At 41.4% G+C, this 119,391-nt stretch overlaps 1 protein-coding gene and 2 long non-coding RNA genes across 3 annotated transcripts; 2 read left to right on the top strand and 1 right to left on the bottom strand.

The window, feature by feature from the left end:
- Positions 1-2,896: 2,896 nt before the first annotated feature.
- Positions 2,897-51,778, top strand: TBK1 (TANK binding kinase 1). Its single transcript, XM_082738299.1, has 21 exons — positions 2,897-3,237; positions 5,828-5,942; positions 12,443-12,583; positions 17,227-17,356; positions 20,118-20,299; positions 27,507-27,667; positions 31,371-31,481; positions 34,882-35,061; positions 37,816-38,012; positions 40,112-40,170; positions 40,422-40,513; positions 43,628-43,729; positions 44,588-44,666; positions 45,312-45,433; positions 45,535-45,611; positions 46,320-46,359; positions 46,870-46,971; positions 47,085-47,181; positions 47,818-47,924; positions 48,149-48,220; positions 50,988-51,778. Exons 2-21 carry the CDS (start codon positions 5,856-5,858, stop codon positions 51,037-51,039), a joined length of 2,190 nt encoding a protein of 729 aa, XP_082594425.1. The 5' UTR covers positions 2,897-3,237; positions 5,828-5,855; the 3' UTR covers positions 51,040-51,778.
- On the bottom strand, positions 48,406-50,977 carry LOC309868453. The gene is made up of 2 exons (XR_014313700.1): positions 49,219-50,977; positions 48,406-49,008 (listed from the first exon to the last, which is right to left on the bottom strand). It is a non-coding gene; the product is annotated as an uncharacterized lncRNA (long non-coding RNA).
- Positions 51,779-56,627: 4,849 nt separating the features above from the next.
- LOC309868452 lies at positions 56,628-102,959 on the top strand. The gene is made up of 3 exons (XR_014313699.1): positions 56,628-56,928; positions 82,438-82,562; positions 101,461-102,959. It is a non-coding gene; the product is annotated as an uncharacterized lncRNA (long non-coding RNA).
- Positions 102,960-119,391: the final 16,432 nt, after the last annotated feature.

Below are 119,391 nucleotides of genomic sequence, written 5' to 3'. Positions count from 1 at the left end.
GAATCACAGACCTGTACTCCTGAAACAAATAATATATTATACGTTAACTGAATTCAAAGAAAGAACAATTACTACAGTCATTTAAATTTAAATTTTACAAGCTCAAGATTTTAGGTGAGGGTTGGTTGTTTTTTTTAACCTTTGGCCCATGTGGTTCCCCTCCCTAAAGTTTTCATGATGGCTTCAGTGGTTTATAAACATCCTAAAACTATTTTAATTATATACATAAATCTTTCTTGGCGTTAATTACAGTAGTGATTTTAAACATTTTTCTTACATTGTAGAATAAAAGTACTAAACTAAATTAACTGTTAAACTAAATTAACTTTTAAAAAAAGATGGATGAAATGTGTATTATACTTAAATAAAAATGTTTTTAAGAATAGGTAAGTGAGGGGGACCTAACTGGCTCAGTTGGGTAAAGCATCAGACTCTTGATCTCAGGGTCATGAGTTTAAGCCCCATGTTGGGCATAGAGCCCACTTTTTTTTTCTTTTTTTAAGATTTTATTTATCTAAAAGAGAGCATGAACAGGAGGAGGGGCAGCAAGAGAGGAACAAGCAGACCCTGCTGAGCGCTAGCCTGATATGGGACCAGATCCCAGAACCCTGAGATCATGACCTGAGCCACCCAGGCACCCCCATAGAACTTACTTTTAAAAAATAAATTCTCTCTTTAAAAAAAAAAAAGGATACCTGGGTGGTTCAGTCAGTTAAGCATCCTACTCCTGATTTCGGCTCATGTTATGATCTCAGGGTCAGGGATCAAGTCCCATGTCAGGCTCTGTGCTAAGTGTGGAGCCTGCTTAAGATTCTTTCTCCCTTGGGGCGTGCCTGGGTGGCTCAGTGGGTTAGGCCTCTGCCTTTGGCTCAGGTCATGATCTCAGGGTCCTGGGATCGAGCCCCGCATTGAGCTCTCTGCTCAGCGGGAGCCTGCTTCCCCCTCTCTCTCTGCCTCTCTGCCTACTTGTGGTCTCTGTCAAATAAATAAATATTTAAAAAAAAAAAAAAGATTCTTTCCCTCTCCCTCACCCCCTACCCCCACTCGCTCACAAGTGCTCTCTCTCTAAATAAAGAAATTAAAATGGGTATGTGAAAGCTTGAAGTGTTCCATTGATAAGCTTTCTTGTACTGTAAGAAAGATCATGGCATCTAGTGCAATAGCACTAGTTTTTCAAAGTATACTAACAAGTCAGCATAGTGCTTAAGAGCTAAGGCAGGTTGCAGATTTGAGTAGGTTCTATTAGTCACTGGTTTTAAAAAGTTTAAGTAATTTAAATAACTTCTCCATATACATTTCCACATCTGTAAAATGGGGGAGATAATGGTAGCTACCTCACTAGCAAGAATTTAAGTATGAATGGCTTCTTATACTACCTGCGCACGAAGACTTCGTATTAGCTATGATCGCTGTACTATTAGTTCCATATATGTAAAGGTGACGCCTCCTTTTTCCCTGTTTAAAGCCTCAAAAGATTGTGTATGTTCAGGATCAAGAGAAAACAAAACATGGAAATTAAGAGTCTGCAGTAGAAGATAAACTTCATGTTCTATAGTCATGTATAATATCCATCTTTCCCTGAAGTTACCCAGAGCACTTTTTTTATGGAGTACCATAGCAATTAGGAAATTCTGCTTCTTCATGAATTACTTACTTGTATTTAGTTTCCAAAAATAAGCCCCCAAATAATTGTCACAAGAGTGAATCTCACCTCTTGAAAGGTGAGGTCACAAAAGCAAAGACGGATTTGTGTGGCTTGACTATGGAACAGCAAGGGTTTTAAGATGCCTGGTCGAGTTATGTGCCTAACAGTTTATTTAAAGTCTTAAATGTTAACGTTAATTGGTTCACAAACAGCTCTACCTTTAAGAAAATACCTGTGGTATTTCAGTGATAAATAATTTTGGTAAATATGTGAATCAAGGCCTTTGGCTCAGCTAATTACATTTTCTCCCATAAAACTTTGGAGCTGTAGGTCTTACTGTTGTAAGGAACCTGGACAGGTCCCCTTCTTGGTGTTAGATACAGAACTGAAATTGGTTGGAATTGTAAGCAGTAAATAGATTTGTTGTTAGAATGGTTCCATCTAACACTGGTTAATTAAGTGGTTTATTTTAACATTGTTTAAAAGTCTAATAAAGTAACTTCCTTTGTAACAACGCATTACTGTGGACTTTTGTTATCTCCATTGTGCAAGGAACATAACAGACTTACATTATGGGGCGGGGGAACGTGCTTAGAGTCAGGATTTGGTGGGGAGAGTTGGGACTGCAAACCCAGATGTGTTCCATTCAAAAGCCCCTGGTTTCCTATTTCATTCCTGGTTGCTGTAGTTCTCAACTGGGAAGAATTCTTCCTCGTCAGTCTTACAAGTTTAGCCCTGAAACAGCCAGAGTGTCTCTGACCTCTCCCTATGTTGAGAAAGGCTGCAGTGCAGTCAGTGGGCAGAAGGGATCACTTTAGGGAAGAGCTGCTTGAGATCCTGGAGGCACGAGTATTCAGGACCTCATTTCAGTCAAGTTCTCCCAACACTTCCATTTTTCAAATACCGTGTAAAGAGGGAGTTAAGACAACTTTCATTCCTGAGTTCCTCAACGCAAAAAAAAAAAAAAAAAAGTAAATAAGGAATTAAATGAGCTTATTTACATTAAGAATTTCACGTCTGGATTATTCTGAGGCGATCATGGGACCCCACTGCAGCCAACACAGCCTTTAAAACACTTTCAGATCTATCCGTCCAGACTGTGTTACTCCCCAGGGACAGCCTCGCACGTGTCCAGCATTCTGCGCACCTGTGACTATTAGAATGTTTGCAATCAGTTCAATGTCTGTCTTCCCTACTGTCACCGCACGTCGCGCTCTGTCGGTGGTTCTCGAGGACGGGGCGGGATTTGCAGTTCTGGGAAACCGAAACTGCTCACTGCGCAGGGCTCCCTAGCTTCACCCTTAGCGTGAGGGAGGGGCAGGCAGAGGGTGCGGACCAGTTCCGACTCCAGGCAACCCCCAGTCTCCCCGCCTCTCTCTACGAAGAACGTGGAAACCAGCAGCCCCACCAGCCCTGGCCGCAGGGTAGGCGGCGGAGGCCGAGGCCCGTCCGGCGGACGTGCGCACGCGCACCGGCGCGCGCCGGCCGTCGGTCACGTGGCCCCCGGCCAGGGCTCGCGAAGCCGGAAGTGTCCCGAGGCTCACGGAGGCCGCGGGAGCCAGCTGGAGGTGGTGCGACGGAGACCTGGCGCGGTAAGTGGGGCGGCGCGGGCAGAGGGGCCGAGCCGCGCGGGGCACGAGCAGGGAGGCCCGCAGGGGCAGGCGCGGAGCGCTCCCGCCCTCTGTGGGAAATTGGGATGCTGAGTCAGAGCGGGGGCGGGGCGGGCGACCCGGGAAGCCCAGCACCACCGGAGGCCGAGCCCTGCCGGGACCTTGGCTGGGTGGCCGCCTCCCGCCCGGGTGTTTGGGGCGTCCGAAATCCGGTAGAATGGTCGTGCGGGCCCGGTCCCTTCCACCTCTACTTCTCGCCCCCCCTGGGCGGCCCTCTGACCGGGCGCCCTCCCGGGTCAGCGTTCAACGACGTTGGGCACGAAGAAAGAGGTGGTGCTCATTACCGGGTATGCGCCCTGGCCGCCCCGGAGAGACGGATTCCCCCTTTTTTAAAAAGAGTTTGACAGTTTTCTACTCCTTTATGAACGTTGACACGAACAGCAGTGTTCAAAGGGTTTGATTTTACCGATGATTCAGTAGACGTTTCGTTAGGGTTTTAGTGATGGTAACGTCGTGGATTGACTAACCGGAAGCTGGAAGCAGAGGACGTCGATTAGTATACACACATATAATGTGCATTCCCAAACATTTCCTTTGGGAAATTGCTTACGGGTTTATCTTCCAGTCCGTTTCCCAGGTATTTTCAGCAGTTGGCTTCAAAACAAGGTCTACCCGTTAACTGTCCAGTGCATAACCAAAGACCCACTTTTTTCGCTCCAGAAACGCTGGATTATTAACATAGTGGTAGAGTTTGGAAATCCTTGAACTTTGTCCAGATGCCTGTCATCAGACTTGTTTTCATCCATAGACAGATGGTAACTTTCGTTTTGGACAGTATGAGGAAGTAGGCTTAAGGCAGGCACTAGTAACATACTTGTTGAGTGCCTGCCTATAATGTATCAAAATTTGGGGAAGATTTAAAAAGCAAACACCTTGTGAATGTGCTGAGTCATGTTTTAGCATGCTGTTATTGTGGGTTTATTGGAAGATAGTTTCAAAAGACATTTCCCCTCATCACTGTGAAACTAGTCTTAAATCTTCATATAGAGAGAAGATATCTTAGCTGATAAAAGTGCTTATATATTATTTACTAGCTATGTGTGGGTACCTGGCTGCACTATTTTACATTTACAGTTACCTCAGCACAGTTAAAGTAATTAGGAAAGGTTTTTCATTATTGAAAAATATTTGAAAATACTGAAAAGATAGTTGATATTATTAACCTCAGCTGACAGATGTGTATTCCTTGTGAAAAGTGCTTCTTATTTTTATTGCTTATTTCCAATAAGTTAATGTTTAGATAACATTTCTTACCTAAATTAGATGGAGGGTAAAGATTATATATCTTAATATATAAGGTTATTGAAAATGGACCATTCTTTATGTTTCTAATCCTTCTTGGAATATTGATAGTCATTAATTCATCACTGAATACCTAGTCTGTTCTAATGGACTACAAAGGGATATCAGGATCTGATTTGATTTGGTATTACAGCAGTTTTAATGTGGCATGGTGAGAATATTGTTTATGCTACTAATTTTTATTCCAACATGGAGCTCAAGTATTTTTAATACCCTAGAAGTAATGTAGTTTTCCAGTTATTAAAGGAGAAGGCTAGGTAGGGGTGGTGCTTTTTTTAAAAATCAACTTTATTTTTTAGAGCAGTTTTAGATTTAGCAAAATTGAGCAGAAGATACAGAGATTTTACTTAATACATAATAGCATCCACTTGCTTATTTTTTAAGACTTTGGTAATATACACCTAATATGTGTATATTTATATACTTGGAGATTGGACCGATTATCCTTAATTTCACAAGAGTTAGCAACCTTTCAAGAATAAAAACTTTTTGCATCTTTCCATTATGATTGTCAGGCACCATGCTGATGAAATTTTACCTTATGGAAATGTTATGCCATGGCAACAGTTGTTTTCATTAGTGTAGCTCTGCCCTTAAAGAAAAAAAGTAATTCTTTTCTATACTTGTGTTATATTTGACTTTATGACTTTAAAGATTTTTTTATTTTTATTATTGAACAGAGAGAGAGAGATCACGAGGCAGAGAGGCAGGCAGAGAGAGAGGAGGAAGCAGGCTCACCGCTGAGCAGAGAGCCGGATGCAGGGCTTGATCCCAGCACCCTGGGATCACGACCCGAGCCGAAGGCAGAGGCTTAACCCCCTGAGCCACCCAGGCACCCCGACTTTATGACTTTAAAACACCTTATAATTCATCACTGACTAATCTTTCAAAACATCTGAAGGAGATAAGTGGCCAGTATCACTCTCCTGAGAAAGATAAAATCTGAAGAGAAATAGATGTTTTATGCAGCCTTGGGATAAGTGAGTTAAAGTGAGTATATAAGATGTCATTGGTTAATGTTTTTTTTCAGAGCCCACACGGCATTTTAGTCTTTAATATTGTTGTAAGCTTATATTTTTACATTAGACTGCACTTTTCAGTTTAGCAATAACTAAGTTATGATCTTACTGGAGACTAAAAATAGCTAACATTTGTTCCTTAAATGTGTTGTTCCCTTAAAACAACATGCACTTTTTTTCTTCTCTCTTAGTTTAACAAGAACTCCTGACCAAGCCAAAATGCAGAGCACTTCTAATCATCTGTGGCTTTTATCTGATATTTTAGGCCAAGGAGCTACTGCAAATGTCTTTCGTGGAAGGCATAAGGTTGGTTCAGAGAAAACTGTGAAGGCTTTTTATCACTGTATATGTTCTCTTTTGGGAAGCACACTTGTACTAAAATGTGAGACTTGATGAGACTTGATGTTTTTGTTTACCCTGTTTAAAGAGAGTTCTTGTTTTTGTGGTTCAAGTATAGCTTGTGTTAGAGTTAGTGATACCTACCTGATAGTGGCAGAGGTTATGTGTTGGGAGTGGAGAAGAAGAGATTGGTTTAAAAAAGGGACTAGGAAGATTGGTATTGTGCCTTTTGATTCTTTCCCCAACCTAGTTCTCATAGTGAATGACCTCACTAGCAGAAAAGTTCCTTATGGCAGTGAGTGCATTGGGGTGGGCTACAGATGAAGGAAGTGTGCAAAGGCAGATGCATAGTTTGAGGGGAATCCACAGGTGGTTCTGATATGCTGTATTACAGTTTCATGTCCTAGTAAACAGCATCCTACAAGGTAGATTGGAATAAAAAGAGATTATCAGCAAGGAGCCCACACTTAAAAGGTATGAGGTAAACAGAACTTGTAGTGGAAGTGAGAATAGAATAAAAGGCTAATCTTGGAGGCACTTCAAGAACCAAAAAAGATTTTCTGTCAGATTCTATATTGGAAGATGAAATTAAAGATAATTAAAATAACTTAAAATGAAGAAATTTAAGATCATTAAAGTTTCTATTCTGGGAAGGAAGCTGGAAGAATAATAGAGAAGAAAAATCTCTTATAATGCAAATAAACCACTAATTTTTCAGCACTGTGAACTCTTTTTGACTAAATGATATTCGGAGAATTTTAAATTCTTGTTTTCAGAAACAAGAGCTTTAAATATTTGAGTAAGGAGGAGTTTCATGTTTTCCTATAGCTGTGTGATTGCCTGTCAGTTCTGTCAGAAACAATAAGATAAGCATTCAGAGGGGAGGGGCTGTTTCCTCTGAGGAAAGAAGCTGACTGTAAACAGCCTCTGGTTCGCAGTGGCTGAATCAGAAGTGTCATATAGCCTTTAGCCTTTTTCCCTCAGATTCCAGAATTGTCCACAAGTTCTGGGTTCTTTATCAGGTCCATATGGTCAACTTTGGATATTCCTGCCCTAGAAATTGTTTTTGTTTTATGCCCTGTGCCAAGAAGAAAAGAAAATGGGTGGTGACACAAGATTTAGTGTTGAGACCACATCTGACTGTCTGTCTTCCTGTGACCCAAATTAACTTTAACAAACTTTAATAATCACTTGGTACATGACAGGCACTGTGACGGATCTAGTGAACATAACCGCAAATAACGTGCAGTTCCTTCCCACAAAGAGTTTTAGGTTTAGCTGGTGTTGGAAAGGACGTAAATTGGAAACTGATAGAATAATAGGTAGTTAGTAGTGACAGAAATTAGGTGAGGCATATTCCATGTATTCTGGTCCTCTTTCCTTACTTAGATACTTGGGTGTCCTTCATTTAAGTTCCTATATCTAATAGGCATTCTGCAAATGTTTGTGGAATAAAAGAATGAAGAATGAGGACAGATTAGACCACCCTAAGATAACCCAAAGTTGTTCTTCAAAGGGAACGGAAATGTATTTTATCCCATATAGTCAGAAGACCTAAAATAAGGATTTGAGAGTCATAGGAATTTACTTAGAAGACTGTGAAGAGTCAGTTTAGTATTCAGTCCCTAGTATTCTTCCCATGGGTGTATTTTCAGAAATCATGTTTGTTCTCAGTGAAATCAATTTCAGAGGTTTAGGACTATACCTGAAAAATCCTGCTTGCCCTTAACTATTTAAGAATTTTTTTTTCCGGGACACCTGGGTGGCTCCGTGGGTTAAGCCTCTGCCTTTGGCTCAGGTCATGATCTCAGGGTCCTGGAATCGAGCCCCGCATCGGGCTCTCTGCTCAACAGGGAGCCAACTCCCCCACCCCCTGCCTACTTGTGATCTTTGTCTGTCAAATAAATAAATAAAATCTTTAAAAAAAAAAAAAAAAAAAGATTCTCTCTCCCTCTGCACTTCTTCTCTCTCTTTTTTTTAAGATTTTGTTTATTTTCTTGACAGAGATCACAAGTAGGCAGAGAGAGAGGAGGAAGCAGGCTCCCCACTGAGCAGAGAGCCCCATGCGGGGCTCGATCCCAGGACCCTGGGATCATGACCTGAGCTGAAGGCAGAGGCTTTAACCCTTGAGCCACCCAGGAGCCCCTCCCTCTGCACTTCTAAAAAAAAAAGAAGAAGAATTTTTTTTTCCTCTCCCCCTTTTTTAAATTAATTATTTTTATTAACTTATAATGTATTATTTGCCCCAGGGTACAGGTCTGTGAATCATCAGGCTTACACACTTCACAGCACTCACCATTTTATTTAAGATTTTTTTTTAAAGGTTTATTTATTTATTTATTTATTTGACAGAGATCCCAAGTAGGCAGAGAGGCAGGGAGAGAGAGAGAGGAGGAAGCAGGCTCCCCACTGAGCAGAGAGCCCAATGCAGGGCTCAGTCCCAGGACCCTGAGATCATGACCTGAGCCGAAGGAAGAGGCCTAACCCACTGAGCCACCCAGGCACCCCTATTTAAGAATTTTAAACTATGATATTATTTAGACCTTTTTGTATTACCATCTGGAATGACCCAAGTTCCAAATTTACTATTTATTATTCAAAGTATATTACTTCCGTAATCTGTCTCTTTCTCATTGACCTGTTTTTAGTTATTAGTGTATGTGATGAATGTGTATGTTTGTTAATCATGATGAAGTTAGGGGCACCTGGGTGGCTCAGTGGGTTAAAGCCTCTGCCTTTGGCCAGGTCATGATCCCAGGGTCCTGGGATTGAGCCCCGTATCAGGCTCTCTGCTCAGCAGGGAGCCTGCTCCCTCCTCTCTCTCTGCCTGCCTCTCTGCCTACTTGTGATCTCTGTCAAATAAATAAACAAAATCTTAAAAAAAAAATCATGGTGAAGTTAAAGGGAAGAGCTAAAGGAAGGATGTGTTGATTTTCCTATATGTATACAGTTAACCCTTAAATAACATGGGTTTGAACTGTGTGGGTCCACTTACATGTGAATATTGTCTTCAATACATACAGTACAGTACTGTAAATGTATTTTCTTTTCCTTATGGTTTCTTACAACATTTTCCTTTCTGGCTTTATTGTAAGGATACATGTAGCATATAAAATATACGCTAATCAATTGTTTATATTCTCAGTAAGGCTGCAGCAATAAGCTATTGGTAGTTAAGTCTTTGGAGAGTTGAAGGTAAATATGGTTTTTGACTGCACAGAGGGTCAGCACCCTTAACCCTCATTGTTCGAGGGTCAGCTATATGTAGATCCCAACTACATGGAGATCCTTTAAATATTCATCCTCTATGCTTTGAGTTAGGGACAGTGAATGACAGGTGACTGTGCAGTTGAATAAAGGGAAAACAGTACATTCCCACACTATGCCAGTAATCTCACAGGTATGATTTGGACTACAAAAGTATGGAAAATGCTAGCCTTGATCACAGTAGGCACTTCGCAATATTGCATTATTTTCCCCAGTTGTTCCTCTGTTAGGATTCTCCTAATTCTAGATTAAGTTGAAAATAAGTATCCTCAAGAGAAATCTTGTGGTATATTTTGGTAGATAGATTTAGGTAGATAGATTTAGCAGTGTTCTTACTCTAGTTGAACAAATAGGGAAATGGTGTAATTAAACTGTGATTTGGTTGTTATTCTATTTTCATATTGTCTGAAAATGGGTGGTAAGCTAGAGTGAGGGAGGTGTGATCATGTCACATAGATGTGGTCTCCAAATAGTGATCTTGATGAGAGGCTGTGAAGCAGTTAAATGGGTTTTGGGAGTTTTGGGGTTTTTTTGTTTGTTTGTTTGTTTTTAAAGATTTTATTTATTTATTTATTTATTTGTCAGAGAGAGAGAGAGAGAGAGAACACAAGCGCACAAGCCGGGCAGAGCGTCAGGCAGAGGTGGAGAGAGAAGCAGGCTTCCTGCTGAGCAAGGAGCCCGATGCGATGCAGGACTCGATCCCAGGACCCTGGAATCATGACCTGAGCCGAAGGCAGCGGCTTAACTGACTGAGCCACCCAGGCGTCCCAGGCAGTTAAATTGTTTTAAGAGAAAAGATCATGAGATTCTGACTGAGAAAAAGATTGTGAGCTTCTGAGGTGATTTTGGCTATGAGTAGTGAATCTGTATGAAAAGCTATGGAGAGGGCATCAAAGCCGGCATAGCACGAAAATCCTGACAGACAGGCAGCCATGAAATATCTTTAGGCAGGTGGTGCTTAAACCCCAAAGTCAAAGAGGAAATGATCTTTCCACATGCTCCAGGGAAGTTCAACCTTGGATTATGGGAAAAGTAAGATTAAACCCAAAGAATCTGGACTGACCACTAAGGAGAGGCTTGCCACTTAGAATGACTGGGAGGAGGTAGGAGGGTCTGGAAGAGAGCCTTAAAGCAAAGTTAATATGAAGAATATAAGAAGGTGATGTTTACCTGAAATTAAGCATTTGCACCTCTAAGAGGGCCTCCCAGCTACAGTTGTGCATTGTAATTTTCTTTGCAATCTACTTCAATATTCCATGAGAGAGTGAGAGTGGGGTGCTGCAGGCACATCCATAGAGAAAAGGAAATGTCTTTGATCCTCTAAGAGAAGGCTCTGTAAAGAAACAGTCTTGGGGCACCTGGGTGGCTTAGTGGTTAAGTGTCTGCCTTCAGCTCAGGTCATGATCCCAGGGTCCTGGGATTGAGCCCTACATCGAGCTCCCGGCTCGGCAAGAAGCCTGCTTCTCTTTCTCCCACTCCTCCTGCATGTGTTCCCTCTCTTGCTGTGCCTCTCTCAGTCAAGTAAATAAATAAAACCTTTAAAAAGAAAAAAAAGAAAGAAAGAAACAATCTACTCTAGTCATCTAGGTGAAGTTGCAGAAAGATCTCCAAGGCAGCAGTGATGCAATCCAATGAAGATAGGCTACTTGAACCTGACCAACTCCAGCTTTTACTTCCATACGCACATCTGCACACACACAGTATTACAGCTAGGGAGTGGTGTTTTGTTTGTTTGTTTGTTTTTTAAGATTTTTTTATTCTGACTGAGAGAGAGGGAAGAGAGAGAACATGCACAGGGGGAAGGGTCAAGGAAAAGGAAGAAGCAGGCTCCTCACCAAGCATGGAGCCCAACATGGGTCTCGATCCCAGGACCCTGGGATCATGTGAGTCAAAGGCAGAGTCTTAACCGAATGAGCCACCCAGGCACCCATTTTTCTTTTCCTTGACCCTTGACCCTTTTCTTTTCCTTTTTTTTTAAGATTTTGTTATTTTATTTTGAGAGAGAGAGTGCACATGTGTGCAATTGGGGGGAGGGGAAGAGAGAGAGAATCTTAAAGCAGACTCCCCACTGAGCATGGAGCTTGATTCAGGGCTTAATTCTATGACCCATGACATCGTGACTGGAGCTGAAACCAAGAGTAGGGCACTTAACTAACTGAGGCACCCAGGTGCTCTGGAGTATTTCTTAACGATTAATTTAATTACTTTGAGGGTTTTTGTTTTTGTTTTTTGTTTTTTTGAGATTTTATTTGTCAGAGGAAGAGAGAACATGAGCAGGGAATGCTGCAGGCAGAACAAGTAAAGGGAGAAGCAGGCTCCCCACTGAGCAGGGAACCCAATGTAGGACTGGATCCCAGGACCCTGGGGTAATGACCTGATCCAAAGGTGGACGCTTAACCGAATGAGCCATCCATGCATCCCTATTTTGAGCTTCTTTTTTTTTTTTTTAAGATTTTATTTATTTATGACAGAGATCACAAGTAGGCAGAGAGGCAGGCAGAGAGAGAGAGAGGAGGAGGAGGAAGCAGGCTCCCCACAGAGCAGAGAGCCCGATACAGGGCTCAATCCCAGGACCCTGGGACCATGACCTGAGCCAAAGGCAGAGGCTTTAACCCACTGAGCCACCCAGGTGCCCCTATTTTGAGCTTAATGAAATTTTGTATATGGAGTATAGTTTTCAATCTCTCTTTTCCTGTTTTGTTTAAATTATTAAGCCCTGGAGAAACCCTTCTAAAATACTACTTTCCTATCTAAAATATACTTTCACATTTGATATTACTAGAGCTCTTCTTATATGTGACTCTCTTTGCCTCATATAATGGAAGCTTTTTTTTTTTTTTAACTTTTATGTATTTGTTTATTTTTAAGTAGGCTGTAGGTCCAGTGTGGGGCTTGAACTCAAGACCCTGAGATCAACCATTGCATGCTTTACTGACTAAGCCAGCCAAGCACCCCTGGAAGCTTTTTAATTTGAAAGAAAGCCTTTACTTCATTTCAAAGCATATAATTTGAGAGAAATTTGGAGCAGCTAATTGATTTTAGCTTTAAAAAAAATCAAGAGCTCTGGTACAGTTACCTATGCTTAAAAAATATTTGGGTGTTCTGTAAGATAAATAAATTGCTATAGTTAGTTCTAATAGTACCTTTTAATTTTCTTTATAATACTATAGATAAATAAAATATTTCTCTCTTTTTTTTAGAAAACTGGTGACTTATTTGCTATCAAAGTATTTAATAACATAAGCTTCCTTCGTCCAGTGGATGTTCAAATGAGAGAATTTGAAGTGTTAAAAAAACTCAATCACAAAAATATTGTCAAATTATTTGCTATTGAAGAGGAGGTAAGTAGTCAAGCTTTAGTTAATCTTATCTTATTTATTGTAATTACTGCAATCCGGGAGAAATGACCTAATATAAAAATTGCTTTATAAACAATGAAGTTTTTTAAGTGATGAAAATTAGAGCTTGTATAACCAAATATCCTGTCCTCAAAGATTCCTTTTTTTTTTTTTTTTTTTGTCCTCAAAGATTCTTGAAGAGGTATAACAATGGAAATAAAGTATCATGGAATCAGAAAAAGTAGTATATTTCTTATACTAGGCTGTGGTTACCAGTATTTTTACTAGAAATAAAAACTAAGTGAAGTTAAATTGACATAATTATAAAAGGAGCAAGTCAAACAATACGAAGAAGGCTTTGTAAAAGAATAAAAATCCTAGGAATCCAGAAATTAATACAGTGTATAAGTACATACTGTATATGTTAATACAGTATATAAAAGATACAATTGACTTTAGGAAGACACTGAAAAGAAGAATGTCATTAGGAAGAAAAAAAGAATGTCATTAGAAAAATTATCTAGAAGTAATGGAAATAGAAATTTAGTTTAATCCCTCTAGATGTGAACAAGGAATCAGTCAAATCACACTTTTTAAATAATAATTTGGCACTTTATATTCCTTATAATAGTGATTTTATTTTTAGTAAGTACTTCTTAGGAACTAATCAGAAATTTAAATACAGTTTTATGCACAAAGATGTTCATTGCTGCCCTGTTTATGATAAAGAATGGTTAAATAAGTTAGAATATGTGATGGATAGTTACTCAGTTTGTTATGCTCAAGGTTAAGAATGTAGTCATTCAATGGCTGCCTTTGGCTCAGGTCATGATCCCAGGGTCATGGGATCAAGCCCTACATTGGGCTCTCTGCTTGGCAGGAAGTTGGCTTCTCCCTTTCCTACTCCCTCTGCTTGTGTTCCCTCTCTCACTGTGTCTCTGTCAAATAAATAAATAAAATCTTTAAAAAAAAAAAGAATGTAATTTTCCACCTGCCAGGTTTGTTCAAGATCACTGATACCAGCTGCAGAAGAGTTTGGCATACTGTACAAAGAGAACAGTCCCCAGAAGACTGTACTTTTTCAGACACTAGCTGCAAGTTCACCAGTCCCTTAGGGCTATCATCACATCATACCAGCTGGCTACAAATTTGGGGCTCCCCATGATTGTCCCCAGATTTTTTTTTTTTAAGATTTTATTTATTTATTTATTTAACAGGGAGAGAGATCCCAAGTAGGCAGAGAGACAGGCAGAGAGAGGGGGAAGCAGGCTCCCCCGATGCAGGGCTCAATCCCAGGACCCTGGGATCATAACCTGAGCCAAAGGCAGGGGCTTTAACCCACTGAGCCACCCAGGCGTCCCCCAGATTTGATAATATGCTAGAATGTTGAATGACTCAGGATGCCTGGGGGGCTCAGTCAGTTAAGTATCCAGCTCTTTTTTTTTTTTTTAGATTTTATTTATTTGACAGAGAGAATGACAATGAGAGAGGGAACACAAGCATGGGGAGTGGAAGAGGAAGAAGCCAGCTTCTTGCCAAGCAGGGAGTCGAATTCAGGGCTCGATCCCATGACCTTGGGAGCATGACCTGGCCAAAGGTAGATACTTAGCAACTGAGCCACCCAGGTGCCCTGAATGTCCAACTCTTGATTTCCGCTCAGGTCATGATCTCAGGGTCCTGGGATTAAGCCCCACATTGGCCCTCACACTCTGCTTTCGGTGTCTCTCCTTTTTCCCCTGCCCCTCCCCCCTGCTCATATGCTCACGCTTTCTAAATAAATAAGGTCTTAAAAAAAATAGAATGTTGAATGACTCAGAGAACTCAGGAAAGAAATGTAGTTACAGTTTTATTCTAGCAAAAGAAGACAAATTAGAACTAGTCAAAGGAAGAAATTCATAGAACAGAATATAGGAGGATTCCAGACATGAATCTTCCTTTCCTCATAGATACAGTACCCTCCTGGTATTGATGTATGACAGTATACACAAAATATTGCCAGCCTCAGAAAGTCACCTGAACCTTTGGTGTCTAGAGTTTTTGTTGGGACTCAATCACATACTGCCTGCATGGCTGACTTTTAGTCTTTAGCCCTTTCCAGAAGTTCAGGCTAATACCTTTAGTTGTGTTTTCCTTTGGAAATTGAGATGGACTTGTACATCCTAAAACCTCCATCATAAATCACATCATTAGACTGTTAATGGCCAAAGCCCCCATTCAGAGAAACACTTCTCGCAGACAGGGTACTCCAGATGCCTACTAATCACCTGTTGGTAGCCAAAGCCAAACAAAAACCTGACCTCTCTTGGGGTGAAATTTATTCTTCACTACACAATAGTTAAAGCAGTAATGAAAAGAGGTATTTACCAAAGTTTTAATTATCTGGAAACATGTTTATGTATAATGTTATGTCAGAAAAACAGGATTAAAAATAAATACACAGTGTGATCTTGAATATACAGTATCATGTTTTGTATCTCTTAAGTGATTTGATAGATAAGAAATAGACTGAAAGGAAATGCACCAAAATATTAGCATAATTATCTCTGGGTAATGGAATTATGGGTATTTCCCAAATTTTCAACCATCAACATATTACTTCATTATTTAAAAACAAAAATCTTGGGGTGCCTGGGTGGCTCAGTGGGTTAAAGCCTCTGCCTTCAGCTCAGGTCGTGATCCCAGGGTCCTGGGATCGAGCCCCACATCAGGCTTTCTGCTCAGCAGGGAGCCTGCTTCCCTTCCTCTCTCTCTGCCTGCCTCTGCCTACTTGTGATCTCTGTCAAATAAATAAATAAAATCTTTAAAATAAAATTAAAAAAATAAAAACAAAAATCTTTTAAAGTTATTTCTCTTTTTCTATAACTACTCAGTAGTAGAGAAATTTAAAATAGTTTATAAAAGGGGGCACCTGGGTGACTCAGTTGGTTAAGTGGCTGCCTTCAACTGAGGTCATAATCTCGGGGGTCCTGGAATCGAGTCCCGGTTCTGGCTCTCTGCTCAGTGAGGAGTTTGTTTCTCCCTCTGCCCCTCCCCTCAGCTTGTGTCCCCGCCACCCCATCAAATAAATAAATAAAATCTTTTTTAAAATAAAATAGTTTATGAAAGTGTTTTGGGGGACACCTGAGTAGCTCAGCTGTTTAAGTGACTGCCTTTGGCTCAGGTCATGCTCCTGGAGGCCCAGGATCAAGTCCCACATCAGACTCCCAGCTCCCTGCTCAGTAGGAAGTTTGCTTCTCCCTTTGACTTTACCCCCTCTTGTGCTCTCTATCTGTTTCTGCCTCTGACTCACCCTCTCATGCTGTCTCTCTCTCATATAAATAAAATCCTGGGGTGCCTGGTGGCTCAGTCGTTAAGCATCTGCCTTGGGCTCAGGTCAGAGCTGAGTTGGGCTCCCTGCTCGGCAGGAAGCCATCTCCCTCTTCCATTCCCCCTGCTTGTATTCCCTCTCTTGCTGTTTCTCTTTCTATCAAATAAATAAATAAAATCTAAAAAAACAATGAAAGTGTTTTGGGGATATGCAGGAAAAATTATAAAAGGAAGGAAGGATAAAAAATTGGAAATAACCACAAAAAAAAATTGGAGATGAATACTGGATTTTAAGACTCAAAATCACATTTTCAAGTTCCTAAAATGGGAACATATCTTATCATCAGTGTATATATGTAATTTGGTAGTATTTCTTTTTCCCTAAAAAGCTGTTATTAAATTGTGATGTATCTTATAATCAATTATTCATTAAAAGGTTTGAAACAAATCCGCAGCTCATATGCAAATCAGTAAGCTCAGACTGCTGTGAGGGGGACCACTAGGCTCTTCTGCCATCTATTTGTTTTTAAGACTAGCACTCCAGGGGCGCCCGGGTGGCTCAGTGGGTTAAGCCGCTGCCTTCGGCCCGGGTCGTGATCTCAGGGTCCTGGGATCGAGCCCTGCATCAGGCTCTCTGCTCAGCGGGGAGCCTGCTTCCTCCTCTCTCTCTCTGCCTGCCTCTCTGCCTACTTGTGATCTCTCTCTGTCAAGTAAATAAATAAAATCTTTTAAAAAAAGACTAGCACTCCAGGGGCACCTGGGTGGCTCAGTGGGCTAAAGTCTCTGCCTTCGGCTCAGGTCATGATCCCAGGGTCCTGGGACGGAGCCCCACATCGGGTTCTCTGCTCAGCAGGGAGCCTGCTTCCCTTCCTCTCTCTGCCTGCGTCTCTGCCTACTTGTGATCTCTGTCAAATAAATAAAATAAAATCTTAAAAAAAAAAAAAAAAAAAGCACTCCATTCCCTGAAGTGGAAGTACTTGTCATGAGAAGAATTTCAAGTGTCTTAAGAGATCTGTTCAAACATTAATGTCCTAAATGTACTATTATGTATTAGAAATTAAAGAAATTTTTAAAGAACCATTATAACAGTGTAGCAGTGATTTTTTTCTATTTCAGATTTAGCCAGCTTTCATCGTGGTTTGATCATCTTTCAAAAACCAATCCAATAGGAATCTAGAAGCTGTTAATCATTATATGAGTATAGTCAATAGGTAGTTAACAAATCCCAGGTAAAGCATTCATAGTGCATTCATATTCTCCATTTAAGTGAAATCAGATAAGCACTAGCTTATAATAAAAACTTTTATATTGAGTCCCAATCAGTGATTTTTTTTTTCCAGACAACAACAAGACATAAAGTACTTATTATGGAATTTTGTCCATGCGGAAGTTTATACACTGTTTTAGAAGAGCCATCTAATGCCTATGGACTACCAGAGTCTGAATTTTTAATTGTTTTGCGAGATGTGGGTACGTTTATTTATATGATTTTATAAATATATGTGTATATAGATAGATGTGTGATTTTATAGTTATATGTGTATATAATTTAATGACATAAGGGTTTTTTTTTTTTTAAGATTTTATTTGAGAGACAGAAAGAGAGCACGAGTGGTGGGAGGAGTGGGGGGAGGAGCAGACTCCACACTGAGCAGGGAGCCCGATGCTGGGCTCCATCCCAGTACCCTGGGATCATGACTTGAGCCAGAGGCAGATTATTAATGAGCTGAGCCACACACGTGCCCCCAGAATTTTTTTTTTTAAAGTAGGCTCCAGACTCAGCATGGAGCCCAACACGGGGCTTGAATTCATGACCCCAAGATAAAGACCCAAGCAAGAATCGAGTCTAACCCTTAACCAACTGAGACACCTAGGTGCTCCTAACGACATAAGAATTGTAAATATATTATTTTTGTATTCAAAACCAAAGATCTTCTTGCAGTACTTTCTTAGATACAACACCTAGAGTGTACGTGTACATACACAAGGATAAAATAGATAAGGTGGACTTCATCAACCTTAAAAACATTTGTGTTTCAGAGGACAATATCAAGTAAGTGAAAAGACAACCCACAGAATGAGAGAAGTTATTTGCAAATCACATATACGATAAGGAATTTTGATCCTAACAACTTAATCAAAAGACAATGCAATTTTAAAATGGGCAAAAGTAAAAAATAAAAATAAATAAATAAAAATGATAAACATCTTTCCAAAGAAGGTGAACATATATGGCCAATGAGAACATAAAAAGAGAATCAAGATTATTAGTCATTAGGGAAATGCAAATCAGAACTACAAAGTGATACCACTTCATACTCACTAGCATGGCCAAATCAAAAAGATAAAATGGGCACCTGGATGGCTCATTCCATTGAGTGTCCAATTCCTTGGTTTCAGTTCAGATGATGATCTCAGGGTCATGTGATTGAGCCTGGTCTTGGGCTCCTCACTCAGCAGCAAATCTACTTAAGGTCTTCTCCCTCTGCCCCTCCCTCTACTCATAAATGTTCTGTCTCTCTTAATTAATTATTTTTTTTAAAAAAGACAACAAAAACAGGTGTTGGCAAGGATGTGAAAAAGTTGGACCCTAATATATAGGTGTTGGATCGTAAAAAAGTACAGCCACTTGGGAAAATAGTCTAGCAGTTCCTCAAAAGATTAAATAAAGAATTACCATGGGACTTAGCAATTCCAATGCTAGGTATTTCCCTACAAGAATTAAAAACTTGTCCACACAGAAACTTGTCTACCAGTTCCTAATAGCCAAAAATGGAAGTAGCCCAAGTGTCCATCAACTGATGTATAAATAAAATGTCCATTATCCATGCAATGACATATTACTCGTTCATGAAAAAGAAAAATGGGGCACTTGACTCACTCAGTCAGTGGAGCATGTGACTCTTGATCTTGGGGTCATGAGTTGGGCCTAGAGCTTACTTTAAAAAAAAGAGAAAGTAGTGATACATGCTATAAAATGGATGCACCTTGAAAAATGATGCTAAGTGAAGGAAACCAGACACAAAGGTCATAATATTTATTATTTTGTTCATATAAAATGTCCAGAATAGGCAAATCCATAGAAACAGAAAGCAGATTAGTCATTTCCAGGGGTTTGAGGGGATGGCAGGTATGAGGAGTGACTGCTAACGGGTATGGGGTTTCTTTTTGGCATAATGAAAATGTTCTGAAAATAGTGATGATGGTTGTACACTTTGACTCTTCTAAAAACTACTCAGTTGTATACTTTAAAAGTCTGAATTATTGATACATGAATTTCATCTCAAAGCTATTAAAAAAAAAAAGAATATGGCAACCAAAGGGAATAATAATATCTTCTTGACGAGAAGTGAATCAGTATTTAAGGAATGGGAAAAGTCCATATTCTTTCTTTGATAAAGAAGGCATAAGGTTAGTGGGAATTCTTGAACTTGATAGTGGAAGCAGTGTGGAGACCCTTTAGGTAAGGATAAGATAAGAGAAAAACAATATAAGCTGCAACCCATTTAACCAAGTAGAAGTTATAGATAATTGTTGACTTCCTAAGTGTACAGGTAGCCCTGAATTTTCATAATTGATATGAAACCCATTATGATACCCATAAGCTTATTTTTGTATGTTATATTTGGACATTCATCTATCAGCTGTCAAATGTTTCAAACTAGTGTTCAGTGGCAGTGCTTGTCAGTTAGCCAAAACAGATTAATTTCAGCAATGTAGCCCCTTTACCCTTAAAAAAGAAAAAAGGAAAATGACCTTTGAAGAACAGCTTTAAGCATGTAAGAAATATATTCTTATGAAAGCCAATCTGACACTTTGCCTCAATTAATTTTTTACTGTTTTATGTATTGAGTCCAGTTTACTATTTTATGGAATTTTTCTCCAAGCTAAAGAAATAGGAAAGTGTGGTGAAAGACTGTCAATTTCTCAGGAATTATTTTTCTTAAGTTTGGGCACATTACCCACATGTATATAACCAGAAGTAATTCAGGAAGTCTTTTTGCTGAAGACCATTTTGTTCCATTTCCTAATAGTATTTAATTAAGAGAGATTGGAGTCTTCCCTAAACCATATTGATCCTTATTCTTAAACTCTGTTTCTCAGACATGAGATACAAAATGTAAACACCATCTGTTATTTCTTTGGTAAAAATGAATGTGGATGAATTTGATGTGCATACCCATGTACATAGATGCCTACATTATGATTTCCTTTGTTTTATTTTATCAAGTCGGTGGAATGAATCATCTCCGAGAGAATGGCATAGTGCACCGTGATATTAAGCCAGGGAATATCATGCGTGTTATAGGGGAAGATGGACAGTCTGTGTACAAACTCACAGATTTTGGTGCAGCTAGAGAATTAGAAGATGATGAGCAGTTTGTTTCTCTGTATGGCACAGAAGAATATTTGGTAAGTCCTGTATCACTTATTTAAAGTGGAATATGTTGTAAATATAGGTGACTGGTCAACTATAAAATGTCACTAACTTTTACGACAAAAATTAAGCTTTTATTCTCGTGTATGGTGTGTAATGAGGGAATTAGATATTGCCATCTAGCGATGCTGTTAATTTTTCTTTTATAACACTCAAGTTCTTTAATTTTTCTAATGTTGTGGATCTATATTAAGAGAAAAAGCTATATATATGTTTTAGAAGCATGTAGCTAGTAAATGCTCCCCTTTTTGGATCACAGCAGTTAATATTATTACAAGTTTGTTATAATGATATCCCTATAGAGCAAATTTTGTTATAATTCTGAAGCAGAAGATTCTATTCAGGGAGGTTGGTTATTGAAAGACAGAAAGGAACATTATAAGAAACAAAAAATGAAATGCTTTTGAAAAGATCTAACTTGAATGGTAGAAAGCTAGAAAAGTCTGTGTTTCAAACTATGTAAGGTGTGTTTGTATAAAGTTAGTAAGCATTTGAAACACTTAAGAAGGGGTGCCTGGGTGGCTCCGTGGGTTAAGTCTCTGCCTTTAGCTTGGGTCATGATCTCAGGGTCCGGGGATCGAGCCCTGCATCAGGCTCTCTGCTCGGCAAGGGGCCTGCTTCCCCACCCCAACCCTGCCTGGCTCTCTGCCTACTTGTGATCTCTCTCTGTGTCAAATAAATAAATAAAATCTTAAAAACAAAAAAAACAAAAACAAAAACAAAAAAAACAACTGAAGAAAATATACTTAAAAGTAAGTATATTTAATTTTTCAAGGAACCACCATACTGTTTTCCACAGTGGCTGTGCCAGTTTACATTCCCACCAACAGTGCCTGAAGATCCCCTTTTCTTTACATCCTTGCCAGCACTTGTCATTTCTTGTCTTTTTATGCTGGCCATCCTGGCCTGTATGAGGTGGTATCTCATAGGTTTGATTTGCATTTCCCTGATGATGAGTGATGTTGTGCATCTTTCCCTGTGACCACTGGCCATCTGGATGTCTTCTTCAGAAAAATGTCTTTTCAGGTCTTCTGCCCATTTGTTAATTAGATGGTTTATGGTTTTTTGGTTATGAGTTGTATGAGTTCTTCTTTTTTTCTTTTTAATATTTTATTTATTTATTTATTTGTTTGCTTGTTTTAAAGATTCCACCTATTTATTTGACAGATAGAGACCACAAGTAGGCAGAGAGGCAGGTGAGGAGAGAGAGGAAGCAGGCTCTCTGCTTGGGCTCGATCCTGGAACCCCGGGATCATGACCCAAGCCGAAGGCAGAAGCCTAACCCACTGAGCCACCCAGGCACCCAAGATTTTATTTTTAAGTAATCTCTATACCCAACAAGCGGCTTGAACTAACACCCCAAGATCAAGAGTCGCAGACTCCATTGATGAAACCAGCTAGGTGCGCCTGTATGAGTTCTTTATACGTCTTGGATATTAACCCCTTCCCAGAGATAACATTTGCACATATCTTCACCCATTTAGTAGGTTGCCTTTTTTGCCTTTTTTGTTTCATTGATGGTTTCCTTTGCTGTGCAAAAGCTTTTCATTTTGGTATAGTCCCAGGAGTTTATTTTTGCTTTCATTTTCTTTGCCTGTGGTAACTACACATACAGTGCTGAGCTTTGTGTAATGTATAGAATTTTGTTTGTTTGTTTGTTGGTTGGTTTTTAAAAAGACTTTTTTAATTTAGAATTTTTTTTATATTTATTTATTTGATAGAGATCACAAGTGGACAGAGAGAGAGGGAAGCAGCAGGCTCCTGCTGAGCAGAGAGCCTGGTGTGGGGCTCGATTCCAGGACCCTGAGACCATGACCTGAGCTGAAGGCAGAGGCTTTAACCCACTGAGCAACCCACACACCCCTAAAATTATTGTTTTATTTTATTTATTTATTTATTTACTTATTTATTTATTTTAAGATTTTATTTATTTATTTGATCACAAGACAGAGATCACAAGTAGGCAGAGAGAGAGGAGGAAGCAGGCTCCTTGCTGAGCAGAGAGCCCATGCGGGACTCAATCCCAGGACCCTGGGATCACGACCTGAGCTGAAGGCAGAGGCCTCAACCCACTGAGCCACCCAGGCGCCCCTAGAATTATTTTTTTAAAGTAGGCTTCCCACCCAGTGTGGGGCTCAAACTCACAGCCCTGAGATCAAGAGTTGCATGCTCTATCCACTGAGCCACCCAAGCGCCCCTGTAATTATTAATCACTGTGTTACATACCTGAAACCAATGTAACTTGTATGTCAACCATATTTCATTAACAAAAATTTAAAATAAGTAGTAAGTACATTTAACATGTAATCGGGAAGTTTATAATAAAAACTATCACTAATTGCTTCTGGCTCAGGACTTTATCTTTAAAGTCTTAAGGGCACTGCAGTGGCTCAGTTGGTAGAGCATCTGACTCTTGATCTCGTGGTCATGAATTTGAGTCCCAAGTTGGATATAGAGATTACTTAAAAAAGAAAGAAAGAAAGAAAGTCTCGGATTCTGACTTCTTTCCAGTTGGATTCTGCTGTTGTAAACTTATACCATGAAGAATAAAGTATAGCTGCCCCATAGCTTTATTCAGATTATTCTAAGTCTAGTGTGAATGAAGGTGTCTTAAATTGTTCTGTTAAATAAATAAATAAATATTGTTCTGTTAACAGTATATAACCCCAAATTAGTCTGTACTTATATTTTGATAATCTTTTGTAAGAATACCCCAAAATGGATTATATTCATCCAACAAATATGTATGGGGTGCCTACTGTGTGCCAGGCACTACTGGAGGCCCTGGAGCTTCCATGGTGAACAAGATGCATGAGATTCCTGGGTTGGAGTTGGAGTTATAAGCAGAAGCTAGCCAGAACATACAGCCTAGTGGTTTCAACTCCATATGATCGCTCCCTTTTTATAATAAATGTTTTGCAATGTTCCCTTCAGTATCTTGAAATGAAATGCTTAGATATAATCAACCTGTATGCCTAATTAAGAAAATGACCTAATATCTTAATAATATTATATGGGAAAATAAAATCATATTTAATATGTGGAAGTTTAGGAACAGCTTCACTAGCAGACATTAAAAAATCTGATGCTTGCACTTGTGTGCATTACCACTTCCAGTGCAAGTACAGTGATCACTTGCGTGTTCTGTTAATGAGTCACACATCACAAGTGGTGGTGTTGGCACTGGCATGATTTTCCAAAGCAGTGAGTAACTCTTCATGGTTTCTAACTAAACAAAGTAGGTTGACATAGAGCTGCATTCTTGTAGCTACAAAAATACTCTGTGTACAAATATATTTTATATTTATATATCAGATGGAATGATAAACTTCTCACCTATACAAGTTATCTGGCAGGATATTCAGAAGTCATGCTGTAGGGGCACCTGGCTGGCCCAGTCAGTATAGAGTGGGACTCTTGATCTCAGGGTTGTGAGTTTGAGCTCCACGTTGGACATAGAGATGACAAAAGTCATGCTGGATATCAGAAGCTTATTTTTAAGAACTTTCCCTGTTAAGCAGGATGTCTTTCATCTCTGATCTCTGCCTACTCAATAGCAGTAGCTCTTCCCATTTACCATGGAAAGCAAAACAGCCATTCCTTACCAGCCTTTATGAGGTTGACCACCCATTACCAACTATTACTCTTTCACTTAGCCTTCCAGGACCAGAGTTTAGCTTTTGCTTTTTAACAAACTTAAAATGGAAAGAACACACCATTAGCTTAACTGCAGTTCATGTTGAACTCCAGGGCTGAAATTTTGCTCTAATCTATTTTCTGTTCCATACTATGCCCAGCCCTGTTTTCAAATACAGTATACCAGAAGTTATTAAAAGAGTTCAGTAAGGGGCACCTGGGTGGCTTAGTGGGTTAAGGCCTCTGCCTTCGACTCAGGGCATGATCCCAGGGTCCTGGGATTGAGCCCTGCATCGGGCTCTCTACTCAGCAGGGAGCCTGCTTCCTCCTCTCTCTGCCTCCTTGTGATCTCTGTCTGTCCAATAAATAAGTAAAATCTTTAAAAAAAGAAAAGAGGGGGCACCTGGGTGGCTCAGTGGATTAAAGCCTCTGCCTTCGGCTCGGTTCATGATCCCAGGGTCCTGGGATTGAGCCCCACATTGGGCTCTCTGCTCAGCGGGGAACCTGCTTCTTCCTCTCTCTCTGCCTACTTGTGATCTCTGTCTGTCAAATAAATAAGTAAAATCTTTAAAAAAAGAAAAGAGTTAAATAAAAGCCTGAAGCTCAGCAATCTAGAAATATTTATATGTGTGTGTGTGTATTATTTTTCCTTAAGATTTTATTTATTTATTTGACAGATAGAGATTAGAAGCAGGCAGGCAGAAGGGGTGGGGAAGCAGGTTCCCTGCTGAGCTGAGAGGATCCTGGATCATGACCTGAGCTGAAGGCAGAGGCTTAACCCACTGAGCCACCCAGATGCCCCACAGAAATACTTATATTTAAATGAAAAAATTTCTCATTCTGGAATTCCCAGGCCAGATGTTTAATCTCCCACCACACTTTGTTTGTGAAAGTCCAAAGAAAACGTCAACATTCATTCTTCCATTTTTAATATGATGGATATTTTAATAATATAAACTGAGAGTTTTATAGTAGGTTTATTCTTATGTTCCTATTCCAAGTGTGGAAGGCCAGGCCCAGTAATACCATACCCTCCAGAAACACAAGTCTTACTTTCAGGAGAGAACCAGTGAACACAGATACATCTAACCACTCTGTATTAAGCCAGTATCATTCTGTCACTCTGCAGGGAATTATACCAGTTAGGTAGTGTATTATTGCACCTTTTGGGGAGATTCCCCCTTTGTCTTCTTTTAGAATCGCTGTATCTACTCCTCGTGTGCTAGAGGATTATCAGGCATATCCAGGTACTCTGTTCACAGCCCATTTATACGCTAAGTACCATCTATTAGGTCAAAGGTCTGGCTAGCATTTCTAAGGACAGTAGTTTATGTGCTAAACCATAAAACAGCAAAACTACTTGTACCCCATATGTCTGGTAGGCATAAGTTTGGACACTCAGTTCAAACCCCTCATGCTTATCACCTGTTTTGATTTTGCATTAAAATCTATTTCACAGGCACCTGGGTGGCTCTGTTGGTTAAGCAACTGCCTTCCACTCAGGTCTCTGTTGGTTAAGCAACTGCCTTCCACTCAGGTCATGATCAAGTCCCGCATCAGGCTCCCTGCTTGGCAGGAAGTCTGCTTCTCGCTCTGATCTTCCTCTCTCATGCTCTCTCTCTCTCTCTCATTCTGTCTCAAATAAATAAATAAAATCTTAAAAAAAATAAAGGGTATTTCCCGAAAGAGTATCCCCTATCCCCATCTCCCACCCCTCCCATACACCACACACAAAATCCAGGGATTGTGACCCTTTGGGAGTCAGATTCATAGATTGTGTTATTTAGAAACACCCTCCTAGTAGTGCCATTTGCATTGGTTCCCAGGCCCTTGGGCCACAGCCACATATCACAGTGTCATAAGGCATTTGTTCTGATTTGGATGATCATATCTTTGGTCAACTCTGCTCTACTTTGGTCCATAATAATACACTCTTGTAGCTTTATCTTTCCAGAATCTTAAAGTTCTAATGCGTCACTTCTGTGAAGGCAAGTGTCAAGAGGCAAAGCATGTATGACTCCTGGTTATACTCTGCAGGGCTTAATGTCCACCAGAATCTCTGTCTGGATCTGTAAGCTCCTAAGCCATGTCTTCTAAGATTTGTCTCTACTCCAGAACTCTCATATAGTGTCTCCTGGGCTTAAAGTCATGTGTTCAACATCAGACCAGCTACTTGTCTGGGTTGCTCCATCCCAGTCAACCCAGACAGGCTAGTCTGTGAAATCATTGTAGAAAATTTTATTTTTATCTCAGAGTCCATCTGACTTGCTCTGATGGACTGCATGTCAGGGACGAGGAAAAAGAATCAAGGCTGCCTGAAAGGTTTGGGGTATAAGCAACTGGGTAGATGGTGGTACTGGTTACTTAAGAAGGTAAAGATTAGAAGGAAACCAGTTTGAGAGTGAGACCAAGAGTCTATTTTAGATATGTGAAGTTTGAGCTACTTTTTAGATATTAGAGAAAACAGTAGAATATATGAATCTGGAGCTCAGGGTGGGAGATAGTTTTGGGAGTTAAAGTATTAGATAAGGGGCACCCGGGTGACTCAGTCGGTTAAGCATCTGCCTTCTGCTCAGGTCATGAGCCCGGGGTCCTGGGATTAAGCCCCCATATTGGGCTCCATGCTCAGCAGGAGCCTGCTTCTCCTTGTGACTGCCACTCTACTCTGCCTACTTGTGCTGTCTCTCTCTCTCTCTCTGAAATAAATAAATAAAATCTTAGAGTATATAAATAATATTAAATGCCATAGGCCTAAATAGGAGATGAGGAAATAAGACAGTTATAAATGTAAACAGCTATTTTGAGAAGTTTTACTATGATGGGAAGCAGAGAATTGGGTCATATGTAGAAAGGGTGGTGGGGTCAGTTTAGGGCTTTTTAAAAAAAGGGGGGGGGATTCTAGGGGCGCCTGGGTGGCTCTTGATTTCAGCTAAGGTCATGATCTCAGGATCGCAAGATCAAGTCATGCATCAGGCTCTGCGCTGGGTGTGGAGCCTGCTTACGATTCTCTCCCCTACTCCTTCTACCGCCACCCCCTTCCAAAAAGAGAAGGAAAATGGGAGATCTTAAAGCATGTATGTAAGCTGAAAAGAATGATCCAGTAGGGGGAAATTGATACTTATAATAAAAGGGTTAATTGCAGGAGCTGATTTCTGGAATTGGTGAGTCTCAATAGGGTAGGTTCCACAGCACAGATGGAAAAGTTAGCCCTTGACAGGAGCAGTTCCATCATAACTGAAAAGTAGGCCTGGAGTCTGGACACAGATTCAGATAGGTTGGTATTTGATAAAAGGCATAGGGAGAATTGATCTCTGATTGCTTCCATTTCCTCGCTGAAGTATGAAGTGAGGTTTCAAAATTGAGAGTCAAAGAAGGATAGTTTGGAGGCTTGAGGAGGGAAAAGAAAACATGAAATTGTCTTTTTTAGATTGGGAAAGTGAAATTATAAGGAAAATATGGTGGAATTTGTAGGTGTTATTGATTACCCATTTGTGTGTAATGTATTACTATAGAACACAAGTTCGTTTCTTCATCCTCTTTTTAAAGCATCCTGATATGTATGAGAGAGCAGTACTGAGAAAAGATCATCAGAAGAAGTATGGAGCAACAGTTGATCTTTGGAGCATTGGGGTAACATTTTACCATGCAGCTACTGGATCCCTGCCATTTAGACCATTTGAAGGGCCACGTAGGAATAAGGAAGTGATGTAAGTGGTTTCTCTAAAATTCAAAACAATTTTAAAAATGTATTTCTGTCTTTGTGTCATCATACTTTGGGGTGTATACTAATCAATATTGATTTTAGCCATCATTTCTGATGTATTAATCTATTTTGTTTTGAATAAGAATACAGCTTTATAAAATATATAGGCATAATTTTTCATATTGTGTTTAAGTATCTTATATACAAAGTGTAAATGGCATCAGCCTTTGGTCCATTATTAAAAATACCCTGCTTTCTGGAGTCTATTTCAGCACACCGTTTATTTCTCTTTGTGTACTACTTCTATAGAAGTACTATACTACTTTTTCATTTATATAACTGAAAAAAAAATAGTATTTCTGTTAAAACCATTAGATCTAAAACCAGATCTAAAAGAAATAAAATTTTAAAAACGGCGCACCTGGGTGGCACAGTCATTAAGCGTCTGCCTTTGGCTCAGGTCATGATCCCAGGGTCCTGGGATCGAGCCTTGCATCAGGCTCCCTGCTCGGTGCGTTGCCTGCTTCTCCCTCTCCCACTCACCCTGCTTGTGTTCCCTCTCTAGCTCTCTCTGTCAACTAAATAAATAAAATCTTTTAAAAAATGAAATTTAAAAAGAAAATTTTTAAAAAGAAAGAAAAAAACTTTTACCCTGAACTATCTGATTTTTTTTTTTACCATTTCAGAAATAACATTTAATATACATATATAACATTTAATAAGTTTTTTTCTAGTGTGGTTTCGGTCATAGACAATGTATTTTACTAGTACATTATACCTTTATGTACTGCCATAATTAATGGGAAATAGTTACTGTGTATAAAATCACTGTTGTAAACCAAATAAGGGAGAAAAGGAGAGGTGCCTGGGTAGTGTCGGCTTTCTACTCAGAGGATTAAGTGTCTGCCTTTGGCTCAGGTTATGATCCTGGGATCGAGCCCCACATCGGGCTCCTTGCTCAGCGGGGAGCCTGCTTCTCCCTCTTCCTCTGCTCCTTTACCCCAACCTCCACCCTCTGTGCTCTCTCTGCTTTCTCTCTTAAGCTCCCTCTCTCAAATAAAATTTTAAAAAGTAAAAAGAAGGAAAGAGATGGAATTCTAGATATGAATTTTTTTTTAAAGATCTTATTTATTTGACAGAGGGAGAGAGAGAAGCAAGCAGGGTGAGCAGCAAGCAAAGGGAGAGGGAGAAGCAGGCTCCCAATCCCAGGACCCCAAGATCATGACCCGAGCTGAAGGCAGATGTTTAACTGACTGAGCCACCCAGGCACGCTTAGATGTAAAATTTTTTATAAACATCTGTACACCAATCATATATCTTTTTATCATAAAAGAAATTAGTGAATGAGCCTGTGTTGTGAGAAGTAGCTAATCTGTGTACACATAAAACTATAAGGTTATAAATGTTGTTTAGAGCATGTTCTGGGATAGTAACTCACTGACATCCCAGTGTGTCCAATCATTCTTTAGATCTTAACGTTTCTCAGACCTTTGTATTTACCCCTGCATTTTGTAAGCAAACATGACTTCAGTAATCACAACTATAAAAATATGATCTTTCATCTAATTTTACTTTAGGAAATCAAGAGAGAAGGATATTTTTCTGTTTGTTGATTTGAGGAGGTAAAACCAGCTGATGCAATGACTTTTGCTAAAAGCTGGCTATCTAAATGTTTTCAGCAAGAACAGTCTGCATATTCATGGGAGGAAGACATCCATTACTGTACTGATGATTTTGGTATAACATTATTTTGAGCCTGCTTTGTAGCAGTCCCCATTTTATAAAATCTCTTCATTAATGAAGGCTGAGAGTCAATTTGTGTTTTTCTCATTAAACGTAAATCGTACCTAACAGTTCAATCATGTTTTTGTCACACCTACACTTTAAAGCTTTTGCACATTTCTTGCTGCCCTAAAAATGGTTTAAATAAAAACATGATGCTCCCTAAGGAAGGAAACATGTGACTCATCAGCAGCTAGGAATACCTGATAATTTTGTCATCATGTGCACAGATATACCATTAGAAGAATTTCTTTCTTTTTTTTTTTTTAAGATTTTATTTATTTATTTGACAGACAGATCACAAGTAGGCAGAGAGGCAGGCAGAGAGAGAGAGAGGAGGAAGCAGGCTCCCCGCGGAGCAGAGAGCCCGACGTGGGGCTCAATCCCAGGACCCTGGTATCGTGACTCGAGCTGAAGGCAGAGGTTTCAACCCACTGAGCCATCCAGGCACCCCAGAAGAATTTATTTCTTTATATGCACAGATTTTCATGAACACTGATAATGTTCTGAGGTGCTTGAAATAGTAATAAAGACTGTTTTACTATTGAAGGATGCTTTTGTTTCACATTATAGCAGTGTCATTCCCTCAGCCTATCATTTACATTTTATTAGTGTATTTACTTAGGCGTCTTAGCAAAATTAGTAAAGCTTTTCCAAATATTTTAAGGGTTCTGCCATCATTCTCTTCACTTCTTTTTTGCATTAATCTCACATATCTGTACTTATTCTTCCACAGTCAGATCCTTCTCATATGAATGCAACTTACTTTTCACATTAAATTCCTTCTGTGAAAACTATGTTAAGGCAAAACTCCTGCTGCCTCTCCTGTAGAAGCAGCAAGTGGTCCAAATCAGCGGTACCTGGTGTCTTGTGCTTTTTTAGAGAATATATTGATACGCTCAGAGCACATGAAACAAACGAATAAAAAATTGTGCTAGAAAGGTGCCTGGATGGCTCAGTCAGTTGAGTGTCTGCCTTTGGCACACGTCATGATCTCAGGGTCCTGGGATAAAGCCCCACTTCGAGGCTCCCCTGCTCAGCATGCAGTCTGCTTCTCCCTCTGACCCTCCCCCATCTCATGCTCTCTCTCTCTCTCTCTCTGTCAAATAAAAAAGTATTTTTTAAAAAATATGCTAGAAATAATGTCTATAAACTTATGTAAGACTGCTGTATTATGTCTTGCATTTTCATCTGGAGGAAAGTATTTTTGAAAGCATGGAACCCTTCTTTCTCTCCCACTCTCAGGTTTTGTTTAGAAAAGTGCTGAAACCTGCCAGGCTGCTCTCATTGACTTCCCCCATCTTTATGGTATTCTTTTGCTTCCCCCTCCAGCGATTTCTCTAGGCCATCTTTATTTTTATCACCTACCTCAAGGATCCAGTTAAATTTGGCCTTTAATTTTGGCACACACGCCTATTCTTGTATGTGTTAATATTTTTTCAATTTGCAAAGAATGTTTGTGATACTGTGCTGTGTATAGTATTGTCTTCTTTTAAAAGGAAAAAATTCTACTGTTCATTCTGCGGTAATTTCATAGTCCAGTTGACTGCCTTTGGATAATATGGGTAAAAGGGATTTTTATGGCCTAGAAACATTCTGTAACATAACTTTTTTGTGTTTGCTCGATTTTTTCAGATGGAAAAATTAATATTTTTGTTGTGAACATCAAGATCTGTTATATGGCACTCTGAGATCCCAATGAAAATTAATTATGGCATATATAAAATAATCGTACAACCACTATTCTACTTCAGTCAGTCAGATTCAAAGTATTTTGATTGTTTTATGGATCCTGTGAACATCAATCACAAAGTTTCGTCTAGTAGATAATTGTAGGTGCAACTGAGGAAATATTTTTGCAAAGCTCATTGATATACTATGAAATAATAAACTACTTATTTTATTCTGCATTTATTCCTCCCAAGGTATAAAATAATTACCGGAAAGCCTTCTGGTGCAATATCTGGCGTACAGAAAGCAGAAAATGGACCAATCGACTGGAGTGGAGACATGCCTATTTCTTGTAGTCTTTCTCGGTCAGTATGGTGTATCCAGTTCTCTTTTGCACTTTGATGTTTGAGATCTTTGTTGACTAAAATTGCAAATACTCAGTGTGGTTTGGTTTGGGTTTTTTTTAAGATGTTACTATGTTTTAGGCATACTTTGAAGTGTGGTGTTTGTCTTTGTGGCAATGTAAAGATTTATAGATGTATATAAATAGTTTTATCAGATCTCTGTTAGGATACAGGGCAAACATTTTTGATATTGCTAATCACTAGTCTTAGAATTCTGTCCAATGTAGAAATTTCTCTTAGGACCTTGGTATATTTTGTACTGACCATCCATATGGACAGACCACAAATAGTGGTGCAGATGGTAATAACTAGAGTTCTAAAAAACAGTCATGAAGTTTAGGGATGGCTCAGTCAGTTGGGCGGCTCCCTTCAGCTTGGGTCATAATCCCAGGGTCCTGGGATCAAGTTCCGCATTGGGCTCCCTTCTCTGTGGAGAGCCTGTTTCTCCCTCTCCCACTGCCTGCTGCTCCGCCTACTTGTGCTCTCTGTCAAATAAATAAACAAAATCTTAAAAAAAAAAAGTTTAGTATTCTCATTTTTAAAAGTATTTATATTATTGAAAAGGTGAGAATTAATACTTTTCTACTACTGTTTTCACAGTTTCGAATGTTCAGGTGGTTCTTAATTTAACTTAGCAAGCAGAACTCAAAAAAATTTTATTATCAGACATGAATTGTTACCACAAAGAAAAATTTAAGGAAAAGAAATTTAGAGAGTAGATTATTTTAGGTTTTATTCTGGAAATAAACCCAAGACACTCATCAATATTAGAATTTCTGATTACTGAATTGACTTCCATTTTTCCTGAGTCTGGCAGTTGTATAATCTACAAGTAACATAGGTTATGATTTACTGGCTTAACATCCATTGTAATTTGTGGATGCTTTTTATATGATTTTCTACAAATAAATAAATAAATTTAAATATTTAATATTTTAAATATTAGATATTACTCACTTAAACCATATACATCCAAAAAACCATATATATCATAAGCTAATAAAATATCATCTATTACTGTTTTATATTTTTGATGTCTGTGATACTCATTTAAACTAAGAGTTCTGCTAAAATCTTTTTGAGGGGCTTAAAAAAATTTTTATTGAGTATAGTTTACGCACAGTGTTATATTTGTGTCAGGTGTACCACATGGTATAAAATCAGTTTTTGAGAACCACTATTCTGACAATTTCATTTTTGTGTGTTTAAAAAAGTTCTCCAAAATGAAATTGGGTCATGAAGCCAGAATTATCCAGAGAAATTCATGGGGAGCAGAACTTGAACGTTTTAATAGTGGTTTATGTTAAATTTTGTTTTAGAAAATACTCATTTTTGGAATTTCAGGCAAAATTGATAAAATGTCAAAGGGTCAGGAAGTGAGCATTGGCTAATCATTATATTTCTGAAATTCAGAATGAGTAATTTGACAATCTGAACTACAGATTGTATATTTCAGGATGCAGGTGTTACCTATCAGTGTTTAGCATACCGAGTTACAAATTCTTTTATAAAAATTGATTAGATACCAGAAAGTATGTTATATAATCTTTTTTTGAAATAGTAAGTACTTTAAGTACTACAAATCAGCAATGAAAACAACTATGAAAAATAGAACAACTGTTAAAAAAAAGTAACAGTCACTATATATATTAGCCAAGACTGGGTAGCAATTGAGAAAGACCTAATTCAGCTGGTTTAAGTGAAAAAGGATGTAGATTGACTTTGTAATTGAAAGTTCATATGTGTATATGACTCAAAGCCCAGCTGAATCCTTGGACTCAGACTGTGACGTCAAGACTTAGTCTATTCAAATCATTCACATCTCCTTTTCTCTGATTCGTCTTTACTCTAGGTCAGGCTCTTTGCTGGCAGCCACAAGGTAGCTGCTGCCATTCTCAGACTCACATTCTCTCTCTCTCTTTTTTTTTTTTTTTTTTTTTTTAAGATTTTATGTATTTATTTGACAGAGAGAAATCACAAGTAGATGGAGAGGTAGGCAGAGAGAGAGAGAGAGAGGGAAGCAGGCTTCCTGCTGAGCAGAAAGCCCGATGTGGGACTCAATCCCAGGACCCTGAGATCATGACCTGAGCCGAAGGCAGCGGCTTAACCCCTCAGACTCACATTCTCAAAGCTTTGAAAGCACAGTAGGAAGAGAGACCGATAGCAAAGATTTCTGGTTCTCATGTAACTAATTTGCCTGCTATCACCTGTCCACCTCTAATTGTTATTAAGCCACCAAGGAATTATTCCAGTGTCTGTTACATAGTCAAGAATATATTTTAGGGGCACCTGGGTGGCTCAGTTAAGCGCCCGACTCTTGATTTCACATCAGGTCTTGATCTCAGGGTTGTGAGTTCACACCCCACGTTGGGCCCCATGCTAGGCATGGAGCCTGCATTTAAAAATAAATAAATATATATGTATGTATGTATATATATGTACAAATATATAAAAAACTATTTGAAATTCCATAATTGAGAGTCTTTTTGAGTGTATTGTATAATTCAGTGAAAGCATGAGAAAAAATAAGTCTTGACTGTTGATTAACAGACCTGTACCCCTGAAGCAAATAATACATTATATGTTAATTTTTTAAAAATCTTTACATTCTTTTTTATTTTTAAAAAATTTAAGCTTATTAGTCAAAGATTATCTCTAGTTAAAGTGACACTCATTGATCTCTAGATGAGAATATCAATTTTACTTCCTAAAGAAATATACTACCAAAAAAGTATACTACAGAAGTATATAAATTCAACATTAAAAATTATATATTAGCAATATTAAAAGAATATTGAAGACCTTGAAATTAAGCCATTATCTTATCCTCATCACTGCCTGGTTCTAATCCACTGATCTTGTCTTGATGGCCATGGATGTATATAACATTGGAGTGTTTGGAAAAGTGAGAAAACTTGGGAAGGAGCAAATAAAATAATCAGTAGAAGATAAGTTAACATTAAATATACCATAACCTCTGATTCATTGACAAGTAATTTTAAACCAAGGCTACCTGACTTTCTGAAAAGTTGGCAGATTTTTTAAAATTTTAGATCAGGGGCGCCTAGGTGGTTTAGTCAGTTAAGTGTCTGCCTTTCATTCACGTCATGATCCTTGAGTCCCAGAATCCCTGCTCATTGGGGAGCCTGCTTCTCCCTCTCCCTCTGCCCCTCACCCCAGTTATGCTGTCTCTCTCTCTCTCTCTCCTTCTCTCTCTCAAATAAATAAAATTCTTTAAAAAAATTTTAGATCAAGCTTAAGCAATAGAAGTTACTTTGATTTGTTGGTAAATATTAATATTTTTGTATCTAGAGAAAATGCAACATTCACTTTTCAAGTAACTTTTTCAATACTATTTTAGGGGTCTTCAGGTTCTACTTACCCCTGTTCTTGCAAACATCCTGGAGGCAGATCAGGAAAAATGTTGGGGTTTTGACCAGTTTTTTGCAGAAACTAGTGATATACTTCATCGAATGATAATTCATGTTTTTTCACTGCAACAAATGACAGCTCATAAGATTTATATTCATAGCTATAATACGTAAGTACCTCTTTATGTTTTCATCCTATATCATAATGTTGTGTTTTATAATTATCTTTCTAAATTAGTAGAGGAAATGGAAAAGATGTCTCAGCTTCTCCAAAGACACCCACTTCCCACTTAGGAAATTAAGTCTGCATGCTTAGTAAATTCTTATTCACTTATTTTTAGAGTGAAAGGATTAATTTTCTACTTTTATAAAATTTGTAGTCAACTTGGTTTCTTCTTAAACTGCAGGTTTTACAAGACTGTTATTGTTTCTATGCCTTCTCTCTTAATCACCTAAGCACAGATAACATCTACCAATGAATGGGCTGGGTTAAGAGAGCTGCCCTGTCAGGGTTGCCTGGCTGGCTCAGTCAGAGGAGCCTGTGACTCTTGATCTCCAGTTCCTGATTTCAAACCCCATGTTAGGCAAAGAACCTACTTTAAAAAAAAAAACAAAACAAACTTAAGAGTATTACTCACTTAAAAAATATTGTCACTTAAAAAATATTAAAGCATATATCTTAAATATAATCAGTGTGTTATTATTTATATATGTGGCATAAACCCCATATTAGGTGTTGGAGAAATAAGTATTTGTTTTACCTTAAAAAAACACACATTATGCCTATATTATTTTTTAAAATCTACCAATTTGATAGAACTGCATATAACTAAATACGCACACACTTACATGTAAAACTAGGGATATCTGAAATCATAGGTGGACTATATAAGAATCAATATCCTGGTTATAATATTACACTATAATATACGCAAGATGTTACCATTGGGGGAAACTGGGCAAAGGGTATACAATATCAATGGGTATTTTTTCCTTAGAACTGCATGAATCGGGGCACCTGGGTGGCTCAGTTGTTAAGCAGCTAACTTTGGCTCAGGTCATGATCCCAGGGTCTTAGGATCGAGCCCCACATCGGGCTCTCTGCTCAGTGGGAACCCTGCTTTTCCCTCTCCCACTCCCCCTGCTTGTGTTCTCTCTCTCACTGTGTTTCTGTCTCTCTCTGTGTGTCAGATAAAATCTTAAAAAAAACAAAACTGCTTGAATCTACAGTGATCTCAAATGTTTTTTGAAATGAAGGGGAGCGGGGTGCCTGGGTGGCTCAGTGGGTTAGGGCCTTTGCCTTTAGCTAGGTCATGATCCCAGGGTCTTGGGATTGAGCCCCGCATTGGGCTCTCTGCTCAGCGGGAAGCCTGTTTCCTCCTCTTTCTCTGGATGCTTCTCTGCGTGCTTGTGATCTCTGTCAAATAAATAAATAAGTCTTTTTTAAAAAATAAAAATAAATAAATAGATAAAATGAAGGGGAGGGACGCCTGGGTGGCTCAGTGGGTTGAAGCCTCTGCCTTCAGCTCTGGTCAGGATCCCCGGGTCCTGGGATCGAGCCCTACCTCAGCTCTCTGCTTAGCGGGCAGTCTGCTTCCCTTCCTCCCTCTCTGTCTGCCTCTCTGCCTACTTGTGATCTCTCTCTGTCAAATAAATAAAATATTTTATTTAAAAAATAAATAAATAAAATAAAATGAAGGGAAAAAAAAATTACACCCATTCTATGTACCTCAGTGTCTGTTTTGACGAGATTCAGATAGCAGTTTTGATGTCTCATAAAACTCAAAAAGAGACCTTTACTGGCAATTAATTTATCAAGGAGTAAAATCAATTAGATAAAATAATATTTTAGATTTTAATATGTAACATGTATAATAATAATATAAACATTAAATATAACATCAATATAATAAAATATTAATATAACAGGTAGGTGTGTATTATTCATCTTTGTTTTGGTATGTAGTAGCATGAATAAATGTGTATCATAGGGGCACCTAGATGGTTCAGTCAGTCAAGCAGCGGACTCTTGATTTTGGCTCAGGTCATGATGATCTCAGGGCCCTGGGATTGAGCGCAGAGTTCCCAAGTCCAGCTCTGAGCACAGAGCAGGGAGTCTGCTTGTCCCTTTCTCTCTGCTCCTCCCCTGACTTGTGCTCTCTCTCTCTCTCTCAAATAAATAAGTAATATATTTTTAAAAAGATTTAAAGATATATCATATGTGCTGGCCATTGTTTCATTTTCAGAATACATTTGAACATAAAAAAAGTCCACCCAAGCCTGAGACAAATCACAGCATTGCTGATGAAATGTTTCTTTGATTGCGTAGGTCTGTTCAGGGAGAATCTGCCTTTTTCCCCAAAATATCATTTTGAAAAAAATCTGGTTTTATTCATTCAATTAACATATTCTACAATCATATCTCAGAGACTGTTCTCAGCTGTTAAAGGGATTAAATCTTCCATGGTTCTGTGAGGTGGGTGATACTGCTCGTGTTTTATAAAAATGAGGAAACTTAGCACAAAGTAGTTAAGGAACTGAAGGTAATTCAGCAAGTAAGTAGAACTGGAATTTGAACCCATGTAGTCTGATCCAGAGTCCATGCTCCAAAGTGATCTGCCGTGTTCCCATTAGTAAACATTAAGAATCCTGTATCTTACACATATCCAACATGGTTATTCAGACATAAAAGTATTTTGGAATTGATAGCTGTCTAGACACGTTATGTGGAATTTTCAGTTTAATAGACATCATAGTACCCACATCAACAAAGCAGTGTTTCTATAGACTGCCCATGATCTGAAGTATCACGTAGAAATGAATGTTGTTATACTCAGCACAAAAAAAAAAAAAAAAAAAAAAAAGATTTTAAAACTTCTTACTCCACCCCAATTATGTTGTCCTTTTGAATTTTTCTCACACAGTGCTACTGTATTTCATGAACTGGTGTATAAACAAACCAAAATTATTTCTTCAAATCAAGAACTTATATATGAGGGACGACGTTTAGTCGTCGAACCTGGAAGACTGGTACAGCATTTCCCTAAAACGACGGAAGAAAATCCCATCTTTGTAGTAAGTCGGGAACCTCTGAATACCATAGGATTGATATATGAGAAAAGTAAGTGGAGATTTTCTTAGTGATACTTCTAGCCATTAAAAAAAATGATCTGTAGAAATAGTTGGCATCTTCATAAAGCTTGATGATGATAGTAATGTAGAATTTTCATAAATACTAATATTTTGTAAATTAGCTTGATGATGATAGTAATGTAGAATTTTCATAAATACTATTTTGTAAATTAGTTGAATGAGACTAGTAATAAAATTGAAGAGTCTTTGAGGACTACAGAATTTGACCTTCAATATTGTTTCAAAAAATGGTAAAATAGGGGCACCTGGGCAGCTCAGTGGGTTAGGTCTCTGCCTTTGGCTCAGGTCATGATCTCAGGGTCCTGGGATCGAGCCCCGCATCAGGCTCTCTGCTTAACAGGGAGTGTGCTTCCCTCTCTCTCTCTGTCAAATAAATAAATAAAATCTTTAAAAAAAAAAAAAAAATGTTAAGAGGGGCGTCTGGGTGGCTCAGTGGGCTAAAGCCTCTGCTTTTGGCTCAGGTCATGATCCCAGGGTCCTGGGATCAACTCCCACATCGGGCTCTCTACTCAGCAGGGAGCCTGCTTCCCTCCCTCTCTCTCTGGCTGCCTCTGTGCCTACTTGTGATCTCTGTTTGTCAAATAAATAAATAAATAAAATCTTTTAAAAAAAATGGTAAGGGGCACCTGGGTGGCTCAGTGGGTTAAAGCCTCTGCCTTCAGCTCAGGTCATGATCCCGGGGTCCTGGGTTCGAGCCCTGCATCGGGCTCTCTGCTCAGTGGGGAGCCTGCTTTCCCCCCGCCTCTCTCTACTTGCGTCTCTGCCTACTTGTGATCTTAAGAAAAAATAGTAAAATAGTTTGCCATGTATGTTATACTGTAGCTCTCTGCTTTTAATATTTTACTAACACTCAAAATAACCTTTTATATCATAAATATGAGCAAATGTTTATTGTGTCCAGTGTGACTAGGACATTTTGCCAGGCTTTGGAGTCTAAGAAAAATTAGATCTACATTTTGAGTTTGTTTTTTTTTTTTTTAAGATTTTATTTATTTGACAGAGAGAAATCACAAGTAGGCAGAGAGGCAGGCAGAGAGAGAGGAAGGGAAGCAGGCCCCCTGCTGAGCAGAGAGCCCGATGCGGGACTCTATCCCAGGACCCTGAGATCATGACCCGAGCCGAAGGCAGCAGCCTAACCCACTGCGCCACCCAGGTGCCCCTACATTTTGAGATTTTAAATTATTAATCTTACCGGTGGTGGGTGAGGGTTACCCAGATTTTTTTTTTTTTTTTGCCATTTATATTTTTTATTTTTTTATTTTTCACATTTTACTGATACTTTCAGAGAGATTCTGTTTTGTTGTGCTCTTGCCAGGAGAATGTATTACTATTTTCTTCATTCTCTTAAAATTTAGCAGACATTTATTTTATATTTCTCTAACCACTGTTAAGACCAAACACATTTTAGCATGTGTTTATCCACTAGATATATTTCTCTTTTTTGACTTGTGTGCTCATTTCCCTTGTTCATTCTTTTGGTTTACCCAGATTTTTATCTTTTTGTTGTTTTTAAAGATTTTAAAGCCCCCAGATTTTTACTTTTCTGTTTGGGTCTTTGAGATTTGATTTAGATCTAAAAAGAGAAGCATTGAGCTTATTGTGTAGAAAAACATTTAAGAAAAAACTGAACTCTTTAGAAATATTTCAGGTAATTTCTTCATTGTTAAGGATTGAGTGTTGTTTCAAGTGAGTTTTTGTTTTTTTTAACCTGGAAAAGAACTTTGAGGCTCCTTGGGTGGCTCAGTAGGTTGAGTGTTTACCTTCAGGTCATGATCCCAGGGTCCTGGGATCAAGCCCTGCTTCAGGCTCCCTGCTCAGCAGGGAGTCTCCTTCTCTCCTCCCCCTGCTCCTGTGTATGCATGCTCACTCTCTCTCTTTCTCTCAGTGTCTCTCTCCCCCTCTCAAATAAATAAATAGTTGTCCAAAAAAAAAAAAAGAGCTTTAAAGAGTTTTGCTACTAATGTTTAATTTAGGGGTTAATGTTTAATTTTGAAAATTGCTATATAAAGGATATAGTAACCTATTCAAAATGATTTCTGATTTTAATTATTTTACTTCATATTTCAGTTTCCCTCCCTAAAGTACATCCACGTTACGATTTAGATGGGGATGCTAGCATGGCTAAGGTTAGTATTTAATTAAATTACTATGAAAAAAAATTATTCTGTAAACATGTGAATTAAAATTATCAATAGTGGAAACAGTAAAATGTATTATCTTTACATATGTGTATGTGATCTAGGAAATTTTTCACTTAAATGATTTATTTATATATTTTATATATAAAAATATATAAGCTGGAAAGTTGTTATGTAGAAGTTTTCTTTTTTTTTATCCTGTACCACAGTTAGCACCAAATATTGTGTTTCTTCATTAGGCAATAACAGGAGTTGTGTGTTATGCCTGTAAAGTTGCCAGTACCTTGCTGCTTTATCAGGAATTAATGCGAAAGGGGATACGATGGTTAATGTAAGTAAGAAATTGAAATTTGAAAATAAGTGGTAACCACCCCATCATTGATACTTTACCTCTTCAGACTAGGTAGGGTTAAGTTCTTGGGGGTTTTATTGTTTCATTTTGTTTTGTTTTTAAAGACTTTGTTTTTAAGTAATCTCTGCGTGCAGTAGTGGGGCTTGAACTCAGTGACCCTGAGATCAAGAGTCACATGCTCTACCAGCAAAACCAGCTGGTTGTCCCTTGGGTTTTATGATGATACATTTGTTCCACATTTGGTTACAAAACATTTAACAACTGGGGCGCCTGGGTGGCTCAGTGGGTTAAGCCTCTGCCTTTGGTTCAGGTCATGGTCTCAGGGTCCTGGGACCGAGCCCCACGTCAGGCTCTCTGCTTGGTGGAGAGCCTGCTTCCCCCTCTCCCTCTGCCTGCCTCTCTGCCTACTTGTGATGTCTCTCTCTCTGTGTCAAATAAATAAATAAAATCTTTAAAAAAAAAAATTAGCAACTCTTTTTTCATTTGATACCTACAACAACCTTGTGAGACAGATAGGACAAATAGTATCTGAATTTTAAAACATACCACACTGTACAATGTAATGGTAAATGAAATTTTTTTCCAAGGACCTTGACTGGGGCTGTCATTTCACTGTCTTGGTAGGCTTTGTCATTTTTTGTTTTTATGTTTGTTTTGTTTTTTAAGATTTTATTTATTTAATTGAGAGAGAGAAAGAGCATGAGCAAGGGGAAGAGGGAGAGGGAGAAGCAGGCTCTCTGCTGAGCAGGGGAGCCCATCACAGGGCTTGACACCAGGACCCTAGGACCCCAGGACCATGACCTGAGCCAAAGGCAGACACTTAACTGACTGAGCTACCCAGCTGCCCTGGCTTTGGCATTATTATGATGCAGTACAATCTGTACTTGTTCTAGAGTTTATGTCCTCAGAATCTTTCTTTCTTTCTTGCCTTTTTCCCAAATGAAGTGTACATTCAACTTTATTTTTCTAATAGTGTTATTGAGCTGCAATTCACATACTGTTTAGTTCACCCATTTTTAAGTGTATAATTCAGTGGTTTTTAGTACATTCACAGAGTTGTGCAGCCATCACCACTCATTATAAATTATTTTTGTCACCCCAAAAAGAAATCCTATACCCATGAGCAGCCACACCCTGTTTCCCCCATAACCTCCTATCCCCAGGCAACCACAAATATGCTTTCTATTTATATAGATTTGCCTATTCTAGACTGTTCATGTAAGTGAAATTATACAGTGAAATACACACTTCACTTTGACAAGCAATAAGAAACTTTTTCTTTTTTGCCAATTCACTTAATATACTTATTCTAGGTCAGAATATTGATCATCTAGTTAAGTATTCTCTTCACTGAAAGTAATCCTAAGTAATGTTCTGTGGATGAGTATGACTTGACCTTTTTTACCTTTCATGATTTGTAGATGCTGTCTTTCACCTGCTAGAACCAGAGAACAAATAGTCTCCCTTGAACGTCGTGCCTCCAGTTTCTATACATCATTTGAGGCTTTTGAATTTTATATACACATACTACTGGCCTCATGTTCCCTGGGCTCATAATGCCGCTTGGCTTTCATGCTTGTGACAGTTTATGTATATCTGCCTCACACCTATTCATCCTTTCTTGCAAAAACATGTATGAAGTGTTTCATCATTCTCATTCTGCTGGTGCTTTAAGAAGAAAGAAGAATGACACTTTTTTTGCCTGTCACCTCTGTGTTAAATCCATAAATTGATGGGGTTTTTTAGGTGTTCACATACCCAGCTTGTAAGCCTATGCTTTTTTCTTTCTGTTAAAAAGCCTCTTCATTTTTACTAAATGATTTCTAGAAAACTCTTTTAAGTGTTGATTCTGTTTACTTTTGTAAGTAAATTTACTTAATTTTGTACTGTAAATTTACTTTTCTTTACTTTTGTATTGTTACCTATTCTCTCACGTTCATGCAGTTGTTATCTACCACAGTCACTGCTCCATAAAGCTTGGATTTCTTTTACCTCGTAACTTGTAGTTTAGTAAGCCATGAGAAAATAGTTTTTTGCTTTGTTTTTTGGTTTTGGGGTTTTTTAAAATTTTTTTTAATAGTTTTTAAGATAGATCACTGTTGGTAAATTTTTTCCGTTAATGAATATTTTAGACTCCATGAGCTCCATAAGTTCTCTTTGGGTTTTGGGGGGTTTTTTTTTTAAAGATCTTATTTATTTATTTGACTGAGGGAGACACAACAAGAGAGGGAACACAAGCAGGGGGGGAATGGGAGAGGGGAAAGCAGACTTTGTGCTGGGTAAGGAGCCCAATGTGGGGCTCAATCCCAGGACCTGGGATCATGACCAGAGCCGAAGGCAGATGCTTAATGACTGAGCCACCCAGGCACCCCTCTCTTCTTTGTTTTTACTTTGTTTTTATAACCTTTGAAAATATAAATGTCATCCTTAGCAAAAACAGGTTTGGTTTGTTGACCTTAAATGTAAACCAAAAGCCCTCCAGTTTTATCATTTACTATGTCATTCTGCTTCTTGAGAGATCGTAATAGTAATTAAAATTAATTCTGGTGGTATAAGGCATAATGCTGTTTAGCTTATTCATGTGATTATAGATTTTTAAATTCCTTAATATAATTTTAATGCCTTAGATTTCCAAACTCTTAATAAGTAGTAATTAATAGTTTGTGTCCTGGAAAAGCATAGGGGTCACAGTGATGCTTTCAGTAATAAAAAGTGAATTGGCAAGACTCAGCCCAAGGCAGTGGGTAGATGAACTGGCTTTCATAATATAACAAGATTGTTAATAAATTTGTCTGAACAATAGTAACAGTAGTGCAATTAGTGATAGGAGAAAACAAATAATTCTTAAAAAAAAAAAAAAAAAAACAGGGGCACCTGGGTGGCTCAGTCGTTAAGCATCTGCCTTTGTCTCAGGTCATGATCCCAGGGTCTTATGATCAAGTCCCTGCTCAGCTGGAAGCCTGCTTCTCCCTTTCCCATTCCCCCTGTTCGTGTTCCTTCTCTTGCTGTCTGTCTCTCTGGCAAATAAATTGAATGTTTTTAGAAAAAAAATCATTCATTAGATGAACTAATGAGAATATTATTATTTTTTAGAGAATTAGTTAAAGATGATTATAATGAAACTGTTCACAAAAAGACAGAAGTTGTAATCACATTGGATTTCTGCATCAGAAACATTGAAAAAACTGTGAAAGTGTGAGTAGATGACCTCCATACTAATACTGGTTAAAATGTTAAATATTGTCCCATTTCTCTTTCATTTATTTAATTATCCTTGGCATCATACAGTATGCTCTGCAAATATTTTTATTAAGATACAACCTTAGCTCTCTGCTCAGTGGGGAGCCTGCTTCCCTCTCTCTCTCTCTCTGCCTGCCTCTCCATCTACTTGTGATTTCTCTCTGTCAAGTAAATAAATAAAATCTTTAAAAAAAAAAGATACAACCTTAGATTAAGTTAATTCCTTGCAAAGACAAAATTGAGTCTTCTCGGTAAGAAAAGAACATTGGTGACATTTTCTCCTACCCTTTGCAAAGGAAAAGGTAATCTGACATAGAAATGTCTCATTTTTTAACCTTGCAAAAGCAGCCACTCTGAATAGGAAAATACAAAAACTGCAGTTAACAAAGGAAGTGGTAAGGGGTGTTCTAGAACTGTGTTTTGTTAGGATTTACAGAATTTGGGGGTTACTTTTAGTTTACTAGTACTTATTAATTTACCTTATCCTTGAGACTGTTTTTTGAAACAGAATATTTTAAGATTTTCCTGGGCTGTATTATTTATATTGCAGAGGAAATATAATAAATGAAATCAGTGTGTACTATTGACCGCCATTCTGCAGTCTAGTATTTTGACTGTTTTCTTGGCATAAGACTGTTGGAAATTCCTTCTTTACAGAGACATCAACTTTTTCTGGAATCTTTGCTTGTAGGCTTTGCATTTAATATTTTATTCTCAAATAGTTGTCATAAAAACTCAGATACAATTTATAAAACATCTTTTAAAATATATGTATTCATTATGCTAATTTTTCCATAATTGTTGTTTATACAGTTATGAAAAGTTGATGAAGATCAACCTAGAAGCAGCAGAATTAGGTGAAATTTCAGACATACACACCAAATTGTTGAGAGTAAGTATTTACAAAATTATGACAGTCATTGGTTTGCTATGCTAATGGTTAACTATGCTAATGGTTCTATTTGACTTTTGCAACAACTCTATGAGATACAGAGTATTAACCATATTTTACAGGTAAAGAACCAAGCTTAATTGAGTGATGGAAAGTATTTTCCATGTTTTTTTAAGAAAGGATATTTAGAGTAAGAAATGCTTTATAAGATGTATTAATACTAGTTAATCTCTTATTTTATTATCATGTGATACTCTGTAGAAAATCAAACCAAGAAACTGTCCTTGCATTTAAAAATATAAATAGGGGCACCTGGGTGGCTCAGTGGGTTAAGCAGCTGCCTTCGGCTCAGGTTGTGATCCCAGGGTCCTGGGATTGAGCCCCTCATCGGGCTCTCTGCTCAGCAGGGAGCCTGCTTCCTCCTCTCTCTCTGCCTGCCTCTCTGCCTGCTTGTCATCTCTCTCTCTCTCTCTGTCAAATAAATAAATAATCTTATGAATAAATAAATAAATAAAAATAATTTTTTTTGCTTTTAATTGCCATAATCTACAAAAAAAAAAATATGATTCAGACTGTAGACTCCATTGGCAGTGTATCATTTCTGTATTTTGCTAATCTGGATCTGAACCCACTGGTTTTATTTAGCTTTCCAGTTCTCAGGGAACAATAGAAACCAGTCTTCAGGATATCGAAAGCAAATTATCTCCAGGTGGATTGCTGGCAGATACATGGGCCCATCAAGAAGGCACTCATCCAAAAGATAGACAGTAGGTTATATAATTTTATGGGTAGTGTCTGCTCTTATTATTAAATGTCCTTTTTCACATTGACTCAATTAATTTATTTGGATTTTTTTTTCCTTATATAGTGTAGAAAAGCTACAAGTCCTGCTAAATTGCATCACAGAGATTTACTATCAGTTCAAAAAAGACAAAGCAGAACGTAGTAAGTAAAATTTTTATTAATCTAATGAATCAGCTCTACTAGTTGTAATTCAGGTGAATTAATTTGGTATATTTATAAGGGTGGATCCTTATTTCAGAGACTTGATTCTGTTGGGAATGAGGTTGAATATACTAAAAATTATTCTTAAAACCCATGTTTTTTGAGTATTTTTAATTAAGGGTTCTGAACTCTAAAATCTCTAGAGAACAGTCATGTAACAAAAGGGAACGAGATTGGAGGAGGAGGAGAAGAGAGGAGATACCCATATGAAGGGGAGAGTCACTACTCAGATTCATGAAATTCATTGCACCAAAATCTTCCTATCCTTAAGAGAGCTGGAAATACAGATTTTGTTAGAATATCCTGTGGATACCTGGCTGGCTCAGTCAGTGGAGCAAGCAACTCTTTATCTCGGGGTCATGGGTTTGAACCCCACATTGGTTGTAGAGATCACTTAAATAAATAAATAAATCTTTAAAAGAAAGAAATATTTGATTTTTTTTAATGTTGGCAGTTAATTTTTTTTTATGTTAACACTGTAGAGATCAATTAAAAATGTTTGTAAGCTATATATCTAACCCATGGGTTGTAAATTTGTGTCATCTACTCTAAACTCTTAGCTTTTTCGAAGTCATACTCTCAAAAGAAAAAGAAGTGTGCATGATTTTGGGTTTCTATATTTGCAGAAGTGATATTTCTTATTTTTAGGATTAGCTTACAATGAAGAACAGATCCACAAATTCGATAAGTAAGTGTCCTTATCATGTTTAATAATTATTTCTGGTTATGTAATTAATGCAGTTCCTCTTAAAAGTTGAAATTAATTCAGATAAAAAGTACATTTTTAATCTTGGCTTTACAGAATTGTTACTTTGTGTGCACATATTTGAGGCCCACTTTGTCTGGTTGAGAGGTTAAGGAAAAGGGAGAATGATGTAGAAGGGAATCTTCTACATCATGTGCTTTGATTGCAGAAGGATAGAGAATAGAGAACATAGGCAAGGACAGAATTAACCACTTTCTTAACCTTAACTTCATTAAATAAATATTTTCTGACCATTCTCCATCATGAACCTTCTCTTTCACGTCTTGCTGCTATAATGCCTATCTTAGAAACCTTTGGCATTCTACTATCCATATTCTAAAGCCAGAATAGTCATTATTAAGAAACATAAATTTTATGTATTTAAAAAGTTTTTAATATTGGCAGTAGAAACCATCACATTGGTTTAAGCATGTGATTATTTCTAAATTATAGGCAAAAACTGTATTACCATGCAACAAAAGCTATGACCCACTTTACAGACGAATGTGTTAAAAAATATGAAGCATTTTTGGATAAGTCAGAAGAATGGATGAGGTAAGGAACTTTAGTGGCTGACTGTGCAAAGTACAATTCAGTGTACATTGTATATTGTAAGTAAGATAGTATTTCATTAGACTGCTTACTAATTGATTCTTTTTGGTTTTTAGAAAGATGCTTCATCTTAGGAAACAGTTATTATCCCTAACTAATCAGTGTTTTGATATTGAAGAAGAAGTATCAAAGTATCAAGACTATACAAATGAGGTATAACTATCAAAAGTGTCCAGAAAAAAAATCTTTTTCCTATTAGGAAAAAATACATTTCTTCTCAGCTTATATTTGAAATGATTGAAAAGAGAGAAATACGATTTAATACACCTTATATTCAGTTCTGTTTGCCCATTTGTAATATGTGTTTTGAACCAAATTTTCAGAACTTAGGTATTTTACACTTAAAAGCATCTGATAAAATAAAAAATTTAAAAATTATTTTTAAAAGCATCTGATAGACCATTCTTTTTAATCATCTATGAAAATAACCTTTTTTAAAGTGGTGGTTTAAGTACTGTATCATTCACAGATTTGATATTAAAATTTAAAGCTATAAGGGCTTACTAAATTGTGTAACATTTGGGGCACCTGGGTGGCTCCAGTTAGTTAATAACCATCTACCTTCAGCTCCGGTCCTGATCCCATGGTCTTGGGATCTCAGCAGGGAGCCTACTTCTCCCTCTCCCTTTGTCTCTGGGCTTGCCATTCCCCCTGCTTGTGCTCTCTCTCTGTCAGATAAATAAATCAAATCTTTAAAAAAACAAAAGCAAAAAAATGTGTAACCTTTAATGTAAGATCTGTAGTTTATACTTTGTTCAGTGATTGATGTAGGTATTTTTGATGTTTCAGTTACAAGAAACTTTGCCCCAGAAAATGTTTGCAGCCTCCAGTGGAATCAAACATACCATGACCCCAATTTATCCATGTTCTAATACATTAGTGGAAATGACTCTTGGGTAAGAGATTTATTATTTGGTAACTATGGTGTTTTCATTCATTTTTATTTCAGTTTGCAATCTTGCTCTTTTATTTTGAAATTTTTGGTATTTGTTGTGAATAAATTTGTTAATGGTATTTAATGGCTTAGTCCAATCTAGAGTACTAAAACATATTAATAGAATTCTAAAACATTTGCATACTTTCTTGAGCAGAGACATTGATACTTGTTTTGTTTGTATAGTATGAAGAAATTAAAGGAAGAAATGGAAGGGGTGGTTAAAGAACTTGCTGAAAATAATCATATCTTAGAAAGGTAAGTAATGCAAATATTAACTCTGCCCTGTGATTTTATATGCAGTAGAATACATATAGATCTATATTTGTACCTGTCTGTCTTCCTGTATCATTAGGTTAAAGTAGTGGGGAAAGGATATAAAGTCAGAACCCTTTTGTTTTGTGATTTCCATGGTGCCTTTTAATGTGTTTGGGGTTGCTTGGATAAAGACAAGTCAACTGTGATTGATTCCATTATATAGTAGCACTGGTTAATAGAATTATTTGCTAATTTGAATCCATTTGTGAAACTGAAAATCTTTTGCACATTATTTTTCATACATCTTCTCATTAGAATTGTAATTTATTGGGGTTCCTGGGTGGCTCAGTGGGTTAAGCATACCACCCGATTTGGGCTCAGGTCATGATCTCAGGTTCAGGAGATTGAGCCCTGCCTTGGACTCTGTGCTTGGCAGGGAATATGCTTGAAGATTTCTCTCCCCCTGCTGGTCCCTATGCTTGTTCACTCTTTAAATAAACAAATTTAGAATCATTATTTTTAAAATATTTATTTGAGAGAGTACACATGCACCAAGTGAGTGGCGGGCAAAATGAGAGGGAGAGAGAGAATCTCAAGCAGATGCCCTGGTGAGCTCAGAGCCTGAGGCGGGGCTTGATCCCCCAAACCTGAGATCATGACCTGAGCCAAAATCAAGAGACCGAGGCTTAATCGACTAAGCCACTCAGGCACCCCAAATGTTACCTTTTTTTTTTTTTTAATGTGACCCATTTTTAATGTATGCTGATTTAGTTGGTTAAAACTGATACCTTGGGGGCGCCTGGGTGGCTCAGTGGGTTAAGCAGCTGCCTTCGGCTCAGGTCATGATCTCAGGGTCCTGGGATCGAGCTCCGCATCGGGCTCTCTGCTCAGCAGGGAGCCTGCTTCCTCCTCTCTCTCTGCCTGCCTCTCTGCCTACTTGTGATCTCTGTCTGTCAAGTAAATAAATAAAATCTTTAAAAAAAAAAAAAAACTGATACCTTGTTTTAATTTGCATTTCTTTGGTTAATAGTGATATGAAAGCATCTTTTTATGTTTTATTCAGATTTGTGTGTGTGAATTGCCTTTTGGTTTTAAAATCTATTTTTCTGTTGGTTTATAGCAATTACATAGTAATTATCTAAACTTTTTATAGTACCCAACTTAGTTTTTTCACAACTTGAGCTAAATATCAGCAAGAAAAGACTATTAAGATATGCTTTCACAAACTTACATTGAATCTCTTCTGCCTTGTGACGTAAAATCCCACTTATTAAAACGTGTCCCATAAGTCACTTTCCCCTGTCTTATTTGCAAATTTATTTGACAATATATGTGTGATATAACATGGCATTGTCACAGCTTAAATGTCAAATGACCGCTTACGGATTTTTGCCAGAGCTAATAATGGACTCCAGGTCTTGACCACTGTCTCCATGTGGCTGTCTCATTAATCACTTCATTTCTTTTGTTTCTAAAATCACATCATATCACCCTTCCCAACTTAGTTTCCCCTCCAATTTCCTCAGTCTCTTTAGTGGAGCCACCTTTTTCCTGATCCCTTGAACATAGGTTATTTTAGATACTAACCCTTTTGCTGCCTTTCATCAAGTTTAGTGATCTTCCTTGAGAATGTTTCCATATTCCCCCTCTTGACCTCATCAAACCTCCTTCCTCTAGATTATCACCTAGGAGCTGTCGTGATAACCTACCACCTATCTTCCTAAGACTAGGCTTTTCCCATCTGTCATGGCTATTATAGCCAAAACAATCTTCCCAAACACTATCTACTGACATACTCCTTCAGCTCAGAAATTTCTAAACTCCTGTTACCTAAAAGGTCAAATCTAAATTCACACTTGAATTCAAAGAATAGAATACTCTGGCCCAGCTCATTCACTCAACTTTACTTCCTGCTGGCCCCTGAAATAACTCTAGAACAGCAAAGTTGCATTCCTTACTCTCCATTGAGATGTCACACTTACTCCCAACTTCTTACCTTTGGTTTTCTAAATCCCACCCCACCAAAAAAAATTTACCCAGTTTTTCCTAATACTTTGTAGATCACATCCCTCATCCTTTTCTCTTAAGAAGTCCTCCCATTGATTTGAGATTCCATATTAAAACCTAAACCATTTTCTGGATTAGATTCCTGGGTGGCTCGGTCGGTTAAGCACCTACCATTGAGGGATGCCTGGTTGGCTCATTGGGTTGAGCCTCTGCCTTCAGCTCAGATCATGATTTCAGGGTCCTGGGATTGAGCCCCGCATCAGGCTCTTTGCTCAGCAGGGAGCCTGCTTCCCCCACTTCTCTTTCTTCCTGCCTCTCTGCCTACTTGTGATCAAATAAATAAATAAAATCTTAAAAAAAAAAAAAAAGTATCTACCATTGACTCAGGTCATGATCTGGGATGGGTCTGAGATCAAGTCCTACATTGGCTCCCTGCTCAGTATGGAGCCTGCTTCTCCCTCTCCCTCTGCTCCTCCCCCTGTTTGTGTGCTTGCTCTCTCTCTCTCTCTCTCTCTCTCTCTGTCAAATAAATAAATAAATATCTTTATTATTTTTTAAAGTCCTTCCAAGCCACTGATTGGGTTTTTTTTTTTCACATATTTATAATAATACCACTGTGTTTCAGTAAGAAATAGAGCAAATCACAGTTGCTTAAACTCTTTAATAGCTTACTCATGTGAAAAGTCTCCTATATTCTTCTTTAAAGTGTTAGGGCCAAATAAAGGAATCATCTAATTTCCTTTTTTCTTTTGTGTTTTAGGTTTGGCTCTTTAACCATGGATGGCGGCCTTCGCAATGTTGACTGTCTTTAGCTTTCTGGGAAGTTTGAGAACAGCTTTAGTTTGCACAAGAAAATAATGCTGGGGCATTAAATGAATGCCTCTGTAAATGGTCTCTTATTTCTACAATTCAGTATTTGATGTGGTCATGTAAATATGTACAATATTGTAAATACGTAAAAAAAGATATAAATTTTTGGCTGCTGTTAAGATGTAATTTTACCTTTTAACATTTATAATTAAATGAGGATATTTGACCTCAGTGAGCTCTAGAAGAAAGCCATGACTGATATGTTGAAATACTGATCCTCTACTCTTCTGAGTAAGGCTGAGTTCTACATCTCTGACTGCCTACTGGAAACATTTTTTAAGTGGAACCAAACTTGTCATCCTTACAGATCAGAAATGACTGATAATTGACTTGCTTACAAGTGATAGTATGGAGAAGTGGCTTCTTTGGGTGAGGAGCCGAACTGAACCACTGTTTTACTAGGATCACAATTTTGGGGGAAGGGTAAAGTGACATTTCATTTTACAAGGTGCCCAGAACCCAGTTATCGTCACATGTGTTTAATTTCAGATAAATTATTGAGCAGAATTTTTAAAGTGATTTAATTATTAAAAACTGTTCATTTTATTTTGGCCATAAGTGTGTAACTGTCATAAGAATTTTAGGATTATTTCCACTGTTTGAAGCTGTACATTTTTTGTTTAATTTCTGCTTACTCCATCATGAAAAAATATCAATAAATTTCTCAATTTTAATGTAAAAGTTTGTATTTTTCTGTGTTATAGCAGTTTGAGAAACAAAAGTTGTCTTTTGAAAGAAATATCTGTGGTGGGACGCCTGGGTGGCTCAGTTGGTTAAGCGGCTGCCTTCGGCTCAGGTCATGATCCCAGCGTCCTGGGATCGAGTCCCATATCGGGCTCCTTGCTCCGCAGGGAGCCTGCTTCTCCCTCTGATTCTGCCTGCCACTCTGTCTGCCTGTGCTTGCTCTTGCTCTCTCTCTCTGACAAATAAATAAATAAAATCTTAAAAAAAAGAAAAAAAACCTTTAAAAAAAAAAAAAATATCTGTGGTGATGGTAAATCATTCTCAGACTACTGGATACAAGGACAGTTTTGTTTCTCTTCTAAATCTGATTCTAGTTTAGTGTAAGTCTACAATAAATTTATGCTATCCAAATCCAAAGGGAACATTCTCTTTGAAACATCTATCGAGAGTCGTATATTAAAGGATGGACTCAGCAAGAAGTTATTTCATCCAACAAAGTTGTGGTTCTGATTTCGGTCTTGGTTTCTGACTTACCAGATTATTGAAGTGTGATTATGCACAACCTGCATATCATAAAGATAGCATGTCCCAAAGAGTAAATAAATTTGAGTAACATGAACATTGGGAAACTGAAAATGGATTAGGTTTTGTTTTCTTTTTTTTTTTCCTAAAGATATTATTTATTTATTTATTTGACAGAGAGAGAGAGAGAGAAACCAGGAGAGAGGGAACACAAGCAGAGGGAGTGAGAGAGGGGGAAGCAGGCTTCCCGCTGAGCAAGGAGCCCAACACGGGGCTACATCCCAAGACCCTGGGATCATGACCTGAGCCAAAGGTAGACGTTAACAGCTGAGCCACCCAGCTGCCCCTGAAAATGGATTAGGTTTTAATTTGAAATCTCAAATCAATATATTATTGTAGTAGAGAATTTTTAAGTATCACCTATACATACTGTAGAAATACATGCATGGGGCACCTGGGTGACTCAGTCGGTTTAGCAACTGTCTTCAGCTCAGGTCACAGTCCTGGAGTCCAGGGACTGAGTCCCACATCAGGCTCCTGGCTCAGCAGGGAGTCTGCTGCTCCCTCTGACCCTCCCCTGTCTTGTGCTCTCTCTCTCTCTCTCTCTCCATCTCAAATAAATAATAAAATCTTAAAAAAAAAAAAAAAGAAAAGAAAGAAATATGTGGGTGAATGGTCCCTGTCAAGAATACCTGTTAAGAATACCTGTTTAGGGGCGCCTGGGTGGCTCAGAGGGTTAAGCCTCTGCCTTCGGCTCAGGTCATGATCTCGGGGTCCTGGGATCGAGCCCCGCATCAGGCTCTCTGCTCAGCGGTGAGCCTTCTTCCCCCCACTCTTTCTGCCTGCCTCTCTGCCTACTTGTGATCTCTGTCAAATAAATAAAATCTTTAAAAAAAAAAAAAAAAAAGAATACCTGTTTAGTCTGAGAGTTTCTGGAGTGAGGGGATGTTTGTTTAATCCCTCTTGATTGTAATTTTCCATTGGACTATCTAACGTGTATGTATTTGATTGTATAATTTAAATGTTCATGTCACTGAACATTAGGTAAAATTTTACTATTATTATGGGATCAGTTCACATATTTGCAGATTAGTTTTCAGCACCTCTAGAAAGATTACCAATAAATAAACCCATGCTGTGGGGATTGAATTTTTATGAGTTGTATTGACAAGAACAAATCCATTCCACGTGAATATCAGTTAAGATTTAATGTTTTAGGGGCACCAGAGTGGCTCAGTGGGTTAAAGCCTCTGCCTTCGGCTCAGGTCATGATCCCAGGGTCCTGGGATCAAGCCCCGCATCAGGCTCTCTGCTTGGCAAGAAGCATTGTTACCTTCCTCTCATTGCCTACCTCTCTGCCTACTTGTGGTCTCTGTCCGTCAAATAAATAAATAAAATCTTTAAAAAAAAAAAAAAGATTTAATGTTTTATTCCCCATAACAGCAACATGGAAACCAGGCATTCTTGCTTTTTTATTTATTTATTTGTTTATTTGACAGAAACACAAGCAGGGGGAATGACAGACAGAGAGAGAGAGGGAGAAGCAGGCCTCCTGCTCTCAATCCCAGGCCCCTGGAATCATGACCTGAGCCGAAGGCAGATGCTTAACGGACTGAGCCCTCCAAGCATCCCTAGTATTCTTGCTTTTAAATTTTACCTTCAAAAATACAATCCTCATTCAGAACATTTTAAGTTAATGAATACATGGTGATACATACTAGTGTGCTTACCTAATAATAACCCAATAGGCTATATCAGTTTAGTAGTAGCCTTTTTTTCAATATTGTGATATATTTTCAAAAGGTAGGGATTAATGATATAAAAATGGTATATAATTAGTGGATTTAACTCTTTACATAAGCTATAGTTCTAACAGCAGAAGAAATAAAAACTCAAGTGAACATAAAGCATATGGGAAAAAAACAATCTTTTTGAGTAAATAAAAAAGGAATTAGAGGTTACGGAAGAAAGGTGAAAAATAATCCCATAATATCTTATGAAGTTCCAGGTTCTATGGTTTTGGAAATGACCAAATACTATATGATTGCCTTACAGACCTCTACACTTTGTCAAGCAGGGTGACTTCTTAGATGTGAAAGATCTTCTCAAAATATTTACTCTAGAATATATTTATCCATAAATTATCCAGAAAGGAATTATAATAAACTTGGGTTTATCTTGCTTTCCAGTTATTTTTTTGAGCAGTAATTTCACTTTTATGGTGTTCTGTGCTAAAAATAAGAGGTAAGTTGTTGGGAATTAAGAAAGTCACTATTGGGGGTGCCTGGGTAGCTCAGGTTAAGCGTGTGCCTTCGGCTCAGGTGCTGAGCCCTGCCTTGGACTCAGGAGCCTGCTTCTTTCTCTCCCTCTGCCTACTGCTCTGCCTGCTTGTGCTCTCTATCTCTCTGTCAAATAAATAAATAAAATATTAAAAAACAAAAAACCAGGGCACCTGGGTAGCTCGGTGGGTTAAAGCCTCTGCCTGTGGCTCAGGTCATGATCCCAGGGTCCTAGGATTGAGCCCCACATCTGCTCAGTGGGGAGCCTGCCTCCCCCACTCTCTCTGCCTGACTCTCTGCCTACTTGTGATCTTTATCAAATAAAATCTTTTTAACAAATAAATAATATAAAAATTTTAAAAAACACTATCAGTAGGAATAAGCAATCTCAACTGATATATCAAAAATTTATTCTCCCTTCAGAATCACAGTCACAACCAGGGTAAGCCTACTATTTCTGATTTCACCCCACTCAGAAACGTCTGTTACGCATTGTGCTTTGTCTTTCAAAAGTGCTGTAGGAAATTTACTCCAATGTTTAAAACTCTGAAGTACTGGGGTGCCTGGGTGACTCACTGGGTTAAAGCCTCTGCCTTTGGCTCAGGTCATGATCCCAAGGTCCTGGGATCAAGCCCCAGAGCCCGACATTGCGCTCTCTGCTCGGCAGGGAACCTGCTTCCTACCCACCTCCTCTGCCTGCCTCTCTGCCTACTTACGATCTCTGTCAAATAAATAAAATCTTAAAAAAAAAAAAATACAAACTCAGAAGTGCTGAAAATACAAAGTGTTGAAAATATAAGGGAGTTATAACACTATTGTTTTAGCTGGATATATCACTCATGTCCCTTTTTTTTTAAGATTTTATTTATTTGAGAGAGAGCAAGAGAGAAAAAAGAAGGTATGAGCAGGTTGAGGGGCAGAGCGAGAAGCAGACTCCCTACTGATCAGGGAGCCTGACACGGGACTTGATCCGAGGGTCCTGGGATCATGACCTGAGCTGAGGGCAGACACTTAAGCAACTGAGCCACCCAGGTGCCCCCACATCCCATTTTTAAGAACACTAAAGTTGGGGCTACTGGCTATCTCAGAAGAGTATGCAACACTTGATCTTGGGGTCGAGTTTGAGCCCTATATTGGGGATAGAGATTACTAAAAATAAATAAATAAACGTAAAGACCTAAGTATCTTCAAAAGTCTTACACTGTTGTTTTATTTGGACTTCCTCCCCAATTGTCACTTACAGGAAGACTCAAAGTCCAAATCCTAAAGAATACCAAAAATGGAATAGAAAACAAAGACAGCGGTGTGGAAATAAAAACTGGTAATAATACAGTTTGTGTTTTTTAGCATACAAATCAGCATCAAAGATTTAGTGTGGTGTATAAACACACAACTCAGATACTACATCAGGATGTTGAGGGACTAAGCAAGCTATCCTAAGTTTCTTTTGGCAAAAAGCACAAGGACTAGTGGTTAAACATAGCTTCAGGTGGGATGATCAGAACCTCAGCCGCAGTTGTTTAGTAGAGAGCTAAACATTGGTGTCTGCTAAATAGTACACAATAATGTTAAAGGTCTAGAAAAATATTCAGCTAAGGGTCAAATTCCAAAACGGAATCTTAGCAAGAATCTTTGTTCTTTTACACATTTCTTGGCTTCTAAGAATCAAAATTTTTTTCAAAGATAAATTCTTGACAGAGTTTAAAACACATATGATGTTTTCACTGGAAAAGTTTACAGTTTGTACAATATAAAACATTTTAAATTTGTACAAAACAACTGCACTCAAGGCTATGGCTTTGGGAGGCAGCTTGTTAATCACCAAGTCCTACAAATTGCATTGAAATTCTGCTGGATGCTGAATTTTAGTGGATACTGGTAACTTTGCTCCTCCATTGAAAGTAACTGTGTTTTTTTTGAAAGGGGGAGGGGCGGTCTAGCTTAAAAATTATCAAGTGTTATAATAGGTTAGAGTTTCTGAAGCTTAAAACGCTTTCTTTAGAAAGAACATCTATTAATACAGTTTCTAAGTTATGAGGGCTAAGGTCTAAAGGACAAACCAAAGGAATGACAGGGGAAGGGGATTTAGGGCTAACAGGTGGTCCCCAGACATATTGGCTGGAAGAGAGTTCACAGCTAAAGTGTCATATGTGGGTGTTACTGTGCTTTCCTCATCCATATTTTCTGTAGGGAGTCATTCTGGAACATTCATAGTTTTAGCTATGGCCATTAGAAGTGACTTCAACAGGACCTTCAGAAGAATAGCCCATCTCTTTTACTGGTTCCCCAAATCACTGACCTGCTCAAAGAATCGGAAATCCAAATTGGTGTGGAGCCAAGGTAGAGGTAAGTTATCTCAAGCTAATTCTTCATTTCAGATACTTTTTTTTTTCCTCCCTCAAGTATGGAGAAAAAATAAAGCTCGTAAGGCATTATTTAAAATGACTGAGGAGGGGCGCCTGGGTGGCTCAGTGGGTTAAAGCCTCTGCCTTCGGCTCCAGTCATGATCCCAGAGTCCTGGGCTCGAGCCCCGCATCAGGCTCCCTGCTCAGCGGGGAGCCTGCTTCCTTCTCCCTCTCTGCCTGCCTCTCCGCCTACTTGTGATCTCTATCTGTCAAATGAATAAATAAAATCTTAAAAAAATAATAAAATAAAATAAAATGACTGAGGAAAAACTGAGAAAATGAAAGCAATTTGAAGGTGAGATATTAAAAGCCATGAACATTTCTGTAATTCAAATTTTATGCTTCGTAGTCATTTAGGTTCAAAGTTTTCTAGAGAAAGATGGAGAATCTTTAGCTTTAAAAAAATAGCTTTTATTTTCAGTGAGCCTTAATTTGCTTATAGAATTAAAATACCTCAGAACACATGGAAAAGAACTAATGACAGTAAGTTTCTCCTCCTAGAAAACTAAAAAGGTCAATGGACCTTATATATCTTTGGTTGGGGTCAGTTTATGCAGCATATTTTAGTTGGGATTTTTGTTTTGTTTTGGGGGCGGTTCAGTCAGGTATTGATGTGGGATTTTTAAACACCTTAAATACACTACCACATAAAGCTGTGCATTTTCTACCTACTCCTGCCTGATGGGAGTGTAGAAGAGTCAGAGGAGTGGGGAATGGATGGAGTAAATGCAGGGCAGGTGTCTGGAGCGCCTCCTGCAGGAGGAGGTTGGGTATAGCACCTCGAGCAAGGTGAGCAAATTCTCTTTATAATCCCGCCTGAAGCGGGATTAAAATTATAGTCGTGTGTTTTTGACACCCATACAGGTATGCGTTTTATGTAAGTGCTTAATGTTTTCCCCTTGTCTGGTAGATTATCAAACATCATCTGATGATATGATAGATGATCCAAAACCAGATCCTCTCCTGCCCCCCTGCAAAGTAAGCTCTAGGGCCAGTGTGAGGCTTGAACTCACATCCCCTAAATCAAGAGTCACATGCTCTACCAACTGAGCCAGCCAGGTGCCCCCAGATCCTCTTTTATTTATGGGACTCCTGGGTGGCTCAATTGGTTGGACAACTGCCTTTGGCTCAGGTCATAATCCCAGAGTCTTAGAATGGAGTCCCGCAACAGGCTCCCAGCTCCATGGGGAGTCTTCTCCTCCCTCATGCTCTCTCTCACTGTCTCTCTCTCAAATAAATAAAATCTTTTTAAAAAAACATTCTAAAACAGAAATGACTGTGATCTATAAACACTAAGGAAGATATCTGATAAAGAAATCTACAAAATGTGAGGCCTAGTATAATTCAAGCATCTATTATTCCTTTAATATTTTATTTTATGCTTTTTTCACTGTCAAAATATGGGGAATCTAGGTTTCAAAGTTCCTCTGTTCATATATATCATCTTTCAGATACGGAATAGCATAATTCGGATGTCAAAAGCCCCAAGAGAATGTAGAAAAACCATCTTCTCTAATCCCTTTCATTTTATTTTTTAAATTTTCTTTATTGTAAGTGATCTCTACACCAAACATGAGACTCAAACTCAAAACCCTGAGATCAAAAATCACATGCTCGGGGCGCCTGGGTGGCGCAGTGGGTTAAGCCGCTGCCTTTAGCTCAGGTCATGATCTCAGGGTCCTGGGATCGAGGCCCGCATCGGGCTCTCTGCTCAGCAGGGAGCCTGCTTCCTCCTCTCTCTCTTTCTGCCTGCCTCTCTGCCTACTTGTGATCTCTCTCTGTCAAATAAATAAATAAAATCTTTAAAAAAAAAAAAAATCACATGCTCTTCTTTTTTTTTTTTTTTAAGATTTTATTTATTTATTTGACAGACATAGATCACAAGTAGGCAGAGAGGCAGGCAGAGAGAGAGAGAGGGAAGCAGGCTTCCTGCAGAGCAGGGAGCCCGATGCGGGGCTCAATCCCAGGACCCTGAGATCATGACCCGAGCCGAAGGCAGCAGCCCAAACCACTGAGCCACCCAGGCGCCCCATCACATGCTCTTCTGACCAAGCCAGTGGTTTCATTTTAAAGATGAGTAAATTGCCTCCAAACGGTTAAATAATGTAGCCTTCCAAAACAATTACATGGAAGGAAACAGAAGTTTATCCTACACTGTGATTGTTGATCCAGTGCCTTTGTTACGGCACCACAGTGCTAAGTGTGGTGCGTGCACATTGGAGAATGTGAACATATAAACCCTCACAGAATATTTCACACAGAGCCTTCATCAGTGGGGAATCTATCCCTAGAAAGTGTGGTGATTTATTCTTCCAAAGCAGAGCTTGCTAGCATTATTAGTTTGGAGATTAATAGCCTGTTTCCAGAAATCTTTTTACTCACAGTATGATAAAATAAAATCTTTTAATAAGATACTACCCCATTCTAAGGAGATTATTTAAATATTTGCCTCACAGGGGCTCCTGGCTGGCTCAGTCGGTTGAGGGTCTACGCTTGATTTTGGGCTCAGGTCATGATCTCAGTGTTCTCGGATAGAGCCCCATATCAGGCTCTGCACTCAGTGGGAAGTCTCCTTGAGGATTCTCTCCCTCTCTCTCAGCCCCTCCCCCTACTCATTGCTTGCAGGCTGGCTCTCTCTTTCTCATTTTTTTTTTTCAAAGATTCCATTTCTTTATTTGACAGAGAGAGAGATCACAAGTAGGCAGAGAGGCAGGCAGAGAGAGAGGAAGGGAAGCAGGCTCCCTGCTAAGCAGAGAGCCTGACGCAGGGCCCAATTCCAGGACCCCAGGACCATAACCTGAGCCGAAGGCAGAGGCCCCAACCCACTGAGCTGCCCAGGCGCCCCTCTTTCTCTTTAAAATAAATAAATATGTGCCTTACAGAATCCTATCCCCTCAAAAACAAAAACTCTCTCTCATCTTGTCTCCAATGTTTAACACAATATTTTGTATAGTCGGCAGTTAATAGCTATTTTTCTCACTGAACTGACTTACAAAGACAGCCATATGGGAACTGAATTGGATGAAATAAGAATGGATTGACTTTTAGAAATCAGCTGATCCCTTGCTCCAGCCTTTCATGTAGATCAAAGCATTGTGGCCACCTACAGAAGAAAGCTCAACATCAGGTCACCTCTTCAGGATTAAACTCTTTCTGTCACTCATCAATATCTTATGGTGTAAAGGTGCCTCAGAAATTTGTCAAGGGTTCCCTACATACCTCTATCCCAACCAACCCCACATGAAAACTTAAATGGTCTCAAGGCAGGACCTGTGGTTGATATTTTAATGCTAAGTAAGTACCTGTAACTTTAGCTCTTCTCTATTTCTTCTCTATTTCCCCACCTTAGAAAGTAGTAAGTTGTACCAAAGCATAAGCTAGGAAGACATATACAAAGACAGTCACAAATATGAATTCAGTACAAATTTTAAGCACCTCATTAATCTCTGGTCTTGAAGGGAAAGAATGGGGAGATGTGTATGAGAAAGTCCACATTCAGTGGCCTGGAGCCCTTTCTGATCAAGTCGAGAAGCCTAAGCAATGTGTGAAAACCACAGAGCTCAGAAGCCTGGGCATCCGAAGGGGAGGGCACAGAACTGTGGTGTCAGACTTTGCTTCTGCGGCTGAGAGCTCCATGGCTCTGAGCAAGCCGCTGGGATTTCTCATCTGTAAAGTGGAAGGATTGGACTTGATCTGAAAGATTCCTTCCAGCTTTGTAAATGCCATGACCCTGAGATACAGGAATATAGATAAAGCAGTTGCTGAAGAGAGCAGAAAAAGGAGAAGTTTTCTGGAAGTCAAACAGCATGTCCCCATGTCACTCATCCACAGAAACAGGACTGCATCAGGAATCGTCCATATATCTGAGAACTTACATGAAATCCTGTTTAAGGAGCTTACATATCAAATACATACAAGCTCTTTTTTGAAACAAACATGAGATCTAGACTCTCCATACGTAAAGATGAGCCTCAGCCTTTAGGCTCCTACATGTTGAAATTGGCCTTGTTTTGAGATGAGTCTCAGGGAAGGAAGGGTACCAGGGGGCTCTTTCATACCAAAGATCTCCTCTGGTCCTCCCTCTCACCTTTTTGCCCCAGGTTGTAGCAGGCAGCTCAGTGAAATTTGGTGGCTGAATGAAAATCTCTTGCTTCCTATGGGGAGGCAGATGTGAGCACATCTGGAATACCCAGAAAACCACCAGCCTCCCATGGCGAAGAAGACAAAGGGGAGAGCTGCTCACCAGACAGCTCCCCATTTGTGCCCAGTGTTCCCTAACGTCCTCATGGGCAGCCCTAGAGGAGGAGCCCTAATGAGGACACCACTCCCGGCTTGCAGGTGAAGAATAGAGAGTAGGCTGGGATCTCCAGGTAGCATTTACCTTCTGCCATCAGTGAGGGAACAGGCGGGCTGACGGACAAGATGACATCACAAAATCTATAAGGCCTATCCTGTACTCGGTGATCTACGAGACTCAAACTCTCTCTGATTCTAAGCGAGGGGAGCAAGCTCAGGACCCGTCTGACACTACTATCACTCTCAAAGGCTGCTCGTCTTCCCTCGGCCTGCCACACCCCCTGCTCACGCGTGCACACGCTCTCTCTCTCGCTCTCTCTCTCTCTGACAAATAAAATCTAAAAGAAAGAAAAATATACTGGACAAGGAGACAGAAGACAGGAAAGGGTGTTTCACTGACGGTACCAAAGTCTGATTAGAATTCTCAGACTCAAGAGATAAATAATAAACCCAGCTCTGAAGGGCCTGAGATCATCAGAGTCCAGATGGAGTACAAAATTGATGCCGTCAGAGACAGAGAGGACTTGAGCAGGTTAAGGCTCCAGGGTCTTAGATATGCGTGTTATTACTGAGGCAGGGGGCCCAGGAGACGCAGCCAGGGTCTTGGGCAAATTTCAAAGACCTCCAAATTGTCCTTGTTCATTCACCCTCAGCCTCGTGTAGACAGACCTGTAGACCATACAATAAGGGATTCCTCACACCAGAGCGATCGTGGGATGTCTCCCCAAAGAAATGGTAGGTCGTACAGAACTGGAGCAGGAGAAGGTTGGTGATTAGGGCAAATGGAGATGAAGCAACGTTCTGATAGGCACAAAGCAGGGCTATGTGTAGAGGGATCAGCGCTGGGTCTGGAATGTGAAGTGGTCCCAGGCTCCTATGTCCCTGGAAACCACAAAGTGAAGGTGACTGTGGAATATCATGGCAGGAACATCCTTATCTCAAGTTGTGCACCTGGACTGGAAGTTAAAGTTACCTTGTTGTGTCAAAGTGACTTAGACCTTCTAGGCAGAATTGTGATGTTTCATTCTTACCGGTCTTATTTCTTTTTTTTTTTTTTAAAGATTTTATTTATTTATCAGGGGGGGTGGAGAGCGAGCACAGGCAGACAGAATGGCAGGCAGAGGCAGAGGGAGAAGCAGGCTCCCTGCTGAGCAAGGAGCCCGATGTGGGACTCGATCCCAGGACGCTGGGATCATGACCTGAGCCGAAGGCAGCTGCTTAACCAACTGAGCCACCCAGGCGTCCCTTACCGGTCTTATTTCTTATCAGCAAAATTTCCCACGCTGCCTAGCTTGAGGGATTTTTCTGGGGGCATTATGACACGTTATTAATGGCAGTGTGGGAGAAACATTAGCAATTATCTGTTTATCTTCCCAGACTAATGAATCATAGGAGAGAGTTTAACTTTCCCAGTCCAAGCGACTTTGTACTATCTCGTTAGAAATTCTTCCTCTATTTTTCAGTAGTCTCCCAATACAATTTTACATATAATGGAACATTTCAGATAACCTGTCACTTCCACTTTCCACACTTCCCCCAACCCCAGAGCCACTCCCGTTCCCATTTGGATATGTTGCTCAACTCTGGTTGACCCTTTATCACGGGAATTCCCTTGCCGTAGTTCAGGAGTCCTATTTATTGTTTATTTTGTTCACTCCTTCCCTATAGTGGACAACATCTAGTAGCTTTCTGTAACAAGGGCTCATGAAAGGCATTTCATGTTTCATCTTCAGAAATTCCCCAAGGAAGGGCTGTGAAATTGGTCTTTTTAAGATTATTTATTTGGGGGTGCCCGGGTGGCTCATTGAGTTAAGCGTCTCCCTTCAGATCATGTCATGATCCCAAGGTTTTGGGATCGAGTCCCACATCAAGCTCCCTGCTTAGCGAGGGGTCTGCTTGTCCCTCTGCCTGCTGCCCCTGTTCTCTCTCTTTCTCTCTCTCACAAATAGATAAAATCTTTTAAAATAATAGTAGTATTATTTATTTGGGGCGCCTGTGTGGCGCAGTCAGATTTTGGCCAGGATTGTGGTCTCAGGGTGGTGGTCTCAGGGTCGTGAGATCAGGCCCAAGCCTGGCCTTGAACTCAGTGCAGTCTGCTTGGGACTCTCTCTCCCACTCCCGCTACCCTTCACCCCTCCCTTTCACCCCTTCCCCTCTTGGTGCACACAAGTGTTCTCTCTCTCTCTCTCTCTCTCTCTCAAATAAATAAATCTTTAAGATTATTTATTTAACTAGACACTCACTGGGCCCTTTCAAACTGGAAACACATGTCTTTCAGTTCTGGGAAGATTTCTTGCATTATTTCTTTGAGAATTCCCTACCCTCTGAGTTTTCTATTCTCTTTAAGGTTATCAGCCTCTTAGATTGATCCTCTAGCAGTTTCTCTCCTGGACCACCTCTTTGACTTTTCGTCCTGCATTATCCTAGCAGCTGGTTGTGGGCTCCATGAGGATAGAAACATGTTTTACTCGTTACCCCCAGTCCCTTTCCCAGGACCAAACAAGTTCTGGGAAATTACCTATAAACCTAAGAAACTTTAGAGGGACCAAAATTGCTTATTTTCAGTTTTGGAAGCCTTAGTTATGTAATTACTTAAGAAAAACAGAAATATCAGGAAATAAAGAGACTGAAAAGTAATGAACAATTTATTGTAGCCTCTTCTGACTCATAGCACCTGGGCTGGACTGCTATTTGCTTTTCATTTATTTTTATTTATTTATTCTTTTCTATTTGAAAGAGATAGAAAACAAGCAGGGGGAGTAGCAGAAGGAGAGGGAGAAGCAGGCTCCCTACTGAGCAGGGACCCCAATGCAGGACTCGATCTGAGGACCTTGAGATCGACACCTGAGCCGAAGGCAGACACTTAACCAACTGAGCCACCCAGGCATCCCTGCTGTTTGTTTTTGTGCATGCTGTGAAGAAAGACCTGGTGAAACATTATTTGAGAGGTAGTGGGATGTTAAGCTGGTTAAGAGAGCAGATTTTTTTGTAAGTATGTTACTAAATTATTTTTAACAAAGACCATTGCTGATTATAAAATTAAGTGTTCATCAATTTCATTAAAAGGAACTGAGGGGCATCTGGCTGGCTCAGTCAGTGGAGCATGTGATTCTTTTTTTTTTTTTTAAGATTTTATTATTTGACAGAGAGAGAAATCACAAGTATGCAGAGAGGCAGGCGGAGAGAGAGGAGGAAGAAGGCTCCCTGCTGAGCAAGAAACCAGATGCGGGGCTCCATCCCAGCACCCTGGGATCATGACCTGAGCTGAAGGCAGAGGCTTAACCCACTGAGCCACCCAGGTGCCCCTGGAGCATGTGATTCTTAATCTTGGGGGTTATAAAATCAAGCTCCACACTGGGTGTAGAGATTACTAAAAAAAAAAATTTTTTTAAAGAGTGTATCCATTCATTTGACAGAGAGAGACACAGCAACAGAGGGAACACAAGCAGGGGGAGTGGGAGAGGGAGAGGCAGGCTCCCCTCCGAGCAAGGAGCCCGATGCGGGATTTGGTTTCAGGATCCTGGGATCATGACCAGAGCCAAAGGCAGATGCCCAACAACTGAGCCTCCCAGGCATGCCGTCAAAAATAAAATCTTTAGGGGACACCTGGGTGGCTCTGTTGGTTAGGTGGCTGCCTTTGGCTCAGGTCATGGTCCCAGGGTCCTGGGATCGAGCCCCGCATCCAGCCCCTTGCTTGGCGGGAGCCAGCTTCTCTCTCACCCTCTGCCTGCCCCTCTGCCTGCTTGTGCTCTCTCTCTCTCTGTCGAATAAATAAATAAAATCTTTAAAAAATAAAATAAAAAAGAAAATAAATAAAATAAAATCTTTTAAAAAAAAGAAAGAAAGAAAGAAAGAAAGAAAGAAAGGAACTCTCAGGATCGTGAGATCGGGCCCAGTGTCAGATTCCTTGCTCAGCACAAAGTCTGCTTGAGTTTCTCTCTCCTCTCCCTCAACCCCACAGCCTCCTCCCCGCACTTTCTCTCTCTCCAAAAAAATCAATAAATCTTTTTTTAAAAAAAGGAACTGAAGTCTTACCTATTTTGTAAAGTTGGTCACCAGAAAATTAGTTCTTTTTTCTTTTCTTTCTCTTTTTTCCAGGAAATTAGTTTTAATTTTGTTTGTAGAATGTAGACAAATGTATGTAAAAGTAAGAAACCAAATTTATTAAATAATCTGAAATTCAGACTTATTAATTCAAACTGACTTTGTATAATGCACACAAAAAAAGTGTGAATATACATACGAACACACACACACACACACACACATTCACACATATATAATTATAGGTATAAAGCTTATATCAGACTTCTAAATATTGCTACTCTTGGGGAGTGAGATTGGAAGTTGAAACAGGGAAAAATGAGGAACTTTTCTTTTTACTCCCTATAGGTTTTTTTTTTTAAATAAGGAGGGAGTTTTTTTAAAGATTAATTGATTTATTTGAGAGAGAGTGCACATGCTTATGATGGTGGGGGTGGAGAGAGAGACAAGCAGAGTCCCCCCTGAATGGGGAGGGCTACTAGGGGCTCCATCCCACAGCTCCGAAATCATGACCTGAGCCAACATCAAGAGTTGGATGCTTAACCAACTGAGTCACCCAGGCAACCCTAAAAAAGATTAATTATCCAAAGCTAATGAGAACAAAAAACTAATTAGGAAGTCAAAATCTTTTGCAGGATGGATTTCAATTCAGCACATTCTATGGTTGGCAGCACACTCACTAGTCTTTGATGTAGTCCACCATGAAAGATTCTGTGGTCAGTGAGTTTAGAAGCACTACATACCATGATCTCCTTGGGGACACCCAACATAAATTAGCATGTTCAAGTTCTGCAGTAAACTACTTAACTTTATTGAACCACTTTTTCAAAACACTTTTTCATTTCATTTTGGCTTCAGTGTATTTACTTTGTCTGTCTTTCTCTCTCCCCTCCCTCCCTGCCTCCCTGTCTTCCTTCCTTCTTTCTTATGTTTTTTTTTAAAAGATTTTATTTACTTATTTATTTGACAGAGAGAGAGATCACAAGTAGGCAGAGAGGCAGAGAGAGAGAGGAGGAAGCAGGCTCCCCGCTGAGAAGAGAGCCCGATGCGGGACTCGATCCCAGGACCCTGAGATCATGACCTGAGCCGAAGGCAGCGGCTTAACCCACTGAGCCACCCAGGCACTCTCTTCAGTTTTATTTTTATTTAAGTAATCTCTACACCCAACTTGAACTCTTGACTCTGGGATGAAGAGTTGCATGCTCTTCTGACTGAACCAGCCAGGTACCCCTAATGTCTTTTTTTTTTTTTTTTTAAGATTTTATTTACCTGACTGAGAGAGAGAGATCACAAGCAAGCAGAAAGGCAGGCAGAGAGAAAGGGGGGAAGCAGGCTCCCCGCTGAGCAGAGAGCCCGATGCGGGGCTCCATCCCAGGACCCTGGGATCATGACCTGAGCTTAAGGCAGAGGCTTAACCCACTGAGCCACCCAGGCACCCTCCCATTGTCTTTTTCTTAATAGAATACCCAGTAGACACCAAGAACATATCAGACTAAAAGGATATGTGGTGCAGGGTGTGGGTCCTGAAAGATAACAGAAATGGCATAGTGTGACCCAGATACTACTATCGCCAAACATCATCTAGAGGGAGCACATGTTGGAAAATGCTTGCAGATTCTGACTTTTCTTCTGTAACTAGAAGCTTGAAACTCCTACAAGTCACAAGATTGATTCTAAGTGGGTACATGATTTGAAGACCTCTCTCCTGTGTTCTTCACATTATCTTTAAAAATATGTTAGTTCTGGGGCACCTGGGTGGCTCAGTGGGTTAAAGCCTCTGCCTTCAGCTCAGGTCATGATCCCAGGGTCCTGGGATCAAGGGTCCTGGGATCGAGCCCCGCATCGGGCTCTCTGCTCAGCAGGGAGCCTGCTTCCTCCTTTCTCTCTGCCTGCCTCTCTGCCTACTTGTGATCTCTGTCTGTCAAATAAATAAATAAAATCTTTAAAAAAAAAATATGTTAGTTCTTAGGCCAGTAGTAATCCAACCAGCATTCACCCGGCAAGAGGGGAGGAAGATTGACTGGAAAGGACCATGAGAGTTGACGGAAATGTGTTAGATCTTCACTAGGGTAGTGGTTACACAGGTGTGTACCTCAGAACGTGGCCAACTGAACACCTGTGCATTTCCTTGTATGTAAACTCCAGCACAAGAATGTTAACTCAGAAGAGATTTTAGATCAGAGCAGCATTGTGATGAAGAGCGCCGGTGTTAGAACCAAACCGGCTGGGTTAATAATCCCACCCCACCATCTTCCACATGTGACCTTGGTCAAGTTCCTCAGACTGTCTCTAAAATGGGTAGCGTAATAGTACCTCCCTTGGAGGATTATTTGTGAGGACTGAGTGAGTTAATAGAAATAATATATTTATATCAAAAACTGGCACAAAAGTACTCAATGGATGTTAGTTTCTACTTCTTGTTATAAGTATATATGGTGCATTTAGAAAAGCTGCTAATTTTTGATCCCTTAAAGAAAAAAAGAAAGTGTGTTGTAGGTTTCCAGACTGGAAGCCTAGATACATGTGTTAAATATGAATGTGGTGTTTCAGTTCTCTGGTGTTCTGTTACTATTCCTGCCAGCTAAAAGAATATTAAGGTCATTACTGAAAAGGGGACACTGAAAAAAAAAAGAGAGAGAGAGAAACGAAATAACTGATTGCAATAGGGGTGTTATATAGTTTCTGGAGAGTTTACATTAAAGTCTTAAAATAGATGGATTTCAAACGTCTGTGAGCCCAGCAACAAACGCCAAAATAGACAAGTGGGACTACATCAAAGTAAAAGTTTCTGCACAGCAAACAATCGGTAGAATAAAAAGGCAGTTTTTGGAATGGGAGAAAACGTTTGCACACCATATACTCCATAAGTAGAAAATTTCCAAAATATATAAGGAACTCTTACAACACAATAGCAAAAAAAAAACCTAATAACCCAGTTTGGGGATGGCCAAAGGATTTGAATAAACATTTCTCCAAAGAAGACATACAGATGGCCAACAGGTACATGTAAAGGAACTTGATATCATTCATCCTCAGGGAAAAGCAAATCAAAACCACAATGAGAGGGGCGCCTGGGTGGCTCAGTGGGTTAAGCCGCTGCCTTCGGCTCAGGTCATGATCCCAGGGTCCTGGGATCGAGCCCCGCATCGGGCTCTCTGCTCAGCAGGGAGCCTGCTTCCTCCTCTCTCTTTACCTGCTTCTCTGCCTACTTGTGATCTCTATCTGTCAAATAAATAAATACAATATTAAAAAAAACACACACACAATGAGATACCACCTCCCATATGTTAGGATAGGCATTATCAAAGAGATTAAAAAAAAAAAAAAAAGTGAGGGCGCCTGGGTGGCTCAGTGGGTTGAACCGCTGCCTTCGGCTCAGGTCATGATCTCAGCGTCCTGGGATCGAGTCCCGCATTGGGCTCTCTGCTCGGCGGGGACCCTGCTTCCCTCTCTCTCTCTCTCTGCTTGCCTCTCCATCTACTTGTGATTTCTCTCTGTCAAATAAATAAATAAAATCTTTAAAAAAAAAAAAAAGTGTTGGGGCACCTGAGTGGCTCAGTGGGTTGTTAAGCCTCTGCCTTCGGCTCTGGTCATGATCTCAGGGTCCTGGGATCGAGTCCCACATCGGGCTCTCTGCTCAGCGGGGAGCCTGCTTCCCCCACTTCTCTGGCTGCCTCTCTGCCTACCTGTGATCTCTCTATCAAATAAATAAAATCTTTAATTAAAAAAAAAAACAAGTGTTGGTGAGGGTGTGGAGAAATTGGAATCCTTATACTCGATTGGGGACACAACAAGACCACATAGAAAACAGTAGGAATGGGTGCCTGGATGGCTCAGGCAACTGAGCCTCCATCTGACTCTTGGTTTTGGTTCAGGTCATGATCTCAGGGTCGAGTGCCACATCAGGCTCCACAGTCAGTGGGGAGTCGGCTGGAGATTCTCTCTTTCTGTGCTTCCTCCCCACCCCCGCACTCACACACACTCTCTCTCTTTCTGTCTCAAATAAATAAATCCTTACCCCCCCCCAAAAAAATAGGAAAATAGTATGGAGGTTTCTCAAAAAATTAAAATAGAACTAACATATGTTGTAGCATCCCAAGTCTCAGTATTTATCCCCTCCAAAAGTGAAATCAGGATCTCAAAGAGATTTTGACACTCCCCCAGTCATTACAGAACTATTCACAACAGCCAAGATATGGAAACAACCCAAATGTCCACTGACAGATGAATGGGTAAAAAACACATGTGGTATATACATAGGATGGAATATTATCTAGCCTTTAAAAAGAAGGAATGGCAATATGTAACAATGTGGATGAATCTTAAGTATATTGTACTAAGTGAAATAAACCAGTCACAGAAGGATAACTAATTCATGATTCCATTTCTGTGAGGTATCTAAAATAGTCAAATCCATAGAAGCAAAGAACAGAATGATGGTTGCCAGGAGCTTGGAAGAGAGAAAAGGAGGTATTGCTAGTCGATGAGCATAAAATTTCAGTTATGCAAGATGAATAAATTCTAGACATCTGCTGTACATGGTCCCTATAGAAAATAATCCTGTACACTTAAAATCTATTAAGAGGATAGATCTCATGTTAAATGTTTTTACTTACCACAATAAGCAAAAAATTTTTAGGTTTACTTATTAAGTAATTGACCCCAACATGGGGCTTGAACTCACAACCCCAATATCAAGAGTCACATGCTTTACTGACTGAGCCAGCCAAGCACACCTAAACAAAAATTTTTAATGTATTATTTAAGGTTTTATTTATTTATCTGAGAGAAAGAGAGAACACACAGGCAATGGGAGGAACAGACAGAGAGGGAGAGGGATAAGCAGCCTCGACAGGGGGCATGGAGCCTGACACAGGGCTCAGTGCCAGGACTCGGAGATCATGACTGGAGCTGAAACACAAAGTCAGATGCTCAACTGACTGATTCACCCGGGAACCCTCCAAAAAAGTTTTTAAGATTTATTTACTGGGATGCCTGGGTGGCGGTTAAGAATCTGCCTTCAGCTCAGGTCATGATCCCAGGGTCCTGGGACTGAGAGCCCTGTGTCAGGCTCCCTGCTCAGTGGGGAGCCTGCTTCTCCCTCTTCCCTCTGCCTCTCCCTCCACTGGTGCTCTCCTTTGCTCCCTCTGGAGGGGCAGAGGGAGAGAGAAAGAAAGTAAATCTTCAAGCACAGTCCATGCTGAGCCGGGAGCCCAACTAGGGACCCTGAGATCATGACCTGAGTCGAAACCAAGAGCTGGTGCCCAACTGACTATACCACCCAGGCACCCTATAAAAATGTTTTTAATGTTTTAAGAGCCCAAAGGAGCTAGAGTCAGCCATTCTTTAAAATAAGTGGAGGTGCTGTAAACTGACTAAATTTAGGGCTCCCAGTTGTAGCTTGCTGATGAAAGAAGTCCATCCACAAATAGGGAGCAGGTGAGTGGCCTGAGCCACATTTACGGCATTCAGCTAGAAATGGCTTTCAGGGTCATCGGTGGAAGTGTGTGGATCTCCCCAGTTATGGCTCGAAATGGTGCAGAGACTTAGCCTCCCACCTCACCCAAGAACTGGATCCAGTAGCACATCCTTGTTGTCTCCAATGTTCGGGACCAGCCCCCACCTTCCATTCTCCGCCGTCATGCTCGACCACGCCCTGTGCCGGCTGTGCCACTCAGACAGGCAGGAGATGACAGACAGGGAGTTGAGGAATGCTCTTTGAGAGACAAATCCGTCCCCCACTGCTTGGACAGAGTCAGGAAACCAACATCCCTCCTGTGCGGCTAAGAGTGGGATCCTGATCAGATGATAACATTTCTGGCCTTTTCCCACCTCCCCACTGGCCCACAACTGCCCTTGATCTGTCCTCAGTGTCAGAGGGCTGTACTGAGAAGACAAAGACTCTGAAACTATGTACATCTTCCTAGGCCAAAATTAAAGTCAGAGAAGTCTTAATTTTGAAAGTCCTCACCTGGTAAAGTCATGCAGGCAAATTACATGTGGGTCCTAGAACATGCACAAAGGAAGAAAGGATCGTGTCCATGGGCATTGGGATGGTAGGTAATAGTTTTCTTCCCTCCATGTGCCTTATATGGTTCTGTTTTCCAAAGTTTCATCATGGTCATTGCCATTTTTGGAATGATGACTCTGTGCCCTTGGCCTCTGCTGCAACACTGCTGGTCTCCTGACTCCCCTCCCCATTTTATTTTGACCAAAGAAGGAATCAGAGAAGCTCAAAGCCTCAAAAGTCTCACCCAGATCCCACAGCTGAAAAGAGTTAGAGGCCAGGGCAAGGATTGGTAGTCTCAGCCGCGCCTGACTTGGGAGCACTCCCCCCACTTCCGTGAGTCCCTTGCCCCAAATATTGGAAACACAGCCCTTCTCCTTGCTGGCTTGATTCATCTCCAGGAGAGAAGAGGAGTCTGTGAAATTATACAAAGTTCAACTTGGGAAGCTTCAAAATTTTAATTTCACACTTGGAAGTTCTTTGGAAACAGCAAGCTTTTTTGGAACACCAGGAGGCATGAAAGCAAATGCCTTTGGCCATGTACCGTGTTTCTGGTGACACAATTTTCCAGACGCCTCTGGGAGGTGCAGTCAAAGTAGAACACCTTTGAAAATACCAAAACCCTAAGTGACAGGATGGAGCTTTCCCAGGCCCCAAACTATTCTTTCTTTCTCTGTTTCTTTTCTTTTCTTTTCATTTTTTTGAGAGCATATAAAATGAAAACAGAAATTGTAACAGAACTTCTGTTCTCCAGATGTCAAGTCTATTATTTTCATCTCAGCCCCTGCAGGGGGGAGCGCAGGGAGAAACTGGCAGTGACCCGTCTTCAGCTTCTTTTAGTCCCCGTGTAGGCCCGCGGTAGGATGTGCTCAGTGCTGTAGGTGAAATACGCAGTTAGCATTTTTTTTAAATAATAAATAGATAAATCTATTTATTTTACCTATTTATCTTTTTAAATTTTATTTATCTATTTGAGAGAGAGAGGGAGGAAGAGGGAGCAGGAGTGGGGGTAGGGGCAGAGGAGAGGGAGAAGCAGGCTCCCCACTGAGCAGGGAGTGTGAAGCTGGACTCTATCCCAGGACCCTGAGATCATGACGCTTAACCGACTGAGCCACCCAGGTACCCCTGCAGTTAACATTTTTTCTTCCCTTGCCCTACCTCATCTTCCTCCCACTGAGCCCAGCTTGCACACATACAGCATTTAATTAAGTCTCTTGACAAAAGCACTTTTAGGATTGGCCACCCTCCGATGGTTGGTTGAACTGCCCTCTTAGACTTTGTGCCGAGAGAACTTCGATCTCGCTGTCGAGAAGGCAGTGCAAACTGGGTCCCAGGAGTGCCAACTCAAGGCATTCTGCAAGTCTCCCCCATCCCACCCTCAAAGTTATATACTCTTGGCTGGGATCTCAAGAGCCATCCACCTACTCAGTTTCAGCTGAAGAGGCCAAGGATACAGAAGTTTCTCTGTCCTGGCAGGGGTTTAAGATGTAACAAAGTGTGCCACCTGAAAAATCTGGTTCCCTGGTAAAGGGGGTGGAGATATGTCCCCCCCATTCCCTCCCTCCCACTACTCCAGCTGCTGATCTCCTCTGGGAATCCAGAAATAGATTGTTGCTTCTAGACCCTAGAAGGGTAGACTCTACAATCCCCAAATCCAGGGTAATGAGATTGGGGAGAGGAGTGCAGTGCTAATTGATTTCTGGGCAAAGGAGGATGCCCACATTTTTAAAACTGCCACTCTGTTCTTTTTCTGAAATTCCATTTTCTTTTTATTTGCTCTAAAGAAAGGGCTTCCTTTACAGGCATTGCCTCACGGATAAAGAGGTTCCCTAAGGTTCCAAAGACCTCCCTCCTTGCCCCACAAACCCACCAGCCTGTGGCAGGAGCTTTCTGTGAGGACCAGCACCCCAAATTTACGAATGATCAGAGTCACTTGTAGACTTGACTTGTAGACTAAGACCAAAGCCTCTGAACTCTGGGATGGCTTCAGGAAGGAGAAGCCAAACCAGCTGCAACAGGGACAAGGGTTCTGTCCTGTACCACACCCCAGTTCCTGAAGGGGACCTTTCAGGGAGAACTGGAGGGCTGGTGGTGGGGAAGGAGGTCCCAAGTCCCACCAGATGTTGACAGAGACACGACAGCTGTCATTTGCTAGCTGGTCTTCTTGCTCTAAATCATCCTTCTTTCCTTCCTTCAGGCGCCAAGCTTCCCCCAGAGTGATGTTCCTAAAATACAGAGCTACACTCCATTCTCTGGTTCCCTATTCCCTACAGCTTGGGTTCCAACTGTTGTTCTACTTCCAGGCCATTCTTTCAGCATGTCTGACTAGCAAAGCTATGCCTGGAGCATGAGAAACTCTTTCCCTCATTGCCTCTTTGGGAAAAAAAACCCACACAGAGTCTTTCCCTTCGTTTTCAGCCTTTGTAAGCCCCTTACCCTTAGCCCACTTGGGGTACTAATGAGCCTGGCTGCGGCAGGGGTTGTTGGGGAGGGCGGGCAGAAGCGGGGAGAAGGGGCTGGCAGCTGGCGGCAGGGAGCTCAGGTGAGATCCTGCTACTCCTTCATATGCTGGCTCCACACTGAAGTCTTTCAAAGTCACCTTTCCTCCGGTTCTCCGTGTTGGAGTTTCTTTTACTACTGGTAACCAGAGACAACAGATCTGCTGTCAGAACAGCCTTGAGAATAAAGATCAGCTGGTCCCTCGTGACTGCTGTGATGGCGTGATAGGAGCAGCTGAAGGAGACAGGAGGTCCAGGCATTACTTTTGTCCCTCAGGCTGAGAAAAGCCTCAAGTGTGAGGGGAGAGCCAAGTGAGCTCACATCCCAACGGTGACTAATTCTTGTAATTATTCCTCGGGCTGCTGCGTCTCCCAACCTGAGACTGTAGGTTCACCTGCTCCAGAACTACCTGGGCTGAGCGGTAAAGCCCAGCATTCCCACACCCCACCAATCTGATGTCCAGGACTTCTGAAGGAAGGGCTGAGAACCTGCAATTTTAACACGCTTCCCAGATACTGCTCTTGCTGGCCTTGGCGGAGACCGGTCGAGCCCCTGATTCCCGTCTTTGTGTCTCGGTGAGTTCTCTGCAGTCCATCCAGACTGCCAGTGGAGCACAAGGACTAGGAACATGGCTTGAGACCCTGGCTCTGCCACATACTGGCAAGTGACAGTAAGAAAGCTGTGCAAGTAGGCAAAGAGGCAGGCAGAGAGAGAGGGAAACAGGCTCCCTGCTGAGCAGAGAGCCCAATGTGGGGCTTGATCCCAAGACCCTGGGATCATGACCTGAGCAGAAGGCAGAGGCTTTAACCCACTGAGCCACCCAGGTGCCCAGGATTACTTTTTAAAAACAAGGAGGTGAAGCTGGCTGACTCATTCAGGGGAACATGTGACTCTTTTTCTTAGGGTTGTGAGTTTGAGCCCCACGCTGGATGTAGAGATTACTTAAAAAATAAAAGAATTAAAAAATTAATGCAGGGGTGCCTGGCTGGTTTGGTCTGTAGACCATGCAACTCTCTCTGTTTTGGGCGGGGTGGGGTTTGGTTTGTTTTTTGTTTTTTTGTTTTTTGAGCTCTTAATCTCAGGGTCAAGAGTTCAAGCCCCACGCTGCTCCTGGAGGCTACTTAAAAAAGAAAAAATATGGGGAGGGTATGTGCTTTGGTGAGTGCTGTGAAGTGTGTAAACCTGGTGATTCACAGACCTGTACCCTTGGGGATAAAAATATATGTTTATAAAAAATAAAAAATTTAAAAAAAGAAAAAAAAGAAAGAAAAAATAAGGGACACCTGGGACACCTAGGTGGCTGTCAGTTAAGGGTCTGCCTTTGGCTCAGATCATTCCTGGATGATGAAGTCCCACATCAGGCCCCTTGCTCTAAGGGAGGCCTGCTGCTCCCCCTGCTTGTGTTCTCTCTCTCTCTCTCTCAAATAAATAAATGAAATCTTTTTTTAAAAAAGAAAGAGAAAAAAATGAGTGCATATTAAGTGCAAGTTTCCTGGCACATAGTAAATGTTCAATAAATGGCAGCTCTCGTTTTCCAGTCCAGTGCTTCCCAAACATCAGGCATTCACAGGCCATTGTCACAATTTTTGTGATTTATGCCTGTGTAATCCTCTACTAGACTTTGCAAAATATTTGTTACTAAATAACTTGCCCTTCTTCTTCAGCACCATCCTAAAAAGCGATACCTGGGAAATAATTGATTTGATGCACTATTATATTCTTTACACATTAAAATTAATACATAATTAAATCTAACTCATTTGTTTTAGGGACTGCCATGGTATGTCTACCACCAGTGGGAAACTTTGGTCTAATCCAACTTCAGGAAACCAAGACTCAGAGAGGCTAAGTGGATTTTCCAGGGTCACACAGGGAATTGTTGGAAAAGCCAGAAGTAGAGGAATTCAGGTCTCCCAACTAGGGCAGTACCCTTTACCCCACATCAAAACTGCTGGTTTTACAGTGTTCTTAAAAGACACACTGAGGGGTGCCAGACTGGCTCAGTCAGTAGAGCGTGCAACTTTTGATCTCAGGGTTGTGAGATCAAGCGCCATGTCAGGTGTAGGGCTTACTGAAATAAAAAAATAAAAAAATAAACCTGAAATGTGCTGAAAAGGGAACATTCTTTTGTTAGTCTGATGTTAACAAATTGGAAATAACTTTTATAGATTAAATTGGCTACAAAGATAACCTCCATTCAGCATGAAGCAGAAGAGGAAGTTGAAAGCACATGTTCACCTCATTTCACCCGTCTGCTCTTGAGCGGGCGCTGAGCTCACAGGACAAGGAAGACTGAGGTGCTGAGCCCTGGAGGTGCCGTGGGACACCGTGTGCAACCGTGACTCCTGGTGACTCGTAATGGTGCAGACGGGAGTCTGCCTGCAGCAAAAGCAGCTCAGGGCACAAGCTCCAGTGTCAGGATGGGGCTGGGTTCTAAGGCCGGTCACCACTCACAAGTTTGACTTCGCCTTTCTGAACCTCAGTCCCCTCATCTGCACCACTCTCGCAGGGTTGCTGGGAACTTAAGTCCTCTCCAGAGAACGTGCCTAGAGCAGCAGGGAAGGCTTTTTTTTTTTTTTTTTTTTTATCGAGGGAGAGAGAGAGAGGGATTGGTGCAGAGGGAGAGGGAGAGAGAAAATTTTAAACAGGGTCCACACCCAGCACTGGCTTGATCTCTGTTCTTGTATCAGATATGTGATTTGTGGGGAGCCTGGGTGGCTCAGTAGGTTAAGCCTCTGCCTTTGGCTCAGGGTCCTGGGATCGAGTCCCACATCAGGCTTTCGGCTCAGCGGAGAGCCTGCTTCCTCCCTTCTCTCTCTCTACCTGCCTCTCTGCCTACTTGTGATCTGTCAAATAAATAAATAAAATCTTAAAAAAAAAAAAAAAGATATGTGATTTGCAAATCTTCCAGCCTGTGATTTGTCTTTTCATTCTCTGTTACAGTCTTTTGGAGAAGTTCTAAATTTTTTTTAAAGATTTTATTTATTTATTTGACAGAGATCACAAGTAGGCAGAGAGGCAGGCAGAGAGACAGAGGAAGCAGGCTCCCCGCAGAGCAGAGAGCCCGATGCAGGGCTCGATCTCAGGACCCTGGGATCATGACCTGAGCCAAAGGCAGAGGCTTTAACCCAGTGAGCCACCCAGGCGCCCCTGGAGAAGTTCTAAATTTTGATGAGTCCTGACTCATCCATTTTTTCTTTTATTAATTATACTTTTGACATATTCTCTAAGAAATTTTTACCTAACCCAAAGTGACAAAGATTTCCTCTAAGAACTTTTATAGCTTTAGGTTTTGCTTTTTTTTTTTTTTTTTTTTAAAGATGTAGTTATTTGTTTGAGAGAGAGAGTGAAGTGGGAAGGAACAGAGGGAAAAGGAGAGAGAAACTCAAGCCAACTTCAGGTTGAACATGGAGCCTGACATGGGACTCGATCTCATGACCCTGAGATCACAACCAAAGGTGAGCCAAAACCAAGAGTCAGATGTTGAACCAACCATGCTACCTAAGCGCCCTGCTTCAGCTTTGCATTTAAATCTATGGTCCATTTTTTGAAAGATTTTGTTTACTTATTTGACAGAGAGAGAGAGCACAAGTTGGCAGAGAGGCAGGCAGAGGGGGGGGGCAGCCTCCCTGCTGAGCAGAGAGCCCAATGTTGCGGGGCTTGATCCCAGGACCCTGAGATCATGACCTAAGCAGAAGGCAGAGGCTTAACCCACTGAGCCACCCAGGCACCCCGATCCATTTTTTTTTTTCTTTTAGATTTTTTATTTGAGAGCAAGTGAAAGAGAGAGCATGAGCAGCAGAGAGGAGTAGGGAGAAGCAGACTTCCCGCTGAACAGGGAGCCCGATGTGGGACTCAATCTCAGGCCCCCGGGATCATGACCTGAGCTGAAGGCAAGTACTTAACTGACTAAGCCACTCAGGTGCCCTCGATGATCCATTTTTTTTTTAAATTTATTTATTTGACCGAGAGGAGGAATCAGGCTCCCTGCTGAGCAGAGCCTGATGCGGGGCTCCATCACAGGACCCTGGGATCATGACCTGAGCCAAAGGCAGAGGCTTAACCACTGAGCCACCCAGGCGCTCCTATAATCCATTTTTTTTTTTAAAGATTTTATTTATTTACTTGACAGAGAGAGATCACAAGTAGACAGAGAGGCAGGCAGAGAGAGAGAGGAGGAAGCAGGCTCCCCGCTGAGCAGAGAGCCCGATGCAGGCCTCGATCCCAGGACCCTGAGATCATGACCTGAGCCGAAGGCAGCGGCTTAACCCACTGAGCCACCCAGGCGCCCTATGATCCATTTTTGAATTAATTCTTATATATGTCAAGGGGTACGAATTGCAGTTTATTTTAAAATATGCAAAAGCAAAAAAAAATTTTTAATAAAATAAAACATGTAAAAGCATATGAATATCCAATCCTAGCACCATTTGTTAAAAAGAGCATCCTTTCTTCACTGAATTGCCTTGGTACCTTTGTCGAAAATTCATTGACCAAGTACGTGTGGGTTATGTCTGGACTCTCTCGTCTACCTGAATGTTGTTTTTAAAATTTGTTTTATTGTGGTAAAAATATATATATAACTGAAAATTTGTGATTTTGACCACACTTAAATATACAGTTCAGTGACATTAATTATATTCATTCACACTGTATTACCACGATTTTTTCCACAATGAACGTTCTTTTAGTCTTTTTTCTTAAAAAAAAAAAAAAAAGCCTGAGAATTTGATATAGCATTCCATCACACCCTTAGTTTTGTTTTAATATGAAAAAATAATGTCAATGCTCCTGAAAGATGACCATGTTTAGCCTCCAGCCTTATGTGGATTCCATGACAGCCCTCTGTCCCTAAGTTGTTCAAACCCCCATTTCAGAACCTCAGAGGAAACGAGAATTCACAGAGATCTTAGAGATGACCTTGAAGCCCCTTCATTTTATAGACTTGAAAGCCGAGAACACGGGTCCCATGCTGGTGAGTGACAGAGCCAACTGAAACACAAGAAATGCTATTCTGGTGCCATGGGGGTTTGCACCAAATCCTGGAGCCTCCCTTCCATGAGACCCGATTTTGGTGAGATCCCTTCTCTTCTCAGGACACCAGGGAGGTGACGCCGCACAACACTCCTCACATGGCCATCTTGAGAGTTCACCCAAGGGGAAAAAATCACCCTAAAGTCAACAAAAGACAAGGGGCTGTCAGGAACAGAATAGCTGTGGGATTCCTGACCACCAGCAAGCGGCCACTGAGGACAGAATGCTCAGAAAGAGTTCTTGAGGGGCACCTGGGTGGCTCAGTCATTAAGCATCTGCCTTTGGCTCAGGTCATGACCCGGAGGTCCTGGGATCGAGCTCCACATCGGCCTCCCTGCTCAGCAGGAAAGCTGCTTCTCTGTCTCCCACTCCCCTTGCTTGTGTTCCCTCTCTCACTGTGTCTCTCTCTGTCCAATAAATACATAAAATAAAATCTTAAAAAGAAAAAAGAAAAGAAGGGAAAAGAAAAGAGTTCTCACAAGAGGCAAGGAGGACACTAGGCAGCTCTTCCTCCTTTCAGGCTGGATTACGAGTCTTAGATAAAATAGAAAAGAGTCCTGTTTATGGACCCGACTGAAAATGCAGATGAGCACCCTGCTTCCTCTCATCCATGAGGCCATTATTACAGTGGAACCTCCCCCAAAACACTGAGAATTGTGATCTATCATATGAAGTGGGGTTTCTTGGAAGTAGCTAGAAAACACTACTCCAGGTCATGATCCCTGTCCCCAAATGCAAATTTTCTTCTTTTAAGTTGATTTATTCATTTTTTTAGTAATCTCTGTACCCAACTCAGGGCTCGAACTCATGGTCCCAAGCCAAGAGTCACATGCTTTTCTGGCTGAGCCAGCCAGGCACCCCCAAATGCAAACTCTCCTAACCAGAAAAGTAGGAGGTTTCTTCCAACAACACGGTATCAGCAGCTAACCCTGTGGAGCGTTTACTCTGATGACGGCCATCACCGGAAACACTTCTGGCACTTGTCAGAATTCAGTGAGAGGGGGACCATGGTTTTCTTCACTTTATCAAAGAAATGAAGGCACAAAGAGGTTCAAGAACTTGCTCAAGATCTCCCAGCTCCCCTCCACTGGGTCCAGAGGCCTTAACAACCACATTACTGGCATCTCCAATCAGGGCTGAGGTCGGGAGACCCTCCCTTGACCTCTCTCACGTGATTCACGGCTATGGTTGTGAGAGTCTGACAGCCCCCAGTGAGTGAGCTGTCGGGCATGCTGGTGGACAGTTGGAAAATACATGAAGCCAGGGAGTGGAGGGAGGCCCGGCCTCCTGGTGGGCTCTGAGTCACACAGGTCACCCCCGGCTGGCCTGCTCGGCCTGTCGCCGTCAGCTGTCTGTCTTGTCTGTCTGTCTCTCATGCTGCACAGCCAGCCTGGGGCTCACAGATGGGAACTGCCATTTACAAGCTCACTGGCAAAATCAACTTGCAGGTGAAGAAAACCCACAGACCGGGTAGGTTACCTTTGCTTCTGAGTCCAATGGCATCTGGGCTGCTGGGAGGATGAGGAGCCTCCACGTGGGTTCAATGGTCTCTGCCTTTGATGTGCTAGAAAGACCCAGGCAGCCTTCAGGGCTGGGGTAAATGCTTCAGGGAGCTCTGCTGTTTCAGTTCCTCATCATCTGAGTTCATTTATCAGCCTCTTCACAAACCAGCTTTATTTCTTGGAGGCAAATGTGCTTTTGAATTTCACACAAGTCCGATGAAGGATGGAGACACCAGAGCCATGTGCGTCTTTCTATTACAGGACAGCTCAGTAAGTTAAACTTTCCAGAACAGATGGAACAGTAACGCCAGCATTATTGTGACCAGTTATAAATATCAAAGACATGTGTTTTGCAGTTCAGATTCTTCCTGAAAGGGCTCAAGGACTTTTAAGCTTTAGTCCACAGCTCCCAAATCTTTCTTGAGGAGCAATGGAAAAATGCGTTCAGGCTTGCAGCGCTGGAGGGAGAATGGTTGGTGGGGGTTGGTGCTCAGGTAGAGGGGCGCGCCTGGGAATGCATGGGAAAGCCTCGGGTTCATAAAGTGGGCAGATGCTGGTTTTGGGTCCCCAGCATTATATTAGTGCATTTGCCACACTGTATCATGAGGGTTGCTTCCTGTACCCTTTCCTCCCGCCGAGGGCAGAGGCTGAGCCTTCCGGTAACGGTCTAATGAGCCCTGGGATGACGTAGGCACTAGTATTTTTGGTATGTATTTAAGAATGTATACCTGCATGAGGAATAAGTCTCTGCAAATTAGTTGAGTTTGACTCTAGAGGTTCTGGTTTCTAGGTCACTTCTGGATGCTATTTTGTAAGCCAGGGCCCTGTTACCCTCCTATGGGTTTGATCGGGGGATCAGCACACAAAACATTTTGATGATACAGACTGCTTTATCCTTGGCTAGAATTGAAAACTACGAGTGGATCCCCACTCTTCATTTTCCTGCAGGGTTTTTCTTACCCGGATAATACTACTTTAATGGGTAAAGTTATTTCATAATAAGGTCCCTTAAAGACTTCATAATATAAAGGATTCATTACTAGACTAGTATTGTGAGAATTCTAATTGCCGGTGAACAGAGTTGTAGAATTTCTTATCTATGTGTTGTAAAATGGCTGAAAGAGCTCTTTTTAAAGACATTTACATTGGAAAACCGTTTGGCAGTTCCTCAAAAAATTAAACAGAGTTACCATATGACCCAGCAATTTCATTCTTAGGAATGGAAACCACCCATTGTCTATTAACCGATAGATAAAATGTGGTCCTTGCAGGCAATGAAACATTATTTTTAAAAAAGAAAGAAAGAAATATTACTCAACAATAAAAAAGAATGAAATTCTGGGGCGCCTGGGTGGCTCAGTGGTTAAGCCTCTGCTTTCGGCTCAGGTCATAATCTCAGGGTCCTGGGATTGAGCCCCCACCTCGGGCTCTCTGCTCAGCAGGGAGCCGAGCTGCTCCCCTCCCCCTCCCCGCCTCTCTGCCTGCTTGCCATCTCTGCCTGTCAAATAAATAAATAAAATCTTTAAAAAAAAGAATGAAATTCTGACACATACCACCACCTGCTGGGTGAAAAAAGACAGACACAAAAGGCCACAGATTGTATGATTCCATTCATGGGAAACATCCAAAAAAGGCAAGTACACAGAAATTAGATTTGTGGTTGCCAGGGGCTAGAGGAAGAAGCAAATAGTCTGTGACTGCTCACAGGCAACAGGTAAGGGCTTTGTTCTTGGGGTAAATGAGTGTTCTGGAATTAGATCACGGTTGCACAACTCTACTCTTTAACATGGTGAATTTTACATTATGTGAACTTTATCTCAGTCGAAGAACTGAAAAAAGAAAAACAGAGTAGCCTATTCCCCTGTCTTTGTGAAATATATTACATTTAGATTTCAGGGAAGGCCTGTTAGTCCAGGTTTAAAGGGCTCTGCATACTGTTGTGAACAAACAGGCCTCTCACAAACACATGTTCATTGCTCCGGGTCAGACGCTGGCTTTTGGTTTTGGAGGCTTCATTTCCCTCTGCCACATGCATCTAAGCAGGAACCTCGTGTGCTCTGTCTTTCAGAGGGTAAATATATATGTCATTCTTACTGCCGAGACCTGGTTCATCTGGATTATCCCCCAAATGGGAAATTACCAAGCCGCGTGCCAGCTTGTGAAGTGAGACGCTCAAGCGGAAAGCACACTCAGGTAGGCGCTGTTGGCTGACGTTCTGGGTTCAGGAGTACCATCTCGCACACGCCAGATGATGGTCTTTTTACCCCCGTAGCATCCCTGAGTGTCTCCACAGGCTCCACATAGCCCGTGTCCAGTATCTGCCGTTTCTCCTGGCCTCAGGGCCTGCCCAATCAGAAGCTGGACTATGGGTTGTGATTTTAGAAATAACCTGATAGAATGACTTGATGGTTCATCCCACAGATCTGGGGTGAGAGCTGGGGCTCGTCGCAGCTCTGAGTGGGGTCTTGTTGCGAACACGTGGGTCAGTTGTGTCTGCATCTGATGAGGAACCTCGCAGGAGCGCCCTGCTGGGGAACCCACCCGCGCGGTCATGGGTCCGTCAAAGCAAGACTCACTAGCTAGGAGGTAGAGATCCACTCCTGTAGATCCCCAGCCAGGTCCCTACCGGTGCCTCCACCCCGCTGTCCTCCCCTGCCTTGCTGAGATTTTCCAAAGGAAGGGGGTGCGACTGGCCCTGTTGCCGGCTCCTCCAGAAGCGCCAGAAGCTCGACTATTTCTAGCATCTTCTTTCCTGACCCATCAAGATTGTTTGTTCTGCTTGTTCATTTGGTTTTTTGTCAGAAGATTGAGTTGACACTTGCCTTGGATGATCTCTGATTCTCTCAGTTTCTGGGAGCTCACTGCTGTATCTGAATAGGATTCCTGAAAGTAGGCAAGGATTTGCTTTCTTTCCTATGTGAATAACACTACTATTCAATTTGCACCACCCACCCACCCACGCCCGGGCTGATTCCTCATTGCTCCCTGACCAGTGCTGAGTACAAAAGACCGGATCCGTGGTTTTTTCTGCAACAAAGTTAACTCTTGTTCAGTTAACTCTGCTGTTGTGCAGAGTTTGTTCAGTGTGTGTGGCTCACATCTGCGGAGTTCCCATTGGACTTAATGACACTTGGCACGGGCACAGGACGCAAATGGGGATTCTGTAAAGTGCACGGAGACTAGCTTTTCTGGCAAACTGACAGCTTCATTTTAAGTAATGACTGATGTGAATTTTACAACTGGAGCCTATTGGAGTTCCTGCGAAGTTGTGTCAGCCTTAGAACTAACTTCAGAACATGCCTTCATCTCAAAGAAGAAAAGCTTGGATTAGGGATGCAGTTTGTAATTTAATAGGATGTCTTTAGAGCGAGCAGAAAAGATAATAGACGTATTATGAGAAGCTCTAGGGAGAACAAATATATTCTTGTTGGGCTTGTTGGGCTTGGAGGAAAAAAAAACTGTAGAGTTCAAGTGCGAGGTTTAAACAAATGCTTTAAGAAGTTTCTCAGAAGCTACCTGAGCTACAAGTGCTTGAATCATTTACATTCTTTTCTTGTATAGATCATTTTTTCTTGTATAGATTTTTTTTTAAGTAATACTGAGTTCTCTAAAAGTTTTAGAAAATGATAATTTGATACTTATTTTAGTTCTGTAATTTCAAATTGTAGAATGTAAGATTTAGAAGTTGACATTTTGGGGAGTCCCAGATTTGGTTTGCAAGATGGAATCACACAGAACATTATGAAAACAGTCTTCCCAGCTGGCTGAGGATAAAATTCCTCCGTATTAGAGTAAGAATAACCTCCAACTGGGAATGCCACTCTAGTAGATCATTCGCTGTATGTACCTTTCCAGGATAGTGACATGGACCTGTCCTGCGGTGATGAGAAGCATATTAGAGCTTGAATATTTCTTCTCATAAGGCACACCCAAAATGTGGTGTTATAAAACATCGTTTTAACATTCTACCTAATCAATCTACTCCTGTGAACTGGGATTTAATACTCTGATTTTCTCTTACTGGCTGTGTAATTGTTCCAAAGTCATTAACAGGATTCTGAGTGCTGGCAATATCTCTAGCCTCAGGAAATTAACCTTTTGAAAGTGTGTATCAGCTGATTGTGTTACAAGATCTCTCAGTCTAATTATAATCCCCAATGCTGTTGGCCTTGGCCACTGATAGTAAAAGAAATTGCAGAATGGCTTTAATTAGTAGAAGACCCTTGAAAAGAACAATTCAAGCAGAATCTCCTGGAAACAATAGAATTTGGCCAAAGAACCAAGAAATGAATTCCTCCCTCTTGTTTTCCTGCTGCTTTCTGTTATGGTGAGGACTTTGAAAGATGGTTGGAAAGCACTTTTCAACTATAAACCACGTATATATTTTTTAGAGATTTTATTTATTTGAGAGGAAATGAGAGACCACGGGCAGAGTGAAAAAGCAGAAGAGAATCAAGCTCTCTGCTGAGCAAAGAGCCTGATGCTGGACTCGATCCCAGGACCCTGAGATCATAACCTTAGCCGAAGGCAGATGTTTAACCAATAGAGCCACCCAGGCACCCTCAACTATAAGCCATATTTTAAAACATATTTAGTTATTTATCTTTAGGTTTCGATGTAACCTGTTTGGTTTCTATATTCAATATTATGAAGATTTGATTGATTTGCAAATCAAAAAAAATTTTTTAAAGATTTTATTTATTTATTTGACAGAGCACAAGTAGTCAGAAAGGCAGGCAGGGGGTGGGGTGGGGTGGAGTGGAGAATTAGGCTTTCTGCTGAGCAGATAGCCCAATGGGGACTCAATCCCAGGACCCTGGGATCATGACCTGAGCTGAAGGCGGAGAGGCTTTAACCCACTGAGCCACCCAGGCGCCCCAAAATCAAATTGTTTTTATATTCCATATAGTTTAGTGATTATGAAAATAATACATGATATGATAGAAATTTTGGGAAACGTAAGAAAGTGAAAAGAAAGAAAGCGGGGTGCCGCCTAGCTTAGTCAGTAGTGTGCAACTCTTGATCTCAGGATTGTGAATTCAATCCCCATGTTGGGTGTGGAGCTGATCATATAGCTTTACTCTTCATTATACTGTGACCATTTTTCCACCCTGTGTTCTCTGAAAACATGATCTCAAAGATAAAATATTTCATCTTATTAATGTTTTACACTTGATTTAGTAACTGTTTCTTTTAATGTTGTCTTACTATTGTAAAAAAAAAAAAAAAAAGAAAAAAGCTGCCATAACATATTTGTATGCAAATCTTTTTGCATGTTTCCATTTATTTCCTTAATACAGATTATCTAAAAAGAATTATTTGGTCAATGTCTTTATGGCCCTTGATACAAACGGCCAAATTCTTTTTTTTTTTTTTAAAGATTTTATTTATTTATTTGACAGAGAGAAATCACAAGTAGATGGAGAGGCAGGCAGAGAGAGAGAGGGAAGCAGGCTCCCTGCCGAGCAGAGAGCCCGATGCGGGACTCGATCTCAGGACCCTGAGATCATGACCTGAGCCGAAGGCAGCGGCTTAATCCACTGAGCCACCCAGGCGCCCCAAACGGCCAAATTCTTTAACAGAAAGTTTGTGTCAGTTTACACCCTTACCAGCCATTCCTGAGCCAACTTATCTCCGTATAAATTCACCTGCAGTCTCCTGCATAATGTATTCCATTAAAAAAAATTTTTTTTTAGGCACGCCTGGGTGGCTCAGTCAGTTAAGCGTCTGACTTTTGATTTCAGCTCAGGGCGTGATCTTAGGGTTGTAAGATGGAGCCTTGTGATCAAGCCAGAGTCAGACTCCCTGCTCAGTGGGGAGTCTGCTTCCCCCTCTGTCTCTTCTCTCCCTCCCCCAACCCCAAAATCCTGCTCATTCTCTCTCTCACAAATAAGTAAATAAAATGTCAAAAAAAAAAATTGTTTAAAGGCTTATTCCCTTAAGATTTGGAGGATGAGGTTGGGTCTATTCTAATTTTTCAAAAATTGTGATTATTAGTAAAGCTAAGACCCAGAAAAATTGGTGATTTTGTGATTCAGTCTGGTCTTTCTCAGAAAGGAGAAAGACCTTTTATGCAAAGGATATGAGGTTCACAATTGCTTGTCCTCCTGATTTTCTGAGGGCAGATCTCTTCCAAAGTAGGGCAGGAGATGGCAGGTCTGTGTGAGCTAGTAGAAAAGGAAAGTACAGGGACGCCTGGGTGGCTCAGTGGGTTAAGCGTCTGCCTTTGGCTCAGGTCATGATCCCATGGTCCTGGGATCAAGTTCCACATCCTTGCTCAGCGATGGGTCTGCTTCTGCCTCTGCCTGCTGTTCTCCTTGCTCGTGCTTGCTCTCTTGTTCTCTCTCTCTGACACATAAATACATAAAATCTTTAAAAGGGGGGGGGGGAAGGAAGGAAAAGAAAAGGAAGGCACAGAAGCCGACCACCACTTGTGTTTCTGGTTAAGGCAAGGCGGGAACTGTAAGGATGAAGGGTGTTGAAAGAGATGTAGGTGATTAGAAAAACAGCCCCAAATATTAAAATCCCTGAGGAGCTTGACAAAATGTGAGAAGTTGTCTGTTCCTCTTTCACCTCTAGATCCCACACGCCACAAAGTCATTCTTAAGTCGTTGTCTGTTTGGTTTCCTGGGTTTAGCATTTTATATTCTCAACGTTTTTACTTGCTCCCCATACAGCAGCAAGGACAAGCTTCAACCCTATGAACTTGCCATTTCATGGGTCAGAAATGGCCGACTACCCCCAGCTGATTTCACAGGGCTCAAATAGGGAATCCTTCTTCATGATCCTCAGTTAATGGTACCATTTTGTGACGGGGGCACCTGTCGCATGGCCTCCGCCCTGCCCTTCCCGGGCAGGTGCAGACCGGTGGTTAACAGTCAGGCAGAGGCTTCTTCTCTTCCCGCCCGGCTGGAGGGCGAGGTCAGCGGAGTCGGCGCTGTTGGTGGCACCTCCGCCACCAGAGGGTGCTGTAGCACCGGTTACCGGACGTTTGCCCGCTTCCAGGGGAAAACAGTAAATATGTAGTCATTGCTAGTGCTTAACTGCGCCTTTATGGGCAAAACTAGGGTGTAAACATAGCATATCATTATTATTTGTATTTTTAACATGAACCAAACTTCCGTGTGCTTGCCACCTGTTATTTCTTTCGTGCTTGCCACAATTCTATCAGCAAAATACTATTTTTATTTTTACAGACGAGGAGATTGAAGCAGAGGACAAACGGTTTTACAAATGAGAAAAAATAAAACAGATTTTATCCACAGGCTCAATCCTCTTAAGGCATTCTTTCCTTCCCTTCCTCTTTTTTTCTGTTCCTACTGACAAGGCAAAGGAGATAAATCCTTGTTTAAAAAAAAAAAAAAAAAAGCTTGGGGTGCCTGGGTGGCTCAGTGGGTTAAGCCTCCTCTGCCTTCAGCTTGGGTCATGATCTCAGGGTCCTGGGCTTGAGCCGCACATTTGGGCTCCCTCCTCAGTGGGGAGCCTGCCCCCCCCCACTCTCTACCTGCCTCTGCCTACTTGTGATCTCTCTCTCTCTCTCTCTCTGTCAAATAAATAAATAGGGCGCCTGGCTGGCTCAGTGGGTTGAGCCTCTGCCTTCGGCTCAGGTCATGATCTCAGGGTCCTGGGATCGAGTCCTGCATCAGGCTCTCTGCACAGCAGGGAGCCTGCTTCCCCTCTCTCTCTCTGTCTGCCTCTCTGCCTACTTGTGATCTCTCTCTGTCAAATAAATAAATAAAATCTTAATAAATAAATAAATAAGAACTTAAAAAAAAAAAAGAAAGAAAGAAAGGAAAAATAGCTGGAGCTCATTCCCTAGACAGACTCTCGTACCCTGGCAGACTCTCCAGCCCTGTCTGCCTGCTGCTAAAGCAATAGGGCAACCGGCCGTCCCCATGCCTGGTCCCACACATTTCTCAGGCTCCTGCTTCTGTGACTCCTTTCCCCTTCAACCTTGCCAGAAATGATTGATCTTGGTTTCACCCTTATTCAAATTCTGAGGGGCAGACGGCAGACTAGAGACAATGCTAGGACCTTCCATAGCCCTCAAAGATGGCGGCTCTCCTTCCTCCTACAGCACTTTACAGTATGTGCTCAGACTACCCACACGCTATGACCGAGGGCCAGATCCAAGCTGAACCCCGCCACTAGCTGGGTGGCCTTGGTTAAGTCATTTAACCTCATCCATCACATTTATTCAACAAATCTAGTACTATCTCATTCTTAATATTTTTGTGGAGATTTGTTCAGCACATAGGAAAGTCCTTAGTCCAGGGGCTGGGAGAAAACTATTCAATTAAGGTTCGCTAATACTACCATTTTCCTTACTTCTCCCAACAACCTATAAAGTAAGCCTTTAGCAGAGAACCTGGCGTAGAGCAGATGTGTTGAGTGCTGGTGGTTAACAGAAGAGAAGTCTGAGTTTCCAAGAGACCAAGCAACCTGCCAAAGCTCAACAGGTAGCATTTTATCTACAACCTATTTTCAAAATTGTTTTCAGTTTTTTGGTAGACAAGACTGAGAGACATTATTTTCAGATAGATTACAAAAGGCACGCAGCACTGTGAGCCCCACCTTACAGAAGAGCCAGAGGTCTTCCAACAGCCTTCAGAAAAGGCCTGGTGTTTGTTACCTAAGGTTCCAATAACACAATCCCACCCTGACCCCAGATTTAGGGGATCCTTAAAGTTAATCTCATTTAAATATTGTAATGTGACTCTGAACAATTAGCATTTTCATTAGGCTTTGATTATTTTTTTTAAATATGGGAAAATAAAATATATGTATTTATACTATATTTACAGATATAAATATATATACCATATTATTAGTATAATATATTCATATAACTAGATCTAATTATACTTATATAATTTATATACTTATATTTATATGCAATATTAAATATATAGGAGAATATAATGTTGTGGACTGGGGGTCATGGTTGGAAGGGGGAGAGAGGAAAAAATAAAGTGTGGTGAGAAGGTCAAGAACTAAGGCAAGAAATTGGAACCCTGGGCTTCATTGTCCTTTTTTCCAAGATGAGCAACTTGGATTCTACTTCTAAAGTCCTGTAATTTAGGGGCACCTGAGTAGCTCAGTCGTTAAACGTCTCCCTTGCCTCTGATCATGATCCCAGGGTCCTGGAACTAAGCCCTGCGTTAGACTTTGCACTAAGTGGGAAGTTTCCCAGAGATTCATATTCTTTCTCTCTCTCTCTCTCTCTCCTCCTCCTCCTTCCCCTCCCCCTCCCTCCCTCCCTCCTCTCCCTACCCAACCTTGCTAGCTCTCTAAAAGAAATAAATCTTAAGAAAGAAAAAAAAAAAAGGAAAAAAAAAGTCCTGTGATTTGAATATTTTCTTTCTACCACTATCCTGCTGATCTTTCTACATGCTCTCTTAGATATTACACAGTGTTGGGTGCCTGGGTGGCTCAGCGGGTTAAGCCTCTGCCTTCCGCTCAGATCATGATCTCAGGGTCCTGGGATCAGGACACCTTGGGCAGGCTCCCTGCTCAGTGGGGAGTCTGCTTCTCCCTCTCCCTCTGCCCTTACCCCTCCCCGCTTGTGCTCACTCATGCACGTGCTCTCTCTCCCCCAAAATAAAACCTTTAAAAATATATATATTACATGGTGCTTTATGTTCTCAGTACCAGCTTTAGAGATCTGCAAGTTGTTAGCTTTTTCTTCCCAGGGACTTTATTAATATACACTTAAAAGGCTGGCTCAATAATGACATTAGGTTCAGTCACTAAAGAGAAGAGGTCAAGTGATTTTGTGGAATAAAACTGAGCAATAAATAGGAAGGAAACAGCTGTGTGTCTAAGGGCTTCTGGGGTGCGGGACTGCTGCACAGTGAGAGGGGGCCCCTGAGGGGGGGTCACGTGGCCCCTGGCACTCAACAGCGTTTGTGGAAATTGTGCTGCTCCTGAAGTATGGCTAAGAAATTTGGAATTTTTACTAAGAATTATAGTAAAGTATATGCTTCGGGACCCTGTGTCCTTCATGAGTAGAAATATGCTATTTGGGGTTAAGAAACATTTGATGCTTGAGGTGCCCAGCTTGAGGTGCTCAGTAGAGCATGCGACTCTTGGTCTCAGGGTCTCAATTAGTGCAAGCCCCAAGTTGGGTGTAGAGCTTACTGGGAAAAAAAAAGAAAAGAGAGAGAGAAACATCTGATGCTCAATCAAGTTCACAGAAGCACCACATCTCAGAGAGAGGACCTTGGGTGTCAGTCAGCCTGACCTCCTTCTCAGTCAGGCTTGCAACCTGAAGCAGATGACCATCCAGTCTCCACTTCAACATTTCCCCTAAAGGGTAGCTTATTAATTTAAGGAGTCTCCAGTGTAGTTAGGGCTATAGACTTCTTGATGCTGGGCACAACTTTGTCTCCCTACAGTTGTAGCCCAATGGCCCAACGCTTGATCCAAGGAACAAAACAGAACTTCTACTTGTTCACACTCCTGACCATCCCCTTCTTCTCTGGGTCATTGTTCCTCTTAAAATATAAGGAAAACAGGGGAGGGTGCCTGGGTGGCTCAGTCGTTAAGCATCTGCCTTAGGCTCAAGTCATGATCCCAGCTCCTGGGATGCAGCCTGGCATTGGGCTCCCTGATCGGCTGGGAGCCTGCTTCTCCCTCTCCCACTCTTCCTGCTTGTGTTCCCTCTCTTGCTGTCTCTCTCTCTCTCTGTCAAATAAAGAGATGGATAATAAATAAATAAATAAACTTTTATAAAGGAAAACAGGCAGGGGCACACGGCTGGCTCTGTTGGTAGAGCATGAGACTCTTGATCGCAGGGTTGCAAGTTTGAGCCCCATGTTGGGTGTAGAGATTACTTAAAAATACCATCTTTAAAAATATATCGATAGATAGAGGTAGATATGCAGAGTCACTGCTGTCAGAATGCAGAGGAATCTGCTAGAAAGCCTTTCTGAAGTGCAGAATTTGAGTAAAGATAAAAACAGGAATGAAGAGTTTCCAGGAGGTGTCATGACCAAGTGAGCTTAAGAGCTGTCAACAAACTGGCAGTTCCTGTAGGACCACCTTAAGGAGATCCTGGTCTGGCTTCAGGCTCAGTTCAGCTGATCAGATTCAATAAGTATTTATTCCATCTCCATTCTGTGTAGGACACTGGTGATTTTGGCACAGCCCTGTTCTCAAGGAGTTCATGACCTAGCAAGTAATCTTATCTAAAATAGCGGCTAGGTCACTCTCTATCCCGGCACCCTGCTTCTTGTCTTCAGGCAACCATGTGATCAGAATAGACAAAAATCCCTGCCTTTGGGGAGCTTATATTTTGGGGGGAGAAACACAGACTATCAACAGGAAATAAACAGTTCAATAGGTACTGATAAGTGCTTTGAAGAAAAGAAGTAGAAAAAGGATAAGAGAATCTGGAGTGCCCAGGGTGGTGGTTTTCAGTGTGGGCTAGATGGGTTTCATTGCAGAGGTGACATCTGAGAAAGACGGGAATGTGAGGGTGAGCCCTGTGGCTGACTGGGACGAGCACTGCAGACAGAGGGAACAGCTGGAGGACGGCTGGGGCGGGAGTGTGGCTGGCCTTCCGGAAGCCAGTGTGGCTGGAGGAGAGGGAGTGAAGAGGAGAAAAATAAGGGGAGGGCGCCTGGGTGGCTCAGTGGGTTAAGCCGCTGCCTTCGGCTCAGGTCATGATCTCAGGGTCCTGGGATCGAGTCCCACATCGGGCTCTCTGCTCAGCAGGGAGCCTGCTTCCTCCTCTCTCTCTGCCTGCCTCTCTGCCTACTTGTGATCTCTGTCTGTCAAATAAATAAAATAAAATCTTTAAAAAAAAAAAAAAATAAGGGGAAAAGAGTAGGGGGAATGGTGGGGTGATTTTGGCTTTTATTCTAAGAATAAATCCGCTAAACAGATTTTGGCTTTTATTCTGAGTGAAATGGAGAACCACCACATGGTTTTGGATAAAGAGTGACATGTTCAAAATTTCCTTTTGAAAGGATCACTGGTGGGGCACCTGGCTGGCTCAGTCAGTGGAGCATGCAACCCTTGATCTTGGGGGCATGAGTTTAAGCCCCTCATGGGGGAGGGGGGTTAATTTGCTTAAAAAAAGAATTTTTAATGGGATTGTACCTTTGTTATACCATCAAAAGTCTCCATCATAGGGACACCTGGCTGGCTCAGTCGGGAGCATGTGACTCTTGATGGCGTGGCTGTTAATTTTGACCCTAGTTGGGTATGGATATTACTTAAAAACATATTTTTTTCATCTTTTTTTTTTTTAATCTCCATCGTAGGGGCACCTGGGTGGCTCCATCAGTTGCGTGTCTGACTTTGGCTCAGGTTGTGAACTCAGGGTCTTGGGATCAAGCCCTGCATTGGGCTCCCCACTTGGAGAGGAGTCTGCTTATACCTCTCCCTCCCCCTCCACTCCTCCCCCTGCTCCTGCTTGCTCTGTCTCTCTCAAATAAATACATAAAATCTTAAAAAAAAAAAAAAGTCTCCGTCATAAAGTAGATGAGTGAGACTTCATGATACACTTCTTTGTTTATTTGGATCTTCAAAAAAAAAAAAAAGAAAAGAAAAGAAATTAAAATGGGATTAGACAAGCAAGACATGTACTATGGGGAGTGCCTGGCTGGCTCAGCTGGTGGAGAATTGATCTCAGGGTTGTAAGTTTGAGACCCATGTTGGGTAGAGAGATAACTTAAAAATCGGGATGCCTGGGTGTCTCAGTTGGTTAAGTGGCTGCCTTTGGCTCGGGTCATGATCCCAGCGTCCTGGGATTGAGTCCCACATCAGGCTTCTTGCTCAGCAGGGAGCCTGCTTCTCCCTCTGCCTCTGCCAACCACTCTGCCTGTGCTCGCTCTCTCTCTCTAACAAAAATAAATAAATAAAATCTTTAGGGGCACCTAGGTGGCTCAGTTGGTTAAGCATCTAGCTGTTGATTTTGGCTCAGATGATGATCTCAGAGTCGTGAGATTGGGTCCTGAGTCAGGCTCCACACTGGGCAGGGAGCCTGCTTAAGATTCTCTCTCTCTCTCTCCCTCCCCCTTTGCCCTCCCCCCAGTCCCGCCCCACCACTAGCTCTTGAGCATGCTCTCCTTCTCTCTCTTAAAAATTAATTAAAGTTCTTTTTAAATTTTTTCTTAAAGATTTTATTTATTTATTTGAAAGAGAAATCATGGACGAGAGTACAAGCAGGGGGAACAACGGAGGGAGAGAGAGGAGTGGGTTCCTCACTGAGCAGGGGCTCCATCCCAGGACCCTGGGATCATGACCTGAGCCGAAGGCAGATACTTAACTGATTGAGCCACCCAGGCACCCCTAAATTTAACCTTTAAAAAAAATTATTGTGGGACCATCTGTGAAGGGGAGCAAGCCAGGGGAAGTGGGGAGAGACTTCCAGTAGCAATGCAGACCTGACACCTGAAGAGGAAGGGGTAGGGGAAGGAAGAGCCTGAGACTACAACAGAGTTCTGAGAAATCTGAGTTGAGAATCCTTGAGTCGATTTAAAAATGGTCTAAAAACAAGTCTTGCCATTTACAACAACATGGATGACCCCAGAGGGCATTATGCTAAGTGAAATAAGCTAGACACAGAAGGACAAACACCACAGATGCCCACTTACATGAGGAATAAAAATAGTCCAACTCATGGAAGCAGAGAGTAAAATGGTGGTCGGGCGGCTGGGGATATGGGGAAGTATTAGCCAAAGGGTATCAAGTTTCAGTTCGGCAAAATGAATAAATAGGTACCGGGCACCTGGCTGGCTCAGGAGTAGAGCATGGGACTCTTGATCTTGGGGTTGTGAGTCCAAGCCCCACCTTGGACATATAGCTTACTTTAAAAATAAAAAAAAATTAAAAAGTGAGAAAATAAAAAACAATGAAGATCTTCTAGAGATCTGCAGTATGGCACAGTGTCTGTAGTGAACACTTTTTTGTATTTTATATTTTATACTTTAAAATTTGCTAAGAGAGGGTGCCTGGGTAGCTCAGCTGTTTAAGCATCTGCCTCCAGCTCAGGTCATGATCCCAGGGTCCTGGAATGAAGTCCTGCATGGGGCTCCTTGCTCAGCAGGGAATCTGTTTCTCCCTCTGCCTCTCCTTTTGTTTCTCCCCCTGCTCATGCTCTCCCTCTCTCTCAAATAAGTAAATAAAATCTTTAAAATTTGCTAAGAAGGTAGATTTTATGTTAAGTGTTCCTATCACAAAATAATGACGATGATAAAAAGGGCAGGAGGAAACTTCTGGAGGTGGTGGATACATTTATGACCTAAATTGTGATGAGGGGTATATGGGTATATCTGCAAACTCATCAGGCTGTATGCATTAAACAGGTACAGTTTTGTTGTGTTTTTATATATATATATATATATATATATATATATATATATGCCAATCATACCTCAATAAAATGGTTTTTTAACAAATTAAAAGGTTGGAAACAGGGCGCCTGGGTGGCTCAGTGGGTTAAGCGGCTGCCTTCAGCTCAGGTCATGATCTCAGGGTCCTAGGATGGAGTCCCCCATCGGGCTCTCTGCTCAGCAGGGAGCCTGCCTCCCTCTCTCTCTCTCTGCCTGCCTCTCCGTCTACTTGTGATTTCTCTCTGTCAAATAAATAAATAAAATCTTAAAACAAAAAAACAAAACAAAACAAAACACCACCTCTCTACACAATTCCATTAAAAAAAAAAAATAGGTTGGAAACAAACAACAAAGTTGTTCGTTAAAAGAGCCAAATCTGGCAAGAAGGGGCTTGTATTAGTCCCCTCCTTGCTCAGTGGTTGGCTGGGAGTAGCCTGTACAAAGAGTGGTTTCCAGTCCAGTGTGGGGTGGGTCGGGGATGCCCGCAGCCCTGTCCCTCAGTCATGCATGCGCCCCCAGCAGGACATCTGACTGGCGTGTTTTCCTGGCCATCACAGCCTCCCGCAAGGTCCCCTGAAGGCTGCTTATATCATTATTGTTTATATGTCTTGGACTAACAAGGCTGGAATGAACTTCAGAGATGATGTCATTGAATCCCCTCATTTTAAAGATGAAGAAAGAGAGACTCAGAAATTTTAAATAAACTTTCCCAAGGTAACACATTTCATATTCCTGGCCGCAGGATTAGGTGCCAGGGGTCCTGACCCGCTGTGCAGGGACAAGCAAAGCTGTGCCTTCCCTTTCTCGGAGCTCTGTGGAGGCAGAGAGTCGCAGGTAGTACAACTGAACGGCTCACTGATTCTAGAGTCAGAATGATTATGCAGATATGACCCCTGTATGACGTACTTGTGTAACACTGAGAACACCATATAATGAAAAATACCCCATGGAACCTCCTCGGCCTGCTTTGGGGAGTGGTCTGCATGTTGGCAGCATTTATCTTGTTTATAGAATCCCCTCTGGAGGCGCCTCAGTGGCTCAGGGGGTTAAGCCTCTGCCATTGGCTCAGGTCATGGTCTCAGGATCGTGGGCTGGAGGCCCCCATCGGACTCTCTGCTCAGCAGGAGCCTGCTTCACCCTCTCTCTGCCTGCCTCTCTGCCTACTTGTGATCTGTCTGTCAAATAAATAAATAAAATCTTAAAAAAAAAAAAAAATCTCCTCAGACATCTCGGAGAGAAGGACCATTCCAGGCAATTTTGGGGATAGTTCAACTTGGCATCATCTCCTCCTCTCCCCTCCTCCTCCTCCTCTTTTTCCCATAATGCCTTTCCCACCTTTGCCCCCATCTTTCCCTTCTAAATAAATGACATCTCTCTTTAGTTGAACAACTGTCCAAACTAAAAACATGGGAACCTTCCTCCATTCTTCTTGCCCTTTCTCCCCACATCTAATGAGCAGATTCAGTTGGCTCTATCTCCAAAACACGAACAATGTCTGTCCATTTTTCTTCATGTCCACTGCTGCCACTTGGGTCCCAGCCACCATTGGCTCTCACTTGTACCACTAGGGTGACCTCCTACCATTTTTCCTGCTTCTCTTACATGCAGCAGCAGCCAGAGAATATTTGTAAAATGTCAATCAGATTACATCACACACTCGTTTAAGCAAAATATGCATTTGGGGCACGTGAGTGGCTCAGTCAGTAAAACGTCTGACTTTGGCTTAGGTCATGATCTTGGGGTCCTGGGTTTCAGCCCTGTGTCAAGCTCCCTATTCAGCCTGTGTCTGCTTCTCCTTCTCCCACTGCCCCTCCCCCAACTCATGCTCCCTCTCTCCCTCAAATAAATAAGTAAAATCCAAAAAAAAAAAAAAAAAGTAAAATCTTTATTCTTTACCATGCCTTACAAAGCCCTTTATGACCTAGGCCCTGCCTACCTTGCTGATCTTGGCTTCTACCACTGCCTTATTCAATCACTGTATAACAGCTCTGCTGACTCTTGTTCTCTCCCTTAAATATGCCAACCTCTGTCCTGAGCTCCTTTGTTTTTCACACTGCTTAGAATTTTCTCCCCAGGACTTCTCTCAACTGGTTCCTGGATTCAGGTTTCACCTTCTCAATGAGGCCTTCCCTGGCCATCCAAACAAAAGTGGTCCGCATCCCACCATTATCCTCTAACTATTACCCTGTTTTATCTTTTTCATGCCACTTACCATCCGCTGACTCTAATTTATCTCTTATCTCCCCCATCTAGAATGTCAGTTTCTCTCTCTCTTTTTTAAAGATTTTATTTTTGAGTAATCTCTACACCCAATGTGAGGCTTGAACTAACAACCCCAAGATCAAGAGTCATATGCTCTAGCCAGTGAGGCAGCCAGGTTCCCCCAGAATGTCAGTTTCATCGGAGAAGGGGCTGTGTCTGTTTAGTTCCTGGCTGCATCTCTAATGCCTGTCTGTCCCAACCTGGTGCAGGCTGGGGTCTCAAAAATCCGTATTGAATGAATGAATGGTGGCTTCCATGTACACAGTCTGTGCACATCCAATGTTGCTGTAGATTTTGGTCATTGACTTAGATGATCTTGGCTTTCAATATTCAACATCCCAATGCTGGAGTTATTGTCTCAAACACTGTCAGTTGTCACTGTTGACTTCAACTCTCAACTGATAGACAATGTTTGCTATTTGACAATGGGATATGTGTAATTTCAAAAGAGAATGTTTTATAAACAAAATGTGAGGAGCCCCTGCCCTCTGATGACTACTATCCTAATTTTATTGGACTGGGGACTCATAATTTTTTGTTAACTTCTATATTCAGTAAATACCTTCCTCCCTTATCACATTTATACAAGCTGACATCTCTAACAAAGAAGCAGTCATGTTCTTTGAAAAACAATTAGTGTTAAGTCTCAACACTTTTACATAAATTTTTAACAACCTCAAAACTAAATTCAGTATCCATGGGTAATAAAATAAGGTAAACTACAATGATCATGTGAGCAAGAAACAAAATGCTGGTCCATGAGCAGACAAAAATTTCTTCAATTTGGCGGGTGGGTCAGGAGGGTGCTGGGGTGCGGGGGATGACATCGTTTTGTACTGATCACCAGTCCCCAAAGGACTCAAGAGTCTTACTGATGGAACTCTATCCAGAATAAAAGGGGAGGGAAACTTTTCTAAGAATGCTCACCATCCTAGACATTTCTGCTTTCTTCTCCCAAGGAATGTGAACTATCTTATTTTACATTTTTTTATTCTATCATTTAATCCATTTGCATGGCACTGTTGCAAAGCATTTGAAAAACACATTCCAAAGCAGAATTCACTGGCAGTAAAGCCATTGACTTCAAAATCCAGTGTCCAGCAGCGCCATGCACCTAATGGGCAACTCAATAAGTGTACTAACCAGATCCAGAAGTCCGGAAAAAATCTTGAAATAAGATGGATCCCTAGGTCCCAATGGCTCAGTCATTGTTTTGAGAACTCTAAAACAATATGAGTTGAAATTTCCACATGTACCCACTCAAGAATTTTCCTAGGCAGAGACGAATAGACCACATGCTAATACTGTCAAAAGCCCATAGTGAGACTTAGATGTAAAGATGGTGGGCAGGTTTCCTGCAGTCAAAGAGAACATTCACTTTTCTAATCATTCTGTACACATTGTATCTGTAAAATGGAGGTTATGGTGCGTGTCTGTCCCTGGATCTCCCCTGAGGGGTAGGGATTACAGACTCTTGAAAGTTGGAGGTGGTGTTTGTGTTGTTGCCAGGTGGGGACCAAAGGCAAAAAGCAGTTGTTCCCATGATTAGGTCCAGATTAAGAACAGCTTTATGGGGTAGGGCTGACATCTTGAATCCTATCCTTCTGCGGAGCAGCAGATGCCGCAATTCACTGAGGGCAGGGATAATTGATTCTCTTGCTACTGGGCCGAGGAGGAGAGAAGCAGCTGGGGTTTGCAACTGTTGTGGCCGATCGATTTCAAAGGAGGCCTGGTTTGAAGAAGTCCGTTGCAGGAGCTGGGCCAAGAGACAGAGGCGTGGGTGACCACGGTGATTCCCAGGGGGAGGGACCTGGGTGACACTCTATCTGAACCCCGGGGAGCGAGAGTCACACCCTGGTTCTTGATCCTGAAGTTATCAGTCACAGCTGCGGGAGCAAGCCTCTGGCTTGAACAAGTACAAAGTACAAAGAAATGGAAGGAATTCCGCCCCCATGTGTAGACACACACACACGCTCTGACCTAGAAACCTAGAACTTCCTTTCTGCAGACAGAGGGTGACTGGCAATATGCATAGATCTGCAGTCTCCACTTCTTCTGGGCATACATTTCCCAGCCTCCCTTGCAGTAAGGGTGGCCACGTGATGGAGTTTCTGCCAATGAAACGTGAGCGGAAGTGGGCCTCTCCCAGGTGTGGCCCGCCTACCTCCCATCCGCCCCCGTGGCCCTCTCTTCTCATCCACTGTCTGGATGGAGACTGCTTTGGGCAGCTGAGGTGGGAGGAGCCGAGCCCTGATTGACTACAGTCCTCAGAGTAGGATTTGGGGATTCCTACAATTAACGTACCCTGAATAACACACTTCTGGGACTGCAACTAAACCCCTCCCTGAAAGAGTCTCGCAGAGTCTCACTCATGGAGCTGCTGGCTGGTCAGAGGTGGTTCCACACGCAGGAGCTGCCCCCTCAGGGCGCTTGCGCTGCAGGGCCTCCCGGCCTCCCCTTCTGCGTGCGCCTGCCTCCCGGGGCTGCAGCGGGGCAGGGGTCGGGGGCAGCGGAGGTGCAGGGAGCGGCCTCTCGCACCAGGCAGGGTGATGGTGCTGCGGCTTCCCTCTCCCCGGGGGCATGGAGAGAGTTCTTTGGATAAACTCCCATGCCTTTCCCTTCATATCCTGGGGTGTGTCTCTGTGGGTGTTTGCTTATTTGTTGTTTTTTTAGACGTGTGTGTTAAAATACATAAAACATAAAATTTGCCATTTTTACCCTTTGCTTGTTTTTCTTCCTTGTATTACATTGCGGCGCCCTAAGCCTTGGTAAGGATCACATCCCCGTTCAGTTTAGGTCAAAAACAATTTTCTTCTCTCTCTCTCTCTCAAACAATTTTCTTCTCTCTCTCTTTTTTTTTTTTTTAAGATTTTACTGATTTATTTAAAAGAGAGGGAGAGAGAGCATGCATACAACTGGGGGGAGGAGCAGAGGGAGAGAGACAAGAAGACTTGGGGCCAAATGTGGAGCCCCACAACCCCGAGATCATGACCTGATATGAAATTAAGAGTCCCAAAGGTCAACCAACTGAGCCACCCCGATGCCCTTTTTCCTTTTCTTTTTTCTTGCTAAATGTAAGCTCTTTGCCTACCATGGAGCTTGAACCCATGACCCTGAGATCAAGAGTCACATGCTCTACCAACTGAGCCAGCCAGGCCCCCCAGAGACATTTTTGACAGCTACTCTTCCTCACACCTCCCAACATGGCACATGGTGGCCATCTTTCTTTCCCCCTTCTCTGTTTCCAGAACAGCTTCCAGACTCCACCAGTGCAGGAGCTAAGGCAGGCACTTCCTCATCTGTGTGGGGTTCCCACTCTATAGAAAATTCCCAAAGGTTTCTTGTTTTCATTCACCACCTAACACAAGCCTTAAGGTGTAATGAGCCTTTACCAAGTTATCTAGCAGGAAGTAGCCAATCAATTAGGGAGTCTCAAAGAGGAACACAAGGCCAGTTGGTGAGGTTTAAGTTTTGCTTCCAGAGGAGGTTTTGGTTAGGAATATTTTATACCCACTCCAAAGTTCGGTGACCCAGTAATAGCAATGTAGATGTGGATGGCAGCTTCTCTCTTGGTTCTCCCTAACAACCACAATTATGCCTCACTTTTATTTTTTTAAGATTTTCATTTTTTAGCGTAATCTCTATACCCAATGTGGGGCTTGAACTCATAACCCAGAGACCACGAGTTGCATGCTCCATGACTGAGCCAGCCAGGCATCCCTACTCACCACTCTGGATACCCCCTTAAAGAAAAACCACCATCTTTCATCATTACTATTGAAGCCTCCAGAGTTCCACTGGGGCATAGTTTTTAGCACAAATTAGAAAATTCTCTGACATCTGCAGCCTTGCCACAGCTTGCTTGGTGAAGAAGGCTAGATTTCAGCCTCCCTCTGGACCCTGGTCAGGTGCTTTGTGCAGTGCACAACTTGCACACCTACAGGGCTAGCCCCTTCCATTTGACTGCTAAGATTTCCTCCCAGCTTGCCCTGAGTTATAACCAGTACCCCCCTCCTCCACATCATCAGTGTCATCCTGGGGGCTGAAAGGCATAGGCTTGGGGATCTTAAGGTGGCTGGAGGTGGAGGTGACTTGAATTAGACTGTGTCAAATAGAATTCTGTGCACTGATCTGAGAACACAACTATCTCAACAACATTGTTCCTATGGGGGAAATATATTCCTAGGGCTTTTCAAAAAACCAACTCAAAAAAAGACATAGAACCTGACTTAAATGCATTGGACTTCCTTTTCATCCTTAAGTTTCTGAATGTCTGTGGCTCACTCTAACTTTGGCCGTGGCTGGCTCAGATTTGATCTTGGCTCTCTCAGACTTTGCCCTACAAGTTGCACAAACTTTGGAAAATAGATTTCTGGACATAATGTTTTCTTTGAAACTTGATCTCCTCACAGAGGATGTATCTTTGTAAATGACTGACTTAATTAAAAAGTAGGCAGGCATTGATTATATGCATTTTCCTCTTGTAGGGCTTATTTTGGTGTCTTCCCAGAAACTGATGTTTTGTGGCTGATGGGTGAGGAGGACAGATGTTTCAGCTTGGCCTTTTCTCCTTGATATTCCTCATCTGGGCACCATCCTAGTATCAAGGGACAAACAAGCTGAACTCAACACCATCACTTGACCTCATTTCTGATTTATGAATTCTCCTGCGACCATGCAATTGGAGAAGAAGGCAGGCTCTGAAGTGTGTTTTGAATTTTAATATCTTTTCATACTGGCCTCTTTTTCTGTCAGCCACCATGTGTGTGTGTGTCTGCCTTAACTTGCTGACTAGAAAATTGAAACATACTTCTAGCCGGCAGCCAGGAACAAAGGGAAAAATTGTCTAAAGAGCTATTTAGCTGCCTGCATTGCCCTCCACCCCCTCCACCCCCGCCAACACCCCCTCACTTATATGAACAACCCTCACAAGAATCTAAGCTGCTTTTGTATTAATGTCAGTCATGGCCTTTCTCACGGGATTCTGTGAGCACTGAAACAGTAAGGATTCTGCCATCTTGGGTGTGTGTGGGGGGGTACTGTTCCGAGGGAGGAAGAGCTTGAGAGTGTCTCCCATCATCTGGCAAGCCAGATTCCAGGTGAAAAGAAGTATCTAGAAACTGGCTCAAGGTTATGTCCTTTTCACTCTGTCTGCTTCCTGGCTCCTTGGAAGACAGTCAGGATGGCTTCAAGGAATTGGCAGTGACTTCATCTGAAAGCATTTTCCTGAAACATGTAAATATTTATACCTTAGAGGACGCTCTGACTCCAGAAAGGCTGACCCCAGTGGTGCTCTGTGGAGGTAAAGCAGAGAACATGCCACAGAACATGCTCTGGGGCAACAAAGTCTCACCTACCTGTCAAGAGAATTCTGAATTCCAGTGACAGGAACGATCCATCACAGGAAAGTTCTGTAGGAGTGGAGAAGTGGGGTGGGTAGGAACCAGGCAATGCCTGAGAGTCAGGTTTTGAGATGTGAACTTGCTTGTGGAGGAGGCACCCTGGAAATATCCTTACAGATGGCAATGGGTCTCTTGAGTTTGTCCTGCTCTGTGCTTTCTAATGGCCCGTTGGGGATGCTGGGCCCTGAGAGCCATGGACAGAGAAAAGAGGCGGTCAGGTGTTCAACACAAAGGCTTCAAAGGACTGCGGACCAACCTGGCATCAGGAGAGGAGATCAGCCCCCTCAATCCTGGACTGGCCCCTGGGAAGCCTCGCTATTACCTGGCAATGGAGTGGAGGCAGCAAGTTCTTTCTGGAGATCCACAGGCCAGGCTGAGGCTTCTGCATGAAAAAGCTTCCTGATCATTCAGCACTTTCTTAAGACACCTGTGCTTTTTGGCTGCCATGAGGGGGGAAAAAAGCCAAGCTCTTGGCAGCCTCCTCTGATCTGGTATTAACAGCATCACACCAGTCACTTCCAGAGATTTATGACGCTTTCTTTGTGTGGTTCCCATGCAGACATTAAAATGTAAGATGAATTTTGTTCAAATGGTCTATGTTCTCTTTTCCAAGGGTTCCCAAGTGCTTTGGCCATGCCCAGCGGTAAATGGCTGCAAACCATATTGGTGAGCACAGTGGGGCCAAGCAGAGTCGTTTCTGAGATTCTGCTGGTGCTAGAATTGCTCGCTTTATTCTTTCAGATAGCTGGAGGGCAACAGTCCTTTGACCACACTTAGAATTCATAGATTATGACATTTATAAACTTCCTATTAGGAGCACCTGGGTGGTTCAGTGGGTTAAAGCCTCTGCCTTTGGCTCAGGTCATGATCCAAGGGTCCTGGGATCGAGCCCCGAATCGGGCTCTCTGCTCAGCGGGGAGCCTGCTTCCCCCTCTCTCTGCCTGCCTCTCTGCCTATTTGTGACCTCTATCTGTCAAATAAATAAATAAAATCTTTTTTAAAAAAAGGGGAGGGGCACCTGGGTGACTCAGTGGGTTAAAGCCTCTGCCTTCGGCTCGGGTCATGGTCCCAGGGTCCTGGGATCGAGCCCCACATCGGGCTCTCTGCTCAGCAGGGAGCCTGCCTCCTCCTCTCTCTGACTGCCTCTCTGCCTACTTGTGGTCTTTGTCTGTCAAATAAATAAATAAAATCGTTTAAAAAAAAACAAAAAAAAACCTTCCTGTTACCCCAGATTGAGCCCAGTTCTCACTCTAACGTTTCTCATGCCTCCCTGAACCTTTCTTTCATGGATCGTATTACAGTTTTTAATTGTAGATTTATGTGCCATTCTTTATTTTACCTCTTCCTCCCATTAGACTGTAAACTTTATGAGAGGACAGGCCGCATTTGTTTTGCTTGTAACTGACTTTCAACATCAAGCACAGAGAATGACATACAGTTGGGATCCTGTAAATATTTATCCAACAAATGCACAAGTGAATGAATGAATGAATGAAGCTTGAAGATCAGAAAGAATAAGTCTAGTGCCATCACTTAGTAGATGAAAACACAAAATTTAAATGATTTATCTAAGTCTATGAAGCTTGGTTTTTGTTTTTGTTTTTTATGTATATGAAGACCCATGAAATTTGTCAATTAATTTGAAAGTATTAGTTACCTATATATTCTGTTGTATTAGGGGATCCAAAGGTGAATAAAATTCAATTCCTATTTTTTAAAAAAACAGCAGTTAGGAGCACCTGGCTGGGCTCAGTTGGTAAAACATGTGACTGTTGATCTCGGGGTTGTGGCTTGGAGCCCCAGATTGGGTGTGGGGAGGACTTAAAAATAAAATCTTTAAAAAAAAAAAAAAAACAGTAGTTAAACTGTTAGGATAACAGTAATGACTATTCCCTAAATGCTTACCAAGACATTACTTCATTTAATACTTACAACAATCCTATGAAATAGATATTATTGCCCCCATTTAACAGATACGGAAAGATGAGCTCAGAAATAACACTGGTACAGTGTATTAAGCTTTTACTAGTTGCCAAAATTGTTCTACATGTTTTACCTCTATTAATAAGCCCATTTAATCCTCAAGTCTTGACTAGGGAAGGATCCACTTCCAGACTCACTCATGTGACTGTGGTCAGGACTCAGGTCCTCACTGACAGGTGGCCAGAGACAATTCCTGGCTAAATGGGCATCTTTATAGTGGTAGTCACAGCACGGCAGCTTGCTTTCCCTAGAGCAAGGGCTGAGAGAGACAGAGAGGCAGAAAAAGAGGCAGAGAGACAGAGATCAAAGGGAAAGTCTTGGTAATGTAATTTCAGAAATTACTTCCCATCACTTAATTATTGCTATTTTCTGTTCATTTTCTATTCTAGTCACTAGGTCCAGCCCATATCCAGTAAGAGGGTATTAAACAAGGGCTTGAATACAAGGAGGTGGAGATGACCGGTCATCCCAGAGGCTGCTTACCACAACAAGGTTAATTTAATAACCTAAAGTCAATCAGTATAATCTGTCATATAAATGGTACAAAGAAGAAAAATATGATCACTTCAATAGATAAAGTATTTAATAAAATGTGATATTCATTGATGATTATAAAATGAAAACGGGGTGCCTGGGTGGCTCAGTCAATTAAACATCTGTCTTTCAGGTCAGGTCATGATCCCAGGACCCTGGTATTGAGCCCCGAGTTGGGCTCCCTGCTCAGCAAGGGGCCTGCTTCTCCCTCTCCCTTGGCCTGCTGCTCCCCCTGCTTGTGCTCTCCCTCTCTCTGTCAAATAAATAAACAAAATCTTTAAAAATGAAACAAAACAAAAAAACTTAATGAACTAGAAATGGAAGGTATTGTTCTTTTTCTCCTTCTCCTTCTCCTGCCCCTCCCTCCCCTTCTCCTCCTCCTTCTCTCTTTCTCCTTCTTCTTTTTCTTTTGCTTTTCATGGAGCCCAATGCGAGCCAAACTCAGGACTCTGAGATCAAGACCCACGCTGAAGCCAAGAGTCCGACCCTTACCGGACTGGGCCTGCCCGGTGCTCGTGGGATTGCTCATATTCTGATAAAGACCCGTAATAGATTGCATTAATAGCCTCGCTTTCTCACTCCTTCTGTGTACCACACGCTTTGCCACGTGACTTTACAGGATCCTCCCATCCTGGGCAAAGTTACTGTTGATTCAACTGAGTCATATTTGGCAACAGTATTTGAGATATTAGCAAATGTGCTTCTAGCAAAGTTCTGAGGTGGCATTGCCTACTACAGTTTGCCCTTTTGTTCTACCATTTACTATGAGAAGGATCAACTCAAACTAGCCCACTGGCTCCAGCACTTATTAAAAAATAAAAATTTGGGGGGCGCCTGGGTGGCTCAGTGGGTTAAAGCCTCTGCCTTCAGTTCGGGTCATGATCTCAGGGTCCTGGGATCGAGCCTCACAGTGGGCTCTCTGCTCAGCAGGGAGCCTGCTTCCCCCACCCTCTCTCTGCCTACTTGTGATCTCTGTCTGTCCATTAAATAAATAAAATCTTTAAAAAAAAATCTAAAAAAAAATTTTTTTAAAAAAGATAACATTTGCAATGGTATGAAAAATAATCAAGTACCTAGGAGTAAAACAAAAGATTTTTAACATCTCTGAATGGAAAACTATTGAGAGAAACTAATGAGCTATATATTATATATATATATATATATATATATATATATATATATATGTATATATATATTTTTTAAGATTTTATTTATTTATTTGCCAGACAGAGTTCACAAGTAGGCAGAGAAGCAGGCAGAGAGAGAGGAGGAAGCAGGCTTCCCACTGAGCAGACAGCCCAATGTGGGGCTCGATCCCAGGACCCTGGGATCATGACCTGAGCTGAAGGCAGAGGCTTTAACCCATGGAGCCACCCAGGTGCCCCTAATGAAGCTATATTTTAAAACAAACACAAAAAAGAGGGTTAGATCATGTTCATGGATTAGAAGACCCTATATTTTATTTTATTTTTGTTTGTTTTTTAAAGATTTTATTTATTTATTTGATAGAGAGCATAAGCAGAGTGAGTAGCAGGCAGGAGAGGGAGAAGCAGGCCTCCCACCGAGCAGGGAGCCCAATGTGGGGCTTGATCCCAGGACCCCAGGATCAGGACCCGAGCTGAAAGCAGACACTTAACCAACTGAGCCACCCGGGCGCCCCAAGATTCTATATATTAAATATGTCAGTTATTCCCAAATTGATCTCCCTAGTGCAAGTCCAATAAAATTCCCAAAAAGTCTTTTGTGAAAATTTACATATTGATTTCAAAATATGTTTGGAAGTGCAAAACGACCAAGAACAACTAAGTCAACCTTGAAAAAATAATATGGGGAAATTTAATTTTCTCAAAAAAGTAAAACCAGTATAATTGTTATATAATTATATTAAATCAATATAAGTAATTATAAACCAGGGTACCTGGCTGGCTCAGTCAGTGGAGCTTGAAACTTTTTTTTTTTTTTTAAGATTTTATTTATTTATTTGACAGAGAGAGATCACAAGTAGGCAGAGAGGCAGGCAGAGAGAGAGAAGGAAGCAGGCTCCCCGCTGAGCAGAGAGCCAGATGCAGGACTCGATTCCAGGACCCTGAGATCATGACCTGAGCCGAAGGCAGCGGCTTAACCCACTGAGCCACCCAGGCGCCCCAGAGCTTGAAACTCTTGATTAGAGCTCCATGCTGGGTATAGAGATTACTTCTTTTTAAAATTATTTATTTATTTGACAGAGAGAGAGAGCGAGCGAGCTAGAGAGGGAACACAAGCACCGGGAGTGGGAGAGGAAGAAGCAGTCTGAAAGGTCCCCCAATAATGGGTCCATGATCAAAGGAGCGAGACTGATATGATACAAAGTGAAGGTCACGCAAAGCTTTATTTCCCGCCAAGCATCCAGAATCAAACCAACCAACCAGGGATGTCTCTTAAAAAGAGGTGACTCCTCTCTGCCTTACAGACTAGCTTTTATAGAGCAAAGGCCGTGTGGTTGGGCCTGGCCACATACAGGTGGCCAGTGAGATTGCAACACACAGAGAAAGCTGCATAGTCATGCTAGGTCACACACGAGTGACCAATTGAATTAAAATTTACCCTAGTAGATATTTGAACTAGCCTATCTCCTTGGTCAGAATTGGCTCCCAAAAGGCCGGACCCACACTCCTTGGTAGCTAGGGAAACAGTATGCATGCCCCACTGATTGGATGTCTCTACGTGGCCTGACCCACCCTGGTAGTCGGGTTTTGTTACCTGGGACTGGTTTGGGACTGGTTTCCCAGACTTGCTTTTAAGTAAGTCCCCTGGGTGCGGGGCAGGTTCAGTTTAAGTTTTACGGCATAAACAACGAAATCACTGTTTAACCAGATGGAATCCTCTGGCTAAATAGGCCCTTACACAGCCCAGTGGAGAACCCAAGCAAGGCTTGATCCCAGGACGCTGGGATCATGACTTGAGCCGAAGGGAGACACTTAAGGACTGAACTACCCAGGTGCCCCAGTATAGCAGTTATTTAAAAATAAAATTTTAAGAGGGGTGTGTGGGTGCCTCAGTTTGTTAAGTATCTGACTTTTTTTTTTTTTTAAGATTTTATTTATTTATTTATTTGTTTCAGAGAGAGAGAGCATGCAGCGGCGAGAGAATCCAAAGCAGACTCCACGGGGAGTATGAAGCCTAATTCAGGACTTGCTCTCACGCCATGCAATCACAACCCAGAAATCATGACCTAAACTGAGGTCAAGAGTGGGATGCTTGAACAACGGAGCCACCCACCCACACATTCCAAGCTTCCAACTCTTGATTTTGACTCAGGTCATGATCTCAAGGTTGTGAGACTGAGCTCTGCCCTAGGCGTGAAGCTTGCTTAAAATTCTGTCTCTCCCTCTCACTCTGCCCCTCCCAACTTGGCCCTGTCCCACTCAGCTGCATACTCCAGCTATCTCTCTGTCAAATTAATTAATTAATTAAAAATAAAATATCAAAAGTGAAAAGGCAAAAAGGAGGAAAAAAAGAAAAGGCAAGTCCCTGAGTGGAAAATATATGTAACTAACAAAGATCTGTCCAGAACATATTATGAAGCCCTATAAATTCACAAGGGGGAAAAAAAAAACTAGAAAAATGGTGAAAAGAGATAAATAGATATATATGCATCAAAAAAAGAGTAACCAATAAATACATTAAAATGTGCTGAACACAGGCACCGGGGTGATCCCAGGGTCCTGGGACCCAGCCCTATATCTGGCTCCCTGCTCAGCAGGGAGTCTGCTGCTCCTCCCTCCATGCCCCCAACTTGTGTGCTCACTCTCACTCTCTCCAATAAACAAAATCTTAAAAAATAATAATAATAATAAAGTGTGCTGAATAGCATGAGTGAAGAAATGCAGATCAAGAAATTGCTAATTAAAACTATAAAGAAGGGAGCACCTGGGTGGCTCAGTTAAGCATCTGCCTTCAGCTCAGGTCATGATCCCAGGGTCTTTGGATCAAGCCCCACATCAGGCGCCCTGATCAGCAGGAGTCTGCTTCTCCCTCTGTCTCTCCTCCTGCCCCTCTTCTGGTTCCTGTGCTTGCATTCTCTCTCTCTCTCTCTCTCTCAAATAAATAAAATCTTAAGATAAATAGGGGCACCTGGCTGGCTCAGTGGGTGGAATATCTGACTCTTGATCTTGGTCTCGTGAGTTCAAGCCCTCACGATGAGCAGAGAGTTTACTTTAAAAATAAATAAATAAAGAGATAAAAGTACACACTCCCAAGAATGACTAAAATTACACAGACTGAAAATATCAAATGATGATAAGACTATGGAACAACAAGAACTCCCATAAGTTGCTGGTAGGAGTGTAAATTATCACAACTACTGTGAAAACTGTTTAGTAGTATCTATTAAAGGTGAACATATATATGTACTATAACCCATTATCTCCACTCCTACGTATATCCTAAATGAATAAGCATGTGTTCATTAAAATTCACATACAAGATGTTGGTAACATTGTGTTTTTTTTTTAAAGATTTTATTTATTTATTTGATAGAGAGAGATCACAAGTAGGCAGAGAGGCAGGCAGAGAGAGAGAGGAGGAAACAGGCTCCCTGCTGAGCAGAGAGCCCGATACGGGACTCGATCCCAGGACCCTGAGATCATGACCTGAGCCGAAGGCAGCGGCTTAACCCACTGAGCCACCCAGGCACCCCAGTAACATTGTTTATAATAGCCCAAATTTGCAACAATCCTAATGTCCATCAGTAATCAAATACTGTCATAGTCATACAATGGAATATTATACAACCATATATTTTTATTTTATATTTTATATATTTTTAAATTGAATATAAATGGTGTATATATGTGATATATATAATATATCATATATAATATGAATTGAAAGTCGGGTAAAATGAACCCATGTTGTCAAAAGTCCATAAAGTGGTTCCCTTTGAAGAAGGGAAAAGGGCTGTGATTGTGAGGGAGCCTAAGAAGCTTGAGGCTGCCAGTGTTGTATTTTTTAATCTAAGTGGTGGTTGCGTGGGTGTATTTATTTTGTGATGATTCATTGATCTCTATTCCTAATAATGATGTGCTTTTATGCATGTAAATTATACTGCAATCATAAGTCTTCACTGATGAGTTGTTGGGCTGAGCGCAGGCGAATGCCAAGTTCTGATTGGCTGAAGACCCGACACCTCAACCAATCACTGTGGCAAGGGTGACGAGACCTCTTGACTGACTGTACACAAGTATTTTTCAACGGGGGTATTGTTGGCATTTTGGGAAGATAGGTCTTCACCGTGTAAGACTGTCCCACAGCGTCCTGGCTCCCCAAACACTAAATGCCACTAAACACTTCACCCACACACATACCATTTCCCAGTTTGGAGTGGTGGGGAGCCCATTCTGCTTTGTTTGAAAACAATCCCTTTACACTTATCGGGAAAAACTTTTGGAGCTGAAGCACATCCCACCAAAGCCAAAAGGCTGGTACATAGTAAAGAAAGGTGCAGTGGCTTTGGGGAGAAAACCACAAAGGTCACTACATACTGATGAAAAACGGGGACTGAAAAAACATTAATCACCACCCCCTTCTGTCTGCTCCGTCATCTTTCATTTCTTTAAGGGGGAAATTCAATCTTCTGGGGGAAGTAGTGTGTTCAGTTAGTGAAAATACTTACTTAATTGCTTTGATTGTGAGAAACAGGTAAATGAAAATAACTGGTGATCCGGACGGCTTTTCTTTATTTACAAGTTAGTCTAATATCTTAAATGTACATAAGCTTGCTTCGGCTCAGAAAGGAGTTAATTGGATATATGCCATTGTGAATGTATACGTAGCCTCTGAAAACCAATTTAAAACACAAAAAATAGGGGCACCTGGTTGGCTACGTCAGTCCAGTACAGCATGTGACTCTTGATCTTGGGGGTAGTGAATTTAAACCCCACACTGGGCATAAAGCCTACTTAAAAAAATTTTTTTTTAAATTTTATTTAAAAAAATATTTTTAGTGTCTGCCTTTTTTTTGTTTAAGATTTTATTTATTTATTTGACAGACAGATCACAAGTAGACAGAGAGGCAGGCAGAGAGAGAGGGAGGAATCAGGCTTCCTGCTGAGCAGAGAGCCCGATATGGGGCTCGATCCCAAGACCCTGGGATCATGACCTGAGCAGAAGGCAGAGGCTTAACCCACTGAGCCACCCAGGCGCCCCTTAAAAAAATATTTTTATTAAAAATTTTTTTTTATTTTATGTTTTTTTTTTTTTTTTTAATTAAAAAAAAATCTTTCTGGGGCACCTGGATGGCTCAGTCAGTTCAGCATCCAGTTTTTTATTTGGGCCCAGGTTGTGATCTCAGGGTCCTGGGATTGAGCCCCATGTCGGGTTCTGCGCTCAGTGGGGAGTCTGCTTGGGGATTCTCTTTGTCCCTCTCCTGGGCCACCCCCCCGCAACTTGCACATGTGCATACTCTCTCTGTCTCAAATGAATAAATATATCTTTTTAAAAATGACCTTTTTGATGAAATGTGGAAACAGGAAAAAGATCGCTGCTATTATGCAAAGTAAAGGAGGCGGGATGCGCAGAGACATGCACGGTATGCTGGCAAATATGCAAACCATGAGTGCCTCTGACCAAGGATGGAAAGATGTTTTGCAAAAACAAAGAGTCGTGATCATTTTCTCTTTTCTCAAAATGATCCCTAAAACTTGCATGACCTTCTATAAATGACAAACTAAAAAAGAAAGGAAAGCCTTCCTTCCCTTGGAAAATATCCCGTTTTCCCTAGGAAGTACCATAGTTTTGAAGATTTTACTTATTTATTTGTCAGAGAGAGAGAGAGCACAAGCAGGGGGAGAAGCATGTAACTTGATCCCAGGACCCTGGGACCATGATCCCAGCAGTGGGGCAGACACTTAACCCACTGAGCTATCCAGGCTTCTCAAAAGTACCATGGTTTAAGCTGAACTCTGATGAGGTTTTTTATAAAAGACTAGCCCACCTCATCTGGGCTGTGCTGTTGGGAATTCTGGCTTCTAGATCTAACCCTGCTGACAGGCCAATGATAGACCTCACGCACGCCCTTGAAACTTTTCCCATGTCTGAAGCTTAGAGCCTTTCCACCTGCTGCTGCCATTTAACTCAGTGAGATGCATTTAATGCCCATGAAGCTCACTCTGGTATTTCATATTATAGTCTTTGAGAAATGTTTATAAAGGATGAAAAAATGGTAGGAGCACTGGTGGGTTGTTAGAAGTGAATTCCTTCAGCCAACTTTATTGCATGGCTTCCATAAGCAAGGGACAGTATTTGGACTTATGAAGTATACACAAAGATGTTTAAATTAGGGTTTCTGCCTTCAAGGAGCTTACAATCTTACAGTGATAAAAATATCTAATATTTGTGGGACGCCTGGGTGGCTCAGTTGGTTAAGCAGCTGCCTTCGGCTCAGGTAATGATCCCAGCGTCCTGGGATCGAGTCCCATATCGGGCTCCTTGCTCCGCAGGAAGCCTGCTGCTCCCTCTGACTCTGCCTTCCACTCTGTCTGCCTGTGCTCGCTCTCTCTCTCACAAATAAATAAATAAAATCTTTAAAAAAAAAATCTAATATTTGTGTGTAAGCCTGACAATTCACAGACCTGTACCCCTGGGGCTAATAATATATGTTAATTAAAAAGAAAAGAAAAGAAAATAGAATGAGGGGGAGTGAGTTGGGGGAAATTGGAGGGGGAGACGAACCATGAGAGACTGTGGACTCTGAGAAACAAACTGAGGGTTTTGGAGGGGAGGGGGTGGAAGGTTGGGTGAGCCTGGTGGTGGGTATTAAGGAGGGCATGTATTATATGGAGCTCTGGGTGTGGTACATAAACAATGAATTCTGGAACATTGAAAAGAAATTTTTAAAAAATAAATAAAATTTTGGGGCGCCTGGGTGGCTCAGTGGGTTAAGCCTCTGCCTTCAGCTCAGGTCATGATCTCAGGGTCCTGGGATAGAGTCCCACATCGGGCTCTCTTCTCGGCAGGGAGCCTGCTTCTTCCTCTCTCTCTTTCAGCCTGCCTCGCTGCCTACTTGTGATCTCTGTCTGTCAAATAAATAAATAAAATTAAAAAAAAATAATAATATTAATAAATAAATAAATAAATATTTAAAGATATATCTAATATTTATTAACGGTTTATAATGTGACAGTGTTTTATGTACCTTCATTCTGTGCAAAGTAATTATGTATTATTTATCATTACTACGTATTAATTAATATGTAATGAACTTATTTAATCCCAACATTTTATGGAGGTGAGGATTATTAGTATCATTTTATTTTTAAGTAAGCTCGACAGCCAGTGTGGGGCCTGAACTCACGACCCTGAGATCAAGAGTCCCATACTCGGGGCACCTGGGTGGCTCAGTGGGTTAAAGCCCCTGCCTTCAGCTCAGGTCATGATCCCAGGATCCTGGGATGGAGCCCCGCATCGGGCTCTCTGCTCAACAGGGAGCCCATTTCCTCCTCTCTGTCTGCCTGCCTTTCTGCCTACTTGTGATCTCTGTCAAATAAATAAATAAATCTTTTAAAAAAATTTTAAAAGAGTCCCATGCTCAACCAAGTGAGCCAGCGAGGAGCCCCTATTAGCATCATTTTAAGAAATAAGTTGGGCGCCTGGGTGGCTCAGTTGGTTAAGCAACTGCCTTCGGCTCAGGTCATGATCCTGGAGTCCTGGGATCAAGTCCCACATCAGGCTTCCTGCTCAGCAGGGAGTTTGCTTCTCCCTCTGACCCTCACCCCTCTCATGCTCTCTCTCTCTCACTCACACATACTCTCTCTCTCTCAAGTAAATAAAACCTTAAAAAAGAAAGAAACAAAGAAAGAAGCAAATTATGGGGTGCCTGACTGACTCAGTTGGTAGAGTATGCAATCTTGATCTCAGGGTCATGAATTCAGGCTTCATGCTGGGTGTAGAGATTATATACATACATACACAAATAAATAAACAAACTTAAAAAGAAAAGTGCAAGTTCTTTATTACTCTCATATACTGCTGCCCATGCATTAGCATAACTGTCTTCCTTGACTAGCTTTCAACCCATCAATTAACCTGTACATAGGTTCTGATCTACAGAATGATACCTTTTTTAAAAAAGTTTATTCATTTTTTGTTCATAATCTCTACATCCAACGTGGGGCTTGAACTTACAACTCCAGGATCAAGAGTGGCAGGCTTTTCCCACTAAGTCAGGTGCCCCATGATGCCTTTTGATAGAAGACTAGTCAAATCTGTTAGCCAAATAGCCAGACTGGAAAGTCAGTACTTTTTTTTACCCAGTCTCAGTTTCAGAGGCATTTTATTCATTTATTTGTATTATTATTATTCCTAGGATTTTTAAGATTTTATTTTTTTTATAAGTAACTTCTATACCCAACACCAAGGCTTGAACCCACAGCCCCAGACCAAGAGTGGTGCATTCCACTGACTTAGCCAGCCAGACACCCCACACAATGCTGTGCTTTATCCTGAGAACTTACCTTCTGGCTGCAAGTTTATACCCTTTGTCCAACATCTCTGAAACTGTCAGTTAATCTAGAACGGTGGGATAAAGTCATCGCATTTAGTTTATAATTGTTTTAATATTTGTTATTTGGGGGAAAGGGAACTATGAACAAGGAGTCATTAATAAACAATCTTTTTAAAAATATTTTATTTATTTTATTTGACAGAGATCACAATCAAGAGAGAGAGAGGGAAGCAGGCTTCCCGCTGAGCAGAGAGCCTGATGCGGGGCTTGATCCCAGGACCCTGGGATCATGACCTGAGCAGAAGGCAGATGCTTAACCCACTGAGCCACCCAGGCAGCCCAATAAACAATCTTTTCTTTAATGCTATAACTTTGCATTGTAAAGATTTATTTATTTGTCTGAGAGAGACAAATTATTTGTCTGAGAGAGAGAAGAGAGTGTGCAAGGAAGTGGAGGGGCAGAGGGAGAAAGAGAATCCTCAAGAAGACCCCTCGTTGAGCACAGAGCCCCACATGGAGCTCAATCCCAGGACTCTGAGATCACCACCTGCGCCGAAACCAAGAGCCCACCGCTTAACCCACTGAGCTACCCTCTGTGTTGTCAATTATTAAAATACTTGTCTTCTTTCCAGACTGTAGAAGGGATTATAGGTTAAAGATCAGCTAAAAGGAGAATAGGATACAAAGCTAGGTCTTTTTTGTGTTCTGGTTCTCCTGATCTACACCCCATTTATGTCTCCTAAAATCACAAACTCTCAAGTTTAGAAAGTTTAGAAAGAACCTTAACTCCCCACTCAGTGGAAAGTCCACGTGAGATTCTCTCTTTCTGCCCCTCCCCCCACGCTCTCTCAAATAAATAAATCTTTAAAAAGATTTATTAAGGGCGCCTGGGTGGCTCAGTGGGTTAAGCCACTGCCTTCGGCTCAGGTCATGATCTCAGGGTCCTGGGATCGAGTCCCACATCGGGCTCTCTGCTCAGCAGGGAGCCTGCTTCCTCCTCTCTCTCTCTGCCTGCCTCTCTGCCTACTTGTGATCTCTCTCTGTCAAATAAATAAATAAAATCTTAAAAAAAAAAAAAAAAGATTTATTAAAAAAAAATGGGCTGATTTATTTATTTATTTATTTATTTTTTTAAAGATTTTATTTATTTATCAAAGAGAGAGAGGGGGAGAGAGCGAGCACAGGCAGACAGAATGGCAGGCAGAGGCAGAGGGAGAAGCAGGCTCCCTGCTGAGCAAGGAGCCCGATGTGGGACTCGATCCCAGGACGCTGGGATCATGACCCGAGCCGAAGGCAGCTGCTTAACCAACTGAGCCACCCAGGCGTCCCTGGGCTGATTTATTTAAAAAAAAAAATGGGCTGGGTGGCTCAGCCCATTGGGCATCTGCCTTCTGCTCAGGTCATGATCTCAGGGTCCTGACTGAGCCCCACATTGGGCTCCCTGCTTAGCAGGAAGTCTGATTCTCCCTCTGCCCCTCCCTCCACTCATGTGCACACATGCTCTCTCTCTCTCTCTAATAAAATAAAATATGAAAAAGGAAGACAGGAAGGAAGGGAGAGAAGAAGGAAGGATGGATGGAACTTAAAGAACATTTGTAGTCTGATATTTTTCACACTATGGATCCCAACCTCTTAGAGGTTGTAATATCAATGGACTAGTTATGATAAGCATTTACAAAAAATTAAACAGAGTAGAGTAAAACTCAATGTATATGGTAAAAGTATCATTTATCAAAACTTTTGTTTAAAAAAAAGTAACTTTTGTTTTAATTATCATATTAGCGTCATAGGACTCCCACACAAAAAGTACCCAAACTGTTGGTTTAAAGCCACAGAGGAGTGTGGCTCAGTTGGTTAGGCATCTGCCTTTAGCTCAGGTCATGATCCCAGGACACTGAGATAGTCCCTGCTCAGCATGGACCCTGCTTCTCTCTCTCTCCCTCTGCTCCTCCCCACTGCTCACTCTCCCTCCTGTTTTCTCTCTCTCTCTCTCTCTGTCAAGTAAATAAATAAAATCTTTAAAAAATAAAATAAAAAATAAAGTAATGAAAGGGTGCCTGGGTGGCTCAGTCTGCCTCTGGCCCAGACCATGATCTAAGGGTCCTGGGACTGAGCTCCTCCTAGGGCTCCCTGCTCCATGGGGAGTCTACTTCTCCCTCTCCCTCTCCCTCTGCCTGCTGCTCCCCGAGCTTGTGCTCTCTCACACTCTCTCTCCCTCTCTGTCGAATAAAAAATTAAAATCTTAAAGAAAAATAAAGTAACAGAACTTTATTTTTTCACAGCTCCAGAAACTAGCAGTCCACAATCAAGATATCAGTACGTCTGTGCTCCCTCCGAACCTCTGGGTAGAATCCTTCCTTTTCTCTTTCTGCTTCTGATGGCAGCAAACCATCCTTGCCTGTCTTTGCTTGCAGCTGCGTCTCCCCAGTCTCTGCTGGTCATCATACAGCCTCCCCTCTGGTTGTGTGTCTCTGTCCAAATGTCCCCCCACCAGAAGGATACCAATCAAACTTGATTAGGGCCCACACCAACGACCTCATCTTAATTTGATTACATCTGCAAAAACCTTATTTCCAAATAAAGTTATATCCACAGGTACGAAGTGTTAGGACTTCAACATATTTTGGGGTGGGGAGACACAATTCAACCCATAACTATATATATGTGTATATATATATATATACACACACACACACACACACACACACATATGTGTAAAACTTATAAACTGAGTTAATAAGTTAAACAAGTCATGAACTAAGTTTGTAAGTCAAAAAAATACATGTGTGTGGGGTGCCTGGGTGGCTCAGTGGGTTAAGCCTCTGCCTTCAGCTCAGGTCATGATCTCAGGGTCCTGGGATCGAGCCCTGCATCGGGCTCTCTGCTCAGCAGGGAGCGTGCTTCTCCCTCTCTCTCTCTGCCTGCCTCTCTGCCTAATTGTGATCTCTCTCTGTCAAATAAATAAATAAAATCTTAAAAAAAATACATATGTGTAACATTAAAAAATTAATATTAGGGGCACCTGGGTGGCTCAGTGGGTTAAAGCCTCTGTTTGGCTCAGGTCATGATCCCAGGGTCCTGGGATTGAGCCCCACATCTGGCTCTCTGCTCAGCGGGGAGCCTGCTTCCCTCTCTCTCCACCTACTTGTGATCTCTCTCTCTGCCTGCTTCTCTGCCTGCTTGTGATCTCTGTCTGTCAAATAAATAAATAAAATCTTTTAAAAAATTAATATTTTTTAAAGATTTTATTTATTTATTTAACAGAGAGAGATCACAAGTAGACGGAGAGGCAGGTAGAGAGAGAAAGAGAGAGAGAAGGAAGCAGGCTCCACGCTGAGCAGAGAGCCCGATGCAGGGCTCGATTTCAGGACCCTGAGATCATGACCTGAGCCGAAGGCAGAGGCTTAACCCACTGAGCCACCCAGGCACCCCAACTCATCCAGTTCTTAACCTTTCTGTAATAACTTGCCAGTAGTAATTGGGACTAACTATCCTGAGCCTCTCAACAAGTGGCCGACCATCTCCATAGACACCTCATTCTGAGTGTTGGCAGGGCTTTTATGAGGGAAGAATTTATTAGGACTGCATACATAGCTCACAAGAGACCTAACCAAGCACCTGAAACCACAGGATGGTTTTTTAGTTGCAACTGTTGCAAGTAACTGCTCTTTTTTTTTTTTAAAGATTTTATTTATTTATTCGACAGTCAGAGATCACAAGTAGGCAGAGAGGCAGGCAGAGAGAGAGGAGGAAGCAGGCTCCCTGCTGAGCAGAGAGCCCGATGTGGGGCTCGATCCCAGGACCCTGAGATCATGACCTGAGCTGAAGGCAGAGGCTTAACCCACTGAGCCACCCAGGCGCCCCGCAAGTAACTGCTCTTTTGGAACAAATTATTATATGACTTGAAAGTAGTCATGCATAAAGAAAAAAAAATAGTTATACCTCGTGATGAAGAGGATGCAGATTTTGTAAAAATTAGTTTTATTGTTTGATTGATTTTTTAAAAGATTTTATGTTTGTTTGTTTGTTTGTTTGCTTGACAGAGACATATCCAGAGAGTGAACACAAGCAGGAGGAGTGAAAGAGGGAGGAGTGGGCTTCCCACCAAGCAGAGAGCCCGATGTGGGGCTTGGTCCCAGGACCCTGGGATCATGACCCGAGCCCAGGGCAGATGCTTAATGATTAAGCCACCCAGGTGTCCCATAATGATTAGTTTTAAAGGCACATCTTAAGTATTACATCTGAGGAAGGTCTCATTGCCAAAGCCTGAAGAAGGATGCATAGTCTTTTCATAACTAAAAACCTTTCAAAAGAGTTCAAGAAGACATTTCTTCTTCTTTTTTTAAATAGATTTTATTTGGCACACCTGGGTGGCTCAGTTGGTTAAGCGGCTGCCTTTGGCTCAGGTCATGATCCCAGCATCCTGGGATAGAGTCCCGCATTGGGCTCCTTGCTCCTCAGGGAGCCTGCTTCTCCCTCTGCCACTCTTTCTGCCTGTGCTCACTCTCTCTCTCTGACAAATAAATAAATAAAATCTTTTAAAAAATATATTTTATTTATTCATTCGAGAGAGAGAGAGAGAGATCTACAGTGGACAGGGAGGGACAAAGGGAGAGGGAGAAGCAGGCTCCCTGCTGAGCAGAGTGCCCTAGGTGGGGTTCCATCCCAGGACCCTAAGATCATGACCTGAGCTGAAGGCAGCCACTTAACTGACTGAGCCACCTAAGTGTCCCCCCCCCATTTTCTTAAAGATTTTATTTATTTATTTGAGAAAGAAAGAGAACATACAGGGGCAGGGGGAGGGTGGGGCAGGGTGTGAGGGAGAAAGAGCCTTAAGCAGACTGCATTGAGCTCACAGCCAAACTCAGCCCTATATCAGCACTCTGAGATCATGACCTGAGCTGAAAGCAATAGACTGATGCTTAACTGACTGCACCACCACCAAGGTGCCCCAAGAAGACATTTTTGTATCCTGACACTTTACTGAATTCCTGTACAAGTTCCAGCAGATTTGGCAA

This window comes from Mustela nivalis (genome assembly GCF_964662115.1).
Source record: "Mustela nivalis genome assembly, chromosome: 7".
In the NCBI taxonomy this organism is placed as follows: Eukaryota; Metazoa; Chordata; class Mammalia; order Carnivora; family Mustelidae; genus Mustela; species Mustela nivalis.
The sequence above is the reverse complement of the archived record's forward strand: the minus strand, read 5'-3'. Positions and strand labels throughout refer to the sequence as shown.

Coding starts and splice junctions, on each gene's coding strand:
- TBK1 (XM_082738299.1), top strand. CDS start 5,856: ATGCAGAGCACTTCTAATCATCTGTGGCTTTTATCTGATATTTTAGGC. Junction 20,300..27,506: donor ATGGCACAGAAGAATATTTG/GTAAGTCCTGTA, acceptor CTCTTTTTAAAG/CATCCTGATATGTATGAGAG. Junction 47,925..48,148: donor TTAGTGGAAATGACTCTTGG/GTAAGAGATTTA, acceptor TTGTTTGTATAG/TATGAAGAAATTAAAGGAAG.